Source organism: Stegodyphus dumicola, chromosome 7, assembly GCF_044657685.1.
Source record: "Stegodyphus dumicola isolate Sdum_Otavi_A_Nest chromosome 7, ASM4465768v1".
NCBI classification, from domain to species: Eukaryota; Metazoa; Arthropoda; class Arachnida; order Araneae; family Eresidae; genus Stegodyphus; species Stegodyphus dumicola.
In genome coordinates, this window is record NC_140774.1 from 153,619,355 (window position 1) to 153,725,266 (window position 105,912).

A 105,912-nucleotide genomic window follows, 5' to 3' on the forward strand; every position below is an offset into this window, starting at 1 on the left:
CAATCGCTCTCTTTTTAAATTCTGCTGCACAGAATTTTCGTCTGCAGTAAATTCAAAGTCTGGCCATTCTCCCAGAGAGCTTTTCAGAAATTCGCGCCTTCCCACCAATTGCAATGCCATAAATGTTGAGGAGTGCAGTCACGAGATGCCAACATAATATACCATGTCAACAAATACATTTATAAATAACTTTATAAATATTTATGTATTTTGTTATAAGCTGATACATGCTTTTTGCAAACATATACATAAATACCCATGCCTATTTAATATTTTTCATTTTCAGTGTGTGCAAATCTTTAATTTCTGTGCGTTCACTATATTTTTCGAGTAAATTTAGAACGTACCAGAAATTTTTACATAGAATATGTATAAATATAATTTGAATGAAAATTACATGCATTATTTTTAATAGCCACTCAAAGGTAAGTTTTTCTTCGAAATTCCTCCACGATGGCCTCTCTTCCTTTGAACAGATAGCCCTAGATGCCTTACTCTATTTAATAAAAACTTAATCTGACCTATGTGCCTGATTACAAATATTTTAACATGCATAATTTTATTTTCACATTTAGCCATCAAGTTTCGAACTTTTGACTCGTTTTACGATATATTCATTATAAAATTCAAATCTTCTAGTAAATATATTTTTGGAGAGCACTCGACTGAAAGCAATTTCACATTTAAATATTAAACTCATTGTCATCAGATCGCAATCCATCACAATTTTTTATTTATTTTTATTTTTTTTTAATGCGTAAATGTCCCATTCTTCGATTTTTATGTCGTGGGTCGAAATACTATCAGATCTGTCAAGGAAGCTTCTGGATATAAACATAAAATACCCTATCTGGAGACCAAAGCTTGGGAGTAGTGCTTCAGTCGTAATCTTAGTTTGCCCCTCCTTTCATTCTTACCTCCATGAGTGGGTGAAGGAGGTAGCAGTGATTTCGATGAAAGAGTAATGGAGAGGAGGGAGAACCATTAGAGGGAGAAAATCTAAACTTACCCTTCGATGGGGGAAAGAATTTTTGGCAGAAAAAGTATATGCACGCATAAATTTAGGGTATTATGTCAATGGTCAAGCTTTTCATAGAGGCCCATTCTAATGTATCACTGGTCATTAAAAGTTCAACACTCGTTCCTGCTTTCATTGCTTACCTCTGAATAGTTTACCCGCTTATATCTCTTAAAAGAACTCCCTCAGAAACAGGCGTGATTATAAATAAGTTCGGATAAATAAAGTTTCAGCGCAAAGATTTTTCATTAAGATAGTTATTCATTTATGGTAAAGAAAACTAGGTATCTTCTGCTTTAATTGCATTTCAGATAAGGGAATGAATACGTCTTGTTCTTCCTTTTCTTTTTATAATAACCTGTCCGAAAGAACTTTCATTTCGATGAATTTAAAGGGCCCAGTTCTGCAAAGAATTCAGTCACAAATGTCCGTGATTTAAAAGGGATTCAAACCCGAGTCCATCAGCGTGTTAATTAGCCTTAGTTTACCATGTTACGGAATAGACCTCCTTTTCAGAAGTTTTCATTGCAAACTTTAAGATAAATTTCAAAACTTCTCGTAACATTAACGCCAAAAGTAATTATTACTTCAATCTAAGTGTATTAGAGTAATAAAAATAGGGAAATAATTCGCATTTCAATGAAATGGTTCAATTTTCCGTATCAATAAAAGTTAGTATCTGATAGAAAAAAAAATGACTTTGAGCTTTCCAAGTCTTCGTTAAAAGATTTCGTTGACTTTACGTAATGCTTTCACGCAAGCGCTCTGAATGGTACCAAATAAAGCTAAGTGCTTATAATGAAAAAACTCTGACGTCAGCCTTCACGTCATTGATGAAAAGTCTTCTTCGCAAAAAAAAAAAAAAAAAAAAAGAAAGAAAGAAAGAAAGAAAGAGAGGAAGAGAAGAAGAAAAAAAAAAAAAATAACACGCTTCTCTTCTTACTTCCATTTAATGTAATCTACAGTTATTCGTCATAATTTCCATTCAAGGTTAGATAGTGAACAGACTTCGATATGTCAACAAGCTTAAGGAGACCTACTTCCCCTTTTGAGTAGGGATTGTCATCATCAAACTTGAAAGTCAGGGAAGTAAACAATTTCGACATGACCACAGGGCATTCGTTAAAAATTGTGCTTCTTATTCAGTTATACAAAAAAACTGCTTGCTTACTTTTGGAATCGTTCTCCTTATTAATTTTAATTAAAGTATTCATAACTGTTCCAGTAATTATGGCTAATTTAATCAGAAAATTCATAAATTTACTTAAGATATTCATATTCATCAAGAAAGCTATAATTTAATTATTAGTGTAATGAATAAAGCATCCCGAAGAAGGCATGGATGTTTGTAAATGTACAGCGCCTGTGTGGCATGGGGGCACTCTAAATATGCGGCGAGCCGAAATTCTTTTCGAGAAGGTATTGGTAGGGGATAAGGGGTAGAAGACCCTTGGACCCGTCCCCCGGGGTGCTCTCCATCAAAATTGGGAACGGAACTGAGCTAAATCGCACTGTCACCGCACTGTTGTAAGGTGCTCGAGGCTGTTGCCAACGGCAGGAGTATCTTGGGCTGCTTGCCACGAGGACTTTCGTAAGCTTGGCTGACTATAGGTCAGACAAGTGAGCATTAGTCAACAACAGCACCGAACAAAGCTGTTGATGTTAAGTAGCTATATTCATTAAACACCTATACGTTTATTTAGGTTCTTAGAAAAGATGGTTACTTTAGGATGTGCTCATCTACAAATGTATGTATTTAGGATGTGCTCATCTAAGAGAGGGTTCACTGCATCAATATTTTTTTTAATTAGCGTTCCTGTTGGCAATGGCAATCACCATTGTGATAATATTGCTTTTAATTTCCCATAAAACTTGAGGTAATTCATTTCACATCAGTGCATACGGACTAGTGGTGTTCAAAATTAATTCATTTCCAAAAATTATGGAGAGATTTTTAAGGAAATATGATATGGACATAATTGATACCTCATAATTGATTTTCATAAATGATCAATGCCCTCGCCGGGACTCGAACCACGGACCTCTCGGAAACGCCCCGAGCATGCTGACCATTCCACCGCGAAGGCATGCTAAGAAGGCGGAAGAAATACCTTATAAGTTTACAAACTATCAAAGGTTAATTGCAGCTCATACTTCCCACCCACCCCCGAGGTGTCGACGTAGAGAAATCTGCGAAGCTACTTTCTAGGATCTGAGCCTAGGCAGTTTCGGCCATGGGAGTATAAAATTTATGAACTCAGTGGTTCTGAAGGCCCCGGAAAGGTCACCTATTAGCCGGCCCGGTGATCTGTTAAGTCCTAGAGCGGTGTGGCTGTAATAGCCCCGAGTGTAGCGCCCTCAGGTTCGTTGGGTTATGTCCCACTGCGACGGGGAGCCCGAGCGACTGGCAGGTAGCAAATCGGCGACCACAGCCGCCTGGGCTTGTCCCAAGAGGTGCGTCTCTCTCTCAAAGGTGCGAGGGCGGAGGTTGAACCTTTGCTCTATGTTCTGAGGGGTAAGGGAACCTGTAATGCGGTTAAGTCTCGTTAGGCAGAGAAGCACTAAATTGTTGTAGTTGTTGCAGCTCATGCTTGGTTTGTTAAGAGAAGAGCTTGTTGTCTGTTTGTTGTTCGTTCGCTTGTTTGTTTGTCGTAAATGATATTGCCGATATGTTTGGAAAGAGTTTAGTTTTTATCGAAGTCTGCATCGATTTATGTTCTTTCTCGAAGTAGGGAAGTTTCCTCTTCTATAGCTAGAGGACGAAATGCTGAGCAAAGATCTCATTATGGAGGATTTGATTTCGATACCTACGTAAAGATATTCACCTTATTGTTATCAGTTATTGTTAATAAGTATACAAAATTTAAACCCTAAATTTTGTAATTTGTAACCCTAAATAAACCCTAAATTTTATAAACTCTCTGTTTAGTAACCTATTGCAAGCATCAAGTAATAAAGTATGATGAATTGTAATCTGTGCTTGTGCAAGCTGATCGTAACCAGGCGATAAATCATCGACATTTAGAGTATCACTATTAACAAAAGACCATTAAGTGAATATACTTTTCAGAATAATTTAAACAAAGAGTTACAAAATTAAATTGTATGTTTAAAAAAACCCTCTTATTCATAGCATTGAAATACTTTAGTAAAATCGTCTGTCTTGTTCGGAGAATCTCTGTACTCGGAGGTATTTGTCTAGATCAAAATTTTAAAAATTAAAGTATGGAGTCGGGGAATTCCGCCTTCGGATTTTCTGCTTAGAAATTTAGTGGCAGAATTACAGAAGAAATGGCCTGAGGCGGAAACTGCTGGTGGTTGAAGTTCTCGTTTTTCATCGTAACAGAAATCATTGCCGAGAATTATATAAAATATCGCATAATCTAATAATTCAATATTAATTTATTTAAAATTATTGAGACAAAATTTGAAATTAAAGGTATAAGATTAATTTAATTTAATTAATCAAATAAATTAATAAAATGCAGAATCAACAATTTAATTCTTTTGCTTGAGGTTTTTACTGATTGACAGCAGTCGCCAATAAGAGTGCGAGAAAATGAACCGGTGTTTAATTTTTAAAGAAAGACGTAGGAAATTTAAAAAATGAAATCTTCAAAATTTGTTCCAGCTTCTAGTTATATACTTTTGACACCTGAAATCTAGGAAGAGGGATTAAAAGTTATCAAAGTAATAAAAATAATAAAGTTATAAATGCATTTTTTAAAATAAATAAAGAAATAAAACTATATAAACGAATAAAGCAAATAAAAAATAAATGTTGTAAAGTAAGTAAAATAAACAAACAAAATTTTACATACTTTAAAAATTATAGAAAGGCCTCCCTGAAACAGAATTTCTGGAGAACATGCTCCCATCTCCTTCTAAGTAAATCAAATCCTGAGTGTCTCCTTGTTTTGAAAACCCTGTATAAATCTAAATATTCTGTGTGTTTTGAAGCAAAAATACGAAATTATTAAAAATACTCTTTTCTGATTAAACCATTAAAGATTTAAAAAACACATGATATTTAATTTTAAAAAAACCTGTTTTCGAGTAATTGAAACCTAAATTGATAAATCATACAAATAACATTAATAATGTATGCGAGGGGGAAAAGTGACAAAATTTGGTCAAGAGCGTTTTTTAAGGATTGTCGCAAGGAGTATTGCGACAATGACGTCTTTATGCCGTAACGTAAATATCATTATATTATCACATATCATTAAGGTATGGGTAAAAATGTGATTAGAAAAGTTTCCTTCAAGAAATTTACTCATTTGAGATAACTGTTTCACAATCTGTGATTATGATGAAACATTTTCCAGATATTTTAAATAAGCAACAATATATTATTTTTTCTACAAAATAATGAATGAATCTTTTCATTCATCTGTAATCATTTGTTAAATTATGTAAAACAATGATAGAAAAAATATCTACATTCAGATGGCTTTGTTTATGTTTCCTCTTCTAATTCTTATTTACTTTTTAATTTAATGAAATTAATTCAGATCAAAATTATTCAACATTTTTACTCTTGCGAGATCCTTTAAATTATTTTCGTGCCTCAGTATACTAGAAATTATTATTATACAAAAATTAACATATTCATTACTGATCATAAGCTTACTTATGATTGGTTTGAAACCTAATTATCATTTTGTAATTCTAATTATTTCTCTTGCGGAACCTTAAATGACATTCCATAGAAAAATGTATACTTGATTGATTGTTATTTTGCATAGTAAAATGCTGATTGAAAGAGAATTGTTATTAATTGTCTGAAATAATACTGTACTACAAACGTGTATGTATGAAATTTTTCTATATAAGTTTTGGTTTTTTATATAAGTTTCTATATAAAGTTTGGTTTAGTTGATTACGGCAAAGCACTCGACGGCTATCTGCCCAAAGGGGAGGGATGCCATCGTAGAGGATTTTATAACGAAACCTGGCTCGTATACACGTTGCACATGGAAGAAACCATAGAAATGCCTATGCAGCAAGCCGTTCACTTTAAATCAAACTTAAGTCGGAACTACCAGTTGTTCAGCGATTTTACCGCTCGTCTCCTAATGGGCCTTCTTTAAGGAGACTACGTGTAGGTCAGGTGACCCTGACTACACTTCTTGCATCTGAGCGGGTTGTTACATAAGATCTGACCATGGCCAAACCTCTGATAGCAAAGCAAATCGTGACATTTTTGCCCCCTCTGTAACCTTTAATTCGGACATGCAGATTCAAAACCGTTTTATGTGAGTAGATGTTTCCTCTTTTATCCGTTCTTTTTACCTAAACGAAAAACACAACAAGCTTCGTCACTATGTCTGGAGTTTTTTTCATGAAACTTCTACCATAGAAAATCCTTTGGCAATAAAATCCATCTCGGATTCCTTGCGATCAGAATCAGCAGACTACGGATAACAACTTTGAGAGGTGTGTTCGTTTTGCTGAAAGTGCTGAAAGGAATGTCCTTCTGGAGAAATAATCACCATTCACCGCATTTGAAGAAAAAAATCTGAAATCACAAGACTCGAACGCCTTCTCCTTAAAGCCAAGCAGTATCTGTGAGTTTCAATCATTCAATCGTCAATGAATCTCATGCTATGCTTCATCTGAAATTTGATGTATATTATGCTGGCGATATCGTCCCAGTTTGTATTTCATTGCACCACCTCTCACGTGAGCCTGATAATTTGCATTACCAATAGGCTATTATCCTGCTTCGACAGGATAATTAGCTTCCACACAAAGCGTTTGCCAGTGTATGTTGGAACCTAACCATCTGTTAGCCTTTTTCTATGTAATCCCTGTCGTTAACATTTGTCCACCTTCCTCACTCTTTATCATAAGCCTTATCACATAAAATCCAGCAACTGACAGTACATTACGTTTGCTAAATCTATAGCTGAAAATATTGCAGAACATCCCACTTAATTCGCCATATTGAGTGTGAAATGTCACATTTTTAACTGCAATTCTGTTCAATCATTTATGACAATTTCGCAGCGGTTATAATCAGAGATTATAATTTTGCTAACTCGACGCGTTGTTAGATTTATAACGCTTTTAACAAGGAGGAAAAGAACGTTTATACTAATTTGAGGAAAAATTTGCACCCTTTTCAACAGAAATTCCTACACGAGGAAATTTTGGCCTTTATGAAAACTGACTTTTATGACTTCCACCACCCCTTGAATTTACAATCTAAGCCTTTGCATGAAGTCACACAAAGAAGGCTTAGAATAAATTGAAAGTATTTTCCTCTTTATTGTATTACTGAGAGTTCTTCCATAACGCATACCTTTAATAAATTAGTAAATGAATAATATCTGGTTTTGAATAGGTTCGAAATTCTTAATTGTTGCAGTATTTTTTTAATCCATTCATCTATAGAAGAACAGATAAATATTATTATTGCTTTATATTTTTCTGAATGATGGCATATTACAGATAATGACAAATGCCTTTGTTCAGTGAGATTCTCCGGCTATTCATTTTGTTGCTTTCCCATGAATATGTTTTTCTGTATTTGCGTCTTTGTTTATAAGAGAAAGAATCCGTATTTCTTGGAAAAAAACGCTTAAAAAATTAAATTTCCTGTCATTTAGATAAAATAACTATTTTAAACTAGAATTTTATTTTCTTCTTTTTAAAAATAATAAATAGCACGTATACAATTTAAATCGCTATTGGTTCAAGAAAAGATGAAGATTGTTATCGGTTTCTTATCGATCGTTATGAATAGAAAAATCCTATAATGTGTAAATCATGTGAACTCTTCATATACAGTACCAACACTCTAGAAAAACAGAGAAACTATTCTCGCTGCCCTTGGTAAGATTCTGATGAATTCCATAAAATTTTGAAATGTTAGGAAGACGATCTTCCTCACATTTGAAAACGAGGACTGGAAAAAAGTGAATTATTATTGCACTATAAACAATTTATAAGGTATTTCTATCGCCTTCTTAGCATGCTTTCGTAGTGTAGGGGTCTGCACGCTGGGGGCGTATTACAGAGGTCCGTGGTTCGATTCCCGGCGTGGCCGTTGCTCATTTTTCATCACTTCCGCTTTAAAAATAACCTAATGACTTTACAAACTTTAGAAGTAGTGTAATAAATATTTACAATATCAACATTTTGAGTTTGAAGGATTCATTTCCAGTACTAAATTAAAAAATTTTAAATTCCCTTCTTACGTTTTCAGCGAAAGTTTATAAGTTCATTCAAAAATTTGAAATATAAAAGTAAAAATATTCCTCTTTCCTTCTTGCGCTCCCAAATCATTATGCGAAAATACATTTACAACTTTCAAAACCTGAAAACGCATGTGTGCGATGTTATCGTCATGCGATGATTTGTGGGTACTTTATTCTTTACCACGTTTTTTTTGGACGACGATGTTTTTAAACTGCGAAGTTTTCCAAACGCTTTATTTTCGACCATGATGTTTCAGAACAGAGATGTTATCTCTTTGCTTTCTTTTCTCCCACGATGTTTTGCACCACGAAATTTTCGCCTTGCGTTGTTTTCTCTGCCACGTTTTCGGCGGACACCTGAAATTTCTATATCGTTCGGATTTTGCAAAGAATTTTGGAGGCATTGCACTGAAATCATTTGCAATTACGGCGCGTCGCGTAACAAATTTATTGAACGTCCAAAATTATTGAACTTTTTCTACAATTAAGTGGCTAAAGAGATGTCAAGGCAAGTCTTGACGCTCGAGTACTTATACAAAATCGAAGAGATCGTCGTAGTCGGTCAATAGTCGTAGTAGTGTTGAGTGTATTTTTCGACTGTGAACGGTTTGTTCATTATGAATATCTATTAACTGGCCAAACTGTAAAATAAGAATACTGTATAAGTGTGTCGCAGTTGTTGCATACGTTAACTCATGGAATTTGTACTACGATAACGCATTTAGTCACAATGTTCTTTTCTTTTCTTAAATTTTAGTAAAAAATTTTAGTAAAAGTATGTAATTCTTAAATTTTAGTAAAAGTATGTATCTGCAAGCTCTGTATTTATTTGATATGGCACTATGCGACTTTTCTTATTTCCAGGGTTAAAGTTGTTGCTACTTAGTTACCGCTTCGAGTCTTCTGATACAATAAAAGAAAATTCAATGTGAGTGCCGAAGGAGTTTATTTGAAAACGACTTTAAAATATGTTACTAAACTTTTGCCTGTAAGTATCGACTTTTTTTTTACAGTGTACCAAAACTCTAAGAAAATAGAGAAGCTATTCTAGCTGCACATGGTAAGATTCTAATGAATTCCATAAACTTTTTAACATTTGAAAACGCGGACTGGCAAAAACTTAATTATTATTGCACAGTAAACAACTTTAAAGGTGTAATAAAAATTGACAAAATTAATATTTTGTGTTAAGGATTCACTTCCAGTATTTTTTTATTCAAATTACATATGTATAGATTTCCTTCGTGACGTAGGACCTTTCTAAATTTACAAAAAGAATCTTAGTCAGAGAACATTTTTGTCAACTGACACAGTTGATGTCCTTAACGCAGCACTCGAAAACAATATTTCTTCTCGGAATTGTGCACTTTACTTTAGCAAACTTTAAGAACCGACACATACGCTTAAGATAAATAATTTGTGAATACGAAGTTCATAGCTACATTTTCAAAAAAACTTGTACGTACATTTATTATGATGTAATTGTGATCTACAGGGGCCTAAAAGTTGAATTATATGGAAAAAAATATCTGAGTTATGGTAAAATAGAGTTACTGAACTGTGGTATAGTTAAATGTTACGAGTTTATTGTTATGCCAAGAAATAAAAAGTGTATATTCTATTTGGCATTAAAGACAATAGGTCATAAATGTTACTTCTAAAAATAACATATGCCTGCCTCCTATAAGAAGCCTTGATATAAGCAAAATAAAAAAAAGCTGTTCAATTGGAAAGCAAGAAGATAAATTAAAGGAAAAACACATAACGAGGAAAATTACATTGGCACATACTGAACGGAATATCACACCCACTACACCAACACTTGCGTATTTGACACTAGTAGGTTGACAAGCATGTCAAGTGCGGTGAGGCGGTGAAAGTGCATTGTACAGATGCTTAAACATCAAAACAATGGGTCGGAGGATGCAATTTTAATATATTCTTTTCATTCTATTATTATTATTAAATAATTTTCTGCCATTGTTCTGCTAGTGTTAATCCATTGTATTGAATAATAGGTAATCGTTTTCAAACCAGAGATCGTAGTACTTTATTATAACACTTCCTGGTTATATCGCTTTTCGATATGTCTATTAAGCTCATATGTAAATAATGGGATCCAGGAATTATGTTATTAACAAACAAACAAAAAAAAAAAAAAAAAAAAAAAAAAAGATTAATGTCGAAGGTATTTTACTATTTAAGCCTTTGAGGACTTCTAAATAATTTTGTTTATGTAATTATGGTGCAAAGACTGCCGCACATGATTATAAAATCGTGCAGAATTTTGTCGCTAAGCCTTATTTGCAGAAGACTAAAATTTCATGGTTTGGAAATGCTTGCGGCGGACTACAAGGAAAAAGATATTCATGTGGGGTTCCCTCACAAGTCGCAATCTAGACGCCAACGCCAGACAGTCGAGTTAGTGTGAGAAGATATACTTTAACATTGCAGAAGCAATAAATTAATAAATTGTTTAATAATGTTTCTATTTGTCATTACCAAAGCTGTAACTTCACGACCAGAGTCAGAGAAGTTAAGTGATCAGCACTGTGCGTCTGTCATTAAAGTCTTTCAATTTTAGTTGCTCATCAACCCAAGATTCTTCATCTCTTCTGATATCTTCAACTACAACGAATCAGAGGACTTAAAATACAAAGGAAAAACTAAAAAGGCATTACTGATTCAATCTGTGCCAGGCAAAGCAAAGAGACAAAAAGCTGTGAAATTCTGTACTAAAGAGACTCTTGCTTCTAAGCAAGAACTATCTTCGTACATTGAAGACAATTAACTATACTTACCTCTCGAAGATAACTAAATATTACTACTAATATGCATTTTATACTTGATTATTGATTTGTTGTTGATACTGACAGCAGTTTTATTATTGATTACTAAGCTTTTCGTAGAATATTAATAAATACGTTAGAGTTCAACGCTACAGTGTATGGAGTTAGTAGACACAACTCACACAACACGCAAACAAACCACCAGACGCCACAATCGAATCGCTCCACATTAATTTTTTTAACTTCTGTAGGTTCATTGTTTTACTTACAGCTGTATTTCATTATTACAATTGTTAAAGTGAAAGTCACCTGCTAGATGACGTATTTGCGCGAATATCCAAACTTCTTATAGGTGATATATACGTCTTATAGGTGAATATCCAAACTTCTTATAGGTGATATATACGTCTTATAGGTGATATATACATCTATGGTAGTTTCTGCCTTAAAATCGCACTAACCTTATTTAGTGCGATTTTAAGGCAGAAATTACCATATTTCTTTTAATGAAACCATCCCTAACGTATTTCCTTGGAATCTTAAGATGAATATAGGTGATATATCAGCAGATTAAATCTCCGAGATAGCGTATTTTCATATTTTTACCTTTTAGGAAAATATCACAATTAGCATACTATTATAAATAGTTAATTATTGTACATAGACAAGTATATTTCTGTAAATATAGACAAATATAGGCAAGTATTTATAGTACATCACTATGAATTTAGACAACTATATTAATATAAATATGCTCCTTAGGAATATTTATAGTAATGTACTTGTCCCAGGGAACTTCAAGATAAATTAGAAATATGAAAGAAAAAAAAATAACAAACACCATTCATTATACAACAAAACAAAAACAACTAAACACAAAAATTTACATAAAATATTAGAATATAGTTTGATCATGATACCGTTATCATGATATAAACTTGAATTAAGATATATACCAAATTATTTGCAAATAAGGTGGATGAGTGCGATCGGTGAAAAAGGGCCTTCTTTACGTATATTTTCCTTTGTGATTACATTCAAGAAAATAGGACGTCTGTGAGCAGTTAGGCCATATTATACCAGTAAATTAAAAAGCTTTTTGCTGTGATCATATTTTAACATGACTATTATGGCAAAGCACACTAGGGCTATCTGCCTAAGGGAAGAGATGCCTTCGGGAATGACTTTCTAAGGGAAACTGGCTCGTATACACGTTACACATGGGGATAACTAACACATGGGGATAACATGACTGCCATACCTAACTATAAGTTTAAAAAATAAAAACTACAAAACTAACAATTTTAAATCACATATAAGGTATTTCTCCCGCCTTCTTAGCATGCCTTCGTGGTTAAAAGTGTTTCTGAGAATTTTTGCTTTATTTTCCATAACACATACTTTTCGCCTTTGTAACGCAAAACTTTGCAGTAAATTAATGATGGTCAGGAAGGGGTTAAAATTGGAGTAGAGCTGGGCATGAAGTCTACGAACACTGGCATCCAGGGACATTCGCCTTTCGAACAAGATTATACAAGAGATCGTTTCTGGCGTTGCACGCCCAAACACAGGAATAAGCGCAAAAACAAAATTACTTTCAATAAAATTAAAAAAAAAAAAAAAAAAAAAAAAACATACAGACGACAGCAATTAGTGTTTTGATGCCCAATTTTATCATTATTATTTGGTTATATTTTTTCATGCAGTATTCGTTTCATTCCAGTTATTACACAAAACATAACAGTTTTCAGTAACTGCAAATCTAGAGAAGTTAGGAAAGAATTTTCACGTGGAAGCGCATAACATGCAGCGTTAGAAACATCTTTTAGTTACTATAACTGATGGTATAAACTGCAATAAAACCTACTGCTTGGTAAAGTATTTACTTGTTTTAAAGAATTCAGTTTGCTAACACTGATAAGCAATGAACTTTCATATTATGGATGATAAATCATAGATCTTAAACCCGATGCGTCTTCATTTATGACCTCGGACTTGACTGTGGACTTTCACGTGATCTTAACGAAATGCAAACTGCGTCCTTCAGGTGTTCAAAAAGCAAACAGAAAAACCACGCTTATAAATTATACCATGTTGTTATCATAACACATTTCATTTCCTGTCATAGCTCTGTGTCTGCGGGCACCATTATTTGGCATGCATATTATAATTCTCCCGAAACATTACTGCATTCTACTTCTAAGTTCACTTCCTTCATACTGCAGCAGAGATTACGAATGTGTAATTAACTATCCCGTATTTTAGAATGGAAAATTTAACAACAGCATCAATGAATTAAAATAATCATTTTAAAATCCCATCTAATAGTTTTTGCTCTTAGGCGGCGGATAATATTTACGCAAATTCATGAAACTTCGTTTGCATTTACAAATATTCTGCAAATACCGGCTTTCGCCGAAAATAAGACCGGGTTTTATATTAATTTTGCTCTCTCCAAAACGAATTAAGGCTTATTTAAAAAATTATTCGCCATATTTCGATAAATACCACTGCATTCTATGAAAAAATGAGGCTGATACATGTTTTGCATGTATTGCTATCCAACGTATTCCTGCGATGTCCTGCTGAAAAAATGTGATACGAGTAGATGCCTGACAAAATAAATTCTAGTCGTTAGAAAGGGATATGATCACCCCTGATTGCAATGCAGAAATTACTGTTCATGCTGAGGACAAGATTGCCAGGTAGCTGTTAAAGTATCATGCCCCATTTTTCTTGTTGCGTGTTAACTGGCGGCTGGTCACTTACTACCAAGCATCTATCGAGAAGCTCCCATACGGTGTTTTACGGAATCTGGGTCCAGCACCTTGCACGACCTATCCATGCGTTAAATATTTTCACTCTGCGAGAGCTCTGCGACAACTAACATATACTTTGAGGTGTAGCGTTGTCATCCATAGACAAGAAGTCCGGACTCGCAGCACCTCTAAACATATGCACGTGAAGCTAGAGAACTTTGGTAAAATAGAGGAATTTCCAATGACTGAAATTCCTTAGTTGATATGGGGCCTAAGCCTAAGCTACCTATAAGCTTGTGTAGCTTATACGTAAATCCTGCACTGATACTACCGCAAACGAGAACTCCGGTAGTACCAAATGGTCCCTATCGATGAAGTTGGAGGAGTGATTGAATGTTTCTTTCTCTTAAAAGATACAAAGTCTAGTACTCTATACAGTTTAATCGGGCATTACATTCAGATAATTAAAGTTTTCCTCTATTAATTTGGTTCGGTCCGAGGTTCGAATCCCGTGAACGGGCTGGCTGCATGGGTGTTTTCGTGATTATCCCTATGTGTAACGTGTATACGAGCCAGTTTCCCTTAGAAAGTCCTTCACGAAGGCAACCCTCCCCTTAGGCAGATAGCCCTAGTGTGCTTTGCCATAATTAAATACACCAACACCTCTATTAATTTGCACAAAATGTGAACTGTACATAGATGATTTGGCTCTTTGGTTATACCTAAGAAATCAGCAATTATGTCTCACTTGAAACTGATGATATCACTTAAAATGATGATATCACTACGACACTTGAAACTGATGATATCACTTAATAAAATACATAGGGTATTTACAGATTTTTAGAATGATTTTGGGCAATTTAATTTTTTTTTAATGTTCGATTTGATATTCATCTTTCTGGGCTATAAACTGCATCAGGATTTATATGATAGAACGGCATTTTTGTAAAATTTCCAAGATACTAATTTCCATTCCTCTTCCTCTACTTTCCAGAGTACATCAATCGTAGTGAGTTTGTGCTTAGAAAAAGCTCTCTTCAAAAGACCAGAGACACAATAGTCCATAAGTGAAATGTCAGAGGACATCGTAGAATATATTGGACAGGAATATATGCAAAATATGTATCAGCCTCAAAACTTACTTTTGATAGTATTTTGAGTTGATTTTAACATTTTATTCCACTTTTCTGATTTTTAATTTCTCACTGTAAGAGAGTCATGCTACAATCATAAACCCCTCACAAAAACTTTCTTTGCTTTGACGGAACCAAATCTGAACATTTTTTATCTTCGTTTTCGATAATAAATGTACCATTTTTGTTGCAGTCATTTAGGTAAACCGATGCTTCGTTAAAGATCACAATGTATTTCCATTTATCTCCTGCTAAATAGTTTTCATAGAAGGTTCTGCAATAGTTCTTTCTACAAATAGTTCATTGAGTTACGTGCCTCAGCAAAAGCTGGTGAACATGATAGTTTTTAAGTTGTAAATCTTGGTTTATTATTTTATTTACTATGATATTTATATTTATTACTGCAGATGTATTTAAAGACTTTGCAACTGATTTCTGCGTCGGCGGATTTTTTGTTAATAACCATTATTTAACTTTAGAAACATTATAAACAGTATTACGTTTTTCGGGTATTCGTTTGTAGTCTTCTTTTCATGTAAAATTAATGATTGACGGTTGTTCCAAAGACTAATTACGTTGCTGATTTTGCACTTAAAAAATTTAATACCATGCATTTCACTATGTTTTTGAATAATGGGATAAGGACATTTATCTTCGGAAAGCACAAAATCATATTCTTCAATCCACAGCTTGCTTACATGCGACATTTTGAAAGAAGAATAAATTTAAAAGTACTAGACAGTATTTCTCATTTTAAATAATAAGCTGTTGTCGGAAATTTTTATTCCAAAAAAAATTTTTTTTTTAAAATTCCTTATCCAAATCGTTCGAAAAGTGTGTAAGCACCCTCTGTGTGACTAGGGTTTATACAAAAACCGACGTTTTTGAAAAAACGGTTTTCGAATTCAATATTTCCGAGGAAAAAAAGCGGTTGACAAAAAATAGAATAGAGGAAAATATTTTATTTAAATTATATAAAACAACAAAAAAACGAAATCAGTATCAAAGCCAAAATATTAAAAAAACTTAAGGATTACATTTATATATAATAGCTACACAAAATAACGAAATAAATTTCAAAGTCAAAATATAAAAAAAATAAGGGTTGCATATGCCTATTACTTACACAAAATAATGAAAAACTCAAACAAAAATTTCGAATAACACTTAGTATATTATTTTCAGTAATTTTAATTTCTCCTAAGAAAATGGGATTTTAAAAAACATGAAATATTCCATGAACGGTGGCTAAGACTTGTTCTTAGTTTGGATACAATATTGCTTGAAATTGAAAATACTCTTTCGCTAGCTATTGAGCTTAATTACATAATTTTCAGGGAAACAACTAACAAATCTTTGTTCTTTTATTCGTTGCCTCAAATAATGAAAATTCAGCATTTCTTTGGTGTCGTTGGATTTGTAAGTTTTTCTTCAGGGTCTCCAAGAAACTTATGAATTGATTTTTCCCATAGCTTCTTAAAAAAAAAAAAAAAAAAAAAAAAAAAAAAAAGACTCTGATGAGTAGTTTCTTCGATTTGCTCTTCATCAGAATCGGTTTCCACATAAGAATTTGGAAATATTCTAGAAAATATCTTTCCAGAAAACTTAATTTCGGTTTTTGAAGCTAAAAAAAGTACACTAGATTTCTTCGCTGAACTAGAAATGTTTTATGGATTTTGCAAATACAGCAAAAGAGTTGCTAATTCTACTTGCCTTCTTTCTTCAATTCATTCTCTTCTAAAGTATGTAATAATTTCAAGCTTACTTCAGTGTTTAAATTTTTTAGTTCATTTAACAGATATTCAAATATACCTTCACTTGTTAGTAAATTGGCTTCTTAGTAAAAATGTGTTTTCTGCTAATTGCATAGAACAAATAGCAAATAAAATAAGTTTTAAATTAATTTTGACATAATAATATCAATTCTTTAAACCGGTTTCGAATGTGACAACTTTACTTTTAAAACCGGTTTTTTAAAACCCGGTTTGAAAACACGTCAAACCCTATGTGTGACGAAGCAATTGTTTGGGAAATATACTTTGCTTCTAAAAAAGCTCTCTCGCTTAAAAAACTGTTTACTGAACTAAACATCTGCTGCTGACTAAACACTTTCGATTTTCCTACCAATTTTACATCGAATGCTAATCCACAATTACAGACAGATGTTTCGAAACCTGTAAATAAGTGACAGTAAACCAGAGTCGATATCTGGGACACGTTACTATTTATTTTCTTTACTTTTCACGTCTTGCCGCGTTACTTAACTTTTCTCTGCTTGGAGGGCAGAAAAAAATGTGTCAGCCGTCCCAGATGATGCTAATTACGCTGTTAACTGCATTTATATACGTACCTACAGCTTGTTTTCCACATTAGGTAGAATGTTCAACTTTGCGGTGCATGGAGACTTAAGCGGAAATCTCTTTTTTAACCCCTTTTCCTACAATTTATATAGAATTGCAAACATTTCTTACGTAGGAATGAATATTTTCCGTTACGCTAGGATGAATATTCTCATCATTACACTTCAAGAAAGTAGCTTCATAAGCGAAAACGTATGCAGTGTATTAAAATGAATGAAAATACAGAAAATTAGATTTCATTAACTTTATTACAAACAAGTTTCGATCATTTTATTCAAGGACCCAGCTGCCTAGACGGTATAGTGGTTAGGGAAGTCTGACTGCGATACCGAAGGGCCTGGTTTCGAATCCTCGAAGAGCATGGTTGTAACTGTCCATCCATTCATAGGAGGCGATGGTGGCCCACCTATTAGGTGGCTCCATAATAAAGAGACCACCACATCTGGCCTTGTATAGATTAATGGACTGTGTTACACTGTAACTGTTCACAATCTGCTATTGGAAAAAAAAAAAAAAGAATTTCAAGGACCCATGTAAGACCCTAGAAAATTAGATTTCGTTCATCTTATAAGGTATTTTCTTATTAGGTATAAGGTATTAAGGTCGCGCTACAGAAAATTGTCAACTAAGTTGTACATTACTCTAAACTCCCTGCTTAAACTATTATCCCTGTTAACTAGATTCGAGGTGATGACAGAAGACTGGATTATTCTCATTTTTCGTTTTACTTTCTTGCTGTAAAAGTCGCATACACATATAAGGTATTTTTCAAGCTTCCTTAGCGTACCTTCGTGGTGTAGTGGTCTGCATGCTGGGCACGTAGTCCAGAGTCCGTGGATCGATTCCCGGTGAAGACGTTGCTCGTTTTTCAAGACTTCTGCTTCCAAAAAAAATACCTAATTCCCAAAAAATACTAAAGCTGAAACAAATCATCTTGCATAGTTTGCTGAAACCGTAAACAACGAAATTATTCCAGAAGATTACTTTTCCAAACCGTGCGCAGCACGTTTATTCAACATTAGATCTATATTACATAATTGTTTCTTCACATCGTCATCCCTTCTGCATAACGTTTTAATGTAGGAAAATTTTTTTCTCCATTTTAGCTGTATCATGCTGAGCTAGTTCGATCGCGGGAACGTTTCTACTGCATTTCTTAGTGCTTCGAGTGTTATTCTGTGCTTCACAAGTTATTATATGCTATTTTCATCATTTCGGATCTATTCATATGTGGATTACTTCGAATTTGTGTAACATTTTTCGTGTACTGTGACTAGTGTATTCTTTACCAACGATTAACGACTACGTGCAGTGGTGGGGAACGAAGCATCTCCGCCTGTTAAAATGGATACATCTACGGTTCGGAACCACGTGCTAGAACTGACTGACGAAATGCATCGTTTTGCGGATAAATTTTTGGGAGGCAACTGGAGTGCTTTAATAAATGCGGACCCACTTGCGTTAGAGGACTACTTGTGTGTTTCACAAACTTTTGAAAAGCTGAAAACAAGGATTATTACGATCGACATGGATTTGAAGTCGTGGTGTGCTAGCGGTATATATCTGAACAGACGACGCAGGCTATTCGTACTATCTATGCCAGGGAGCGTGGATTTGCAGAAAGACTATTAGAGATATATAAAAGTAAAGTATAGTTTTTCAGTGCGCACAATCCTAATTGTATTAATTTAAGTGTTATTGATATTACTAAAAAAGTTATGGCCAGCAAACTTGAAAATGTTAAAGCTAATGTCTGTAAGGATACTGATGGAAATAATGATAATAACACTGATGTAAATGGTATTAATACTGTATCAAATGTTAATGATGATTCTGGTAATGTTAACGCTAAGCCCAAGAGGCCATCAAAAAAGAATAAGAAGTCAGCTACTGATATCACGGACACTGACAGCTTTACTAAGCTTAAAAACTCGGCCAGGATGTCTAAGTTAATTAAGTGTAATGTAGATATCCCAGTAAGTGGTAAATTTTATGGCTTATAAATGTAAAGGGTAATGGTAATGACAACGTGGAACAGGGTGAGCCTGAGATTATTGAAATTGTACCCCCGAAAATTAAACCTATCATGCTAAAACCTGTAGAAAAATTTTCTGACTTCGTTAAAAAACTAAAGAATGATACAAAGTTTGAATTTGCAGTTAAAATTAATGGCGAGTTTCTGAAAGTGTTCCCTAAGACAGAAAATGACCACAGATTAATTACTAAATACTTAAACAGTGGCTTAACTAGGGTGGGGCAAAGGGGGACATCTGTTCCCGGGCGCAGCATCCAGGCGGCGCCAAATTGATGCTACGAAATTTTTTAATGAAATGTTTTCCATTCTTGGCACACAGAAATGGGCGCAAGTTATTTAGTTGTTCCCTGGGGCTGGAATCCTAGCTACGCCACTGTACTTAGATCACGAACAGATAGATCATTATTTAATAATTAGCAAGGTAGAAAAACCTATTAAAGTTGTCTTCAGAGGACTACCCATAGATTGTTCTAAATATGAGATTCATGAAGAGCTTACGAGACGACTCTTGGCTATGAAGTGCATAAAGTCTGACAAATGCACAGATTCAAAACTAAGGTTCCTATGCTTCTTTTTTAAGTCTACTTGGAGAAATTACCAAGTGTAAAAGATATTCACAATGTAACTTACTTCATGTGTTTCTATGTTATTGTTATCCCATACAATGCTATCGGAAGTGTTGTGCAGTGTCACAACTGCCAACACTTCCACCACTCGTCAGAAAGTTGTAAATTAAAGCCCCGCTGCTTCAGGTGCGCCGGGGCACATAAAATTGAAAACTGTAACGCTAAACGAATTGACAATGTTATGTGCTGCAACTACAAACAGCCAGGGCTCCCGGCCAATTACCATGGTTGCTCGAAGTTCCCTACTGCTAGAAATGTTAAAAATATGCAAGGCAATGCACAAAGTAAAGATAATGTATCTAATAATGATTATAATGTCAATTGGAATAATGCAATACCAGGCATTAGCTACGCTAATGCAATTAATGGAAAGACTGTACCTGTAAATGACAGAATGCCTGACAAAATGCTAAAAAAAACTACCGATAATAATGGTATTAAGAAAAAACCTACAGAAGTAAGTACCCATGCATTTCATGTTATATTTAAATTTATTAAGGCACTTGTTGATATTTTTAAAGGTTTTTCAATTGTTAATATTATTAGAAAGATTTCGAACAAAATGCCTGAGCTTCAAGCTGCAGAGCACGTTATTGACAAGATGTTTATTTTATTTATTATTGTTTTTGGTTTAATGATTATTAAATATGATGTATAATGTAAATGATCCCTATTACAGTAAATGGCCTACGGCCATACTTAGTATCCATATTGATTAATTTGTAAATAATATGTTCTGTGCTTCTTATATTGTGTTGATAATTAAGGTTCTGCTTGCTCATTCTACCAAAATTAAGATGTTAAATTTTTTTCACTAGTGCACCAAGAAATTCACACTTTTACCTAATATGTATATGAATTACCTAATATTTATATGAATTTTATGTTTGTTCTTCCTGTATCAGGTTAACGCCAACTCGATCCCCCTTTTTTCAGGTTTCCCCAGATGGCATTCTTAGGTCTTGAAACTTGGAGCACACTTTAACTTTTAAAAATTCCCATTTAACTTATTTCCTCTTCTGTCCATTTTTATAACTTTAAAATTATATATATATAATATATAATATATATATATATATAATATATATTTAAAAAATTAGTTATTATCTCATGCTAGTTACTTTTTGACAGCATTCGAAATTACCTATCTGTTCGACAAGGGGTAGAGTCTTGGTGCTACACCGTTTCTCCAGTGCGTCAATTTTAGCTGTCTTCAATTTTATCTCACTTTCTTCCATGCAAAAGTTAGTGCTCAGTATTGTCGGAATTTAGATAAGTGGTTCGAATCCATGTTGATGGCTTTTTAAATTTTTCATCTCTAGCCGCCCAGACGGTATAGCGATTAGGGAAGTACCGAAGGGCCCGGGTTCGAATCTCGCAGAACGTATGGTTGTAACTGTCCGTCCCTTCATAGACCTGTTAGGTGCCTCCACTATAAAATGGCCACTACTTCTGGGACTGGCTTGGATTTTGAGAGGTTCTTTATTAGTGGCCAACACTGAATAGGCAAATGCCCACCATTGGATTAAAAAACAAGTACTTCTCATCTCCCGCTCACAAAAGGTCATTTTTGCATCATCTAGCTTCTGTTTTGCACCTTTGTTTCTACAATTAATTTTTAAGGATTCGAAATCTGTGAAGCTCGACTCAAAACACGAGCTTCATTCATTTCAGCATACTGCTTCAGGTCTTTGAACTTTTCTCCCACATCTTATGGATCATCTACGTAATTATATTTGGAAGTAACTTATTTTATTTTCACAACTTTAAATTTTTAACTAGTTTTCAACACTGTGTACTTTGTTCCGCACCGTGAAGTGGCTGGTGTAAATTCCAGTACTGCCAACTGTTACTGAAACAGAGTATCCAAAAAATGAAATAAATTTAAAAAGAGGAACTTTTATGATAACACTAAATATGGGATGCGATATCAAAAAATACATTAGGAAATGAATGTTAAGTAAGGGTAAGGTAACTGACTATTACACTTTACAGAAAACTACAGCATTACTTTAAAGCAATTCAAAAACATAAATACGAGTACAAAAACAATAAAAGTCTGTCTCCGATATGTTTTCTAAGTCCCACATAGTAAAATAAAATTAGTTAAATATATTCTCGCATATATGGGCCTATCCTAATAAAAAACTGGAAATTCTTAGTCGAAACGGCATTAAATAGTTTTCTCTTAGCTTATGAATACTTTTTTTTTTTTTTTTGTATAAAAAGAAATTTCTGTTAGATTTCCCGTCAAAACACACATACAATCCTCAGCAGTTGACATGCATGGCTGATGTCTGTACTCGTCGCCAATTGATGACAATTACCATGCTAAAAAAATGTCTACTACACAGCTATAAGCTTTGCTAAAACGACAAGCCGCAGCATTTTACTAACATGTTTATCACATGCTCTTCGTCATTGTAGGTAACCTTGCAGTTAGATAAAAATGGATACGGCTACTTACATTCTTGAACCATTCGTGCTAGAATCGATAGATTCTTATTTTTCTAGCGCCATGTCCATGAGGTTAAAAACCATCGGCTAGTACCTTTGTTATAATTTGTTTTGCTTTCATAACATTTTTAATCTAAATAAGCAATTAACATTAATAGCGATAAACAAATGACTAAAACAACTGTATAAATGTTGTTTAAATACAAGGATACAAATACGGAAAAGAAGGAATTGTTTAAGGAGACCTTTATTTCTAATTAGCAGATTTCAATTTGAATGCTGTGGCTTTTGAGCTTGCGAATTTACGTAAGTTGCGCATTACGTAATTAGAAGGATTACTGATAGTGCGGTTCATAACGTCCTTGAATACGACTGTTATAAAATCAACCCTTCGAAGTCAGAAATTAAAATATAAACATTTATTCACAGCTACATAAATCTAACATCAGAAACATCTACATCAGCTTACATAAAATCTAACTTTAGAAAAGCAAGTTCTAATAAAAATGGCTAGCGGCGTCTCAAACTAGATAAAACTTGTTGTTTGACTTCTGAATTAGATAAAACTAATTGCAAAAACTGAATTACAATGTTCTAATAAAAACACAAATTATTTTCATTGCCAGATTCTTAGAGTTGAATATCTATTGCTAGAGAAGGCTTAGAAATAATTTCTAACAACGACCGTAACATTTTTCACTTTATATCTTACCAAAAATAGTTTATTCTAAATATATCGTATTTATAGTTGATGGCAAAAAAGGTAAAATACAGAGAAGAATTACAGATTCCACCTCTCCGTGCATTTGAAGATACTTATCGTTAAAGTAATTATTTATTTCATAAATTAATTAAAAAATAACTTCAACAAAATTTGTTTTTCAGGATGAGATATTCGAATCCTCAAAAGCTCAAACTTTTGAGAAATTCAAATTTCCCAATGGGGAGGGAGGGTCATACAGCTTTTTTTGCTATTCTAATCTGTTCAGTTCTAACCTAAAAAAAAGGCTAGACATTTTTACTCAAAAATTGGTAATCTGAATTTTTATAAAATCTCATATTATAAATTTGTAAAATAGAAGCTTTTAATTACAGAAGAAATTCCCCATTATCGCAGTTTTAGTGAGCTTGAATCACTATAGCAGCTCTCAGTGTCGTACTCTTAGAGAATTTAGTATTTATTAGTGTTAATTCTTGGAATAATCCTTTCCTTCTAGACTTGCTTTGATTTAGAAAGATTCCAGAAGAACATAAAAAATATGAGCTGTTGTTGAAATATATTTATCAAATTATGTTAAGAAAATGAACTTCAAGATTCAAGAATTTTGATTAGGTACTTAATTAACTAAATTTCGTTTGTATCTTAACAATAAATAAATGGGTATTTTTTAAACTGCATCCTAAATTTGTATTTTTGCATTAAACGTAGATTTCAAATTTTGTTAAAATGAAATATTCGAAATAGAATATTGTTTTGATATAAAGTTTTTCTTTTCGCTTCTCTTTCTTGTAAGTCTATTAAACCTTTCTTCTCTTATTATTATAAACATTCGAGAACCTTTTAGAATTTGGATAAAAGAAAATTTTAAATCCAGCCTACTATTAATTTAAGAACGGATTTTCAGAGTCCAATCCATGTTTTTGAAAGGAGTAAATGTATTTAGAATTTTCAGAGAATATATTCCTCGATGTCTTTCCCCCCAAAAAATATTAAATATAATTTCCCCCCTTATGTTTATACAGTTTCCACATATGAAGTAATTTTTATTTTCCGTATCATTATAGGGTATTCCCCCGCCTTCTTAGCATGCCTTCGTGATGTAATGATCAGCACGCTCGGCGCGTATTCGAGAGGTCCGTGGTTCGAGTCTCGGCGAGGGCATTGCTCATTTCCTCAGTTTCTTGAGATCGAAAAACTTCTAAATGACTCTACAGTGGTGCCCGAGCTAAAAATAGGTGGTGGATGATGATTCTCCACCACCAGAATTTGGCGATTGGGTCCCCTAATCCCCAGCCGCCTTTTAAAAGGTGGAGTATATAAGGCATGTCTCCCGTCTTCTTAGCATGTCTTCGTGGTGTAATGGTCAGCACACTCGGCGCGTATTCGAGAGGTCCGTGGTTCGAGTCCCGGCGAGGGTATTGCTCATTTTTCATGACTCCTGCTTCGAAATAATCCTAATGACTCTACATCATCAAATATGAAAAAGCACAACAGCATTAATTAATACATATGAAAAAAAATAAAGTAGATAGTACTTAAAGTTTGTTTTGGGGCAGAAAAAGATCAGGTTATTTGAACATTGCAAAGCATATTAGAGCTACTTGTCTAAGGGAAATGATGCCTTCGTGAAGAACTTTCTACAGAAAACTGACTCGATTCATGTTACACATGGGAAAAACCTACTCTGCAGCCAATTCATTCGCCTGTGATCGAACTTATTTCGAACTCCTATTATTCAGCTTAACCTCTCGGCCAATGGTGCGTTGAAGAGCACCAAGAGACGGGTACAGTAACTTCGTAAGAAAAAGATTCACATTGGCTGATAATAACTGTAGCAAACATGTTACTAACCATTTAGCAATGTAATTACGAAAATGACATATCTAAAGCATTGTTCAGTCGGGGCATAATGTAATATTGGAGTGTTCTTCAAGCTTCACTGATGAAGTGAGTTCCCCAGTGACCTTGATAGCGTGTTGTTTCAGATCGCATGCCGTGCGTAGTGAAAGGAAGTGAATGATCCATGACGTTATTGTCTCTCATGGGAACTTCTTAAAATTCTGAAAATTTGTTCCTTTTGCTTTTACTTTACAGATGAGTTTAATCTTTGGCAAACAACAACGAAGATGAAGAATAAATTTAAAAATATAGGTAGACTTCTACTTATGACGACTCCGATTTACGACGATTCGCTTTTCGACGGGGAAAATCAGAAATTCTAAATCCTCTAATTTAAGTTGACCGCTAGAATGTATTTAGTACTTGTATTATTTTTACACGCGTGAAATAAAATGAGAGCTAAAACATTGCTGCGCTTACAAAACGAGCTACGTGAATTTTGTCGAAAATGTGAAGGGGGAAAACTGAGCATTTCTTTAAATGGTTAAAGTTGAGATGTAAATTCAAGAAGTAGTCGGATATTAGCATAAAATATATAAATAAATGAAAAAAAGATGATTTTTTTTTATTAAAAAATTTTCCAAATGAATAAGAATGATTTACCTTTATAGAGTTTGGTGAGCTGGAACATAAATGCACGTCTCGTGCTTGGCTAAATGAGCTAAATAGTTACGGCGATGTAAATTAAAGTAATTTTCAATTTCAGGATTTAAAACTTAGCTATCAAAGGCTAAAAAAATTATTTAATGCAAAGTTGGCTCAAATTTCTCACCGGCGTAACAATTTAAATGTCGGCAACTATAATGTAAAATCAGAGAATACAGTTTTATCTGAGCTAGCAGAAACCTAGTAAGGTAGCCTCGAGAGACAGAAACGCGCCCTGTATTAAAAATCTCTGAATATTTTTAATCTGATTTGCATTCTGGTATGGAAAAGGAAAGAAGTGACTGTAAAGAGCTATATCATATCAACTAGTTAGATTAACATAATGGAACATTGCAACCTATTATTTGAAATTAAAAGCTCTGCTTATATATTTTCGTGTTTTGTTTATATTAACTAATTTAAAAGAAGATTGAGCATTAATTATAAACATGCATACACTATTGTTAGTTTTTCAAACAGCTGGTCACTTGCACCTAAATGCATTTGTCAGGATATAAGGTATTTTCTCCCTCCTTTCTGTGTGCTTTTGTGGCGTAACGGTAGCACACTCGGCGCACATTCGAGAGGTCCAGGTTGGAATCCCGGCAAGGACACTGCACATTGTTCACATCTCCTGCTACAAAATAACCTAATGATTCTACATGGAATGGATAATATCCATCGATTATTTAACTGTCACATTACTGAGAGCGTTGCTCAAGGAATACCATAGCAGGAGACGGCGAGAATACGCGACAACACAGTGTTCCATCCCCAAATTTGATGTGAAGTACACCGGGGTACGGATTCGAGGGCCACCATTTTACCGCTAAACACCTCGAAACGACGCTCGCAGTAATTTTTACGTACCCCCACACCGCATAGGCATTATACACTTAGAAACATCCAGGCCTTCTTCAGGATTCGAGCTTTGGACCAACTATAACGCAAGTAGCAGCACTACCTCTGTGGCGATCAACGTATGTAAGAATTGCTTAAGATAATGTATGAAAATAATTATTTTTTCAGATCTGATATAAGTTTACACATCCTTATACTTCTTTTATGTTAAATTCTTAGTTTATAAAAATATTAACAAACGTATTAAGAATAAAATAAGTCCCCGATTTGCATCAATCAATCAGAATCGACTGGACTGCTGGAGTTACACTCGCTGTAAGTCGAGAACTACCAGTAATTCGAAACTTATCTTAAAACAGTTATGCATATGCAGCTGAAAAGACTGAAGAAAAAGGACATCCCACTTGATTAACTGCAAGTATCGTTTAGAACAGGACAGTATATTTTGAGGGACGTAATTTCCAGTCGTCCAGTGGTTTTGATAAACATGAAAATTTCATTTCGCTTTCAATGACTGTTTTGTTTTCTACTAGACAACCATAAATCATTGCTTATAATCTATAATCCTATATAAGTGCCATAAAAATCAGGATAAATATGGAGTTTCATTTTTCGATTAATTTTTGTGATCTACAGTATTTAATTATTTACAAAATCAGTGAGGCAGCTAATAAGAATAAACAGAAAATTTTTGCACCTGAAAATTAAATACAGACTTAATAACCAGAATTACGTGAAGGACGCCTAGATTTCTCAAAATTTCGTGGAATATTATAGACTCCATTCTGTCGTGAATATAGCACCTGCTGAAAGAATACAGGATGGTTATAAACGATTCATCCGTTTTTGAAACACCATGTTTCAAAATATATTAATACATGGAGCAATTTTTAATATGGGTTTCTGTTGTCATAAACACACGTCTTTGCGGCATTAGAGTTCAGTCCATATCAGCGCTACTAATAGCCATAAATGCATCGGTAACGACAGTCTGGAGGTTGGTCAAAATTTCGGCCGTGGGGGCATGTAAACGGTCTTTAACTTACCCCAAACAAAGAAATCAGAAGCCATGGAGATCGCGAAGACCATACGAACAGCGTTAAATCTTCATTCCCCGATCCAACGGTGAGGGAGTTCGTTGAGATAGTGTCACCAGTTTTAAAAATGAGATCTAAAACTTGGTTATCTAACGTTTCTGGGTTCTTGGTTACTTAACGTGTCCTTGGTTCTTGGTTACCTAACGTGTGTTACTCCACGTGTAATAATTTTCAAAATACAGTGTTTTAAAACCTGATGTATCATTTATAATCATGCTATGTTTTGCTAACAACGTGTAGTTAATGGAGAAATCTAGGTTAAGCATTGAGATATCAAAGACTGTGATGAAATGTGATGCAAAATTGTGCAATGAAGGTGTGAGAAGCTTTATAATAAGCCATAGAAAAATAAAAATACTGCGTAAAATAACTCCATTACGTTAATATCTCTATTACAGCTGTGGTCAAATATAGTTTACTTCTAAATGTGCCACATTTTCTGTATGAGCTCTTGACTGAAGAAAAATTATTAACTCAACAAGTTTTTCTTTAGAAAAATATTTTGTCGACTTTTTAGTCGTGATTAATCTTCGTTCTGTTTGTAGAATCCAAGTGTTCTGTTTTTTTTTTTTTTTTTTTTTTTCCGAAATTGGTCTTCTACATTCTAGGTAAAATAGGTCTTCTATATTCTAGGTTTATTTATATGCTATCCAACGGACCTTTTCTATGATATTTTCTTTTGAGATATCATGGCGATCAAATGAATGTTGTCCAGATGACAATCAAAGTCTTTCTTGGATTTTTTCCCCTTTTATTTATTTACTTTTTTTTTCTTTTTTATTCTTTTTTTTTTTTTTTTTTTTTTTTTTTTTTTTTTATTTTATTTATTGCATATTTAAGTCCTGTCTAAAATACAACTACCTGACACAAATTTTGAACGCCTAACAGATACTCAGATCAAATTCAGATAGCATTTACTTGTGGTAGTCTTTGCATGTTCATTAGACATATGGAAAACGAGCATATACCTAACGAAGTGTAAGTACCGTGTCGTCAATGCATAAGTAGGACTAGTCTAATTCCCCAACATTTTTATAAATATTTCCGTTAAATTTTTGTCATCCGAGAACGCGTGTTGTTGCATTTTATTTCACATGACGTTGCTGGTGGGATTGCATGAATTCGTATCAGTCTAGGTTCGCGCGGGGGCATGGACTGGTTAGTTTTCTCCTGTTTCCATCCTTGTCTTGAGTTTATGTTAATTAATCGCAGACGAAAGTCTTATTTTCTCTGGTTCTCACAAATGACGTTATTTTAACCTGTAGTACCATATATTCACACGTTTCATGTTTCGTTTTCAAGAGATCATTATGGATTAATGTATTAATCCATATCTTGTAATTATGTACAGGACTATCTTGTACGTGGGAGGGACCTTCCCCCTTTTACGCGAAAGGCAAGAGATCATTATAGAGCGTACCCAAACAAATTGTGAATCCGTTTAAGATCAACACGCAGTTCGGTTCCCAGTATCAAAATGTCTTGGTCTTGACCGCCTGTTTTCAACTTGATGCCCAACTTCAGCCTTTTTACAGATGGTACCAAAAATCATGCCACAGATATTTTGTCTTCCTCTATAAGTGACTGGGATAGAAAATAAATAATTATCCCATTTTATATTTTTTTCAATATATTTTTTTTTTCTGATGGAGAGATTGTGGTCAGAGCCGGAAAACAGGAAATGGTCTGAAAACAGGGTCAGAGGCATAATTTTGATTTCCTGTTGTTGCAGGTAAGCCACCATGAATAGTCAACGTGACATCCTACTGAGGCAAAAGTAAAGTGACCGAATTCCTCTACAAATATGGGGGTAATTCAAAAACATCGAGTCACAGTAAGTTGTTGCTAATCTATAGGGACACTACAATGACTCTAAGTAATTTGTGTCGATGACTTCAGAGGTTTCGTCTTTCGATAAGGTGATTAAAACATTCAGGACCACTTAAGTTCAAGCAGACAATTTTCCGTCACAAACGATAAAACGAATCACTCACTGAATAACTTGTCAAAAATAATAAATGCACCACTAGGAGACAGTTATAAGAGCCCACAAGTATGGCAAAAGCTAATTCAACGATTGGGGTACAAAGAAATTTGTGCTCCATCGGTTACATGGCTGTTGACAAAGAAGATGATGCGTATTAGAAAAAAACGGGTCTGATGATTTTCTGCAAAGTTTCTCTAAAAACTGTCCCGAACGCTTTCATGGATGTCACCACGTGTGATGAAACCTGGTTGTTTCATTTCGATTGTGAAAGCAGAAAATAGTCAATGGAATGAACGTGAATTCTTGTAAAGGAAATAAAGATAGCTGCAAATGCAGTAAAGCACGTGCGTTGCGTGCAATGCGTTGATCATATCATTTCCAAAAGAGGCAAGAACCAGTTCTTCTACCTACAAAATTTCAACTCTCTAGTCCTTATTATTACCCACCTTATAGAGGAGTCTGCGTTACCTTTTGACTGACCTAATATAAGAGCGTTTTAACTAAGCAAAATGTAATCATATTTCCCATAAAGTCCTTACAGTATTACTTCGTATTTAGTAACTATTTTATTACTCAAATCCTCTCATATTCCGTTTCTAGATTATTAGTGTTATTGAAATACCAACCAATCAGAAAAATTTGTAGACAAAATTCAAATTTACATTTTTTTTTTTTTTTTTTTTTTTTTTTTTTTTTGTTTGGATGCTGTAATTTTTATCTTAAATTAATCTGCTTCCAAGGAATATATCTGCATTTTGTAAACAACATGTTTCGAAATAATTTTGAAACAACAGTTTATCTAACTTATAGCGGTAATGCCGAGTCAACAAAATATAATATATATTATTTATAACATATTTTGGCAGGATCATCGAGTGGGAATAAACATAAAAATCTCAAGTCAGAAAGTTTTTTTGTTTATGGGTTAAAGAATATATTTCTTAGTAGTAAAGTTACGAAATCTCTAACTAGCAGTTAAATGTAGAAGTGGACTTCAAGAGAAAGATTTTAAAGAAGTCAATCGCAATCAGTAATCTAAATCGGAGTTATCATTAAAAGTCTCAATACTTTGTTTCACTTTTCAAAATACAAAATATTATCGAAAAGCAAGATTTCAAAGAAATGTCTGTCATGCTTCGTAGCTCTGAGATAACTGAAAGCATGAATGCATTTATACTACTTACATGGCAGTGACGGTTATAGAAACATTCGAAACAATATCTTTGGCATAAATCTTTCAGTTTCCCTCCATAGAACTACAAAATTAGGCTAATTTTCTCGCAGGAAACAAAATGTGCATATGGTAGCGTTTAGATTTTGCTACCATACTACAGGAAAATCCAATTCTGGCTTTGTTCGGAATTGCAAAATGGGCGGATTTAAAAAAAAAAAAAAAAAAAAAACTAAATGCATCAGTTTCACAATTCCAGCAGAAGGAATTTTTCAACCACAAACAATATTTAGTCTCCGGAAATAGATTGATTACAGGAGTCAAGAGTGGAAGAACTTGAGAGCGAATTCCAAAAATTCACAAAGTTATTTTTAAGAATGTATAAAATCCAAGACGCAGTCGATAAGAGAAATATTACCGTACTTCTTCGAATGTTCCCCCTTCTTTTACGAATTTTATCGTCCAAAAGTCAAGAGGGCATTATTATGCGAGTAATTTAATTTCCGAAAGACGCGGTTACAGTAAGATCATAATAAATGAAAAGTAGTCATGTACTACAGGTAACTATCACAATATTATTCCTTAAAAGAAACCTGCATTGCAGTAATAATGCATAGTAATATTAGCGTTACAACATCTAATAAGATATTTTCAGTTCTACTTTAGTGTATCTCGAATCTCGCCCGTTCTTATTGTTGTCTGTGCTAATCCTCAAGCCTAAAATCATTCATAAATAATTACATAAAGTGAATTGCAGCTTATTCAGTGAAATCTTAGACTGAGAAAAGTTCATGTTTGCCTCGCTGTGAATTGTCGTTTCTTATATTAGGCTAGCATAAAGTTCAACAGTTAGAAAGAAAAGTTTCGGCGTGTCCTTAGCAGGCAGTTTTAAAGGGTTTGTCTTCGTTAATAAGACGAAAACAGTCACAGCGTAGACGAATCGATTTTTAAACTTAAGGAAGCTTGTTCTCTGAACGTATACTGACGAAGGGGAAAATTACACGCATATTTAAAAAACTTTTAGAACCTGGTGCAAAAGGAAAAAATGCGCTAGAAAATACGGTATGTGATGAAAAATATACATCTTCAGAATACAGAAGAGGCAAAATGAATGCAGTCTACTTTTTAATATCTTGAATACTTTTAAGTCTATGTAATTTCCTTTATTTCCTTTATTTAAGTCTACACGTAATTTCCTTTATTTCCTTCATACAAAGTCTTTTTTATGATACGAGCTTACATGTCATTTGTAGGCTTTCTAATCACTGAAATTAAATTGATTATAAAATGTACATGGGCACCCGCAAAATATTTTCAAGGGCGAACGGAGATGAAAGATAAATAATTATATCAATGAAATATTATTGAGTTTTTTTTTATTCTGAAGGGTCACAATTAGATTATAGAATATAGCATTGTATTAGTACAAAACCACACGTACCACATACATTTTACATGCATTAGTACAAAAACGCCAATTAACTCGATTCCAGGGGTTGGGTTTATGTGCCCCATCTCACTCCTGTTAAGTGCTCATGGTTCTAGATGCTGGTTCCTAAAGTACGGTAGCCCTACTTATAAGTGTTAACGCTTCTTAAATGCAGTTAACTTCATTACTATCGTGAAAGGTAAGTTCATTCAGAGAAACGCCATGTAGGCGCAAGTGCCATCTCTCTCACCTAAAGGCGGGAGAATTCGCATTTTCGACAGTACTGCCAGTTTGATTTACTATATATTTCCCCGATCTTTTGTTATTCCTAAAATTTCTCGATTTTCATGTAATTTGGCTTAATATTTGTTTACATGCACATAAAACCTTGATTTCTTGCGTTTGAAGTCGCTTAATTTTTAGTTTACTAACTAGTTTACTAATGACAACTTGGTCGAGTTTTCCAATGAGCATAAAGTATACTTGGGACTCATTTAGTTTATATCACCAATGAGTAAAAAGCCACATACAGCTAAACGGTGTGAACTTCACATGCTTTTGGAAACAGTTTAAGAATTCGGAACTTTCATCATGTGTTTGTAAAAAAAGTAAAATATGTCTGTTTCTCAAAAATTGATACACGTATGACTTGCGCATTGTTTCCGTAAATTTTCGATTTCCGTCGGTAGAAAGGCTGGTGTTCTTAAATATGTTTATTAATTTAATGAGAAAAGAAATCATTTTTTTCCTCGGTATATTTTTATCGTTTAAGAATTATATTAATATAGAGAATTTTTTTTTAAATTTTTTTTTTTTATTTATTTAGTAGGTTGGCATTTAAATTCAGAAATTACAAGAAGAGGACATCTATGAGTATGTTCTGTTGATGAAATGTTTTCTGGAGTCTCTCCTCTCATTCTTGTGTTAATTCTTTAAATGTGGCAGTGGAAAATTACCCTGTAACTTCTCCCCGCTTGCGTTCCGACCATATATTCTATGAAGGATATTCCTTGTATGGTTGCCTTCTATCACCAACTAAAGTTTGGCCCACTTCTTCAGATTCACCCTGTGTATTCTTAAGCATAACATTATTTATTTTCAGTTAATCGGAATTTGTTTTAAAGCAATAAATGTCGTGCTTCGATAAAGAATTTTTAAGCAAAACGAAGAATGGAAATGTATACTAATGATTTAAATTACTGGTGAGAAAGAGTATTTATTATTAATATGCATTATAAAAATAATTTCACTATAAATAATATTTGCATTATAAAAATAACAACAAAAGGAAAAATATATATATTTATATTGACAAAAATAAGAAAAGAAATTAATACACTTAAGTTTTCTTTTTATACAAACGATTTCAACCAAGATACAATATATGTATTTTCGCTATTTGGCATTGTATAGACATGTTTCTCTGGACATCCTTCCAGAGATTATATATTGTCTTGCCGAAGAAAGTAACCTAAAATGAGGAGAAAATAATATGAAGTCCTTTAACACATTCGAATAAGAAGCAAATGTGGATCTATAGAAGCAACTTAAATACTTAAACAAATTTTAATTATAATATCATTTTGAGAAAGGCAAATTCATCTGCTCGGCTTTGATATTAAAAATTTGGAAGAAATTTTAAGAACATTTGGTATAAGAATGCATCTGCAAACCACTGCCGAGAAAAATCCGGAAATACAGTTCAGTATAATTTACTGAAAAAGAAATATTAGTTGACTTAAAAAAAGCTATTTTTTTATTTTTCTTTTAATTCCAAGCCAAAAAAAATGAAGTAAATTAATAGGTTACACCACCTAAAATTGAAAATATAATCCTCATTCTTAATAAAGAGTGTTCCAAAATTCACGCAAATTTTAATTTTGCTCTATTTGTGCAATAAACTAAAATAAAATAAAAAAAAAGGGGCATGAAAGCTGACAATTCATAAGGTTATTGAAAATGGAGCACTACATGAAAGAACGTTTTCATGGTTGAGAAATATTTAAAAATAATAAAGTTTGACACTACAGTTTGCAATTTTCATACAAAATATGGTTGGAATAGTGATTTAACTTAGCTGTGAAGAGATTAATTAAAAATTTAGGAGACTGGATCAATTGGTGATCTAAAACTCTCTGACCGTCCTTCAACAAATGGTTCGAAGCAGTTGAGTGTATTGCTGAGAATCCAGGGAAACCAATTCGGCACCATGGGTCAAGAATTGGGCATTGGAGAAGCTCTTTTCCATTCTAAAATCTGTCACTATATGTAAGATATAAAAATATGAAGAAAAATGTATTACCAAATTAAACATAATTGAAACAAACTGAAGGTAGACCTTTAAATTGGTAATTTTTAATTAAAGAAGAAACCCTTCAGGGCATCTGCGTTTTTCTTGAAGTAACCACAATGCGAAATCTGTTGCCCAGTCACTGCTCAGGATTAAAACAAAGTCTTTCCAAGCTTGTAAATAGTACCGCAACTAACTACGCATCGTCGTTCACACTTCGCCTTCCAGCTGGCAACGTGTTGCTTAGCATCTGCTAGCTATTCTAGTTTGGGTAAAATATAAACTGCGTATGTAATTTTGTGGAACGCTTTTAGCGCCTCTAATATTCTATCGTTAGTACCCCAGTGCTAGGCAGCATACACCTCATGTGAGAGCTGTGAAACTGTAGCAATCCTGTGTCGCCAAGCTGAAATAACCAAATAATGATTCTCATTCGTCGTTGTGGATCTTCGTCGATTTTGTCCAGATATTTTCGATATGGATCCAGTGTCCTGAAACTGTTTCCACAAATTACAGGCAACACTGGGCGTAACATTAAGATCTGTAGCAACCTGCTGTTATGACTGGCCTGCCTCTAATCTACCGATAATTCACCATCTCATTCCGTCATCCATACGTTCGTGGGTTAAGGTCAGGTGTTACCTAATAAAATTTCTCCAACTCTTGCGAGAAACACGACGGATACCGTGAAGCAGTAAGGGCAAACAAATCGCCGAAAACCCCTGGTGCGCTTTTATCTCCTCTACAGCGTACGCTTGCATATTCAATTCTGAATACATTATTTTATTATTTAAATTTCTGAATTAATTTAAACATTATTAGTTGCCTTGAACTAAAAAGCATCAGCTTTGTATAATAAACTTTATTGTTACTCTAAAACATAAAATTCTTTAAGAGAAATATTGCCTGCAGCGCAGTGCGGCTAAGAACGCTATTCTACTGATACATAAACATGAACAACTGTTGCCATTCACACAAACTTTATAGTAAAATAAAGCACGTTGCCAGTAACAAGATTATTGCAAAAATCATAACATAAAATTAAGCAGTGAGGAAATAAAATATACAAAGAAAAAAGGAAATGCAAATATTAAATATGCATCCAACATTAACTCCCACCCTTGCCATTGCATTAACAATAGATCATTCCCGATGCAATGGCAATGGTAAAAGTTTTACTATAGGTCTTTTAAAATAACCATGAACAGTTTTTACTGTAACAACTCTAACATTGCCATCCTTTCCTGGATGGATTTCAACAATGCGACCTAAAGGCCAAACACCAGGAGGCATGTTGTCCTCCTTAATTAATACAATATCACCTACAGACAAATTTGGAAGTTGTTGCTTCCATTTGTATCTTTGTTGTAAGGAATTTAAATACTCCTTATAATATCTCTTCCAAAAGCCTTGTTTCATTTGCTGTAATAATTCCCATCGTTTTAATAAAGTGGGTTTGGGAATATTAGAAAAATCCTGTTCTGGGATGCTAGTAAGAACATCCCCAGTTAAAAAATGTGATGGAGTCAAAGCATCTAAATTACCTACATCATTGTGATTAGTTTTAGATAAGGGGCGTGAATTTAACACAGCTTCAATTTGAGTTAGTAAAGTAGTTAATTCTTCAAATGTTAACTTTGTCTCTCCTATCATTCTTTTCAAATGAAATTTTATGATCCCTGATGCCCACAAACCACCAAAGTGGAGAGAAGCAGGTGGAATCATTTTCCATTCCATAGTATTTTCAGCCAAATAATTTAAAATAAATTCATTGCTGTTAAGTGAAAGTAGCAGAGTTTGCAATTCGGACAATTTTCTTTTTGCGCCAACAAAGTTCGTACCATTATCCGAAAATAAGTATCGAGGTGTACCACGCCTCGATACAAATCGCCTAAGAGCAGCAATGAAAGAATCTGCAGTTAAGTCGCTAACTACCTCAATATGGTAAGCTTTGGTAGCTAGACATACAAACAAAGCTATATAACCTTTAGTGGTCCTAAAGCAACGACCTTTGTAACATTTCAAAATTACAGGACCGGCATAATCAATACCTGTGCTAAAAAATGGTCTCTCAAGTATTACTCTTTGTTTTGGCAAGTTTCCCATTAACTGATTATTAGATGACAATTTATATCTGTGACAAACAATACATTTATGGATAAAAGACTGAATAAGTTTCTTACCATTTACAATCCAATAGCTTTGCTTTAAAATGTTAGCTAGTAAACTGGGCCCTGCATGCATATAAGTTACATGATATTGTTTAACAAGCAACAAAGCAATCCTGTGTTGACCTGGTATAATTATGGGATGCTTAGCATTGAATGACAAGTCAGAATTTTGCAGCCGACCTCCCACCCGTAAAACACTATCATCATCTAGAATAGGAAAAAGTGAGCTTAAAACACTTTTAGGACTTAAAAATGAATTATTTTTGAGATCCTTTATATCTTTATGGAAGTGCACAAACTGGATCCATTTAATGATCAACTTCATAGCTGCTTGCCTTTCATTAGATGAAGGTACTACTGCAGGACTTTTTAACCTATTATCTTCAGAACCAAAGACCCGTTCTTTGCACCTAGAAATAAATCTTAAACAAAAGGAAATTACATTAACTATTTTAGATAAAGAAGAACAGTTCTGAAATAAATTGTCCAGAGTGTCATTAGTCAAATAAGCTGTTGTACAAAAAATTGATTTTGTCCTTTGTTCAGTTAAGACAGTTGCATCACTGTTAGTCTCATTACTGACAGAACATTATAGAGGCCACTTTGAACTGTCGAACGCTAAGAATGATGGCCCATGCCACTATAGGGATATGTTCGGTAGAACTTTAGGATCGATTCCTCTAGAAGGAAGATCGGCAGGATTCTGTTTCGACGAAATATAGCTCCACTGTTGATAGGGAATAGCATCATATATTTCTGAAGTCCTGTTTGCCACAAAAGGCTTCCATTTTCGAGGATGAGCTGCTAACCAACATCTCACGACAGAAATGAAGTCAATTTGGTGGTTGCTAAAACCAAAGTTGTTCCCATTAAACAAGTGTCCATACCTAGAGTGGAACTCCTAGGTGCATTGCTCCTTGCCAGATTAATCAAAGCTGTCCGTAAAGCCTTCTCCAGTACTGATGGTGTTGGTGTTGGTGTATTTGATTATGGCAAAGCACACTAGGGCTATCTGCCTAAGGGGAGGGATGCCTTTCGTGGAGGACTTTTTAAGGGAAACTGGCTCGTATACACGTTACACATGAGGAAAACGCCCATGCAGCCAGCCCGTTCGCGGGATTCGAACCTCGGACCGAACTACCAGTGTTCAGCGACTTTACCGCTCGGCCGCTGGTGGGCTCTCCAGTACTGAAATTTCCTTTCACGCTTGGACTGACTCTAAGGTTGGTAGTTCTCTGTTGGTTAGTTAATGTTGGATGCATATTTAATATTTGCATTTCCTTTTTTCTTTGTATATTTTATTTCCTCACTGCTAAATTTTATGTTATGATTTTTGCAATAATCTTGTTACTGGCAACGTGCTTTATTTTACTATAAAGTTTGTGTGAATGGCAACAGTTGTTCATGTTTATGTATCAGTAGAATAGCGTTCTTAGCCGCACTGCGCTGCAGGCAATATTTCTCTTAAAGAATTTTATGTTTTAGAGTAACAATAAAGTTTATTATACAAAGCTGATGCTTTTTAGTTCAAGGCAACTATTTGGTTCCCCAGGTGAGGCATTTAATGCTATTTAATGTGTTATTATATGCTTTAGAACTGTGTTTAACGAACTTTTAAGTACTGGTACTGCGAATCGTCTGCGTGACGTCAGAAAGATAAGCGGAAATATTTTTTGCTGCTTAAGTATCTTGTTGAAGTTATTTGTGCTTATTAATCATTATTCATGGTAATAATGACAGAATTAAGTGAATCTGATCTTAAAAGATTAAGAGGACGAACGAAATCTACCCTAACGCGGCTTCACAATAGTTTCAGTAATCAGTTAAGTTTAACGGAATTAAAAGCACGATTAGAAAGAATTGAACAAATATTTAAAGAATTTGATCAATATGATGCTGCTTTACCCGAAGAAGCTTCTGAAATTGCTGAATTCGAAGCTAAATATTTTGAAACGAAAGTAATGTACCAATCCGCCATTGAATCCGTAACGGCCAGAAATGTTTTGATTTCAAATCCCACTGCAGTTGAGGCTAGCTTTAAACTTCCGCGTTTAAACATTCCGAGTTTCAATGGTAAATATACCGATTGGCTTAATTTTAAAGATCTGTACATGGCGACAGTTCATACCAATCAGTCATTAGCGAAAATTCAGAAATTCCAATATTTGATAGGACTTTTAAAAGACGAACCAGCTGCTATTATTAAGCACATTCCGATTTCCGAAACTACATACGATGAGGCTTGGGACAAATTGATGAATCGTTATGATAGAAAAAATCAAATTGTAATGTCGCTTGTCAGAACATTTCTTGAGCAACCCAAAATTACTAGCGCTGATTCTGTTAATCTAAGAAAACTATCTGATACATCTGATGAAGTTATCCGTGGATTAAAATCTCTTGGCAAAAAGGCTTCGTCTAGAGATGTTTGGCTAATTTATTTTTTGTTAGAAAAAGTCGATCCGGAAACGCGCCATTTATGGTCACAAAAAAATGGTGAAGAAGAATTTCCTACCTTAGAATGTTTTTTAGAATTCTTAAACTCAAGATGTGTTTCACTTGAAATGTTAAACACTCATAATAATGAAAAGCGAGTATCGCATAAAAATCAGTACTCTGTTTCGAAGAATGTTTCACATAATAATAAAAATTATGTTCTAAAATGTCAGCATTGCAATGGTTGTCATTTTTTATCAAAGTGTTATAAATTTAAAGGTGCAGATATTACGACTAGGAAAAATATCATTCGCAAGAATTTATTATGCTTCAATTGTTTCGGAAATCATCAATTAAAATTTTGTTCATCGCAGAATGTGTGTTCTATTTGCAAAGCAAAACACCATACTTTACTGCATGAAGATATTAAAAGTAATAACGTAGTTGTGTCAAATTCATCTCCATCTGATGAACAAATTTCTAATTCAGACGAACAAAATAATATTTCGAGTTTTTCTATTCAGGGTCAGAGTACTTCATTTTTACCAACGGCGGCAGTAATAATTTACGATTCTGCTGGTCAAGGTCACGAATGTATCATTCTTTTTGACAGTGGAAGTGAAGCTTCTTTCATCAGTGAATCATTTATTCGACAATTAAATATACGCAGACAAAATGCCCGTATTTGCGTAAAGGGACTTAGTGATTCTTAAGCAGCTTTGACTCGTGGTTATGTAAAAGTAAATTGTTTCCGAAATCTGAGTTGAAAAAAAATGGTGTTTTAATACAAGCATATATTCTTAAAAAATTAACTTCGCATTTGCCTTCAGTAAAGATTGAGAGCAAGGACCTTGATTATTTGAATTCAATTAATCTTGCAGATCCGAATTTCAGTACGCCCAAACAAATAGACATGATAATTGGAGCTGACCATTTCTTTTCTCTGCTTCAGCCAGGGCAGATTGTTGGCTATAAAAATGTAATTGCGCAAAATACTATTTTTGGTTGGGTTGTATCAGGCAGAATTAAAACAGAAGGCAATACTCCGCATCCCATTAGTGTTAATCGCATTAGTTTACATATTGAGGATAACGTCGATGCAACACTTAAGCGTTTTTGGGAATTGGAAGAATTAACGTTCCAAAATCAGAAATCAACGATTGAAGAAGAGTTTTGTGAGAAGCATTTTAAAGAAAATTATCGAGTAAACGGAAATGGCAGATTTGTTGTCCGACTGCCCATTTTCAGTAATGCTGAAGAGTTAGGCGACTCCAAACCTTTGGCTATTTCTCGTCTTCTATCCATGGAAAGAAAATTTGATTTAGATAAAGAACTTGGTAGGCAATACAAGGAGTTCATGCAAGAATACGAAACTTTAAATCATATGGTTCCAGTTGTTGAGAATGAAGAAAATAAGCAAGTATATTATCTACATCATCATGCTGTTGTTAAACCGAGTAGCTCTACCACTAAACTTCGTGTAGTATTTGACGGTTCATGTAAACCTAAAAATTCAGTGTCTTTGAACTCTGTTTTAGGGGTAGGTGCAACACTACAACGAGATATATTTTCAATATTGCTCAACTTTCGTATACATAAAATAGCTTTTTCTGCTGACATAGAAAAAATGTACCGCCAGATTTTAGTAGATAATGAGGATCAACATTTACAAAGAATTGTTTGGAGAGAATCTGTTAATTCAAAAATGCAAACATATAAATTATGTACAGTTACTTATGGCACTGCATCTGCACCAGTTTTAGCAACACGCTGTTTGTGGCAAATTGCTTTGGATGCAAAACAGGATCATCCTCATGTATCCTCCGTTCTTAAAAATGATTTCTATGTAGATGATTGTTTATCTGGAGCAAACAGTTTAGAGGAAGCAGTTGACCTATGCTCTAAGCTTTCACAGCTATTACAGAAACGTGGATTTAATTTAAGGAAATGGAGATCAAACTGCTCAAAGCTTCTCGAAAATTTATCCATTGATAATCATGAAGAAGGTGACCTGGAAGTTCACTCAGATGAATGTGCCAAGACTTTAGGGCTGTTTTGGAACTCTACAGAAGACTTATTTTTATTTAACATTTCTATGGATTTTGGGACTGAAATTACTAAAAGAAGGTTCATTTCTCAATCTTCTAAAATCTTTGATCCTCTTGGCTTGCTATCACCATGTGCAGTCAAGTTGAAAATGTTTTATCAGCAATTGTGGTTTTTAAAACTTGACTGGGATGCCCCACTGCCTAAAGAATGGGAAAAGAAGTTGCAGCGACTTCAAGAAGATCTTAAGACTCTCAAAAATGTTAAAATTTCGAGGTGGCTTCAAACTACGTCTAACCACATCTATCTGCATGGTTTTTGTGACGCGTCAGAATCTGCTTACGCTGCTGTTATCTACTGTGTTCAACCAACAATTATTGTGTACATAATTCTTCGGCGGCCTAATTAGTACTTTTGGTACGATATTTTTAGTAAAAATAGATATAAGATCTTTCAGGGACATCTCGACACCTTAAGGGAAAATTATGAATAACTGGTTGACATTTAAGAATTTTATCATTTATTTCTACAGAAAATAATTATTCCTGTATTAGTAAAACATTATGAAAATTTGGCTTACCTGAAAAACATCATAGGTCATATAAATGCAATGAAAAACATGAAAGCCAGATGTCCACTTCTCCCTTAATTACGGGAGATCTCGACAGGTATCGACGGTATATAATACGGGGCGATAATATTTGTTGGCTACGATATCAAAAGTGATACGCCATTTGTAGTGATTGCACGCAAAATGCCGTTTCGAGACTAATATCGCATTCGGGACTACCGTCTCTTTTGGACTACCGTTCCTTTTAGATTAATACCCATTCGGGACTACCGTCCTATTTATTTATTCGGGACTACCAAATAAATGTAAAAATAAATTTGGTTATGTACCTATAATTTACAGTTATAATAATTTAAAAACTGCTGTTAAGGGTATAATGATTAATGATTGCTACGAAATAATCAAATTCCATAATAATTAATTATCCTTGTTATTTTATGCTTTGAAAATAACGGATCAATACAACTTACTATTATACAGTGTTTCTTTCAATGAACTTGAAATTTAGCGGCTTGTCCGGAATAAGCAGCATTCGCATTTTGCTCCCGATTTCTGGCCCATCATATTCGACTCTAAACCTTTGGATTATCTGCATAAAATATAGAATATGAAGAACGGCAGTCAACGTTATATTTCAGATATCAAAGGCAAACTTGAATAACATCTAAGATTTTTAATGATCACAGCAATTTAAAAGTTCTAATTCTAGTAAAGAATACTTCTAAAGACTGTAGAGAAGACAGGTAAAGAACATGGAAATACTAAGAACGGAAGTCAAAGTTATATTGCAGATATCAAAGGCAATCTTGTGCAATATCTGAGACTTTTAATGATCACAGTAATTTCAAAATTGAAATTTTAGATTAATTTTTATAATGAGAGATTCTATAGGGTGACCCAGAAGTCACTTTACATTTTGAAAATTAAATAACTTTTTTTCTATTAATATATTTTTCTCTTTTCAGAATTAAAAAATATAATCCCTGGAAATTTTTGGCATGGATAAGTTTACAACAGAACAACGAGTGAAGATAATTGAATTTTACTTTGAAAATGGACGGTCAATTGTTGCAACGCAAAGATCGTATATGCGCCATTTTAATGTTCGACATCCCCCTAGTAGGCCTGCAATAAGGAACTTAGTGACGCGTTTTCAAGGTTCAATTAGTGCAATCTTTAAAACCAGCAGACTTTCAGAAACGAGTAAATTATGCTGTCAGGTTTCAGAGAACTGCAAGAAATGACAATGAGTTTATTCACAAGTTGATCATGGGAGATGAAGCTCGTTTCCATTTGAATGGACATGTGAATAAGCAAAAAATAAAAAAGAATTAATTAAATACAGTCATTTAAGAAAAAGTTATTTAATTTTCAAAATGTAAAGTGACTTCTCGGCCACCCTATATTTTGTTTATTATTATTTCAAAATGTGCTGAAATAAACACAGTTCTGCTTTCATACAGCAAATGGGATTCCGCAGAAGCGTAAAAAAATAAAGAGGAATTTGCAGTCTTAAATCCTTCAAATTACACTCTAACAAAAATTTACCATACAAAATTTCATAAAATTCATAAAAGAATCATAATTGAAATCAAAAAATTTCACTCTTACAAAAGTTAACCATACAAATTCCTTCATTCATAAATTTAAAATTCATAAATTGAAAAAATATATAATGAAAGACAAATTAAAGATCTTGTGTCTTGCCAAGAATAAAATCTAAGAGAATTGGCTATGTGTAAAAGTTCGTTTAAGATAAATTAAATGTTTAGGTTTTTGATAGTGGAAACATCACAAGGCACGTGGATGACAAAAGCTAAGATACTTCCAGTTCTTCGTTCGTCAATTTTCAAACCACAATAATGTCCATAGCTTTTACACCATGATAGCGTCCATAGCTTTTACACCTCCGGAATCATTAGGAAGTAATTTTACATTTATTTATAAGCAACACACTGTCCTTATTATTATAAATATATAAAAATATATTTAAAGATGTGCATATGAAAAAATAAGAAACTGGTTCCAGCCGTGGAAACTCAGGGCAAAACGAATCATATCAGAACTTGAATTAAATCTTTACACGACTTTTATTCATTTAAACATAGTTTTATTTATTTATTTATTTATTTTGATTTAAAAATATTACTGTCTGTAGATACATAAAATAAATTGTTCCTAAAAGAAAACTCGAAGTCACAAATTCAAACCCATAAATGCGAAACCTTTTCGAATGCAAATTCTTGATTAATGTTAACATAGGATTCAGTTTTCATCTTCCAAGGAATATACGACAGGAGTTACTGCAGTTCAAAAGCATATACGTGACCCCTTGACATAAGCGCATCGCCGTACATACGCACGAATTCAAAAGACTTTTGTTTTGCAATTCAGAATCTCATTGTCTGCACGAATTAGATTTTGAGTTTAGAGCAAATCATATGGAAAAAAATGCAAATGCTTTTAGAAAACTAATACTCGTATTCAAGAGAAAAGGCGCTTGCCTGGATTCGAGCCCAGGTCGAATTGGTTGAATATTCAGAGGCTTTAATTACTCAGCCACTGATGAGGCGCAGTTGCCGTTATCAGCTGCGAATTTTCCAGAATACGATTCTCAGAATTCTCACTAACGCTGCGTGTTTCCTCAGGAAATCTATAATTCTCAAGATTTGAAAATTATTTCCATCAAACTTAGTTTTAAGACTTTTATGATAACTGTGAGTATCATCAATTTGATACCTATTGGATGATACGACCTATTGCTCGTTCAAGGCACCAAGTAATTGTTTTTTAATTTCGAATAATCGTTAAGTTAGATTGCTTTCGTTGCAGTATTTCTGCACCAAATATTCTAATTCGAAAGAGATCCCCTTGGAACTAAAAAAGTAACAGTTGTATGTACTGGAATTTGTCAAGAATGACAGATTTCTAATTATGGTTCGTGTAATGTTTTATTGGTTATTTCATTCATTTAAAAACAAATCTTTAAAGCACAAATGCAGTCCACATTTTGCTGCTGAATCGTATAACTTTCTGAGTATTATTTTATGTTAAAAAGCATAGTGCAGAAATTATCAATTAAAACATTCTGCTAGTTTTATAGAACATAGAAATCATTATCTAGAAAATGAAGATTTAAACGTTTGATTCGTTTAAATTTCAGGTTATATTCACGACAGTTTTTTTATGGCTTTGAGAAACAAATTTATCAAAAATCAAATCAAACACAGTAGACAGTTTTTGATAATCCAATATCCGAAAAAAAAAATCAACATTAGTTTTGAAAAGTTACAACAAAAATTTATATTTCCGTGAAATTTTAAACAATACGTATAATTAAAAAAAGTGTATCCTCATATCTAAACATACGAGTACATTCTAGTTAGCGTTTTTGTGTTATCCTTAAAGATACCAAAATTTAAACTCAAACATATGATAACTCGCGACACAAAAGATTACTGTTATTATGTGGAATCGATTTTACGAACGTATTAATTTTCTTTTCTAGAAAAGTAAGATTATATGCATTGCAGGAATGATTTTCAAAATTCCGTCGTGTTGAGGTAATATTGTTAACTTGTTGCATTTTGACTGTGATTTTAACAATGGGTAGAAAACATGTTCACATAATTTTTGTTTCGCGAAATTTGATAAATCTGCTACTAAAACATTTGATATTTGCTTCAGACAGCTTTTGGTGGCAGTATCTCAAATAGAACAAATGTTTCTAAACGGTATTCGCGTTTTAAGGTCGATAAAGTTTGTTATAAAGATAATAAGCGTTCTGTGCAACGAGTCGAAGGACCGAAAGAAATTTGAATATGTTTTTGGGAAGTAGATCCTCGTCTAACAATCCATGAATTCATAGCCAGTGTTCGAATTGGATATATGTAAGTAATTATCAACAGAAAATTTATTTGAACTTTCAGAATACTGCCCTGGGTTTTTGCTCCCGCTCATTTATGAACACCATGCAGTTTTTGGCAGTAATCACAGTAGTATTGTTTCCTCAATTTCCCGATTCATTTCATCTACTGCCTCCCAACCGGTGTAGCGGTTAGCGTCGCTGACTGCCGTGGCGAAGGGCCCGGGTTCGCATCCCGGAGAAGGCACGGATGTTTGTAAATGTAAAATGTCCGTGCGGGATGGGGGTCACTCCAATTATGCAACGAGCCGAAAGTCCTCTGGAGAGGCTGCTTTTTGGGGAAGAGAGGTGGGATCCGTCTCCCCGGGGTGCTCTCCATCAAAATTAGGGGCGGATCTCAGCTAAATCGCACTGTCAACTGTAAGGTGCTCAGGGCTGTTGCCAACGACAGGCTTAAACTTGGTGCTCCTTGCCACGAGAAATTTTGTTGGCTTGGGCTGACTATAGGTCAAACAAGTGAGCAATTAGCAACAACAGCATTTCATCTATTTCCCAACATTTCGCTTTTTTATCCATATTGGAAATTAAATTTAAAAAAAAATACAAGTTTATGTGATCACGGCAAAGCCTCGAGGGCTACGTGCATTAAATAAAAAGGAAGACTTTGGCATTATGCTTAACATTCAACGGAAACTGCAAATGGCCCTCGACATTTTTAAAGGAAAGGACTTCTGCAGTGCTACTGCACGAAAATACTCATGGGATGACTGCATACATTTAAAGAGAAAATATTTTGAAGGATGCAGAAGAGAAAACAAAATAGACCAATTTGTAATTGATGCTTTTATGAAGTCCAGGAGCCTTCCGGCAGCTTCTCATATTATTCTAATTGCATTCTTATTTAAAACTTTCTCGTTATCCCCCAGTTTTTACCCGCAAATTCTTTTGTATTAAACATACTTCTCTGCATCAGTTTAAACACTTTAAAAGCTAATAACAAACAGGCAGCTTTAAGATAGCACTCATTAATTTACATGATTTCTATCCGTTCTTGAAATAACAGCATTTAGATGGTAAACAAGAGATGTTAGTTTGCAGATAGACAGGCAGACTTTTTGGATCTTCAGAAGAAGATCTGTATTTCATCAATACCCAAAACATATTCTTTTTGTCCTTTTATTATAGTCGTTATTAAGGTTCCGCGTTCCAAATTTGAATAGACAGAAAATAATTAAAGAAAAGCCACCAAACCTTTACAACGCAGAGTTTTACTTCTTGTTCAGCAAATCTTTGTCCGACACATCTTCGAGTTCCATTACTGAACGGTAGCAAAACGGAAGGATGCACAACCCTTCTCCGCAGTTGGTTGGAAGTTTCATCAACCCATCTTTCAGGTTTGAATTCAAGAGGGTCTGTAAAATATTCATTTTGCAGGCATATAACAGGGTTGACACCTATGCAAAGTACCTGAAATAAAAAAACAAATAATTTATTAAGTGTTAGTTGCGTAATACGGCTCTACCCGCCAAGCTACGGTGGCGCCGACGCGACTGCAAAGTTAGAGAAATAAACTGAGATGATCTTACAGGATAACATATTAAAACCTTTCTAAACACAACAAATGTGTCTCTTAGTTTAGCCATTTTAAGCGAAAAAAGACAAACAAAATGACACACTTTTAGAACTTCCTACAGACAATTCTTTCTGTAAAGAAAAAAATATTTAAAAAAAGAAGGTTATTATAAAAGCAAAATGACCAATAGACAGCAGTGTTAGCCAAGATTTGTTTGAATGCGTTTCTTTCACGTAAATAAGAATTAACATTTTACCTTTAATAGGTATATCTGTTTGCAAAAGATAGTTTGGCGTAAGCTGTTCTGCAATGGAAAAGATCCAACTTATTTAGAATTATTTATAATTTTTTTATGGTCAGTCATCGATCATTTAAATCTAAAATTCTTTAAGTATTCTTTCTTGCTTCTAGCTCTGACAGTCATAACTTTCTTAAAAGATTGGCTGTCTCTTCATAACAAGAGATTAGTAAAGTTTGATGCAGCACTGGATTAGAAATGTAAAAACAGTTATATAAAAGACCTAAAACCATCTTCCACGATATTAATAGATAAACTTTTATTCATTAATTTATTTTTCCATTCTCACTGAATATCTTTAGACTCTTGTCAATAGATGGCATTACACGTGTCATACTCTGCAAACTAGCCTTACTTGCACAGGAGTTTTGATTCTCACCTTTCGGTGGTGTTTTCCATTCTAAACTCTTTATTACCACAATGTTCAACGAATTATTTCTAATGTAACAAGTTTAGTAGCTCGATACTTGTTGAGCAATATAAAGATTTCGATTATTAGATATCTTTTCAGACGCTCGTGCAAATAAATCACAGAATATTTTGTGACAATTACTTTTAAATTTTACTAATAGTTACGTTTATTTAAACACTGTCCTATCTTCTCTTTGGTTATGTCTCATATATTCGCTCAAATTATTCATTATTCAAATAAAACCAGGTGTATTATTTGAGTGTGTGTGTGTGTGATTATGGTAAAGCCTCGAGGGCTATCTGCCTAAAGGGAGGGATGCCTTTCGTGGAGGACTTTCTAAGGGAAACTGGCTCGTATACACCATATTATTTGAGAGAAATTAGATCTTGGTAACTAATACTACAAGATAGGTGGCCTAATTTTCTAATATTTCTGTTGATAAATTAATTGATCATTTTGGTGTATGTTCTAGCTTTAATTGCAACCCACCAGAAGTGGACGAACAAAATGTTATTGAATTTTTAATTAGTTTTTATGTGTAAGTTAATTTTAGTCAAGCGATAACTTGCTGACAGTAAAGGAAATAGTTCAGAGTGAGCTATCGAAAGGCAGACATACTTGTAAGAATGATTAGATAGCAGAATTATAAATTTCTTTGCGTAGTTCTGTTTGATGCAAAAACTGTGATATTTAATCTTTGACTAGCATGGTATTGTTATCAATTTTGCATATAAAAGTAAATAACCTTAGGGAAATTATTTGCAAATTGTCTTCTCTTATACAATGTAACAAAGCTTCGAGAATACGATGTTTCGCAGGAAAAACAAGGTTGCAGCAAAGAAAGTCCATGTGAAGAAAGAAAGGTTCCGTAGACGTAATGCAAACTAGTTTGCTATGATGCCGCTGGAAAGAGGAGGGAAACTTCGCCAAGGGATTTGGCGACGGAACCTGGCGGCGAGAATTTCGCTCTTCGCGATGTGTACAAGAAATTGAGAAACACGTGTTCTTAACACACATTCTTTGACTTTTCTCGATAACTTAAACTCGGATTTTCGTACCTTTTTTTTGCTCAAAATAACTAATCCATTTAATTTACTTGCGCGAAAAAATATTTTCTTTGCCTTAAATGTGTAAACAAATTTAAAACGATATTCGTTTTATGAACTCTTGATAAACATGAACTTCGACGCCGGCTTCGAGATTTGGCGACAGATAATTCGCGCATGCGCAGCTGTTTCCCTCTACGTTCGGACGGAGCCACTCCTGTTGTGGAGAAGTTTTCCTTCTGAACAATGCATATTCTTTGGTTACAGGGCCAAGTCCATTTAACATTGAAGTAAATGATTATCTCGCCAAGCTAGCAATAATTTTGGCAACTAATTTTTATTGCCAAAAGTCGTTAAACTTGGTGACCATTTAGTGACATTTTAGTCGATCTGTAACCGGTCTGATTGCTATGTAACTGTAAACTTCCCTATGTAACTGTAACTTTGCATACCTTCCATCAACTTCGAGAAATCGAAGGAAGGTACTGGAAATTTCTCGGCGGATGGGGAAAGACTACATAAAACCGGAGAGAGAATCAGTTTTCAGTTCATTCAGAGTTCAGTTCGTAGCTTTAGCTGAGAATATTGAAAGCACCGAGAGATCACTGCGAGCTTCTTTTGAGGCTTTTTACATTGTCTTGAGTTTAACGTTCCTAATGGTTTGAAGTGGTAGCTATTGGTTTTGTTCTATCGTACTGAGAATTGCTGTACGAGTACTTTTCGGAAAAGTTCCAGAACTGTAAAGTGTTTCTTTTGGGAAAATAAATTTTATCGAGCTATCATCGGTTCTGTGCGCCTGCAATCCATTACGAACCCGCACGGACGTAAGAGTGTGAGTTCGAGCATTGCGATTAACATAAGTTTTCTTTTATTTCCCTGGAGAAATATCATATTATATCTATTTAGGCGTCTTCATAATCTTCAGTGAAAACATTCGGTAACGTATTTGAAAATGCACAGTGCTCTGTCTTTAAAGTGACTATCCATGAGTTCCAAATAATTTCGATCGTTTTAGAGAGGTAATGTTCAATACTGATATATGTTCTGAGAAATACTGATTGATCACTTTCAGAGGCGATTTTTCAAAAGAAGATGATAGCCACGACAGTGTTCATTGTATATACAAGGCCTGATCACACGTATATAAAACTTATCCTCGCTTCAAACTTAAAACTCTCTTCACCAAACTGCTGTGAAGTACAATTTCTGTATATAAGAAAATTTCAATTATTTTAAAGTGAAGGAAGGAAATATGACACGGATATCAACTCTTTGCACTCGGTTGTCCTTTCTGAGAGGACAACGTTAATTAGCACATCACTTCGATAGCCGCTTTCCGTGGGCATTAAAATTTATGAGTGATAACACAAGGTAAAATTACGTTAGAGGAACGTTTTGAAATTCCTGATTCCTTGAAAATTTCTGTTCCAATAACATAAAAAATTAAGCCCAAATATGGTTTACATAATGCACTGGCCTGCGGATGGGAACGCGTGAAGTTCATTCACGATATGGTCTAAGCCAGGCATGTCAAACTCAGTGCCTCAAGTGGGCCAAATAATCATCAGTGTACGATAATGCGAGTCGCAATGTCTGTTGAGAAAATATTTTTTAAAAGAGGCCGTTACAAGAGTGCTTTTTAGCACCCGAGGTCATGTATATCCCTCGATTTGGGGAGGAATTTTACTAGTTTCATTAATATATTATAGTTATACATTTTTCACTTCCTTGTACTAAGTATAAAAAGGAAGTACTGTACGTGCGAAAAATTTCGGGTATCATATTTCAACGAAAATATGCATTTTTACCGTTATAGAACGCAATTTAGCGATGTTTTTGCGTGCATCTGTAAGTAAAGACAGAATAAAGGACTCTTTTCCCCCTAACAAATTATAAAACTAATTTAAAATGAATTCTGAAGAGATTTTTTGGTGGCGACTGTACGTACGTACATATGTATGTATCTCGCATAACTCAAAAATATGTAGCCTCAGAACGCTGAAATTTTGTGCACATCTACTATAACATGTAGATGTGCACCTCGCATTTTGGTTACAATCGGCTGCACCAAAATTTTGGTTGCAATTATATATATATATATATACAGTGGTGGCCAAAATTGTGGACACGTTTGGAAATTTTTATGTTTTTTAACTTTGTATGCTTATAGAAAATGTTACGTTTCGCAAAATGCAAACTCGTATATATCATTTTAAAGAAAATTTATTACTGAATTCAATACAAAACACAAAATTCAATTATTTGCAATACAAAAAATGTTATATGTACTTTAATATAAATAAATAAAAAAAAAGTTATGAAGTGGTTTGTAATGTCTAGCTTTCCTGGCCAATCACTGTTCTTGTTCTGAGAACCAATCAAATGTTAGTAACTGCCAGTAGAAGCTGACATCATGTTTACACTTGAAACAATTCATTATTTTGCTTTGTTCTGTAGAAGGAGGATCTGTTTCTTATACACTGCAATTACAAGTAGGAATTTTTGTAAAAATTTTTAATATTTAGTCAAGAAGCAATGACATCAAATAAAAGAGTAGATTTGACACCTAGAAAGAGATGTAATATTATTGTGTTACGAGAAAGTGGTCTTTCCTATGCTGAAATTGCAAGACAGGTGAGTAGTTCAGTGACTACATCTGGAGTCCGAAAGTTTTGTTTACGATATCAGGAGACAAATTCAATAAAAAACAAAGAAGCAAAAGGCCGAAAAAAGTGCACCACATCTATTGATGACAGAAGAATAAAAAGACTATGTCTCCAAGATAGAAAAATGTCATCAGCGGCCATCAGATGCTCGTGTTTCTGTCAGTTCAAGAACAATCAGGAGAAGATTCACAGATGTTGGACTGAGAGGTAGAATTCCACGAAAAAAAAGCCTTATCTTAATTTTCAGCAACGAAAAAAAAAAAAAAAAAAAAAAAAGACTACAGTGGGCAAAGGAACACATTAATTGGACAGATGATCAGTGGTCACAAGTTATATGGAGTGATGAAACTAAGATATCGTTATTCGGTAGTGATGGGCGAAAATATGTAAGACTTAGAATAGGAGAAGAGCTACATCCTGACTGCATTCAAGCAACTGTGAAGAACCCAGTTAGTGTTATGATTTGGTCATGCATGTCAGCAGATGGTATTGGTCGCCTTCATGTCATCGATGGGACACTGAATGCCAGAAAATACATTGACACTATTCTAGAACCAAAACTTCTACCTTCCATCAGAGATCTCTGTCTCAACAATGCTTAGTTTATTTTTCAGCAGGATTATGCTCCTTGCCACACGGCCAAAATATCGAAAGAGTTGTTTCGTACAAAGAGCATTAAATTGTTGTCATGGCCAGGAAACAGTCCTGACCTCAATCCTATCGAAAATTTGTGGCACCGTTTGAAAACTCTTGTCCGAATGAGACTCCCATCAATTAAATGGGAATTAATTGAGGCTATAATTGTTTCTTGGCATCATGTAATAAGGAAAGAAGAGCTTAAAACTCTTGTCAGCTCAATGAAACGTCGATGTGAAGCTGTAATCAAAAATAAAGGGTACTCTACGAAGTACTGATAACTCACTGCAATCATCACTGTCTAATGTATATCGATAACTATTATCGTTCAACTTTTTTTGTATTGGAAATAATTGAATTTCGTGTTTTGTATTGAATTCAGTAAGAAATATTCTTTTAAAATGATATATACAAGTTTGCATTTTGTGAAACGTAACGTTTTCTATAAGCAGACAAAGTACACAAACATAAAAATTTCCAAAAGTGACCACAATTTTGGCCGCCACTGTATATATACACTGTTAGTCGGCTCAGTGAGCTCAGTTTCTTTATTTTTATATGTTTGTAAATTGTGCATATTTTGCTTTAAAAATGATTGAATTATGTTGTTCTTATCTTCCTGTTAAGGTATCTATGCCTTTAGTTAACCTGCATGCAATAACTGTGGAATCACCAAAATTTAAAAGTTTATTTAATTGAAGCTAAGCCTAACTTTTGATTACCATAGCAGCCATATTTGTTTACATTTGAAACTTAGCAGAATATAGGATTTGTTGCCAATCTAGAAAAACTAAGCTTCGCAACAACAAAGTAACATCTTTTATTAGTGCGAATTAAATTATACTTAATTCATTCCGGAGTTATCATTTAAGTTATTTGCTTGTTTTTGCGTAGAAATTGTAATTTTAATTGTAAAAATTGTTTTTTTAATTGTTTTAACTGTACTTGATGTTTTCAATTTTCAATACTTGGTGTATCTTTCAATTTTTAATGAAAATATTTTGAAGTTTTATGTATTTTTGCCTTGCCGTATCGTTTTAGATTTATTATGTAATTTGAATAGAACTTGTGGTAATTCTTCAGATGATATAATTTTTGTGCACTCTGAGTTATAAAATGAATAAGATGGAACGCTATTAAGTGAACCTAGCGCCGACGAAGTAGATTTAATTCAAAATTGGTTAACTGTTTATTCAATATGTTTAAACGAAATGCAGGAATATTACATATAATTCAATATTCTGCACAAGGAAGTATGTAGTGTTGTGTCATGTGTCATCAGATTTTTGTTATTTTGTCGAGGTTTACCTCGTAGAATAAAACAAGGGCCGCGAGTTTGACATTCTAATTTTTATGCTAAATAGACGTGTTAGAAGCATCCTTACATGTAAAGTTGATACTCTCGGTACATTATTATATAGATTAAAAAGATATTGCATATCTTTTCAATAACCTCAATTTTAAGAAAAAATTTGGATTTATCAAATTTTTCTACGGCTCTGTGCAATTTATTAAACTTGGATGCGGATATGCTATTATTTGTTAAAAATTATTCATCTATTTATAAACATATGACAACTTTAGTGAGTGTTAAAAGTTTTACGTGGTGAACTAAAATCTCAGTCAGACTGTAACTTGTGATTTATTGTAATGTGAGAAATGAAATATTAATAATAAAATGTATAGAATAAATATATATTTACATCAGCAGGAATTTGATAACCGTAAATAACCGCTGGTGACGTCAATATACGTCCTGTTCCACCAGATGTTGGCGTTAACCTAAAAGTATAGGAAAAGCAATTGAAAGAATAAAATTAAAAAAAAAAAAATCTGAAAGGTTTTAGATTTTAAATTACGTCCAAAGGGGCGTTTTTTTAACGTTTTGTGTGTTACCTTTATTTATTAAATTTCGTGTTCTTCGCATTTAAACCACAAAAGTCCGTTCAACAGCAATATCGAAAAATAATTTTTAAATGATCATATCTTTAGAATTTCCGATACGCAGTCTAGCGCGCTGGAGATAAAAATGATTTTTCTGTTGAACGTTGCCATTGCTCGCTTGGAAATCCCTTAATCAAAAATTCGTTAAAGTTTTACAAAATATGAAATACATAATAAAACAAATTCCATATTTCAAATTTGGACTTCCAGATGTCCATATTAGGGTAAAAACGTACCTTATTCAAAATTGGATGGCTCTGTGTACCATTGTTTTATCACAATGCGAGAAACATACATACATTTATGTAGATTCTTCATTATTTAATTTCTTCAAATATAATACAGGGCGATAATATTTGGTGGCAACAATTTGAAAAGTGAATCGGAGATTTATAGTGAACCAACGTAAAAAGTTAAAACGAAAACAATAATCCCTCAGGCACAAAAGCCCCTTTGGACTAAAAAAAGTTTCTTCGCAGTTCTCCCCAGAAAATCCCATTATTTTTTAAAAATATTAAACCTTGTTAAAAAAAAAATTGAGAAGAAAGCTAATAATACTAAAATTTTCTTATCGTCTGCTTCCAGTAATTATAGTTTGAGACTTGTTTTACAGAGTTATAAACCAACACGTATGAGAACACCCCTGAAATTATAGACCAAATGAAAGCTCGCAGCTGTTTCTAACCCATAATTATAATTTTAGAAAGTTCAGTAAACCTAACATAAACTGTTAAAATATCTTCTGGAATTTGGGAAAATATTAAGCTCTTTGAATACTTCATATTAAATAATTTAAACAAAAGCAAGGAATTTTTTAAAGCGGTTGTTTTAAAGTGATTACTTTAACAAGGACGCATTTTATTTTAACGGTATTGCCATTTATTTGTAAGAAATCGCAAGACGGCATTTAAAATTGTGTTAAAAATTGGCTCGTCCTCTTATATCTTTAAAACAGGTCAAACCCTACTATAGCAAGCCTAGTTTATAATGAACTCCCGGATATAACGAACGATCATTTTGATCCTACCCAGCTTATTTAATGCCAGTTTATTTAATACTTAATGCTACTTTTTACGATTATAGTATACCTAAAAAACTATGAAAATCGGATATAACGAATTTTGCGAATATCGCGTCGAAACGTATTTTGTATTTCTATAAATTTCTATCGCTTTCGGGAGTGTCTGACATGGATATCTCCTTTCTTCAGATGCAAAGAGAAAACGAATATAACGCAGTCTGTTCAAGAAAACGATAATTAAACGAGAAGTTAAAATGTTAGAATTTTGAAAGCTTTAAGAGGATTAGAATTGGAATTAACACTTCATAACTATATATTCTTAACTAAATAGCTAACTATATAATCAGTATATATATAAAATAAATCTTAACTAAATAGCATCAATTTTTGAGAAAAAGTATTAAACAAATACATTTTAACGACTGAAAATGTATCGAAACTTTTTGCCAAATTTAAGTCAAAGCTATATTTGTATAACCAACTAAGATTAGTATTTGAAATGGTTTATTCAAAAACTAGCCAATCTAATTTTTTCCCGCCTTAGTTTAAATTTTTATACTGTCGTGTTTTCCTTTTAATTAGATTTTGATTTACAAATTGAAAGCAAATTCGTGAAAAAGAAAATTTCATTAGAAAATAACGACAGAACCCGGAGAAGAACTTTTAAATACTATCTTCTCGTGTTTAATTAAATATACTTTGAACAAATTGCAAGACGTCATGATTTAGAAAAAAAAATTCTTTAACAAATGAACAAATTAAATCTTAGTTACTACTTTCAATCATTACTTCCCTTTAAAGGAATTTCGTTACTTGCTTTTCTTAAATAGAACTGAAAGAAATACCTGTACGTTTCTTTAATACAAGCTTTTAAATAAGTCATCTTTTCTAAATCTTCGTAAGTTAACGGTTGCGTCTCTTTAGCATGCCTGCGAATTTCTTTGTATAACTTTTCCTGAACTTCTGGCTTCTTTGTCAAGTTGTATAAAGCATAACCTATTGTATTGCCAGTCTGTAATGAAAGAAAAACTGAGGAGAACAAATAGTATTCCACGTCTATAAATAACACCATTTATATGTCTAAGTAATACCATTAATACTTTTAATGTATACCATTTATACATCTTTTAAGTCCCTAAAAAGGCCATTAAAAAGTTAATTACAAAAAGTACATTACAATTCGCTAAAAAACAATAAAAATATGTATTAATAAGAAAGACGTGTAATCGAAATTACATATATAATAAATCATGTATAAATATTTAATGTGTGAAAATGTGATATATACATTTTAAGATTTTTAACTGTTTCATGAGCACGTATCGTGAATATATTTTTATCTGCTTTTACGAATCCAATATTTAAGTAATGATAAGATTTATTCCTTATTGATGATAAAACGGCGAAAAAAGTTACATAATGAAATTTTTTATAGGGCTCTATAGAAATTCCTATAGAGCTTTACAGGTAATCCTCAGAAAAAATATATAGGATATAGGATATCCTATGTATTTCTTTATAGGATGGTATTCTAAAGAAATAAAAACTAGTTTTCAAATAGTAATTCAATGAAAATTTTCAGTTTCAAATGCACTATAAGAAGAGGAAAAATAAATATTTTTTTATTCATACGTGTTGACTCAGTTTTGAATCGAAATTTTTGCCTTTCCTCTCTAGTTTAACGTCTCTTAGCTCCTAATTTATACAACATTTTGTGTAATATTTTGTAAAATGTTGCTTATACAAAAATTAAATTTTCTAAAAGCGTCAATTCAATTAAATCATAAAATTAATTGAACGGTGAAACTGAGGCTCTTAATTATAAAATTCTGATTTCTGAAATCAATACTTTTAATTATTGTATATGCGCCCATGATAACGGAAATGATTTCTTAATTTTAATTAAAATTAACCATTATTTAAAATTCATTTATGTTTTGACTCAAAAATAGAAAATTTTCGAAAAGAAACCACATCTGTTCCCAAAATTTGTATCCCCCACTCCTATGTCATAGATCATTTCAAAAGTTAGACAGAATTAAAATGCAATTAAGAAATGAAAATTTAATTCCTTCTTTTTAGTATCAAAAGTAAATTTTGTTGATTTTTTGAAGCTTTTAACTAGCAATAAGGAAGGAAACGTAAACATCAAACGTGCATTTTGCTAATATTTACTGATAGCTTATTGACTGCTTATACTAAAATCTATATTCAATCAAAAAGGACACATAACATATAATAATATAGAAAATATTACAGTAATATGCATATGAAACCACTACACTGAGAGCTATAATAAAGTTAGTGAAGTACATATGCATATAAAGCGAATCCAGTTATACGCGCATGAAGCCAATATATTCATAACTACAAAGATTAACATTTATGCATTCAAGGCAAATTACTGACCAAGTATTATACAGAAGAGAAATGCAACCTATTCACTGATTGTGAGGAATACAACTTAAATGCTAAAAATAATATTCTTTGCTGTGCTTACTACATATCCATACGTTGCCACTGCTCCTTACAATGTTACACGTTACAATGGTGAATATTATGTACAGATACCAGGTTCTATTCTTGACAAAGTCATACTAGTCCAAAGTTAATTCATATTAATAACACATTTTAAGTACTTGAAGCAAACGCTGAAGACTTATCCGAGTACTTCTTGCTTTATGAAAACAAGCCTTACTATTGTATAATAAAATTACAAGTAGTTCTTTATCATTTAGCTTGATAAATAAATATAGACCCTGAACGCTATCCTGATTACCTGCATGAAGACCAAGTTATTTTCTTCCTCCTTTCCGCGTGCCTTTGTGGCGTAACTAGAAGCCGTTCGATGCGTTATCGGGAGGTACGGAGTTTGAATCCCGACGAGAGCATTGCGGATTTCTTGAATTTCTGTCTCAAAAATTCTAAAAGATTACAAGTGGCACCCAAGCTAAAAGGTGGTGAACGATAATTAATCATCACCAGTATTTGGCGATTGGGTTCCCTCATCATGAGTCGTCCTTTGGCATTTTCTTGCTCCTTTCTGCGTGCCATCGTAGAATCGGAAGCATGCCAAACGCGTAATCGGGAGGTCCGGAGTTCAAATCCCGGGGAGGGCTTAATGAATTTCTTCAGTTTTCTGACATCGAAAAATTCTACAAGACTCTCCAGATTCAAACATAAAGTTATTCAGAGTACTTGCTGCTTGCGCAGAGCATCGAGATTTTCTCTATTTTACCAAAAATACTCTATTTTTTAGTGTGTTGAACGTCTACGTCGACCAGGCAAAGTTCGCTGGTTCTTTACGTATTCCTTAGTGCGTTATCTGAAAATCAGCCAAGATGATCCCATAAAGGCATGCTTTCAAACTATCAGTAGTTCCAATTGCAGTGTTAGCTGAAAAGGGATGGAAGTGCATTCCTATTTCCCGTTCTTTTTATGCATACTTTATTTTGTATAGTACTGATACAACTCCACTCTGAAAAATGAGTGACTAACTAGGCGATAAATCTCCTGTTTTCATTTCCGCCACATTCTGGCTGTTGGAAAACACGACGCCACTAGTCTTTCTCGAGGAAAACAATCCAAATCGCATTTAACCCCGACGAATGTTCGTTTCTGACGCTTGATGACATTTTTCAAAGCGACGAGTCTGTCTCGTGGAAAACGATGAAGTGGTTGAGGAAGACTGCTGATATTACATCAAAAGGATGGGCCAAAAGGAGAAAAAAAGATCAAGAAATTAGAGGAAAAATTACATTAATATTTATAAGCAACTGATTCTCTTCGGAAGTGCTCTGAAACTTAATGTAGATGATAAATAGTATTTAGTGCTTATTTAATAACCTGAGTAATGGCATTAAGTATTAAAATTCAAATTCCTGACCTACGGCCATGAACAATAATTGCATGAGCGTTTCTTGGGTTTTCTGATATTGAGTGTGAATACGAGATAGTTTTGTCTTAGAAAGACCTTCACGAAGGTATCCCTCTTTTAGAAAGATAGCCCTAGTATGCTGTGACATAATTTAATAAATTCAATAAAAATCAGTATTAGCTATGTTCTTTAGGTCAAAATAACACACTGAACAAATATTAATTTAGAAGTCAAACAACAAAAATTAGCGCTATGTTTGCGAATTTTCACAGGACTAGTTTCGGTGGTTTTACCGAACCATCAACCTCAGCTCCTAAAGTGCAAATGAACTAGATAAGATACAGTGATAAGATAAGAACGGCTGGACAGGGGTTAAATTACTGGTGTCATTTATTGATGAAGCAAGAAAACTGAAATATAATTTTCTTAAAGTTTGAAGGTAAAGATGCCGTGGAATTAGGGTCGTTAACTAAAATAGAAAGATTTTTTAAAATTTGAAACGCCTCTGGAAAATCTAATTCACCAAATCTAATTCACTCAACACACCAAAAGGCACGCTCTTATTTTAGGAGATTATAAAACTTCTGTTGTCATTGCTTTCTTTCTATCAATTAGCTATAAAGCTGCACGTATTTTACAGAAATTTATCTTTCGGGTCGTTTATTCTCCTATTAATAAAATTCCGAGTTCCATATTTAAAGATCCCATTTCGGATATAAATTCTTAGGGTATTTACAGGATTCTTTGCCAGTGGGGTTTAATTTGCATTGGTCAAACTAAGACAGCCTTAAAATTTCGCGTTAAAGAACACGAGGCATATGCTAGGAAAAAGGAAAGACATAAGTCTTCTGTTGCTCAGCACCTTTGGTCCGAAAATCACACCATTTTTATGCAGCCAAAATTAGTCGAAAAAAAATTCTTCCGTTAGTGATTTAGATTTTCTAGAGGCGTTTTAAATTTAAAAACGTCCCTAATTCCACTCCATCTTTACATTGACTTTAAGAAAATTATGTTTTAGTTTTTTGTTTTATCAATAGATGAGGCTAGTGGCTTAACTCCTGTCCAGCCTTTCTTATCTTACATTATCACAGTATCTTACCTCGTTCATTTGCACTTTAGTAGCTGAGTATGATGGTTCGGTAAAACCATTGAAACTAGTCCTGTGAAAATTCGCAAATATAACACTGATTTTTGTTGTTTGACATCTAAATTAATAACTATATTCTTGTTTACTTTTGGATTAAACTAATTAAAAATTATCCAGAAAAGTTTCTTAACCAGGCTTTTTTATAAACCACTGTAAATTATTCCTTTCATTCGAGATGTTTGATTCCTTTCATGAAATAACGCAATGAAAATGAAGATACTTTGTTAGGTAATACATATTATACGAAGGGCGCTGTTGATATGAACAATCAGAAAATGGTTTGTGTATAAATCAAATAATGCATTCAACATACTTTTCCTTCGATTATTAGAATCAGTTTCTAAACACGTACTAGTACAAGCGGGTATTAGAACAGCCAGAACAATATTTGTATGATAAGCCCAAAATGAATTTATGCAGCAGTTTAAAGGCGCTAATGAAAAAGAAATAAATTTCATATTCTAATATAAGTTTTTTATTTTGAAAGAACATTAGTGTTAACTAAAAAATCTCAAATTTGTCTATTTTTTATTCCAGACGTCATTTAGGTGCTTAAAGATTTCTAATGTCAAGAATCAGTGTCCCAGTATGCTCCAAAACTAAATTTTCTCTGAAATAATGTACAGTCATATTTGTTAAAAGGGTATAAAGTTAATCTGATGACACTCGAACCTGTAAATGACAGTAACAAAGGCAAACGTAACTCAGTTACATAAAACTGACGCATGATACACAGTTGGTTGCTACAACCAAATAATTGCTTATTACTCATACTTACTGCATCGATTCCTGCTGAAAATATTTCTGTCATGAGAAGACTAATATCTGTTGACTTTAAATCTTTGTTTTCGAATAACCTTCTGAAAAATTCTAAGGTGACATCATCTTTGTATTCCGGATTCTTCAGCCTCTCTTCTGCATTTTTAATGCAGTCCTGAGCAAAACTGTCAGAGAAATAAAAATAAATAAATAAGAAAAAAGAGAATGAAAAGGGGAATTTAGGATTAAAAAACTTGTCGAATTATCTGACTACAGATGACATTTCAATAACATAAACATAAAATTCAAAATCTTCAAATAAGGTCACTAGTGGCCCAGAGGCTATAACTGCTGAACATTTGTAGTTCCGTCCAAGCTCGAATACCAGCTAACGGGCTAGCTGCACGGGTGTCTTCATGGTTTTCTCATACGTAACGGGGATACAAGCCAGTTTCTCTTAGAAAGCCCCTTACGAAGAAACCACTCTTTAGACAGAGAGCCTTTGTCTGCTTTGCCCTATTCAAATAATTTTAAATATTAAATCTCCAGAAAGGTGGTTTACGTCTTTAGAAGACAGCTGAAGTACAGATAAATGTCACTTACTTTTTCTTTTTAACCGCAAAGATTATTTAAGGTCTGTTGTGTTACCAATCTCACTTGTCTGCCGTTGGTCAGCACAAATCCACACATCCATTGTAGCAAAGAGTCAAATGCGCCTGTCTTTGGTAAGAGCCTTGAGCAGCATTTAGGTCTAGCATATATAATCTATGCAGCAATCAGAGGGCATAGCATCCGCGGCAAATGTGTCCAAGATATTAAGCCGCAGCACCTTAATATTTCAACGTTCAAGATGCCTGATTTAGCATGAGAGCTAGCGCACATTGACATTTATCGCAACGAAACAGCTGATAAACTAGCCAAGGAGGCGACCAACGGCATGCACTGAATAGAACATTAAATTTTCTAAGAAATCTAAGAAAACTGAATATTTATATAATGAACTGAGAAAAGACTGAAAAAAATGTAAAAATGTATGCGAAAACTTAACACTGCATCGGGAATTCTAAACATATGCTGCTATGCAACTTTCAAAATTTTTGTGATCTTACTGTGGAATTGTTTATGGCGTAAATGGGAAGAAAACGATGCTTGATAATAAAACTATAAAGACAAAAGAAGTAGGTTAGCAGGAGTGAGTGCAAGTGCAGATTAGAAGACTACAAGCTCAGCGAGAGCATGAAAAACCTTAACAAACTTTTTGGGATACCATTAAAATTCTATCTAAAACCTTCCAGTTTTTTTTCTACCCCCCCCCCCAAACTTCAAAGATTTTGAACCAGTCGGAGCATTTCTTTGTAACTTTTGTCCGAGATGAGACTCAGAAAAAAATTACTTTTTGAGGCTTTAGATAAATGATTACCATCTGACAGCAGCTCTCAGCCTTGGCTGCGTTTTGCAAGTAGTGGATGGCTTTTGCCCAAAACAATACTATATACCGTAAGACTGACCGAGTACTAGGGTCAGTGGTTGTTTCTAGGAGTGTTAGTGCTAAAAGTTGCGAAATTCTTTCATCTGGCGAGTGAATATTTCGTCTTTCCTATATGTAAATAAGAGTTCTCATCTAAGTTAGGGAAGTATTCATATTTTTTCTTTTGTCCACATTCTTACAATCCATAATCGAGAAGATGCTTTTTACAAAGCATTCTTACAACCCATAGTTGATATGCTTTTCACAAAGCATTTTACAACCTATAGTTGATAAGATGCTTTTTACAAAGCAAACGAAAATCTCACAAATCCTTAAATTACTCGCGGTGAAAATACAAGTACTTGTAGTATGATATACCGAGAATTCGTGCCTTAGCTCCTAAAAAATAGGTGTATAGGAAAAAAGGAAAGTAGCCTTTATTGAAGTTGCAAAATGATCACATTCAATACAGTCTAGGAAGATTAATACACAACTCAAATCCTCAACTAAACTTCTACAAATGCCATTAATCTAGTTTGATATTGCTAGGTAACCAAAATGAGTACTCTAAAATACACAATGTTGGTCGTCACTGACCTACTGTCGGCAAGACATCGGATTGAAATTGCTCAATTTGGGATGGCAAAATGTCCACCATTAGTCACGCGGTAAAATCGTCTGAATACTGAGTTCAAATCCCAGCGAACCCAGCTGCAGGAAGCAGTTTTCCGTATGTATAGCTTGAGCGTGACCAGTTTGCCTTAAAAAAGTACTTTATCAAGACATGTCCTCACTTAGGCAAATAATCATCACGTGCTTTACCATAAATCCAATTGTGGATGGTAAAACTTGCACCGAAATTGCCTAGTTATTCACTAAACTTAATCCCAAAAGCCACTGATCCATTGCCAACCGTATCAAGCCTCCTTTTACAGATTTCTTGTGAAGAGACACTGAAATTCAGAAAATTGTCATATCTTCTCTGTTATTGATTCTAAGTTGAAGGTCTCTAAAATTTCAGTGCGAATATTCAAAGAAAAGTTTATCTGCTTTCTTTTATTCCTGTTGCATCGCCACGCGTTTCTTGCCGATCATTGCAGTCCGGATTTTGAGTGAAGTATCGCATATTTTTTCGATGATCAGGAAAATTCTTAATACATTTCAGGTTAATATCATCCGACTCTTCTGACCGTGGTTTGCAGAAAGCACTTAACCCCTCCTCACTAACTGGACATAAATAGATATAAGGCAAGGTAACTGTCTTTCAAGACACGAAAAAATGCAAAGCTGGCCATTCCTGGAACCGCAAGGATATTAGACGATAACTGCAACATTTCTTTTTGCCACTGTATTAGAGTAAAGGTGTGTGTATTTAATTATGGCAAAGCACACTAGGGCTATCTGCCTAAGGGGAGGGATGCCTTCGTGGAGGACTTTCTAAGGGTTTGGTTTGGTTTATTAGATTAGATTACTGCAAAGCATTCGAGGGCTATCTGCCTTAAGGGAGGGATGCCTTCGTTGAGGTCTTTTTAAGGGTAACTGTCTCTATACACGTTACACATGGGGAAAACCACGAAAACTCCCATGCAGCCAGCCCGTTCGTGGGATTCGAACCTCGGACCGAACCACCAGTGTTCAGCGACTTTACCGCTTGGCCGCTGGTGGGCTTTTAGAGTAAAGGAGTGGAACTAAATAAAGAAATTTTGCTTAACTAGATTTGTTCTCAGCATTACCGATCAAAGAATAATCAGGACATTTTCGCTGTATAACTAATTTCGCTGTATAACTACTAATGTCATATAGCTAAATTATAGCAGTTGTAAAATTACTTTTCTCTTAACTGCAATGTTATTCAAGGAATTATCAATATTTGGCATACTTGATGTTATCAGACTAATCAACTGTTGATTTTCAAGCATTGCCTGTATTTCCCTACAGAATTTTTCGCTCTTAAAAATGTTGCCATAGCTTTGTAAAAAATGTCAAAGTATTCATGAAATGCCACTGACGATCCTCTGAGTTGAGCTAGCTATTCAAAATAAAAAGAAAAATTAACTTTTAGAATTATCACAATAAGAACTATAATTTCCATCTCGATATGGCACCAATAAAAATCATTCTGATTTTCTTTTGGAAGAAATATTTTCCCTTTCTTATTGTGCCTTGTTATCTAGTTATGGACCTATGATAACATACTCAACTGCATCTCACATACGCTAGCAGGATAGAATTTTAACTAGTGTAGCTGTTACAGCTTTGTTGGAATGAGTAATATCCATAAAATGCTCTATATTTTTATGGACTAATACTTAAAAATTGGAGGGAGGGGGGGGGGAAAAGCTTTTTAAGAAGAAAATACAACCAAACTTTTGAACCGCGCCTTGAACATTTTTCCTCATTTTGCTTAATTGTTGTCCAGATACATTGCGTGCTGAAGATTTACACGTATGATACACCTCAAACATGCACATAATAGTGATAATAATAATAAACAAAAAACGTTCATGCAATAATAATTTTTTGTGAAAAAAGATTACCTGTTAAAGAATTCCTGTGATTCTACAAGTTTTTTGTAAGTTGGTGTATTGAAGAATTTCCACCATGGGAAACCTAAAAGGGTGTCAGCCATCGCCTGCATGGTATCATCCGAAGCTTTTGTCAGCTTGGAGCTCCAGTCAGAATTTGAAATCTCTTCATCCATAAGACCCAATCTAATGCCAAAGCAAACTAATCCTATAGCTGTAACAGCAACTGCATATAAGCAGAGTAACAATAAATAGAACGCACTGTCACTACAAAAACTCAAAAGGCTTTTGTGCTTATCTATTAAATTCAGATTTTAAAAACATATGTAGCAGATGATTTTTTAATGTAGTAATTTTTGTAGTATTTGATTGATTTGAGTTTTTTTTTTTTTTTTGATTATTTGAATTTTTGATTATTTGAATTTTTGATTATTTGAATATTTTTAGTATTTGATTGATTTCAATCAGAACTGCATTTCTGTTACCTCGATTATTTACTTCATGGCACTCGGAACCGTACCCTAATAGAGGCGACATGAGCTCTGCGAAGAATGGCGATATTTAAGAAAAGCCTGCTAATTGTAGTTTGTAAAAACAAGCCGAAACTACGCATAGGCAAATTATGCTTTAAAAAATATTAATAGGGCTTAATTTAGAGGGCTCGCCAACTCGGACCGAATCAGACAGATATTGATGGAGGGCCCCCATCTTAAGGCCCCCGGGACAACAGATAGTAATGAAGTTTATTGTCTCTCCAAGATTTATCCATCTCTCCCTTTTAGTTAGGTTGATTATTTTCTTAATAACTAAAATAGCTTTAGGCATTTTAATTGAATGATTTTTTTTTAATGTTCGTTGATGTCTACTAATTATAGGCAAATTTTATTCCTGTTTAATCTTGTTAATCCAAAAAGAATATGATACTCGAAGTTATATAATTAATACAAGGCCTAATATTAAACATATCCAATATACTTGAAATTAAGGTAAAATGTTTACATACAAATTGTTCAGTATATTTTATTTTTGTACTTGGGCATAAAAAATCTCTTTTTTGAAAAATTTAAGGAAGTAAACGCCTTAAATTAATTATTTTATAACGGTTAGGTTTTGGGGCTCGATTATGCTTAGTTGAGAGCAAAGAAAGCTAAATTAGCAAGCCGTTCTTGTCCAATATTGCTTCACAAAGACACAGGTAGGTTAGATCGCTGACTATAATCGTTGAAAAAAGTAACAAGAGCTAATCGTTTTTGTTCGCTGTCTTTGGATCGCCTTTTTATACCTAAATAAAGTTCCTTAAGAACCATGGCCTTCGAGAAACACGTAAGAACACCAGTCTGCAAGATTCTACCACGACACTCTCGTGAGTACTGCCTTTTTCCTCGTCCTTTCTGGTAAACCCTATCTTCTAGAAGCCTTTAATCTATGCTGGACTGTATAGTGGTATCACCTGCTAGCAGGTTTGACATAATTTCATTAGTCATCCATTCATTCGCAGGTATCACTTTTTTTACTTAATTAGAAATAAATTTTATTTTTAAGTAGATAAATAAGTTCTAAGCTTGAAAAGTGAATATATATATATATATATATATATATATATATATATATAGAAATTGCAGTACGCTCGCCTAAAAGTTACCAGGAACTGTGGCTCCAAAAAGTATTCTACACGAGAAAAGAAAATAAACACAGTAAAATACTTAGCGTTGGAAACTAGTAATGGCAAAAAATACCTATGGATGTGACACTTGAAAAATTAAATCATATGAAAATCAAACCAAGGAACAAGTTAAAACATAAAACAAACAAAATCAGATAAAAATAGAAAGCGGAAAATGGTAAATTAGCTGAATTCGACGTCCAATCTGGCTTTTCAAGGGAAATATCTAATTGAACGTCGAATCAAGCTAACCCCATTACGCGTTTCGCCGAAACAGACAATAATACTACAATTACTACAATTTCTAATTTACTTATTTTGCAGCATATTGCGCAAAATGTTATCTAGACCAAATTGGTCATACAGTATTGTATTAACTACCTTGTATATATATATATCGTTAGCAGGTTTAATTTTTGAATTTTTTAAATAAATTCTCCAATATGAAAAATCGATGTATCTTTTCTCTTCTCTCGGAGCCCCCTAAGCTCGGGTCCCGAGTGCTGCCCCGATAGGAGCGTCATGGGAGCTAGGCCTGATAGTGATAATTTAGTTATTTTCAGTGAGACAACCAAGAGGTAAAGTTTCTGAAAGCCAGTTAATTGCTTCCATTAAATTATATTCAGCATGTATATTCCTGTACAGTTATTTAAAAAAAATCATTACTTTGCGTGTAACGCGAAATATTGTGCTATAATTTCTCTCATACAGATGGCTGAAATGAAAGGTTACGTTTTTTTAACATGGGTTTATTTGCTAAGCATGCCGTAATTTCTACAAAAACAGTGAATCTTGCTCCGTGAATATTATGCCAGGCCTCATATTCTTGCTGTGGCATTTGCATCTTTACCCGAAATTAATAACTTAATCAACTGTGTCTTAGAATAACCCTTACGTAGGTGTATGCGATTTCCAGACATTCTCAACACTGGAAAGCAACTGCGTGGGAAGAGAGAAATGCTACGGCTCTCGAAGGAGTGTCGCAAAATAGTTCTAGCTATTTTTAAATCGTTCATAAAATGCTGTAAAGCGTAAAGCGTGATATGAAGGACTCTTATTTTGGAAAAGAAAAATTATAAGGCCTCTAGACGCCTTTGATTCTGAATAAAAAGAAATCTTAAGATTTTAACCGGCTTAGTTTGTATGCAACAATGAAAAAATAAGTATACACCTTGTAAAACAACTGCCATTAGTTATTTAGCAGAAATATATTCCCGTATTTTCTATATTCTTACTTTTTACCAAGCGCTGTACGACAAATATGTACTCATCTGCGAAAACATTATTTGCAGTTATTCCAACTTTCCACCTTAAAAAATGTTAAACTATGGATATTTAATACATGGTTATAAATAATAAATTATAAATAATAATCAACACTATGGATATTTAATACATGGTTAAAATTAGTGGTGAGTTTTAGGGAGCTCTCGAGGACTTGTCCGAACCTTTTCATGAATTCGTTTCCAGTTTGTGCGTCCTTTGTTTATTATTATTTTTTTTTCAAGACAAATAAAACTGTGATTATGATACGTCTTCCGTATCATAATTAGACTTATATTAGTCCTTTTACTCCTAAATTCGTCTAAATTCAGTCATACTTGAAAACAACATATTTTTTAAATTCCCGATAGAGTGTTAGAGGTTGCCAAACATAATTTTATATTCGCTATATTATTTAATTAAAAAATAGATGTTCGCGCACCCAGCCACCTAAAATAGTTATCATAAAAAAGAAAAAGTATACAATAATTTTAATGAGTCCAGCTAGTGTAATTTCATAAAAGTATTGAATACTTCTTATTAGACACTTCATGTTTTTAATACATGTTTATTTAAATCAATCACATTAAAAGTAGACAAAATATTAAGAACTGTGTTAATTGCTTTTAAATCGTTTAATTTATTACTCATTAATCTTCCAGATTAAATCTGATAGACTTTACTAAATGGCAACATGCTGGTTAAAAGGTAAAAATACTTTATTTCCGAACACACTGCTTTCATAAGTCGAGTTTGTTAATTGAATTATACTACGGTAGTTGAGTTACACTTGACTACCGTACCAAAGTGCCTGGGTTCGAATCCTGGAGGAGGCATAGATGCAATCTGTCCGTCCCTTTACAGTAGGCAGTGATCGCATCATCTATAAGGTGCTTCCATAATAAATAACCACTGCTTCTGGCCTTAGTAGTGGTCAACGCCTCTAAATGCATTTAGAGGCGTTGTACTTTTTTCCCTCGTTTTTCAAAATGACAACAGCTTTGCATGGTGGAGGTAAAAAGGTTTTGTTTCGAAAATATTATTGCCACTGTTCGCTTTCGAATCGTTCAGTTTGTTAATCAAAAATTCATATAAGTTTACAAAATTACATATAAGTTTTACAAAATATGAAATAAATCATAAAACCAATTCGAAATTCAAAACTCAGGCTTCTAGTTGAACATATTCGGGTGGAGGACTATGTTATTCAGAATTTGATGGCTCTAGGTTTTCACAATGCGAGAAACATGCATACATTCATGCAGATTTTTCATTAATTGATTTCTTTAAATATAATACAGCTCGATAAAATTTGGTGGCAGCAATATGGAAAGTGGTACGCTGTTTATAATGAACAAACACAAAATCCCATTTCTAGGAATAGGGTTTTTGGATTATTCTATTAGCACTTTTGGGTTAATAAAATAATAAATAATTAAACTTAAATTTCAATAACATGTAAAGAGACAAAAAATAATACATTATTAAGTTAAATAATAAAATGAAATGCCGGCCTTCGTCTCATCTGGGGTCCTGGCTGGAATGAGATACATTTCTAAGACCTCAGAGATCACTTGACTTACGTACAAAAAATGCAAACAAACAAGGTCATTCTTCCTCTTCGCTTGAGGAATTTATCTCATTACAATTTCATCAGAAAAACTTTGAAATGGCTTATCCGGGATCCGTTTGAATCCAGAATAAACAGTTATAAATTAGCATTTCAAAGAATGATAGGCAGCCTATTCATTTTCCAGCATGCTAATAAAAAAAAGATTAAATGCCCTCTATAATAATAGGAAGAATGCTAGAAACAGTTTGTGAGAAGCAACCCTCCCACGTGACCACAAGTAGCCTTATGCTTTAATTAGGCTGTCCCGAAATTACACTTTTTGGAATTTCGTTAAGACAGCCTTTACAAGAAAGCTGCATAACGAAATTTTTAAAATTGTCGAGAAAATAACATCATTATGAAGACTGTTCGCTGTTAGTAGCGCTGTAGCTGAACAATTGAGCTTTCAGCACGATGAACGACATTTCCACCAGAAGATCTTCATTGATTGGGCAACATATTAAGATTTAATGACAAATTGGAAACTTTATAGAATTTAATCCTGAACCTTACGTGGAAACTTTTTGAAAGTCGGCCGTTGAATCTCCAACTGGAGATTGATGTGAGAGAAAATATAATATGTGGCAACTTCTGGCAAAAGTGTGTCGCATAGTTAAATATTCGTATTGTTTTATGCAAATTTCTGCGATATTTGCTTTATATTTTTTTTAATCTTAAAACGTTTACTTGTGTACTGTATTTCTATTTTTGCAAAAAGCAAAATATTTAAAATTTTCACAAATCATTTTACTATAAAGTGCGTTTCATACAATGCAGGAGGCCTCTGCTAGACGTTTCGTAGCTCAACACTGACAGTCAGGGCCGACACCAAAGCTAGTACAAACCACTGGGCGGTGGAATTTAGGAGCCGAAAAAGTTTCAGAATTTAGAGAAGAAACGAGCACCACAATTTAGGGATGACAAAATTTTTAGAATTTAGGAGAGACGCTAGGCAGCAGAATTTAGAGGTGGCAAAAGTTCAGAGTCGTAGCTAGGATTTTCAGCGCCCTGGAACAGTTGAAGATTTCGCGCCCCCTCCTGTTCCACCTCTAGCTACGTCCCTGCAAATGTTTTAGAATTAAAAAAGGCAATGGGCAACATAATTTAGGACTCTCAGAGACTGCATCGAGCGGCAAAATGACTAGCGCCGACACTGGTTATAGTACTGTCAGAAACAACGGTGTTCTTCCTCGGGTTACTGTCACTCTGCTTACAGTTTGTCCCCCTTTTGTTCCAAAATTTTTAATCTTCGTTTTGAAATATTCTGCTTCCAGCTGTAGTAATCTCACTTCAATTTCAGATGCCTATGAAGATTCCTTTCCCGTCATTTGTAAATTTTACTTTGAATCGTTATTACGGAGAATAAGTAACTGAATTACTTTTTTTTTTTTTTTTTCATTCTTCTTTTTAACTGGATTCTTCACGACAAGGGAAAGGAGAGTGGCGCCATCTACTTGCAAAAGGTAGTATTGATTTAAACATTTCTAAAGTATATTTAAAATGTTTACGGTAATTACGATTTCTTTTATTATTATGAACACATATTTTTCTGTTATGTTTTGCATTCCAAACACTGTAAGAGGTTTCGTTACAAATTAATCTCTGAAAACTTTAATGACAAGAAAACAAACGCAAAATCAAATTCGTTAGTTAATCAAGCAGTTCATTCAAATATAAATTATTTTTTAAAGAGCTACAAAAAAAAAGCAAGCAGATGAAGAGAACTGAATTTAAATATTATTTTAGCCTGATAATAATAATAATAACAATAAAAATACAGGCTTACTTAAATATAAATGATATTATAAAGCTCCTCTGATCAAATTTGTTCGAATTTTTTTCTTCCCTATTTTTTACGTAACATCATTTATTAATAATTTAAGAAATTCGAAGCACTTTAAAACTAAAAATTACGGGATTTTCGCGCTTGGCAATATTTTGAGCCACATCTAAAAATTTCGCATATAGCAATGTATGATAAATAGAGACCGTAAATAATACTATTAATAATGATTTAAGCAATGATATCATTACCCAAACGAATTCATTTTGTCGATAGCACTGAAATGTGATATACGAAGCGGGAAATAAACAAAATTCTTTTACAGAACTGAAATTAAATTTACAAATTGTTTACCAACAAATTTATTGAATTTTGTGCATAAATTCAAGAAACACAAACGAAATTACAACTGTCATTACTCGAAACCAAGTAGTGAGTCTAATTTAATTGAAAATGATATCATTGTAAAAACTCGCGTGGCAAAGAAAAACAACTACGCCTGATTGCGTAATATAATTCATCAATTTACTGAAACTTTACCATTTGCAACCTCAGCTTCAGCCTCAGAGGCAGTCTTCCACAAACTTTAGCTAGAACAGAACAAGATTTTGAAAATAAATGTAAATGCTCATTTCCCGATTAGAAAAAAACTGATCGATGATGAACTAAGAATGAAAATCGACCTTACAGTGGAGGACACACTACTAAATTTAATAAGCATTTGTTCGAAATTGGACTTAGCTGTGATGCTGCAATTTTTTCAGTTCTTAGTTACCAAATCATTCCACACCATAATTTCAGCAGACCATTTGCTACTCACATGATTAGAGACCATAACTCCTAAACTAGCTTAGTTCTGCAGACGATTAGTACTTGTTTTCGTGCGCTGCGTGACGTCTGTCTCTAACGCTTTCCATTTGATTGGAACACATGCAAATACAGGAGATAATTATCTTTTAGCCTTTTGGCTACCGGTATTCAAACTGGATTACAATTTAGAAACAAGACTCACTACCGAATAACTAAGATTACTGTTTTTAGTTTTTTAAGTATCAAAATAAGCTGCTACTTAGAATGACGTACACAATATCAAAATCGATAATCAAAATTCAAAAACAAAATCATCAGATCATCACGAACAATTACTTGTCATTTAACTTGAGTATAAATATCAATATTAACAAAGCGTTGATTTTACAAAATAATTAAGCACGTGCAAAAATATAACATACTTGAAATTAAATATAATTATTATTCGTGTAATAACTGAGCCACTACAGTCTCTCCACTTCGGTTTACTTTCTTGACCGTTCTCGGAATTTCATCCCGTTTGGAAAGATCCCATTTGGTGCCACATACGTACTGGAACGTTTTCTATGTACTTCTTTTATTCTCAGGAAAAATACTTCCGGAAATAAATAAATAAATAACAATAATAATAATAAAAACTCGCCAGTGGTTTAAGAATAGTAAACAGTGATGCCTTCCTAGCGGTGCCCCATCACAAAGGTTTCAATTTCATGCAAGTCAGCTACTGTTGTCCAGAACAGAAACCTTCACAAGCCTGCCCCGAGATAAAGTTGTCTGCACCTTTAAGGAGATTATTAAAGCAAGTAATCTCCATAAAGTTGAAAAGCGATTTATGTTAGGGCATCGTTATTCAAGTAGGATTTCCTTTGTTTTACTAATAAGAGTAGAAAACAAAAATTTTGTTTGTAAAGCAGATGTCCCATGATAAAGGTGCCTGCACTAGTAAAGGTTGCTTTCTTCAAATTCAGAACTGATCTTCATGATGGCGATGGCACTTTTATGCCGAGAATACGCTTGTAAAAGGCTTCTGTTTCGGCTAGCAGCTGATATGCGTAAATGCACCGTCATATCTTTATGAAGCTTTTCCAATAAGTTAATACTACTGTCACGCACTTTCGATTTTATGGTAGCAGAAAAGATCAAATTAATTTAAAATCAATATTTATAGTCTTTCTGTTACTATCAGAAAAAATTATTATTTAAAATGCAATACACAATACAATAAGAATAAAATAAGATTTCGAAAGTAATGCATCAACACTATTAATAATATGTATTACCTTCTTCTGTATATCTGTATAATTCGTGCAAAAAGTTGTTGATACATCCAATGGAGTCCCGAACACGAAGCATCCTATTGATGAAATCCGTGGCAATTTGTTCTTGTGATGAAAAGTAAGATTTAGCGAAGCTGGTATCCATTATAAATCCTACAGCTTTCCGCAATCGTAGCCATTCCGGACCATTTCTGAAATAAAAATTAATAAAATAAGTATAATTATAAGTAAAAAAACTAGAGATTAAAATTAACACTGACTTCTCTTCTGACTCATTTCTTTTTGCTATTTACACCCAAAATTACATTTTACTTCTAGCTTTACAGTGTCGTTATCAGTAAATACAAGGAAAAATCAATGATCGGAAGCCAGCTATAAGTTTAAAAAAATCTTATTAAAAAAAGCCTAAAATACGTACTCTGAGACCAAACCAGCTGAGCTGTATTTCTCCTTTCGTTGGAGCCTGTAGTGGCTAAGAGCCTCAAAAGGCGGCCTTCTTGGATATTTAACATCCATTTCCAAAAGCTTCTGAATATCATCTGGGTTAAAAAGAAGAACCATGGACTTTCCCAAATCCAATCGCACAATGGGACCATATGATTTGTACAGATCTTCGTATGCGACGTACAGCTTGTCAAGGCTATAAGGACCTAAAACGTTATACCATACCTAAATAACTTTATAATACAATTATGCTTTACAGTTTGTATTATATAATAAACGATTCACATATACAATTTTGCATGCTATTGAGCCTAAGAAGTTTCGAATTTACGTTAAGCATAAAAGTTTCTAATTTACAAAACCCATTATAGTTTATTATCTACAAAAAAGAATATTCACGTAAAACTCCTAATTTTTAATACAGAAAACATTCGTTGCTTGTCGGAATTGCAAACTAATTAAGATTTCAAAAATTGTATAATTATTCCTTGAAATGCAAATTGTGTTTGCAGATTTTTAGAATGATTTCGATAACGAGTTTTAAAAAAAAAAATAAGCAAATATTTTGGAATAAAGATTTCTGGCAAGATCTTATTATTTGAAATGAAAAATATTGTCTGTTATTCTTTAATTTATTCTTCTTTCAAAATGTCGCACGTAAACAAGCTGTGGATTAAAGGATATGGTTTTGGTCTTTCCGGAAAAAATATTTCTATTACATAATACAAAAGCCATTGAAATGCATGGTATTAAAAATTCTAAATACAAAATAACGTAGTGAGACACCTAAGGACAAGAATGTAGTGTTCGGCGTGGTTGTGCGAATGCGTGAGCGCTTTCATATGATGTAAAAGAGAAGCAGTCAGTTGTGTGTTCCGTCGAATTGATGCTGTAGTGCATGTGAGAACAACATGGCATTCACATTGCAAAATTCGACGACTAAAGAACAGCGAGGTGCTATCAGATTTCTGACTGTGGAAGGGTTTAAACCAGCCTGATATTCATCGCCGGATGATGGTCGTATACGGGGGAGTCTGTGTATCCGACAAGTTAGTGAAAAAGTGGAATGCCAGTTTTCGTGAAGGCCTGAGTGATGACTCAAGACCAGGCCATGTAAACACGGTAATCATGGCCGAACTCATGGACGAGGTGAACGACCTGGTGAGAAGTGACATCTTAAAAGGAAGCGCTTCAATTCGGTTGACGAACTGAAGGGTACAATGAGGGACTGTCTTCTATCGCGGCTAGAGGAATTCTGGGAAGAGGGAATCCTTCGGCTCGTGAAACGGTGAGATATTTGTGTTCAGGCCTCTGGTGATTACTTGTGAATAAAGATTTCAATGTATCCATAGTGTTGTTTCGTACCTTTCATTCGAATATCCCTTATGTAATAAAATTCAACATCTATGTTCTTGACCTCTATTTCTAAATTCTGAATGCATTGGCGGGGAAATCAAATTGTTTCAATTATTTCCTACTGTGCGGTATCCTGAATCATATTGATAGATTGGTTCGGGACACCAGAGCTACAAGGTTGCCGACCCCTGGTCAAAAACAAGCTCTCCCCCCCTCCAAGCTAAGGCACAACCAACATTTCCTACAAACAAGAAAAGGTAATAAGTTTTTCTTATTTTCAGACAAAATTTATAAAAGAACCTGCATTTGTCAGTTGATTCTGACACTGTTTGTCAGCAATAGTTGATTGATTACAATCCGTATAGTGTTATGAGTAACATATCATTTGAAATTTCAGTTGTAATTGATGCTGTTAAATTTAGAAACCAACAAGTTTCAGTGCGACATGGAGATGAGTGTTTTTCAGCTGAGCGAAATTTTATGCGTGGGCGTTACATGCATTCTTATGGAAAAGTTGCTGAAGCGTTTAAAACAATCTTCCCGTATGTTCGTGAACCTAGTAATACGGCAATCTTCCACCATGTAAACTGATTTAAAAAAACTCGAAGAACTCACCGTAAGAATCGACCGCCTGTCGCCGCGCTCACCATAAGGATTGGCTGCTTGTCTCTTCTGAGTTCGGACCAAATGGGCGAAGTCAGGAATAAAATGTTGCAGTCACCAACAGAGAGTGTGAGAAAGATGACTACGCAATCAAAAATATTCGCTTTACTTGGAAAAACCCCATCTCCATCTTTCACCAAATAAATATATTTAAAGCTAATAAACAACCTAAAGTTCAAACAACATTCCAAATGCTATATTAGTTGCAGAAATATGGGAATTTAAACCACTGAAAAAAAAATTAGCTATGAATATGCATTTTGTAATTTCCACAATTTTTGAAAGCCTGATGTGCGCAATTTTTTTATCACCCTGTATTTAGTAATATGTCGTCTCTTATTATAACACCTTCTAATGAATTCCTTTCCTGCTATCATAGAAATAATCTCATCTAATACCAAGCCAATTAATTCAATTAACTTACCGAATTTGGTAAATAAATGTAAATGACCAATAACTGGTAATCTTCTGGGTCCCGGAATGGAATTGAAGGGCTTTATTGAAGTTGCATTTGTGTCTGTTAAAGTAGAGCTCCATTTTCTCATTTCGATGAAAATGCAGCTTATATTTTCATGCTTATTGCTTCTACAATTGCGTAAAAGCCGTAACAGCACCATATTCTTTGAATATCTGCTCCTGGGATTAAAAGACACCTGCAATTAGAAATAATACTTTTCAAAATATAATAAAATAACAAATTTTATTCTGCGCCACTTATAAGCGGTAGGTAAAGCACACTTATAAGCTGTTCAGACTGTATATGTCAATAAAAATTTTGTCGTGGAGTATATAAGATTTATTTTCCACGTATTCATATTAGATGTTTCTAAATATGCTATAAAATATTTGCTATTAATCACAGTTTTTCGTTGACTTCATTTGTTGATATTCTTTGTTCACCCTGCTAGACTAGGGGTCAGCAATCGTTTTTACTAGGAAGGCATCGTAGCGATCGTTCGGCGGGCACTGTAGTAGTGAATGAAATGTCTTTCCACATTACAGTTTTTGACATTCTCTACAGTTAAATTGAAAAATAAGCGCACATGTTTTTCTTTATGATAAGTTTAATAGATTTGTTCTTCTATCGCAACATTAAAATGATGTTTCTTCTGTTCCTAATTTCTTTTTCATATGGCGGCTGCAATATTAATATATATATATAATAATAATAAAAATAAGCATATAATTATATCAAAATATAGTTACTTTATGGAGATTGTAAAAGTTATGTTCTAACAATTTACTTTTCATTGCATAAACACTTATAAAACAATGTTGCTATGGAATAATTGTTCATAAATGCTCCTAGCCAACCAAAAAACTTCAAATTGTTGTTGCCGTGGCACAGAAATAATTCGTTGACACACGACAATCAATTGAAATGAAATTATTTTCTTAGCACCAAGCATTGCAAAAGCACCGCTGTCTGTCTTTCCATCATCTTTTAATCCGAAGAGAAGAATGCGTCTCTGCTTAGAACTCGTAATGTGAATTCATGAAATGACAAGTTTATGTATGGCCAGAGGTTATGGTTGTAAAGCGTAGCATGCCGTGGTTGGACAGAGCATACGAGGAATACGAGCAGACGAGAAAATAATTCACTGGCTGCGGAATCAAATGCTTTTTGCAGTCAAAAATGATTCATCTAGTCATGAAATGTTATCTTAATGTCGCTAAGATTCAGTTTTTGTAAAAAGTTTAACTGTACAATTCGTGCAATTGTACAAGTAAATCGTGTTTTAACAAAATGGCGAAGTTAAAATTAGAATTTTTACTAAGATTATATTATTCATTACAATTACGAATATTTGTTGCCCAAATATTTAAAATTTAGACATCTGAACAGCGGGCATTTTAGAAATGCTTCGAGGGCACCACGTTGCTGGACCCCTGTATTAGACTTGTCAGATGACCAAAAACGTTCTCTCTACACCTCGCCGAATATAGCTGTTCGAGATATATTTCCTTCCAAAAATCTAACATAGTTAACTCCCGTGATCCTCTCTTCCTTCTCATTAGTTGACCTACGCCAGTGGTCGGCAAACCGTGGCTCGTGATCCGCATGTGCGTCTGCTATGAATCTATTTCGTGCCGGTAAGTCGACTGTCGGTCGAGTTGATGTACCGCACGCTGGCGCTGACACACTCGAAGTTGAGCGAAAGAGAGCCAGTTACAGCTTGTCACTCAGTGTTTACAGTAGTTAGTGCCTGGCGTGCCGAAAAGTCTCACGCTTGCGGAATATTGAGAAGAATCCAGGAACAAAGATCAGAACAATTGAATTGAGAGGACTTGGGAAAACGATTTACGTACATATAAGTAGCCTAAATTACCCGTAACACAGCTTGTAGTACGTTGCTGACTGGTGTGCCCACTTGTCTCGCTTAATCTGCGGTGCAATCTAAACAATGACTGACTTGGCAGACGCCTGTTTAAGAAGCGCTTTCAGTGCATGTACCTCACCAGCTTGTCCATTTCCATCCATGGCCCCATATACGTAGAGGTAAATTCCTTATTACTGTTCCGATTCATCTTTGTCCTGCATCTTCGTCCTCGCCTTAAATAATCCCGCTTTCTGCTCTCCAATGCGCCTATGAACTTTACATTCCACCTGCGGCTAGTCACGGTTTCGGAAACAATTTTCTATGTTAAATTTGTTCATCACAGTCTGATAGACCACCACATTAAGTTTATAAGCGACCTTATAAGACACCCTGTATTTATTTTCACTGCAATCTACATTGTCCCCTTCATCTTATACTATGCCAGTATTTTACCGCCTTTTATATCCCGCAGGCCTATAAACATAGGTAAGAGAGGTTAAGACTTTTATATAAATGGGAACAGCACATTAAGCATTGCCTAAAATTGATAAACGGAAGTGACACTTTACTTAAAGGTCTGAATAGACTTTCATGAAAATATATATATTGTTACGAATTTGGTATTTAAACAGCTAATGTTAGTAGACTTATAAATTAAATTGTTTTATTTCCCGTGCAGTGCAGCGCGTGACGGATATTACGAGAAAGCTAAGCCGAAAAAGTTAAAAATACAAGAGCACGTGCATTTAACATTTAATAAATAAATAAATATCTCTTTTTGATTTCGAGAAAATTCCAGAAAATTCTCGCGCGCGTTTTAAAATCTTATAAAAAGGAGAAAAACCTCTCAGTTTAGTTATTGACAAATTCACCCATAGCATGCACGAAGCACTCAATAAATCTAAATCAGCCATTCATCCAGAAAAATTCGCTCTTTCTACGTACATTCTTAACAAGATTAAAGAAAAGAACAGGCTTCGAAAAATTTATTATAGAACTTTAGAACCCATCGATAAACGAAATTTCAATCAAGCTAACAGAACAGTTAAAAAACTCATCAACGAATATAAAGACGACAGCTGGAACAACTACGTTACCAGTCTATCACATATTAATTACTCCGTGTGGAAAATTGCTAAAGCTATTAGAAGAAATAAAGATGAAATAAAACCTATTAATTTAAATAATAAAGTTCTAATTAATCCAAAAGATATTGCAAACGCTTTTGCCAAATCATATGAAAACCAATTCACTGTCAATAATTTTGTTAATGCTAATGATTCGGCTGTCATTGATCACGTGACTCAGCAGTTAGAAAGTCTCAAGAATCAGACCAACCCATCTACCACACCCAGAGAGATTACAGAATTAATTTGAAAATTAAAACCAAGAAAAGCTCCCGGTTATGACCAGATTACTAATAAAACCCTGCAAAATTTACCAAGAAAAGCCATCCTGCAATTATATTACATCTTCAATGCTTGCCTGCGTATAGGATTTCTTCCTAGATAATGGAAGCATGCGATAATTATTGTGTAGAGTATCTCACTTTGGAATTCTAAGTTAATGTTGGAAGTGAGGAATCTAAGAACTGATAAGCGAATAATCCCTTGCGTTCGGTGACAAGAAACAACAAAATAGAAAGGTAACTAACCCTTTATTATTTCAAAATGATTTAACAAAACTCTGCCTGGGAGTGTACAAGCAAAGCCCGCACTTGGACTTGAACTTAAAAGACTAAGAATTAAACTAAAACTTAAGATTAACTAAAGAAGTATAGCCGAAGCTATCAAGGTTCAATTAGAGTTGGCCTTATTTTACTACGAAGCTTAGCAAGGGCCTGAGTACGGCCGAGCGTAATAACAGCTTTGAGAGAGAGAGTGGCCAAAAAGGCAGACGCGCGTAAATCAGAAACTCAGATTCTCTCTGACTCAGTAAGTAACTTCGTGGTTTAAATACCGCTCCTCCTCATTAAATATTCAGCAAATTTTAAAACTACGTTCTGGCCGGAAGTAGTAAGTTGAAGTTAAGAATCTGACAGGAAAGGAACTTAAAATTTAACTGTTAATAAAATTAACATAATCCTTACATAGATTCCGACCAGACTTTAAATACTCGAAAAATAAGGTCTCAAAACGACCTTGTTTAAGACTTTAAAGTCTGAAATCTTCCAACTACACTCTTCCAACTTTTAAATTAACTAAATGACTTTAAAGTTTCGTTTTCAGGGCCAACTTTACAACAATTCTAAAAGCTAGAATAAAGCTAGGAAAAATAAAATTTACAATTGATCCTTTCTGGACATATATCCTGACATACATCTTCATGAATGGACACTTTATTCTGTTATAACTATGTCAGGTCTTGATCCTTCCATATCTGGAAAGAAATGTCATTAGTAATACATTTTACGAAGCTTTTCTTTAAATCCTAATTTTACGCTTTTATTTCATCATTTGGCCCTCATGCACTTTCATTCATACTACAGTTTTATTTCACCCACGCTCTCCAGCAAATGTACTGAAATGTACTTAAGGTGTTCTATGTTGTGTTACCGCGAACAAAACTACCGCTACACAACACCTAATTTTGTTAAATTTGACACACCAGACCTTTCAAGACTCCCTGCACGAAAACTCTTTCCTAATGTAGTAAGCGAAAGCTTATATTTTACTTTTAAACGTGTTAACTGGAGAGCCTAACATTAAACACACACACACATATATATATATATTCCAATTCTTCCACAATTCCAATACACAGAGATAAAAATTTGTTTTCATGTCATTTTAACTTTACGATATTTCAACACAAAGATTAAACATTTCTACATGAACATGAACATTTAAATATTTACACATCATTTTTGAATTCATTTTACATCAACAGTCATAGTTGCTTAATTAAAATTTACCAATATTTACACGAAATCTTAACTTTACGTTAACAGATTTTAGTATTCCAATAGTCTTCCGACTTAACTTATTCACAATTTACTTCTCGCAACTTGCGAGTTCTTAACAAAAAGTATTTAACTCTAGTAGCTTCTCACCAAATTACTAACATAAAAATCTATGCTTACGAACATTTACAATCAAACTTTCGCTATCTGCGATTTAACTTTTCTAAACATCTTTAGCAACGTATATGATAACAAGATGATATAATTTGAACTTCAAAGAAAAATAAGCAAAGAAATTTTCACTTATCTTTTTCTGTATTACTGCATTCTGACGTTACAGAACTGTTCAAATGTAGGGAACCTGATGACCTCCAATCTTCTTCTCGAGCTTTGATGTTCCGCTCCGTTTAATTCCTTTTTTCCCTCTTGTCTAGGAATCTCGGACTCTTGCGGGCGGGTTGCGGATTCTGGAATGCCAATTTCCTGTTTTGCTCCGGTGAGGATATCCGTCCTTCAGGGTCTTTGAATCTTCTCTTGGCCCTTCTAACTTGTTGGTCCGGCACGGTTGTGTCTACAGGTCTTTTCTGGCTTTTCGGTCTCCATGCTGGTCCTCCTTGGGTCTCCCTTGTAGTTGTTGATGCTGGAAACTGTGCTTTACGTCTAGTTTTCATTCGTCGTTGAATTTTCTCCTTTCCTGGAACCTTGTCAGTAGGCCTCCCTCTTGTGGTCGATGGTACTTGAGTTTTGCAGAATCCTCGGTTCTGACTCGTTTATCTGTCTGTGCTAACTTCTATTTTGTGCGCTTGTAGCATTTCTGGAATGGGTTTCCCTGGTCGAAGTTTGCTGGCTCTACTTTCTTTTTTGTGTTGGGGGACTCCAGCTGTGTTCTTGAGCTGGCGGGCTTCTCTCCTTACATCCAGGATCCTGTAATAAATCCTGCAATATTTTACAGTGCGGCTGTAATAAGGTTTTAACTGATCGATATTTGCAACCAGTTGTTGGCCATTTTCGGCCTTTAAATAAAACGTGGTTTCTCTTATTCTTTCCACCATGTACGGCCCTTCAAACCTGGGCTCAAACTTCGCAACTCTGTTTTCTGCTGCCGATGATAACGAATATTTCAACTTAAGAACTTTCTGTCCCACTTTATATTCAAATTCCCTTCCATTTCTATCGTAATAAACTTTTTGTTTTTGTCTTGCTATATCAGAGCTTTTAATTGCATATTCGATAATTTTTTGAATGTCTTTTAACTTGAATTCTTCTTGTCTCTGTTGTACAAAGAACAGCTTATCCAAAGGTGTTATGACTTTTCCTAAAAATAACTCCGCGGGGGTCTTCTGCATAGTATCGTGCTTTGCGGTTCTCAAGGCAAAATCTAACTCATTGACACAGCTGCCCCAGCGGTCATGAAAATTTTCACATATCCCCTGATAATTTTTACAATATTCTTATTTACGCGTTCCACTATATTCGACTGCGGTCTATACGGTACCATTTTTAGATGGCGTATGCCAAGTCCTGTGCACAAATTTTTAAATATACTACTAACAAACTGTTTTCCATTATCTGATATTACTTTTAGTGGGGCCCCGTATTTTAATATATATTTATTTAAGAACGAATCTGCGACTACTTTAGCTGAAGCTCGTTTAAGAGGGACTATTTCTACCCATTTTGAAAAATGGTCAATGATTGTTAAAGTATATCTGTTTTTATTTATTTTTGTCCTAGGGTAGTGTCCGAGCAAATCTATGCTAACTATTTCATTTGGAAAAGTGGTCTTTATGTTTTTTAAATACCCGGCCGGGCTGTAATTAACATCGTTTATTAATTGGCCCATATGGCACGACTTAACATACGCTGTAACAACTTTCTGTAACTGCGGAAAATAAACCGCTTCGCGTACCCTCTTTATTGTTTTTAGTATTCCGAAATGTCCGGCAGATGGTAGATCGTGCAACTCCTCTAAGATACTTAAACGTAGACTCGCTGGGATTACTGGTCGGTATTCCTGATTTTCATTCGTTACCTTTGTATAAAATAACAATTTGTCGATTATTTCGTAATGCTGTGCCCTATTGCGAATAGCCGTTAAATCTATATGTTCAAATTTTTCAGAGTCTTCCAGGTATGCGTAAATATCTTTAAATTCCGGGTCCTTTTTCAGTTCTTCGACTGTTTCACGGGACTCAATAACTCTTGAGGTGAACACAGCACACTTGATTGTTTTTCCCTCTTCATCAATTTTTATTCGCGAAAGGGCATCGGCGACCAAGTTTTCTTTTCCTGGTCTCTTCTTTTATGATTAAGTTTTCTTTTATGATTAAGTTGAACTCTTGTAATTTTAAAGTCCACCGTATCAAGTGAGGCGATAATATTTTTCCTGAATACAAGCGACCCACTGCCGCATGATCTGAGTAGACCGTTATCGGTGAACTTAGTAGACACGAAACTTCTGAACTGCTAATAACACAGCGAGCGTTTCTCGCTCAGTAGCGGAATAGTTCCTCTATATAGTATTCAAGGTTTTCGAATAAAAAGCTATAGGTTACCCATTTTGGGAGAGCACCACTCCAACTATGTAATCGGATGCATCCGCTGAAATTTCTAGACCTTGCTGGCCTTCTGGGAATTTAAGGACTGGGGCATTGATTAGGGCATTCTTTAGTTGTTCAAACGCGGTGTTCGCCTCGGCTGTTCACGAAAATCTACTTTTCTTTCTTTTTAGCACTAGAAGAGGCTCAACTATTTTCTCAAAGTCCTTTATGAACATTCTATAATAGGAACATAAGCCCAAAAATGAAGACAATTTCTTAGCCGTATTTGGGGGAGAATAGCATTCAATTGACTTAATTTTTGAATCATCAGTCTCTATTCCCTTATTAGAGATTTTGTATCCGAGGTATCGCAGTTCCTTTGCCGCGAACTTGCATTTATTTTGAAACCGGCCTCGTTAAGTAAGGCAAAAACTTCTTCCAAATGTTTCAAATGTTCCTCTAATGTTTCGCTGGCAACTATGATATCGTCAAGATAAATAATTGTACTTTTACCTAAAACTGGCTTCAAGACTTTTTCCATAGCTTTTTGGAACGTAGCTGGCGCTCCGCTTAAACCAAAGGGCATTCTTGAAAAGGCATAGACGCCTGATTTTGTTATGAATGCGGTCTTCTGGACATCCTCCGGCTTAACGGCGATTTGGAAGTAACCCGAAGTGAGGTCTAGGGTTGTCATGAATTTAGTCGAGCGAATGTTTCTGATTATTTCGTCAATTATTGGTAGGGGATACGTGGGATATTTTGTTATACTGTTCAACTTACGATAATCAACTGCAAACCTATACGCGTCCGGGTGTTCAGGCGGTAGTCCGTTCTTTTCTCTACAAGGGACCACCGGACTTGCGTACGAACTCGTGTTAGGCACGATTATTTTGTTTTCTATCATTTTTTCAATATGCTTCTAGATAATTTTTTCTTTCGTTTTATGATATCTATAGGGCTTCGACCGAACTGGAGGGGCATTCCCAGTGTCTATGGAATGATTAACTACCTGACAAAAACCAGGTTTGTCGTTAAACAAAGAATTAAATTTCCTTACCAGTCCTTCAATCTTTTTTTTCTCTTCGAGCTTCAAATGTTTTCTAAATGCAATTCTGGCATGGAAACTTCATCTTCTTCTACCGGGTGCATGTGCACCTGAAACGTAGAATTCTGAAAATTAAGATTTGCGCCGGATGCGCGTAAAAAATCGACCCCCAATATAACTGACGTGAGTAAATTTTTCAAGACTAAAAAATTAATTTTTAGAACCTCGTTTTTAATCTGAACATGCAGTGCGGTTTTCCCAAACATACGCACTGTTTGCCTTGGGCGGCAATTACTTTCTTTTCCGTAGCTTTAAACAGTCTGTAACGACGAAAAAGCTTTTTAAAAAAATTCTTAGATAGGAATGAATATTGTGCCCCTGTGTCCAAGAGTGCAGTGGTTGGTACATTATTTACCAGAATCTGTACCTCGGGCATAGCTAGATTTTGTACCACCACTGTATTTAAACAAATGTCTGAGGGGTCTTCTTTCCCACTCGGTGACCGTTGCCCCTTCTCGATCACCGGTTTGCGTTTAAATTCTGGTTACCTGCCGCCTCTTTTCGCTGATTTTTATATCCACCGCCCTTAGATTTATCTGCGCTCTTGTTATTGAACTTTTCACTTTTTTCCGGTCTGCCGATACGCCTTGTACTGAACTAGTGGTTTCTTTTGGGAAGTAAATCTTGAGTAATGGCCAAACTGACTTGCATGCGCTTTCTCCGAGTTTCTTCTACTTTGGAATTTCACAGCAAGCTGAAATAGAACTTCTAATGTTTGCGGATTACGCACTTCGAGGAAATCTTGCGCTGATGGTTGAAGACGCGGTAGAATTAGTTCGATAATTTCTTTATCGGGCTTTTCCCCGTATAATAGATTAAAAATATGAACTTTTCTTAAAATGAACTCCGTCAAATCCTCGAAACCGCCTTGGTATTTACTATACAATTCTAATTCAAGCTTCGCACGATCTTTAAGAACTTTAAATGCTTTTAGTAACGCAGACTTGAAATTTTTCCAGTTATATGATTTAGATCCTGGGTCCCCCAACAAGTTGTCTTGAAGAAACCTGGGAAAACTTTCGTATACTCTTCTGCCAGCTAAGGGCTTGACCTTTTAAGGCTGTAGTAACTATAATCACCTTTTGTAGCTGATAAAGGGCGTAAGGTGAAATGTAGGTCCGATTGCTCCAAAAATGTCAGGACTGAGCCCTTGCCGTCAAAAGTTGCTATTGGTTTCATAGATGCATGCAACGTTTCCACGAGGAATCCAAACCCTTCTACTGAATTCGTGGATGTTGTAGAGCCCTGAAAGGTCGGAGGGGTCAACGTAAACTTCCCGGATTCTAACGACATGGTCCGTTACGAAAACTTTTCGGGCGCTAAATGTAGAGTACCTCACTTTGGAATTATAAGTTAATGTTGGAAGTGAGGAATCTAAGAACTGATAAGCGAATAATCGCTTGCGTTCGGTGACAAGAAACAACAAGATAGAAGGGTAACTAACCCTTTATTATTCCAAAAAGATTTAACAAAACTCCGCCTGGGAGTGTACAAGCAAAGCCCGCACTTGGACTTGAACTTAAAAGACTAAGAATTAAACTAAAACTTAAGATTAACTAAAGAAGTATAGCCGAAGCTATCAAGGTTCAATTAGAGTTGGCCTTATTTTACTACGAAGCTTAGCAAGGGCCTGAGTACGGCCGAGCGTAATAACAGCTTTGAGAGAGAGAGTGGCCAAAAAGGCAGACGCGCGTAAATCAGAAACTCTGATTCTCTCTGACTCAGTAAGTAACTTCGTGGTTTAAATACCGCTCCTCCTCATTAAATATTCAGCAAATTCCAAAACTACGTTCTGGCCTGAAGTAGTAAGTTGAAGTTAAGAATTTGACAGGAAAGGAACTTTAACTTAAAATTTAACTGTTAATAAAATTAACATAATCCTTACAACTGTCTTGAAGAAACCTGGGAAAAATGGATCTTCAACTTCAGATTACAGCTCCATCAGTTTACTTTCAGGTGTCGGCAAGTTGTTTGAAAGATTAGTCATCAATTCCAAAACTATGTTCTGTCCTGAAGTAGTAAGTTGAAGTTAAGAATTTGACAGGAAAGGAACTTAAAATTTAACTGTTAATAAAATTAACATAATCCTTACGATTGTCTTGAAGAAACCTTGGAAAAATGGATCTTCAACTTCAGATTACAGCTCCATCAGTTTACCTTCAGATGTTAGCAAGTTGTTTGAAAGATTAGTCGTCAATAGGCTCACTAAATTCCCTGAAGACAATAATATTATTAAGGAACATTAATTTGGATTTAGGCATGCATTTAGCACCATCCAACAATTTACAAGAATTACTGAAATCATCGGTGAAGCCTTTAACAAAAAAGAAACGGTTGCTGGCATCTTCACTGACATCGAAAAAGCGTTTGATAAGGTTTGACACCCAGGCCTACTTATCAAACTTATCGGAAACAAATTTTTACCTTGGATAAATCCTCCTAATTTCAAGTTTTTTGGAAAACAGAACTTTTCAAGTTAGTATTAAGAACGAGCTATCTAATATCAGTGTAATGAAAGCAAGCGTCCCTCAGGGCTCGAATTTTTCACCTTTTCAAAAGAAAATGACATCTACATAAATGATCTTCCCAGCCACAAAGATGCCATTATCGCCTGCTATGCAGACGATACTGTAATTCTCAGCAAATTCGTCAATCCGCAAAGAGCCATCCAAAACCTCCAAAATGCAATAGACTATATCTTCCCATGGTTTAACGTTTGAAAAATTAAAATCAATGAAAGCAAATCCTTACAATATATTTCCAAAAGAACCCTTCCAGAAGACATCTCAACAATATCACAATTAATAATATCTCCATCCGAAATGAAAAATGTGTTAAATATTTAGGCGTTTATCTCGATCAAAAACTAACCTTCAAAAACCATATCGAAAATACATATAAAAAAGCCAACCAAGCAATAGGCAGTATCCATGCACTCATAGGGAGAAATTCTAAACTTAAGTCTCGCTATAAAAAGAGTTATTTATCTACAAGCTATCCGCCCGATTTTACTGTATGCTTCCCTAACATGGGCTGCAACTGCAAGAACTCACTGCGAAAAAATACAAAGAATTCAAAACAAGGCCATCCGAATAATTACAAATGCGCCTTGGTTCGTACAAAATAACGCTTTTCACAATGACTAAAAAATTAAACCCACGGATTCTGAAATTCTAAAAGCTTCTCATAACTTTTTTATGAAATGTGTTATATCGTCAAAAAACTAGGAAATTATGATTTCACAATTGAACAACGCCACAAGAGGCCCCGCACTATTCACTATAATAGTCGGTGGTAATGCATACATTCTCGTTTTCTTCTTATTTAGCCAAGATTTTACTTCATTTTCTTTACTTATCAAATTACAAAGCGCTATGGACTTTGTTCCTGCCAAAGCAGGTAGACTGTGTGTAAATTGTTTTTACTCTTGTGAAACGTTTCAATGTACTGCAAATTGTGTTTTTCATCATTTTACTTTCCAGTTATTGCTTATCAGAAGAATAATTTTTATGAAATTTTAAAAATGCCTTACGATACATCCTGCAAGAGATGGCGCCACCACTGCTCCAGTCAGCTAAAATGCTTCTCATTCCTACTAATAGATGGCGGCACACGAGCGACTCATTTGTTGAAAATTTACTTATTCTAAGGACGGCGGCACAGGAGCCTCCGTCGCTAGTAATCTCTGAGTTCTAGCACATCTTGTGCACAAGTACTTGCATATTATTGGATACAACTTACTCGATTCAAGCATTTACAAGTCAAGTATAATATATTGGTAAAGGCCGTTAATGGTCCATTGCCTCTTACTAAGTGATAAGACATAGACATAGATATATCAATTTAGTTAGTTAGTTAGTTTTTTGTTGTTTTAAGAGCTTGTTTAGAAAACTGCTCTTGTTGACTGTAGCGAATTCGCAGATTAGCTTTCTCTAGCTGTTTTGAATTAAGTTTTCTTGAACGTTTGAGTAGTTAAAAGATAACTACTGTGAAATATATTGTAATATTGCACGAATATCTGAGGAAATTTTAAGAATTTTGTTTTATTTATTTGTGATAATAATAAATTTAATTCATTTTTTCAGCGGACTTGTGCATTCAGTTCATAACGAACCCGTACGAACGCAACAATATATATACATATTATGTGATAATTCAAAAACTTTCCAAATTTAGTATTGAAAATAGATATAGAATTGAGAACAATATATCACGTTTATAAGCATCAGAGCTTAAACTGCGCCGCGGTCCAGTGGAGCCAGGCTCTGGTACTTCTCAGTTTTTGAGATAAATCATAATTTTAGCCGAAGCCCCAAGTAAAAGGGCTCCGGCACTTCTTTTACGTAAGTTACCACAATTTCAGCAGAAAAATTTTTTTTAATAATACACATGCCTTAAATATCGATTCTAATGTTTGACAGAAGGCCTATCTTTCCCTCGAACACAAACCTTGGATAGAGGTTGAGGCTTTTGAAGGATGAAAAGCCAACATCCACATGCCAAAAGCTCATTCTCCAGGAAGTGCCATGAATTTAGGAGAGAGGGTTAACTTTTCGTTCTTGAAAAGGCTAAAAGGCATCGTCCTGGTCATGTACGTGTCACTCTTGTAACTTCCTACTGTACACTTTTTGAACAATATAACCAAACATGGGGGAAGCTACTGTCACTTGTATAGAGGAGTCTTAACGTTTATTCTCCCGTTGTTATCGCATCATATTCAGATATAATTTCTGCTTGACGGCAAGAATTATATGGACAGGACACGACCAGAAAATCTTGGACTCTTCCCTCTTTATTTTCAAAGCTACACTTTTCCGTTAAAATTGCCTGTTTCTAGAATTCTCGCTATTCTTCTTTTTGTGACGCTGTAATCGTTTATCGTTTTTCATTAGCGTGCTGAAAAAAAAAAAAAAAAAAAAAAGGCTTTTGTATCTATTATCCCTTGAAACAGTACATTATATGCATAATCAGGCCTTAAATTCAAACGGAGATCGGCTGAAGTTACTTAGCTTTCGAGTGGAATTTTAATTTCAGTTGGAGCCCAAAATAAGACGAGGTTTAAGCGCAATATTTTTTTTATTTAACCATTTATAATTAATTTAAATATGTATTAAATTTCTATTTATGTCTTTACATTTCTTTTAATTTTAATTCAATTACTTAATTATTTTAATTTTTACTTATTTTATTTATTGTTTCCTTCTTTCGCGACAGTCTTCCATAGGGCTTCGACACTTCTATTAGTTTTATTAATTAAGCTATAAGCATTAAACGTATTCTTCGATCTGGATTAAATGCAAGAGAATAAGCTCATTATGAAGCAATTAAATGCAAATTAACCTCATCTTCAATTTTGTGGTCGTTTCATTTTTGTGCCCAAAAGCTTTTCAAATGAAAGGATGCTGCCACCAGATGTTATCGTAATTTATTACTTTAAAGGAAATAATATAGCCAATATTAAAAATGTATGGCAACAATTAGCACTGTATTTAGAATTCTGAAGATATGCCGATTTGAAAGATTTTTGTAATTTTGGTTTTGAATTTTATGTAGCGCAAATGCGAAGAAGGTGATGTTCAATAAACAAAGCTAAAATGAAAATAAAAAAGTTGATTATTTTATTATGAAAACTAACACTCATATCCTTAACTGAGAAAAGACTGGAAAAGAAATGTTGTGACAATACTTAACACTATAGCGGGTATGCTGCTTTTAAAAATTGTATGATCGTGTTAAATCACGGATTTATGAATCCGAAACACTGTATGACCAGAGAATATACTACGATCGATGCAATATTTTCAAATCAAACCATGAGAACGGATGTTACCATAAGTATGCATAGTTATCATTGTCTATTGTATGGGAATGAAAATAACAAAAAAATGAGCAGTGTAACATTGCACCATAACGGAACCATAACCGGTTAACAAACGATCAACCGGAAGTGATAGTAGCACGCTATTTTTCCAGTTCCATGTCTTAACATGGAATTGACGAGATGTCACGTCAGATTTTTTCTTATATTGTTGTGATACATGAGGCTTTGGGGTTTTCCCGAATTTATTATTTGTCGAAATATCAATGAATTCCCTTTAAAGTGTGTGATCTGATTGAGTTTCAAAGTATATCATTTGAACTGATGAAGTCAGAATTTGTTACTATTATTTAGTGACATATAATTTTTCTTGGACACCGAAGTTCCTGGTTTCGAATCCCGGTACCTTTGGGAGGCAACGGTAGCCCACCTGTTAGGTGCCTCCGTAATAAGGTGACCACCGCTTCCGGCCTTAGTAGTGGTCAAACAACGGCTACAGCCCACTATTTGGGGGAAATAAGAATAATTTCCCTTTAAACATTCATTTCTCTTTTAAATTTTCAGAAATCAGATTTTTTTTGTTAAATATTCTCTTGCGAAAGTCTGTTAATTTCAGATGCCTATCTCGAAACAAAATGCATACCATACGGTATGTATTTATATCACCAAAAAATGCAGCATAGTTTAAAAATTAAAAATATAATCCATTGTTTCTTTAATTCTTAGAAAAGTGAACTCTTGCATTACAGGACATAGTTTCAATGGCATTTTAGAAGCTCAGAAGCAAGTAACAAAAGAATGAAATAACATTTCAACAGCTGGCATTTGTGAAAGCATTCTGAATTTCTGTAAACATAACAAGAGACATATAGCATTAGACTAAATGCGTGTTGAAGCAGTGCCGGATTTACGTATCAGCTGCACAAGCTATAGCTTAGGGCCCCTACTTTCTTGAGGTCTCCCCCAAAACTTGTGCCATATCCCATATAAAAAAAAATTCGACTATATCATAAGGATATATCATAAGGATATTCGACTATATCATAAGGATATAGGGACATAAGGGTCCCTATATCTCATATAGCTTATCATCTTGTCAAATCTAAATCCGATCCTGTGTAGAAGGCTAAATGGCAATAAAGCTATTTCTTTCGAAGAATTGCCGCCCAACCGGTATAGCTGTTAGCATCGCTAAGTGCTGTGCCAAAAGGTCCGGGTTCGAATTCCAGAGAAGGTGTGGATATCTGTAAATTTATAAAGTTCGTGCGGCATGCGGGCACTCTAAATATGCGGCGAACCGAAACTCCTCACGAGAGGTTGCTGGTAGAGGAAGGGGGGTCGGAGACCCATGGATCCATCCCCCCCAGAGTGCTCTTCATCAAAATTAGGGGAGGGAACTGAGCTAAATCACACTTAATAAGGTGCCCAAGGCTGTTGGCAAAGGCAAGCCTATCTTGCGCTCCTTGCCACGAAGCATTTCGTGGGCTTGGGCTGACTATAGGTCAGACAAGTGAGCATTAGACAACAACAGCTTTCGAAGAATTACCAAGTCAATCTTAAAATACTGTGGGTGCATTCTGTTGATTTATGCGTTCTCACTTAAATTTAGAAGCTGAAATGCTACCACATTTACATATTTTGAAAACGTGTGGCAAATAAAGTTAGCAGTTATCCTTCAAAGGTTTTGCTGTAAAGTAAGTAGCCCTTTGCTTCTTATAAAACGCAATTATTAAAAGTATATCATGAGTTATATATTTTTAGATAAAAAAGTGCTTTTGACAAGATAAGGCAAAAAAAAAAAAAAAAAAAAGAAAACAACATGTATTAGAATATGACACAGTGGAAGCACTTTTTTAAAGAAAGTTCTTTAAAACCTAGATATCTGGAATTTCGATATTCCTGACCCGTTTTCCACTTTTTTTTTTTTTTTTTTTTTTAAGTGCTTCGATTAAAAAAAAAAAATAAATAAATAAAGTACCGCGAGTGACGGCGGTTAATGGATAATCAAGGTCACAATGAGAAACGTGCTATCGAAAAACCTTTCAAAGGGGATTTTGCGCATTTTTCATTACTCTTTTTAAATTAAGAAAACAAATACAAACTCCTCGTGTTCCACGGAGTATTCCACGAGGCTTAGAGGTCTAAGTAAATAACTCATAATACAAGGCGATGCAATTCAACAATAGGAAAACATGATATCAAGATCTAGAGAAAGCAAAGAAAAACTATTACAAATACTATTATGATAAAAATACTAAAATATGCCATGAATAATTATACTATGTTAATACTCATATAAAAGAAAAAAAACCAACTTAATAATAATAATAATAATATCTGAAAGCTTTCAGATTTTACCTTACGCCCTTTTTTTTAAAATTTGCGTTACCTTTTTGTTAAATATTATGTTCTTTGCACTTAATAATAAACCATAAAATTCAATTCAACAGCAATATCGTAAAATAATTTTTAAATGAGCATATATTTAGAATTTCCGATACACAGTCTCTCGCGCCGGAATTTTTTTTTTTTTTTATTTTTATTTTTTTATTTTTCGTATAGTTTTGCCATTGCTCGCTTTGAAATCGTTGAGTTGGTTAATCAAAAATTCGTTGAAGTGTTACAAAATATGAAATCGATAATAAAACAAATTTCAAGTTAGAGCTTCCAGATGCCCATATTCGGTGGAAGATTACGTTATTCAAAATTTGATGGCTTTAGGTACCGTTGTTTTACCACAATGCGAGAAACATACATACATTTACGCAGATTCTTCATTATTTAATTTTTTTAACTGTAACAGAGGGCGATAATATTTGGTGGCAACAATTTGAAAAATGAACCGACATTTATAGTGGATCAATGCAAAATGCCAAAACGAAATTAATAGCTCTTGTGGGCTAACAATAATAATAAAAAATAAATAATACTTAAAAACCATACTGATACTAAAGGAAAAAATAAATCAACAATACAATACATCAGTACATAACGTAATCATACACAGACAATATGGAATTAAAACAATAACACATAAAAGATTAAAATCCAATCATGTAAATAATCATACTAAAAATTCAAACAACGAATAAAGTCTCACCCTTTTGTTACAATCTTGCAAACAGAAATTAAATTTAAGCGCAAGAACGTTACAAGTGAATTAACTTTTTTAAAATGTTACCTTTTGCACATGATATTTAATTCAAAACATGGGTGGCTTCGTCTTTTATACTTCTCATCAAAGTCCCGTAAGAACAAAAACAAATAATATTGTGCATGGAGGGGGGGAGGAACTTATTTCAACAGTGAACTTAATTTTCCTATTCCAGAGAGTAAAGAGACAAACTAAATGACCATTTTTTTAAAGATTTAAACATTTTTTAAATGTTTTCACCTTAGATACAATTTTAGCATTCACATCATATGCCAACGAAGCGCCACCTTTTCTTGGATGCACATACTGTGCACGGATGCCATTTTGAAATGGTCGTTACAATGTTTCCTCTTTTCAATTATTATTTTTTTTTTTCAAGTTGCTTCAAAACTATTTAAATTGTGTTAAACCTTTATTTATGCATTGCTATAATTTTACATTTCAAAAATTTTTCCGATAATTAAATATCACTTACGAAACGCAAATAAATTTATAGAAAAATACAGAAAGTTAAAAAAAATTAACTAAAGTTCTATGTTACATTATTTTCGTGTTCTTCTCTTAAATATCTTTTTAACAAAATAATACATTTTTTAAAAGTTAATAAAAAGGAAAAGCATATGTTTTTCAAAATATAAATAAAAATTTCTTCTCTCCCCTTCATCTGAGGTGCTTCCCATCTGAGGCAGGGGATATTTTTAGGCTAGTTTGATAGTTTTCTTTTATATTTTCTTTTAGTTTTTTTTTTCAATTATCCGGATTTCAGTTATATTTTTTCTATAGTATACAATTCTAAATATCCAAATAGATGGTAATAATAATAATAATAAAAGGTAGAATAACTGACATTAAAGATTCGCGAATTTTAAATCAAGGACAAAGGTTGACTTCAGTAAGCAGCTCCAATAAATGAGTCAAATACTTATGAAGCCTGTTCGCCCAATATAAAGAATATCTGTCATCATCCCTTTCTTAGATTCTCAAGAACAAATTCTGACATTAAATTTTACAGCTTATGCAACAAAACGTAAAGTATAATCAGATAGTATTTCAGTCTTTTAATGAAGTATGGCTATTACAGTTTTAGAAAATTTTCAACATTAATTGCGAGAATAAGAAAATATCTATGTTTATATAAATTCAACATTTCAAAACCATGATTTATTTACTATTTTCTATGTATTTAAATTAATATCAAAATTATGCCGTCATTAAAAGTTAAATCGTCTGCAGTAATTTCTGTCTTTGTAGTTAAATAAGCGGAACTCGTTTTTGTCCTTAATGGATTAGAGTCCTCTATAATCCTGCGAAATTTGAGCTAAATGGGTGAATCAAACGTCATGTGCTTCCCCTCGTGAAGTTTATAAATCAGTAAGGAAGAAATGTTGATGTCAAAGAGAAGGATGACAGCACAGATGAAATCAAATGAAACAAAATCACAATAAAACAAACAAAAGAAAAAAAAAAAAAATTCACAATGGAACAAACAAACAAACAAACAAAAAAAAAAAAAAAAAAAAAAAAAAGATAATTGCAGACTAGCAAATCATTTTACAGTAAGGGTTGTTTAATTGGTTAAAATCAGCGTTTCTCAAAGTTTATTTTCAAGTAGGGACCACTTTTATAAATTAGAATGTTCTACGTACTACCTTACTCTTGTCCCTTTCAAAACCGATTTTGTAGCATAGTTAGTGCCAGTATACTTATATTTTAAAAATATAATTCATTAACATTCGTTCAATTTTATACTGATATTAAATAATTAAGTTAATAAAAGAAAATTTATATTTTTTATTTTCAACGCTATTAGATTTGATATAATCTTCATCTCATTAACTAAAAATTAAATAAACGTTGGAAGCTTATATTAAAGAGACGAATGAATCGCCGATTGTTGCATAGCTGTTCTATATGCGGATGTAGGCTGGTAAGGAACACCACAGTCCTTTAAGGTCCGTCTTTTGCTGCCAAGATCACAGTGGGAAATCCGTTAAATAGAGTATTCGGCAATAGTTTTTTATAGTTTCAGTGTTCGAAGAAGAAGTAACAGATGATTGCCACTGTATTTCCAACTTCTGAGATTTTCAACTACGCAAAATTACCCATTTTAAGAATTACACCACCGAGTAGCGCTTTCTGAGAGAAACTGGTTCATTTCTGTTACACCCTCGGAAATCCGTGAAAAACCTATACAGCGAGCGCTATGCAGGAAACCAATGCAGGATCAATTACTAGCGTTTATTCTTATTCGCTTTACTTCTGATGAGCACATTAGTGTGTGTGACATATAGCACATTTATCGATGAGCACATGTACTATATGGTATTTCTCCCGCCTTCTTAGCATACCTCCGTAGTGTAGTGGTCAGTCCGCTCGGCGCGTATTCGAGAGGCCCGTGGTTCGAGTCCCGGCGAAGGCGTTGCTCATTTTTCCTCTCTCCTGCTTTCAAAAAATACATAATGTCTCTACACTACAATTGGATAGATGAATGCTGTTATATAGAGGGGAGAAGGGAGGAGTACTCATAAAACTTTTACCGAATTTTCCAGAGGGAATCGCGAATGAATTCAAATTCCAGAGCGAATTTCTCTATATTTCCCATGAATTTCTATACACTATGGCTGTTTTCTGTGAAAACAGGAAACTTCGGCGCATCAGAAGCAGAGCGGTCAATACAGCTTTCATCAGAAAGTCCTCTCCAAAGGCATTCCTCTTAGATTAGCCTTGTGTGCTTTGCTGTAATCTGCTTTCAGTAACTAACAATCAAAGCAAAGGCAAAAATTATATGTTTATCTCAACAGATCTGCTATTATAATATTATATATAATTACTAACTGCTTAAATTTAATAAAATTACATTTATTAGTTCAACACTTTATTTGATTGTTTACAATTATATTTTACTTAATTAATTATATTGTCTAAATAGAAAATAATTGTAATACTTAATAAATACACGTGGATTATTAAAATAAAACCTGTCAGGTGCCTAGCGAGCGACGGTGTTTCTTCAGTTACATACAACCAATGAATCTCAGAATTTGCATGAGGAGTTATATTATTTCATAAGCAATCAATTTTGTTTAAATTTTACTGAAAACTTTCCATTAAAAAATGAACAAATATAATAAAGAAGTTTTAAAAAATTAAAAAAAGTTTTCATACTCTGAAGTGTCCGAAATTGCAACGAAGGAGCTAAGACGCGATCTCTTTCCAGTGCAGAATTAAAAATGAAAACTGCTTTCCCTCCGGTATCATCGTCCACAAACGAGTTCCCAACAGTTTCGGACTTTATCAGATGTTTTCAGTCGTGTCAAGGTCAATACGGAGAGAGCGGGACTACGCTAGTTGAAAGTAAAGCAGAGGATGGTGTTACCAGAGTCAGCCTATTTATTACGTAAAAAGGGAACATTACCAAAGGGGGAGGAGGGTTGACAGGAAAATGAAACTTTATTCTGGAATATGGCTTTTTAAACTTCAAAAACATGTGTCCTGAACAAGTCTCTCAAACCACTTCACTTTTTCCTGAGCAAATATTTTCGCCGCCCTTGATATACGTACGTATAAATTAGGAACACAAATCACTTTCCAGTGCAGGATAATAAATTTGCTGATAATAAATCGAGAAGAAATTTTTTTCGGAATTTCCGTTTTTTGGTATACATACAGTAACTATAATTTTATTATGTATTTATTTGTTTATTTATTTATTTTTAAATTTAGAAAGCAAATACAAAACTCCTCGTGTTCGATGAAGTATTCCACGATGCTTAGAGATGTAAGTAAATAACTTATAATACAAAGAAATACAATTCAACAATAAAAACATAATATCTAAGTCTGGAGAGAGCACAGAAAATATAAAATACAAGTACTATTGTAATAAAAATACTAAAATATACCATGAATAACCATAAACTCTGTTGATACTGCTATAAAAGCAAATAAAAAATAAAAAAAAGAAAATAAGAAAATACAATAATAACAAAAATGAAATAATACTTAAAAATAATACTCAAGCAAAGGAAGAATGATACACCAACAATACAATAATCAATACATAGACAATACGCAAAATAATACAATGACACATAAAAGATTAAAATCCGATGATATGAATAATAATGCTGAAAGTTCAAAGAACAAATATAGTCACACAAGACTGCAAAGACATCGGAGCTCCTAGCAAGATTATAGGAAACAGGAGACCAACAAAAAGAGAGCTTCCTTAAACTCACTTTAAATGCACTTCTGGCAGTCGCATGCAACCTACAATGCAATAAAATATGCTCCACATCTTCCACAGCATCGCCGCAAGCAAAAAGTCCACAAGTAACAACACTGAAACGAACTAAATTCAACACAAAATTCCCATGACCGGTCAAAATCTGAGTGTGTAATCCGGTTTATAAACAAATCTAACTGCAAGATGTAGAACTCCTTCAAAGTTTCTCAGAGTTGACAGATTTTTGAGTTTTATAAACGTTAGTGCTGAAAATATCATTTCGCATAAATGCATACTATGAAATGTTTTAGAAGAGTGCTAGAGGTCATTTCGGTAAGCACAGAAAATTATACCCTCATTTCCACCGAAAATTCGTTTAACGATGTTTTGCAAAATTCAGGTTTTAAACCAGTGTTCCTCACTAATTCGGCAAATTCCACTTGAAAGTTCAGTAATAAATTAGTGACATTAATAATTTCAATTGCTTATGATTTATAACCCAACTTTATTTTCAACATCAAATTTGAAGGAAAATATTTTTGAAGATATATCTCCCGGCGCTTCAAATCATCAGTTATACAATTAGAATAAAATCTGTGGAAAGGTTTTTTTTTTTTTTTTTTTTCCCTATTTTAAAAGCATCTACAGCTATAAATAGTTCTAAAAATCCATTTTTTCCTCTATGTGTCCATGTGTTCAGATTTTTTTAAATATTTCAGTTTTACATTTTAACATTAAAATTATTTTCTTAAAGTGATATGTTTAAATCACTCAGATTTTCAAAAATATCTAAAAAATAATAGTTTCGAAAATTGTAATTCATTGTGAAAAATTCGACAGAATCGATTTTCTGCTTCATAAAAATATAACTTCATATTTAAATCGTAATAGTATGTATAAACTTCGTCTTCTCTTGATGCTTGAAGCAGGCGGGAATGTACTTCTGCACGTAACCAGACACAATAAGAGGAATAGTGCGAGACATCAAAACTTCACCAAATGGTCTCACAGATATTGTCCCATCGCACCAACTGCACAGCTCCGTCCCAATTGTGATGGAGCACACCTTGCAGGACGGATCCGAGGATCTCCTACCTTCTTTCACTACCTCAAACTATTCGAGAGGACTTTCGATCGGGCAGAATTTTAAGTGCTCCCATGCTGCATACAATATATAACAATAATACGATAAAAACAATAGTTTTTTATGTATGCTTTCTTCAACCTTTCTACCACTAAAATAATATGAGAATGAAATTGAAAAAGAAGCAGGCGCTAAACTTCATAACTATAAGAGTGAAGACATGCATGAAATTTCTAGCTTTTGTAATTAGAACTCTCGAAAATCGGTATAACAACTAAAAGCTGAAATACCTGAGGTCTAACAAAAAAAAAAAAAAAAAAAAAAAAAAAAGAATTTAATAAAAACTTCTACATTATAAAAATTAATACAAGAATGAAACGTCTAAAAATATTTTACCACAAAATTTATGCTTCAGATTCAAAAGAGTGTTAGCTTTAGTTTTCATGTTTTGACAAAAGAATAGCAGAACGTTCTTTTGACTGCGTAAGTAAGAAATCAGACTGTATCTGAATACAACTCAATAGTTAACTAAAATGTTCTGTCTCTCATGAACAAGAAAACAATATTGTAAGAAGCTGCAGCAGAATTTTGGACCACTGCCTGGACGATAATCAGGCTTTGTGAGTTTATAAGTAGATGTAAAGTATTATTTAGTTTCTATAACTTAACTGTACAGTACAGAAACTTACGATATTAAAGCTAGTAAGATTTATTTCCTTGAATAAGAAAGTCTGTAAACATTCCTTATAAAGCAAGAATAATGGAGCTAATGACACAAGTAAAACAACGGAGGGGAGGGAAAATCTTTTTCCCTATTAAACAGACAGCCAGTAAATATACTAATAATCTCAAAAGAACACTTTTTCTCACGAAATAAATAGTATATAGAGGCCATTAAGCATTTTATTTTGGAGCAGGAAATGTGAAAAATGTGGAATGCTCTCGCCAGGGTTCGAACTCGGACCTCCCGACTGCTAGCCGAACGTGCTTCCAATTACACTCTGAAGGCATGTGGTAAGAAGGAAGAAAAGATGTTATATCGCGTTTTAACGAAAGTTTTCCGCCACCGCAAATATCATCTGCGCAAACATTTCGCTTTGCGTGTTTAATCATATTTTGTCTTTTGTCAAACGGTTTTTGGCATTTGAAAGAAAGATACTTGCTTTAGAACACTGTGTTGCGAAATTTGTAAAAAAATATCGTTTTTAAGTACAAGATGTCTGAAATGGAACTACAACGCCAGATTAGAACCATAATTTAGTTCCAGTTCTGTTGCAAAACGTCAGCTACAGAATGTCACCAAATCATGTGTGACTATCAGGTACTAATGTTGTATCATATGATGGTGTGAAGCTTTGGTATCGAAAGTTCAAAAACAAGGACTATGGCATTCAAGCAGCAAAGCGTTCTGGCCGGCCTACTGATGTTGATAAGAACTTGTGAAGAGGATCAGTATGCAACCACTTAATTCTTGCTAAGGAGTTAGTGCCATGTCTATTAGTCGCATCGATGCATCGCATAAACTTGATGTACAAATTCAGTCGCTGGTTGCCGCATGACCTAACTCAAGCTGACTTGTTCGGGCCTGCACTAATCTGCTCGAATATCAACGCAAGGACAAAATACAGGACCGTATCGTCACTTGTCATGAAATGTGGATTTGCTTCAACAACACAGGCCGAAAAGAAGATTGGTCTGCCCCGGTCTCAACCCGTCGGCAGGGTCTGGACGCGCACTTTGACTAACAAAAAATCCTGCTTTTATCTGGTGGGATTGCCGTGGTATTATCCACAAAGAATATCTGGAAGAAGGTAAAACCCTCGACAGTAAGGTGTCAGCAAGATGCTAGTCCGTGTTGATGCTGCTATCAAGGAAACACGTCGAACTTAGTTTCGGTGCAAAAAGGTAATTTTTCATCAAGATAAGGCATGATGACATTTGTCTGCATTCACAGGCAGGATTCTGTACGGATCCTTTGTCACACCCACTGACAATATAGCCTTGACATCGCTCCTTCAGACTTCTACCTTTTTTCACAACTCCAGCTACATCTTGCTGGTGCTATCTTCCATTCTGCATAGGACATCCGAAATGAAGTGGATCTGATTTTGGACTCGCAGACACTAAGTTTCTAGACCGAAGGTTTTGAAAAACTACTAAAACGTTGGCAGAAAATCATCGATTTCAATTGTGAGTACTACCCACGCTAAAGGCTTTGGTGGAAAACTTTCGTTACAACCAGATATTTTCCCTCACTTAAAGGGCAAATTCTGGTGGGAATTATCATCCTTCACATTTTAGTTTTAGTGGAAAATCAGTGCTGCTGTCGCCGAAATTCGAATTCTATACCTCCCTAATGATAGCCGGACGTTTTTTCAAATAAACTCCGAAGGCACGTGGTAAGGAGAGAGGTAATACCTTAAAATTTTCTCAGGATGACTGGAAAGGCGAGGGTCGAATCGCTAAATTCTGAGAGGTGAAGAATTTATCGTTCAATACATTTTATATGGAAACCACTTATAAAGTCTTATAATTTTTTGGAACAGGAAACGTAATAAATTACTGTCATTACACTGAGTTCCAATTAACCCTATCTGAGGCGACAACCCCTGATGATTTTCATTTTCTGTAGGTTTTACGTTAAATACTGATCTTTATTCTTTATGCTCTCACAAATAATGGTAATTTTCTGAGGTGTTTTCTGTGAGACGCATTCGGTGCAGTTTGATTAGCAGCTAGATTTACATGAAATTCGTCATGATCTAACTCCAAGTGCTACACTAAAACGCAGATCTGGTTTGTGAAACATTTTTTTTTTTTTTTTTTTTTTGTAAGAACGATGCTCATTCCTGAACAAATGTAATTTTAAGGGTCTAACGGTATTTGCACGTGTAAGATACTCGTATAATACGGAATGCAATAATTCCTTATATTGTCACCCTATTTAAAGGTCGATTAATATCGTTCTTATTCTTTGAGCAAATTAGTGTCTCTGACAGTTAAACTATAAAGTAATTTAAAATTTAAAACAAAATACATTTTATCGCAAACACTTTGACGATTTTTGGAACGAAAAAGTTAAAAATCAATTCAGTTCTTATCGGAATTAGAAACATGAACCTCCTATTTTCTTGATGGATCTTGATGGATGTTCTAACCGCTTACGCCACGAAAGCACTCACAAAAGATTGCAATAATTTTTTGAATTATTTTCTATTATATAGGGTACTGGAGAGGTGCACGAGATTCTGTTGGTAAAATACGACGGAAGGAGTTATCGTCATTGTGTGAATTTTTAGAGTTTAGTTCGGGAGCCTCTGTAGAGATCTAGGATTTTCGATGCCGTAAACATAAATCTTTACCCGTGTCTTGCCGAGATTTAAACCACGTATCGTCCATTTACTAGCTGGGCATATTAACCACTCACATCGCGAGAACACGCTCTTAGGAATGCAATAATTTCCGACAACGTAAAATGCGATAAATAAGAAATTAGAGTTTGCTGATTACACAACTCTAGCTTTGTGTAGCATATATGCGGCGGTTGTTTTTAGGTGTGCCGTCACGGTTGATTTTGAACCCAGCAGGTCTCATGGCACTATCTATAAACTGATATAGCGAACTAGCTCCTTGATCTGTTCCGTTGTATATATTGTTGTTTTTTGCTGTTGGTGTTGTTACTAACCTCATTTGTCTAACGTAATCGGAACAAGACCACGAACAAGGAACACGAGACTGCATTTATCGTTGGCCAGAGCCTTGAGCAACATTCAGTCGACAGTCACACTTTATGCCCATTTTTGAAGCTCCAGCCCAGTTTTGAAGGAGTGGTCTCTCACCCCTCTTTCCCTCGAGAGCACTTTCGGCTCACCGCATATTTTGAGTGCCTCCATGCCGCAAAGATACTGTACATTTACAAACGTCCATGCCTTCTCCGGAACTCGAACCCGTCTCCGTTGGTATGGCAGTCAACATCGCTAACTATTTTCCCATCTGAGCAGCGCTACATATTTTAGTATTGATGTTTGCCAATAAAGGGCTCCTGCAAAGTACGTGTTCTTCTGAACCGTTGCTGCCTGGCTGGGGATAGAATATGGAACCTCTTGTTTTCCAACTTGACACGTCATACTGACCACAACAAAAACAGGTGTTGTTGTGGCGAGCAATAATGGCGATGGGTTTCGTGGGCTACGCTCGCACCCATTCCCTCTTCCGCAGCATACACAAAAGCGTATTCGCAAGCTAAATGAAGTGAAAGAAATAGGTACAGGACAAATAGGCCAAAATACAAAAACTCTAACTGTGATATTTAGGCAAAAGCTTTAGTTAGCTGGATTCCTCAACACTGGTTAGAAAAATTAGAACAGTCCCCTTGTTAAGCAATTAACCCTTGCATGAACTTGCTGTTGCAAGATTAAGCTGAAAATCAAAATCTGAAAATTTAAAGATGACATACATTTATTAGATTCCAAGAAGTCTTTGAAAAATAGTGCATTTGTGGCACTGAGGCCTTTCTTTGAAGACAATGTCTTACGGATGGAAGGTCGAATTCAGCATTATATATTAAATTATAATGCTAAGCATCCATTAATTATTCTATCATCTAGGAGACTGAGTACATTTGATTAAACAATATCAAATTAAATAATTACATGCACTGTCTACAATAGTAGATCAAATTTTAAAGTAAAATTATTGGATTAGATCAAATTTTTAAGTAAAATTATTGGATTATTCGAGCAAAGAAGCTCATTAAAGGTTTTAATAGCAAAATACATAGCTCTTATTAGATATAAAGAGAATATTTCTAATCGAGTAAGGGGAACTTGCCAGAATCTAACGTGGAATTAGAAAACCCTTTTTTTGATATCAACTATGCTATTGGCAAAGGATTATGGTGCAAGGAACAACTAAGGAACTATTAAGTTGCATTATTCATTTCCATGATAATAAAAGCTATTCACCTAGAAATTGTATCAGATTTGAATACCGATTCTTTATTGCTGCATTGAAGAGGCTTGCTGCCCCGCAATACATTTTCAGTAATAATACGAGTAATTGTATTTGAGTGAAGAGGAAACTGCATGAGGTGGAATTAGCTTTAAGAGAATTAAATAAGTCTCAGTGATATTTTGGCTACTTTTTTTCTATTTAATGGAATACGATTCTATCTGCTTCTCCCCAATTTGATGGTACATCGAAAAGCGGAATTAACTCTTTGAAGGCCAAAATGCCAGAGACGACCTTTCATCTAAACGACCACAACCGCCCAAAACGGTCGAGATTGTAATGTTGTCACTGCTGCTACTAATTTTTAGTTATTGTTATTGAAATTTATGTGTTATTTGTTTGACATAACTTGAGGACGATGGATGTGACAAAAACAAAGTTCTTGCCTTTTGAGTGTGGAAACAAGTTTTCCACATATTTTAAATGTGAAAGGGTAAAAAAAAAAAAAAAAAAAAAAAAAAACTGTTTCAAAAACAAAATTTTGCTGTTTTGATTAAGACGAGATCACAAAATTTCACGGGGATCATAAACATCGTGAAACGGTATTGTGCAGATATGTTAGCTTTGAATGTAAGAAAGGACATATTCATAAACAGTCATCATAAAAAGTTATATTCATATTCATAAAGAGTTAAATTATTTTATTTAACATGGGAACTTTTATGCAAACTTGGAACTTAGTCTTATAGCATAGAACTGCTAGAATTTATTATTCAATAATAAAACTTATTGAAAATTATAATGTTCTTATATATGCATCACTCTTTCCAGGTCCACACATGTTTATAAGTTCAAATGCCCTATTTCAGAATCAAAGTTATTCATGAAATAAAACCTTATAAAATCTGATAATTCATTTGCACGAGCAAATTTGTCAATCTAAATCTCTTACATTAAATTATTGTCTTTTAAATTATATCTCATTATTTATTAAAATTTAATTTATTAATGTGTTTGTACTATTATTTTAAAGTCCTTTGGAAATATTTTTTTGTTCTGAAAATGAAGACTATTTCCATAAAGAAAAAATAAACAGACATACAGAATTGCTAATAACCACTATTATATGATTTATTATTCATTTACTAGATGATTTAATCGCTTTTAACTTATTTCATGTCTAAATTTTCTACACCTCTGTCTAATTTGTATTATCTTTTATGGGACGAAAATTTTCAAAGAGGAATGAATTAAGGTCTTGATTGCGCAAAATACATCTTTGAAGCTAAATGCATTCTAACAAGTACAAAAAAAGTAAACAAGATTTTGTCCTCCCCCCAAATCAGTCATTTAAACTATTCCCACCGTTTAGGAAAACGATAAACTTTGCGAACATAAAAATCTACTTTTTTTTTATATATACTTTAATAAAGGGAAATGTGTTCCTTCATTCTATAAGAAAAGGAACCAGTTTTCCTTTCTAAACTTTAGAAAGTCGCCAACGCTTAGAAAATGATAAACTACGCCAAAGTTCGCGTATGTAGAACAAAGAAAGATTCTTTGTGTAGAACAAGGAGGTTAGAATAGAAGGAGGGAAGGTTCAACTCAAACGGTGAAGTTTGGCGGCCATCTTCCTGTAAATCACCGTGACTTGTGCAAGGAAGTCTGTCATTGCAACATTTTTTTCTTTTCTTTTTGAAGCATGTCAGCTTGTATTGCATATGGATGCACAAATAGATTCTCGAAAAAAAATTCCGGGTATTATTTTTCACACGTAAGTATTAATTTTCTTTTTTTAATATGACAACTATGTCAAAAAATATCACAATGTCATGTGGTTTTCTTTCCAGATGTGAAAAAAAGGACTTAAAATAGGTTATTTAATATAACTATAATCAAAATATATTAAATACATTTTAATGTTTCTGTTTATAGCTGGTATCTTCGTTCCTTAAGATACAATGCTATATGGTAGGATTTAAATTGTATAATTTGA

At 34.0% G+C, this 105,912-nt stretch overlaps 1 protein-coding gene across 7 annotated transcripts; it reads right to left on the reverse strand.

Annotated features, from left to right (window-relative positions):
* Positions 1-33,483: 33,483 nt before the first annotated feature.
* On the reverse strand, positions 33,484-96,965 carry LOC118189374 (cytochrome P450 302a1, mitochondrial-like). Of its 7 annotated transcripts, none has more exons than XM_085820938.1 (14): positions 96,823-96,900; positions 86,778-86,899; positions 86,571-86,695; positions 80,424-80,517; positions 76,242-76,470; positions 73,773-74,004; positions 73,358-73,545; positions 64,959-65,172; positions 60,973-61,138; positions 56,016-56,182; positions 53,909-53,987; positions 46,826-47,041; positions 42,180-42,298; positions 33,484-33,666 (listed from the first exon to the last, which is right to left on the reverse strand). In XM_085820938.1, the coding sequence occupies exons 4-13, from the start codon at positions 80,463-80,465 to the stop codon at positions 42,182-42,184; spliced, it is 1,650 nt and encodes a 549-aa protein (XP_085677064.1). In that variant the 5' UTR covers positions 80,466-80,517; positions 86,571-86,695; positions 86,778-86,899; positions 96,823-96,900; the 3' UTR covers positions 33,484-33,666; positions 42,180-42,181. The 7 variants fall into 7 exon arrangements, with proteins under 7 accessions (XP_085677064.1, XP_085677065.1, XP_085677066.1 ...); XM_085820939.1 differs by having other exon boundaries at positions 64,959-65,160; positions 96,823-96,897; XM_085820940.1 differs by lacking the exon at positions 42,180-42,298 and having other exon boundaries at positions 96,823-96,912.
* Between the last annotated feature and the right edge of the window lie 8,947 nt (positions 96,966-105,912).

What these genes read in the sequence shown, in the direction of transcription:
- LOC118189374 (XM_085820938.1), bottom strand. Translation starts at nt 80,465, where the DNA reads ATGAAGATGTATGTCAGGATATATGTCCAGAAAGGATCAATT. An exon ending in ACATTTATTTACCAAATTCG is followed by an intron (nt 74,005 to 76,241) that starts GTAAGTTAATTG and finishes ATAACGTTTTAG; the next exon opens with GTCCTTATAGCCTTGACAAG. An exon ending in ATACAGATATACAGAAGAAG is followed by an intron (nt 65,173 to 73,357) that starts GTAATACATATT and finishes GCTTATATGCAG; the next exon opens with TTGCTGTTACAGCTATAGGA.